The following is a 144,179-nucleotide window of genomic DNA, read 5'->3' on the forward strand; positions in this document are numbered from 1 at the left end:
CTTTCTAAAACAATGTTTGCTCTTCTTTCTTATATTTACTAATGAGAAATGATTTAAAAGGCTTTTTAAACTGGTTTATGTTGGTGCTGTGTTTTATTTCATCCTTTAAACAGTTCCATATTTTAACCCTTGCTATTGTTATACTCATTCGTTTCTGCGTTGTTCTACAATATTGGATCTTAAAAAGTAGTTCTCCTCGTAAATTATAATTCCCTTCTCTCTGTAAAAATCTTCTCTGTAACCCTGTTGGAAGTGAATCTTTACTTGCTTTATAAATTATTTGGGCAATCTTGAGTTGGATGAGATCTGGTAGTTTTAAATCAAATGTTTTTTATAAATAATCCATTAGTGTGTTCTCGGGGTCCTGTGTTATGTATCAGTCTGATGGCCCTTTTTTGCGTTATGAATAGTGGTTGGATGTTCGTCCTGTATGTTCAGTTAAGTGTTCCACGCTCGAATTGCTGCCATCCAGTTGGAACGAACCATTTCCTTTTTTTTTTTCACAATGGGTGTATGTAGACTTGGACATTCTTAATTTGATTCAAGCAAAGTTGATATTGAACTTGCCCGCCTATATATTTTACAACATCCCTTTTTGCACCCCAATTCTATGTCCCTGGTTCTAAATACTGACAAATAAGGTTGCGTAACATAGATTTTAGGAATTATATATTTTTGGGCCAACGAAAGAGCTTTAATATTATGGTTAATCGTGATAGTGCATGTTGATGACATTCTAACTTAGTACCCTATATTTGACAATGACAAGGGACTGAACTCGTCCTCAATGCAATTCATGCATTCTTGTTTTAGCGGCTAATGACCCTCCACACTGCACAGCCACTTGTAAGTCAGTAATTTCCGCCTCCATGGCGGCAATTAAACTACGTGTCTTATAAGTGTCATCCGTGAAGGATAAGGAATAGCTAAACATGCTGTGCTACACACCAAAGAAAAATATGCTAACTGCAATCTAGAGATCCTAAATGTAAACAAAGCTGGGCAGATCGATACAAATACAGTTTAGTATCAGGTCGATGTTATAGTACTGATTAGATCGATATGGTTTCCTAAATTTTTTTACGTTTAGAACGCATGGTGGATGCGCGAGGTGTCACCCCAAGATGCAAATGGACCAGGACAGGCAGGAATTGCAGGTAGTAGCTTGGTTTAATACAAAAAGTAAAAACACTGGTACAAAATCTGACAAAGTAAAGCACGGGAAGCTAATTCTAAACTTAGCATGCAGTCCAAAAAGTCCAAGAAGCGCGTGCCGAACGCACACAAAGCTAAGGCAAAACTTAGCAAAAGGTACAAGAGATTTAGGAAATACTAACGTGACTGTTGCTCACCGCAAACAAACCATCCAGGATGAACTAAGGTAGCAGGCAGGTTTAAATACTCACGTAAACAATTACCAGTAGGTGTGCGTAGAAACAAGAGCAGGTGGGACAAATCAGAAACCACGGAGACAAGGTAAATAAATAAGGAGGCGGATCATAACACTTTTACTCCTTTTGTCGTTTTTGTTATAGTTTACAAACTGAAGAAATTATTCCTTGAATATAGGAGGACTTTTAAGGGCAAAAACCAAATAATTCATTTCAGAATCTATATTAGGAAATCATTAAAACATGTTTGTTTGATATTGTTGTGTTTTTGTGTGATTAAAAGTGTGATCAAATGTACTCATTCAATGGGACTGACAATTTTATGTATCAATATCAGCATTTCTATGGCCAATATTGTCCCTGTAACTACTTGGTATTGGATCTATACCTACATATGTAGTATTGCCCAAAACTAATGTAAAGTATCCAAACAACAGAAAAATAAATGCTTAGTCTATTATAACAGAAGTGTAGCTAGAACCATGTGACAATAGGAATTTACCAACTGTTAACAAACAAATAACAAGTATGTTATTAATAATGATAAAATAACAACCGGAAATTATGTATAATAGGTAATGTTACGGCATATGTCAGCAGCTTAAGTAGGAGCCTTTGCAAAAGGTGGCTAAAAATGCGGGCAATGGGGAGTCATCTGTCTATAACCCAGCAACAAAAAACATGAATTACGCCAACAATCATAAGACAAGAAATTGGTCAAAACTGAAATCCAACCTACACCCAAAGACATTGCGAGAAAGCTGCAGCAAGATGCTTGTTTCCTCCTAAAATAAATTACCTGAGGAGTAAAGATTATGTCGAAATTTTCCTCTGAACAGGGAGCACAAATCTTGTGCTGAAAGATATACACATCCCACCAGTTGGCATTCCGTGAGAGCAGATTATAAGTAACCGTTTTATTTGTATTTTATGATGCCTAGTTATTTACTACAGTTTGATCTGCTTATCACTAAGCTTCTAAAATGTGTGCCTCGTCCTCTATATAATCAGGCTCCAAAAGATTAGGTTCTGGATCCTAATTTGTCCCAATGTAGTCATCGTTGGCTCTTAGAAAAGACTGCTATTATTTGTGGTAATTGTTGTTGTTGACAACATTAGCGTCCAATGCTATCCAAAGTTCCCAGGTAGGAATTTTCGATTGTCTTTAAAAATACCAAACTCATGTAAATTTTACATGTTATTATGAACGTGTCTGTTTTTACATTACATATAAACTTACAGCATGCATATAAAACGTTGTTGGAAGTTGTTTTTGGCATGCTTTATAGAAATAGTTGGTACAAAACCCGAAACCAGCGAAGTTGGCACGTTGTGTAAATCGTAAATAAAAACAGAATACAATGATTTTCAAATCCTTTTCAACCTATATTCAATTGAACGGACTGCAATGACAAGATACTTAACATTCAAACTGGAAAACATGGTTATTTTTTGCAAACAGTAGCTTATTTGGAATTTTGTGCCTCCAATGTGTTTACTAAAATCTGGCACAAGTGGCTATAAAGGCTGCGAAAGTTGAGAAATGCTCATTTATTTGGAACATTCCGCAGGTGTGCAGGCTAATTGGGAACAGGTGGGTGCCATGATTGGGTATAAAAACAGCTTCCATGAAATGCTCAGTCATTCACAAACAAGGATTAGGCGAGGGTCACCACTTTGTGAACAAATGCGTGAGCAAATTTTCGAAAAGTCTATTGCAAATAATCTAGGGATTTCACCATCTACGGTCCGTAATATCATCAAAAGGTTCAGAGAATCTGGAGAAATCACTGCAACATAAGCGATGATATTACGGACCTTTGATCCCTCAGGTGGTCCCGCATCAAAAAGCAACATCAGTGTGTAAATGATATCACCACATGGGCTCAAGAACGCTTCAGAAAACCACTGTCAGTAACAACATTTTTCACTTCATCTGTAAGTGGAAGTTAAAACTCTACTATGCAAAGCGAAAAGCGTTCATCAACAACATCCAGAAACGCAGCCGGCTTCGCTGGGCCCGAGCTCATCTAAGATGGACTGATGCAAAGTGGAAAAGTGTTCTGCGGTCTGACGAGTACACGTTTCAAATTGTTTCTGGACAATGCGGAGCAACATATGTTGCCATCCAGTTAACGTTATCATGGACGCCCCTGCTTATTTCATCAAAAACAATTGCAAGCAACAGTGTGGCTTCATAGTAAAAGAGTGCAGGTTCTAGACTGGCCTGCCTGTAGTCCAGACCTGTCTCACATTGAAAATGGGTGGCGCATTATGAAGCGTAAAATACCACAACTGAGACCAAGGACTGTTGGAACAACTTAAGCTGTACATCAAGCAAGAATGGGAAATGGGATTTGCAAATCATTGTATTCTGTTTTTTTTATTTACAAATTACGCAACATGCCAACTTCATTGGCTTTAGGTTTTGTAAATCCACATTACCTGCTTTCTTGGCCACCTCTTGCTAGCAGTTTTTTTTCTATTTAGAATGCACAGAACAGATAAAGACGTGCATGTCCTTGTCTTCTATAGGTATTGTGAATGATGGTGTATAAAATAAAACACTATCAATGGTTTGGTTTTACAGACGATTATATACTTATTTTCATTCCATTCATGGACGCCCCTGCTTATTTCAGCAATAACAGTTGCAAGCAACAGTGTGGCTTCATAGTAAAAGAGTGCAGGTTCTAGACTGGCCTGCCTGTAGTCCAGACCTGTCTCACATTGAAAATGGGTGGCGCATTATGAAGCCTAAAATACCACAACTGAGACCAAGGACTGTTGAAACAACTTAAGCTGTACATCAAGCAAGAATGGGAAATGGGATTTGCAAACCATTGTATTCTGTTTTTTATTTACGAATTACGCAACATGCCAACTTCATTGGCTTTAAGTTTTGTAAATCCACATTACCTGCTTTCTTGGCCACCTCTTGCTAGCAGTTTTTTTTCTATTTAGAATGCACAAAACAGATAAAGACGTGCATGTCCTTGTCTTCTATCGGTATTGTGAATGATGGTGTATAAAATAAAACGCTATCAATGGTTTGGTTTTACAGAAGATTATATACTTATTTTCACTCTGTGAAAAAGTAATACTTTAGTTGTTCTTGGACAAAAAATAGTCCCAATGTGTATTTTGGTTTGATTGTTTTTTAATCTATAATAATAGCAACCGCGGACATCAGATTATTGTATACCACAGTGCAGTGAAACATATTGTTTCTGTATTGTCTCCTCAGCTGCAGTCCCATATTTGGTGATGCACAGGCCACAATAGGGGTTGCTGTCCTCTAAAGCAATTTCCTCAGCACACCAGGTACTTGTCTATAGGACATGATAATACTTTACCCACATACTGTGACGAAATACTGTAGACATCTAAGTCAAGCTATGTGATTACTGTACTTCGAAATAGAATAGGAGAAAGCTGGTTGGGTGCTGGGTGGAATAATTTGTACAAGACAAAGAGTGTATTGACGTACAGTATGGAAAGCCTGGTGTAAAGAAAGAGTATTGTACACAATACAAACAAACGTCATAAAAACTCTTCCAACATCCACTTAAATTTAGCTTTTTTTTTTTTTTTTTCCCTCCAAATGTGTTCCCTTCCACAGAGGAGCCCATCTGACGAGGCAGTATGTGTGCCTCATGCAAGCACATGTTGGAATGTGTCTGCCAGTACATTTAGGCATGACAAGATGACATCTTGGCAGCAAAATGTACACAAGCAATTATGTATCCCTTTTGCTCTTTCTATCCCGTTAAACCGCCTTCTCCATGCCAAACAGTCTGCTCCAAAAAGGAACAAGTTTGCCCACTTCCCTCAAATTACCTTTAGAATATAAATGACAAGGCAAACATACACCCACTCTACATATGCTTTAAACTTGTCAGCGTAATGCTTGTCTGACGGGGTGAACAATATTCAATGCGTCATGTTTCATGTATTTAATAACACTAAGTGAGAAGGGCAGGTCGGTAGACAGCAATACAATTCCGGACTAATGAAAATCTAATATTTTTTTATCACTGATGACAGCACATAATCATCTACTAAGGCATTTAAAATAGGATGATTATCATACAAAATCGAATGCATCCATAACACAGCATACGATTTGGAACAAAGAAAATAGTTGCTGGTTGCAGAGTTGGGATTCTGTCTCTACACAACTGCCATAGCTGAAAAAGTCTGAATCTGATATCATCCCGAGGCATGATGAATACGACACTTCACACTGCATATTAAAAATCAACTCAAACCTACAGTGGTTCCTCAACTTGAGAGTACCTTAACTCACAAGGTACTCCTTATGTCTGACCCCAGCATTGTCGGTACGTATCACACAAGCACATGCAAGCACACGCGTCCATACGACAAACATTTATCCATGAAAATATTGCGAAGCTGCAGGTGCTGTTTTTGACAAGTTCCAATTGGTTCTGTCTACTCCTGACTCAACGAACCGGATGGTCAAACATTAGGGGCGGCATGGCGTATTGGGAAGAGCGGCCGGCCAGAAACCTGAGGGTTGCAGGTTTGCTTCCCACCTATTGGCATCCCAAAAAATCGCTGCCGTTGTGTCCTTGGGCAGGACACTTCACCCTTTGCCCCCGGTTCCGCTCACACTGGTGAATGAATGGGGTAGACTGACGGAAGCCACGCTTCCATCAGTCTACCCCAGGGTAGCTGTGGCTACTGATGTAGCTTACCACCACCAGGTGTGAATGAATGTTGAGTCCCACGTCTCTGTGAGCGCTATGAGTGTTTAGAAAAGCGTGATATAAATCTGAGTTATTATTATTATTATTATTATTATTATTACCTTTGGTTCGCAGACCTACAGTACAAAGCGCTTGTTGTCAACTCTGACTTCTCCGGTTCGTCACTGAAAGACGCCCATGTGCAACATAAACACTGATTTACTAGTTCCTAATTATACCGATTTATTAGTTCCTAATGTTACTTGACAGCGACAATGTTGCCGGATCTCAAGAGATAATCACGCAACTAGCTCTGACGTGATGGGCGCATGATGACGCGGGTTCGTTCTCTCAGAGATGCAGTCGGTCTTCGGACACAGCGTGAAGGTAAGAACCAGTAATTTATTTAATTAAGAAAAAAACAGACTATGTAAAAGGAAAACTTGCTCAAATTACAAAACGCAAAACAAAAGAGCTAGCATGGGAGCTAGAGGATAACACAAAAGATTGAACAGTGATTGAAGTATATTGTACTCTAACGCCCATTATCACTCAGTAGAGCCCGGTTGCCTCTTACACTGTGCAGAAAAATAGTTAACAAAAAAAAAACATATGATGAATCCAACACGTGTGTGGATTATTCGTGGTACATTTCATAATCTGCATATTTAGATCAGTGGTTCTTAACCTGGGTTCGATCGAACCCTAGGGGTTGGGTGAGTCAGCCTCAGGGGTTCGGCGGAGGTCAAAACACACCCGACTCATCGTGTAAATACAAACTTCTCCCTATCGGCGTATTACGGATACGACAACATCTGACTGATTTGCAAGTGTCTAATTTGTTGTGAGTTTATGCACTGTGTTGGTTTTGTTGTTTGAACAAGGTGATGTTCATGCACGGTTCATTTTGTGCACCAGTAAAAAAAGCATGGTAACACTTTGGTATGGGGAACACATATTCACCATAAATTAGCTGCTTATTAACATGCAAATTAGTAACATGTTGGCTCTTAACTAGTCATTATTAAGTACTTATTAATTACTTTTTTTTTGGCATGGCCTTATTATAACCCTAACCCAGGGGTAGGGAACCTATGGCTCTAGAGCCAGATGTGGCTCTTTTGATGACTGCACCTGGCTCTCAGATAAATCTTAGCTGACATTGCTTAACACGATAAGTAATGAATAATTCCAAGGGTAATCACAGTGTCAAAAATAACGTTCAAAATATAAGACATTCTCATGCATTTTCATCCATCCATCCGGTTTCCACCGCACCTCTTCAAGAAGTCATTATTGGTAATCGTAAGAAGTATTTTAATTATTTTTGGTTAGCCTCAGAAAAACAATGTTATTACTAAGAATAAGAGACTTATTATACTCTAAAAATGTTGGTCTTTCTTAAAAATGTACGCATATAGTTGTATTCAGTGTTAAAAAATAAATAAATAATATGGCTCTCACGGAAATAGTTTTAAAAATATTTGGCTTGTATGGCTCTCTCAGCCAAAAAGGTTCCCGACCCCTGCCCTAACCCCTAACCCTAACCAAATAACTCTAAATTAAGTCTTAGTTATTTACAATATGTTCCCATTGTGTCCAAACAACTCTAAATTAAGTCTTTGTTACTTAGAATTTGTTCCACATACCACTGTTATGCTGATGACACCCAACTCTACATGCCCCTAAAGCTGACCAACACTCCGGATTGTAGTCAGCTGGAGGCGTGTCTTAATGAAATTAAAAAATGGATGTCCGCTAACTTTTTGCAACTCAACGCCAAAAAAACGGAAATGCTGATTATCGGTCCTGCTAGACACCGAACTCTATTTAATAATACAACTCTAACATTTGACAACCAAACAATTAAACAAGGCGACACGGTAAATAATCTGGGTATTATCTTCGACCCAACTCTCTCCTTTGAGGCACACATTAAAAGCGTTACTAAAACGGCCTTCTTTCATCTCCGTAATATCGCTAAAATTCGCTCCATTCTGTCCACTAAAGACGCTGAGATCATTATCCATGCGTTTGTTACGTCTCGCCTCGACTACTGTAACGTATTATTTTCGGGTCTCCCCATGTCTAGCATTAAAAGATTACAGTTGGTACAAAATGCGGCTGCTAGACTTTTGACAAGAACAAGAAAGTTTGATCACATTACGCCTGTACTGGCTCACCTGCACTGGCTTCCTGTGCACTTAAGATGTGACTTTAAGGTTTTACTACTTACGTATAAAATACTACACGGTCTAGCTCCATCCTATCTTGCCGATTGCATTGTACCATATGTCCCAGCAAGAAATCTGCGTTCAAAGGACTCCGGCTTATTAGTGATTCCCAAAGCCCAAAAAAAGTCTGCGGGCTATAGAGCTTTTTAATTTCGGGCTCCAGTACTCTGGAATGCCCTCCCGGTAACAGTTCGAGATGCCACCTCAGTAGAAGCATTTAAGTCTCACCTTAAAACTCATTTGTATACTCTGACCTTTAAATAGACTCCCTTTTTAGACCAGTTGATCTGCCGTTTCTTTTCTTTTTCTCCTATGTCCCACTCTGCCTTGTGGAGGGGGTCCGGTCCGATCCGGTGGCCATGTACCGCTTGCCTGTGTATCGGCTGGGGACATCTCTGCGCTGCTGATCTGCCTCCGCTTGGGATGGTTTCCTGCTGGCTCCGCTGTGAACGGGACTCTCGCTGCTGTGTTGGATCCGCTTTGGACTGGTCTCTCGCGACTGTGTTGGATCCATTATGGCTTGAACTTTCACAGTATCATGTTAGACCCGCTCGACATCCATTGCTTACCTCCTCTCCAAGGTTCTCATAGTCATCATTGTCACCGACGTCCCACTGGGTGTGAGTTTTCCTTGCCCTTATGTGGGCCTACCGAGGATGTCGTAGTGGTTTGTGCAGCCCTTTGAGACACTAGTGATTTAGGGCTATATAAGTAAACATTGATTGATTGATTGAAAGTGTTACCAAAAACATATATTTTGTCTAGAATAAAAAAAAAAAAAAACTTTTTATTTTTCACTAACGAAGGGTTCGGTACCTCCAACAAGGTTAAGAACCACTGATTTAGATAAAGCTACAGCCAAGTGTAGGTCTGTTTCAATCCACAGTTTTAGTGTCACTTGAAATTGCAGTGTTGGAGACAGCTTACCTTCAATTGACATTTAAATTGGCCTACTAATTGGTGTAATTAATTTGCCAAATATTTTTCATATTTTGTCAAGCCTTGATTGACGGATGAATGAACAAATGTTTCTGGATATTCCGGGATCATGATTTCCTTCCATTCTTTCCACATGGCTTGTGTTGTCCCTTCCTCACCTCTCCTCCTCCTCCTCATCCGTCGTCTCTGCCGGAGACTCCTGTGGTCTCAGCGAGAGACAAACGAATGAGGGCCACAGGAAGGCAGCGCCTCCTGCGCCGCACACCGTTCACTCGCTTCCTCTCAATCACGCATACTCGCACAACCGGCCCGTCTTTGTCCCATGCAGGCTCTACCTATGAGTTGTCATGGTAACCTGCAGTCGGATTGGCTGTTGAGAACTGATTGTTGAGCTCAGGCAGGAAGGAGCCCTGGGTGTGGGGAGCCTCATTGGAGCATGCACCGCCGTGTCATGCTGTTCGTGCCACGCCAGGTATGGACTCCTATGTCTGCATAACAAATGACTCATTTTTCTCTTTCGACAGTACGAACCAAAGTAATCATGCCACGCAACCGATATAAGACAGCGTGCTTTAAAATGTATGCTATTGAGGCAGCTTTGGTATTGATATTGGTGTATTATTTCATGTCTTTCCCTCAGTCAGTTCTGCCTGAATGAATATGCCATGGAGATCAGGGGATTTCCAGAAGCCTGTATAGTGTGTGCGGTGACGCTAGATTATGTTTGCCCCTGCCAGTAATGAGATTCGTGTGTAAAACGCAGCATCCAAGTTTATCGTATTGCCGGATCGAATCAAAAAACGTGCTTATAGCACACACACATACTTATGGCTGCATCTGTTTGTTTGTATGAACAATTACTATGAAATTCCGAAGATCTGACTTCGAAAATGTAGAATTCATTTCCAATTTGAAGCACTGCGCATGGACTTCATGGAGCTAAATCAGGGCCAAAAGTTTTGTACTTTACTTTGAAGCTAATTCACGCTTGTAATTATTTTGAATACATTCTTTAGTTTCTTTTTCACTTTTATATAAAAAACAAAACCGGTGTTATTGGCACGTTGTGTAAATCGTAAATAAAAAACAGAATACAATGGTTTGCAAATCCTTTTCAACCTACCGTATTTTTTGGAGTATAAGTCGCACTGGAGTATAAGTCGCATTTTTTGGGGAAATTTATTTGAGAAAACCCAACACCAAGAATAGACATTTGAAAGGCAATTTAAAATAAATAAAGAATAGTGAACAACAGGCTGAATAAGTGTACGTTATATGACGCATAAATAACCAACTGAGAAGGTGCCTGGTATGTTAACGTAACTTATTATGGTAAGAGTCATTCAAATAACTATAACATATAGAACATGCTATACGTTTACCAAACAATATGTCACTCTTAGTTGCTAAATCCGATGAAATCTTATACGTCTAGTCTCTTACGTGAATGAGCTAAATAATAATATTTTATATTTTACGGTATTGTGTTAATAATTTCACACATAAGTCGGCCAAACTATGAAAAAAACTGCGACTTATAGTCCGAAAAATACGGTATATTCAATTGAATAGACTGCGAAGACAAGACAATTAACGTTAAAAACTGGAAAACGTTTTGCCAATAATAGCTCATTTGGAATTTAATGCCTGCAACACGTTTCAAAAAACTGGCACAAGAGGCAAAACAGACTGAGAAAGTTGAGGAATGCTCATCAAACACTTATTTGGAACGTTCCACATGTGAACAGGCGAATTGGGGACAGGTGGGTGCCATGATTGGGTATAAAAACAGATTCCATGAAATGCTCAGTCATTTCATGGAATCTGGAATTTGTTCACAAATGCGTCAGCAAATTGTCCAACAGTTTAACAACAACATTTCTCAGCAAGCTATTGCAAGGAATTTAGGGATTTCCACATCTACCGTACGTAATATCATCAAAAGGTTCAGAGAATCTGGAGAAATCCCTGCATGTAAGCGATGATATTAAGGACATTCGATCTTTTAGGTGGCGCTGCATCAAAAAGCTACATCAGTGTGTAAATGATATCACCACTTGGGCTCAGGAACACTTCAGAAAACCACTGTCAGTAACTACAGTAGCTACAAGTGTAAGCCACATGTTACAACAGTGTGGCTTCATAGTAAACGAGTGTGGGTACTAGACTGGCCTGTCTCCCATTGACAATGTGTGGCACAATATTATGCCTAAAATACCACAACGGAGATCCTGGACTGTAGAATAACTCAAGCTGTACATCAAGCAAGAATGGGAAATAATTCCACCTGAAAAGCTTCAAAATATGGTCTCCTCAGGTTCCTGTCACGCCTGTAAGTTTGTTTTGGTTTTGGTCAGGTTATGTTTAGTTTTTTGGACATTTAAGTTCTGTCTTGGAAATTCCTGGTTTTGTTTTCGTCTCCATGCCAACTCATTAGTTTTCACCTGTCATGTCACGTCCCTGTCCTCAGCCTCACACCTGTATTCACTAATTATCATAGCTACTTAAGTCACTCTTTTTCTTGTCTTCATTCTGGGATCTTCACACATGCACGCACCCTACCCATGCTGCGCTACCTTCATGCCCTTGAACACCTCGCTATCAATGCCCTTGTTTTGATCCATGTACGTTTTGTATTTATGCCACAGTGCACTCTTTTGTTTCATGTCTTTAGTCTTGCCATTGTGCTGTTTAAGTTTATAGTTAAATTGTCTTTCATGCCATTGAGCAAGTGTTTTTGTTTTACCTGTTTTGAATACATTATATAATTAAAAGATGTACTCACAGTCACGTCTCGCCCGAGCAAATCATTCTCTGCATCGAAGAAACAACTTTAATCCAAGCCCAGTTGTGACATTTACAAACGTTTACCGAGTGTTGTTAAAAGGAAAGGCCATGTAACACAGTGGTAAAACTTCCCCTCTGCCAACTTTTTTGCAATGTGTTGCTGCCATTAAGTTCTAAGTTAATGATTATTTGCAAGAAAAAAAATTCTCAGTTAAAACATTAAATATCTTGTCTTTGCAGTGTGTTCAATTAAATATAGCTTGAAAAGGATTTGCAAATCATTGTATTCTGTTTTTATTTACGATTTACATAATGTGCCAACTTCACTGGTTTTGGGTTTTATACTTTGACATCCAATTTTCTTTTTTTTTAAGATTCAAATCTTAAAGTTTAGAGTTACCATTTTTTTTTTGTGTTTCACATGTGTTTTTTTTTTTTTTCGATTTAAGTCCCTTTTTTCAGATTCAGACTTTGAGGCGTGTCCGTCTCCACAGAACTTTGGAACTAATACAGTTCAAGCAAACACTTAATACAGGCTACACCATGAGATTGTCATGGAAAGAAATGATGCCAGTGACACGTTAAGGCGGTTAGCACTAAGGACAAATTGCAGGAAGTGCGCCACAAATCGTGCCATATTATGTATTTTAACAGCCAAGCATCAAATTCCAGATTTCACGTTGCACCGTGAGCGCAAAATTGTTATGGTATTGCAGAGAGGGTGACGACAAATGGACACCAGAGGACTGTATGTTCAATAATATGGTAAATATAAATAATACGAATAATAAACAATACTAACGAATAAACCAAGGAAATTAAGTGTGACAAAAACTCAAGAGTGTATGGTGTAAGACTAAGGGGCTGGGCGAGGGGCGTGGTTGGGGATGGGGGCGTTCTTGAGGGCGTAGTTAAGAAGGGAAGAGTATATTTACAGCTATCCATCCAGCATTTTTCTACCACTTATTTCCTTTGCGGTCACGGGGGGCGCTGGTCCCTATCTCAGCAACAATCGGGCGAAAGGCGGGGTACACCCTGGACAAGTCGTCTCCTCATCGCAGTATGTGTACAAATCTTTATTTATAATTGAATCACGTGTTTATTTTTCAACAATTTTTTTGTTATTTTTATATATTTTTTCCAAATAGTTCAAGAAAGACCACTACAAATTAGCAATATTATGCACTGTTATAAAATGTAATAAATCAGAAACTGATAACATATTGCTATACTTTACTTCTTTAGATTTTTTTTTCAACCAAAAATGCTTTGCTCTGATTAGGGGGTACTTGAATTAAAAACATTTTCACAGGGGGTACATCCCTGAAAAAAGGTTGACAACCACTGCTCTAAAAGCCGTAGATGTTATTGTCACATATGCATGCACAGTATATGGCAGTATGGTCCTGTTTGAGAGTGTCATAACATTGCTGTTTACGGCAGACAAACTGCTTTACGGTCGACGAAAACGTGACTGCTGTTGTTGTGTGTTGTTACCGTGCTGGGAGGACGTTAATGAGACTGCATAACAATAAACCCACATAAGAAACCAAGAACTCGCCCTTGATCATTCTACTGTTATAACGTCATTGGGCAGGCAGTCTGTTTATATTGTGGGAAAGCGGACGTGAAAACAGGCTGTCAACACGTCACTCGGGTCCGCGTGAAGCTGGAGGGGGTGTGGCGTCCAGTTACGCCTGAATTTCGGGAGATTTTCAGGAGAAAATTTCTCCGGAGAGGTTTCGGGACAACTTCGGGAGTCTCCCTGAAAATCCTGGAGGGTTGGCAAGTATGCCAATGGTCCAAGTTAAAGAAAATGGTAGGCTGTCTTCTTCGAATGGATTTATAACAATCTATGCAAGCTGAAATGCAGGCAATATTACATATAGATAATACGTCATTAGAAATGCAGATATGAGCTCAAATATACATACAAGTGAGGCATAATGATGCAATATGTACATAAAGTTATCCTAAATTGCATGTTAGCATTGATTAGCTTGAAGTCATGCACGGACCACATATGCCTGATTAGCACTCCACCCAAGTCACTAACATCAACCAAGCTCACATTTGTGCATTCACACACAGCATAAACAGTTTGGTGGACAAAATGAAACAAAGAAAGAGTGGCGTAAAACAAGAAAGTTGTACATGTAAACAAACTCTGGTGAGTTCAAGGACTGCCAAATTTAGTTGGACAAAACGGAACTCGCCAAATACTGATCAGAAAAACATGTTTAATATAAATAGCGGGATTGTCTTCCTCGTGAAACCCTATTAAAACAAAAATATATTTTTTCCCCATCTTTTTCTATTTTCATACATTTTGTAAAAGCTCCAGGGAGACACTAGGGAGGCGTTAAAGGGGAAAATTATCACAATTTCAGAAGGGTTAAAACCAATAAAAATCAGTTTCCAGTGGCTTATTTTATTTTTCAAAGTTTTTTTCAAAATTTTACCCATCATGGAATATCCCAAAAAAAGGCTTTAAAGTGCCTGATTTGAGCTATCTGTGAAGCCACTGTCCATTTTCCTATGACGTCATCCAGTGACGCCAATACAAACAAACATGGCTGATAGCACAGCAAGATATAGCGACATTAGCTCGGATTCAGACTCGGATTTCAGCGGCTTAAGCGATTCAACAGATTACGCATGTATTGAAACGGATGGTTGGAGTATGGAGGCAGATAGCGAAAACGAAATTGAAGAGAAAACTGAAGCTATTGAGCGAATAGCTATTGACACTATTCGGCCATGTCTGCCTAAGCATCCCCGGTAAAATGTGCAAACCAAACGATCGGGACTTTCGCATCTTGTGACACTGGAGCAACTTAAATCCGTCGATTGGTAAGTGTTTGTTTGGTATTAATTGTGGGTGTAGGGAAACGCTGGATGCAAATATAGCTACAAATGTACATACAGCTAGCCTAAATAGCATGTTAGTGTAACAGAGGTAATTCATGATCTCAATTTCTTACTGTCCTACTACTGTTCTTGTTTTGATGTAATTTTAATGTCATTTTATCTAATTTATCACATTTACACATTATGCAATGTGACTCTTTATTATATTTGTATTATTCTAAGTTCAGTAGGATCATTTCCTACATTTGATTGATTGATTGATTGATACTTTTATTAGTAGATTGCACAGTACAGTACATATTCCGTACAATTGACCACTAAATGGTAACACCCGAATAAGTTTTTCAACTTGTTTAAGTCGGGGTCCACGTGAATCAATTCATGGTACAAATATATACTATCAACATAATACAGTCATCACACAAGTTAATCATCATAGTATGTACATTGAATTATTAACATTATTTACAATCCGGGGGGTTTCTTATGGTCATTGAACGTCACATGTCACAGCAGACTTCCAGGCTCAGACACGTGTGTGTCGTCAGTCTCTTGTCTTCCAAGTGACGGTTTATGAATGTAAAGAAGGCTGATTGGAGACTCACTATGATTGTTTTTACCAGAATAAACCATGTTTGAGTCGGAAGAATGATTGGGTGTCGTCTTTTGGGGGAAAAACACAACGCAAAGGAGTACTACATCGCTACATTAGCATCGATTAGCTGGCAGTCATGCCTCGACCAAATATGTCTGATTAGCACATAAGTCAATAACATCAACAAAACTCACCTTTGTGATTTCGTTGACTTTATCGTTGAAAATGCATCTGCAGGATATCCATACATCTCTGTGCCATGTCTGCCTTAGCATCGCTGGTAAAATGTGCTGACCAAACGATCGGGACTTTCGCATCTTGTGACACTGGAGCAACTTAAATCCGTCGATTGGTAAGTATTTGTTTGGCATTAAATGTGGACGGTGGGTAAGGCTGGGTGCAAATATAGCTACAAATGTACATACAACTAGCCTAAATAGCATGTGAGCATCGATTAGCTGGCAGTCATGCCACGACCAAATATGTCTGATTAGCACATAAGTCAATAACATCAACAAAACTCACATTTGTGATTTCGTTGACTTTATCGTTGGAAATGCATCTGCAAGATATCCATACATCTCTGTGCCATGCCTGCCTTAGCATCGGTGGTAAAATGTGCAGACCAAACGATCGGGACTTTCGCATCTTGTGACACTGGAGCAACTTAAACCCGTCGATTGGTAAGTGTTTGTTTGGCATTAAATGTGGATGTGGGAAAGGCTGGATGCAAATATAGCTACAAATGTACATACAGCTAGCCTAAATAGCATGTTAGCATCGATTAGCTGGCAGTCATGCCGCGACCAAATATGTTTGATTAGCACATAAGTCAATAACATCAACAAAACTCACCTTTGTGATTTCGTTGACTTTATCATTGGAAATGCATCTGCAGGATATCCATACATCTCTGTGCCATGTCTGCCTTAGCATCGATGGTAAAATGTGCAGACCAATTGATCGGGACTTTAGCATCTTGTGACACTGGAGCAACTTAAATCCGTCGATTGGGAAGTGTTTGTTTGGCATTAAATGTGGATGGTGGGAAAGGCCGGATGCAAATATAGCTACAAATGTACATACAGCTAACCTAAATAGCATGTTAGCATCGATTAGCTGGCAGTCATGCCACGACCAAATATGTCTGATTAGCACATAAGTCAATAACATCAACAAAACTCACATTTGTGATTTCGTTGACTTTATCGTTGGAAATGCATCTGCAGGATATCCATACATCTCTGTGCCATGCCTGCCTTAGCATCGGTGGTAAAATGTGCAGACCAAACGATCGGGACTTTCGCATCTTGTGACACTGGAGCAACTTAAACCCGTCGATTGGTAAGTGTTTGTTTGGCATTAAATGTGGATGTGGGAAAGGCTGGATGCAAATATAGCTACAAATGTACATACAGCTAGCCTAAATAGCATGTTAGCATCGATTAGCTGGCAGTCATGCCTCGACCAAATATGTCTGATTAGCACATAAGTCAATAACATCAACAAAACTCACCTTTGTGATTTCGTTGACTTTATCGTTGAAAATGCATCTGCAGGATATCCATACATCTCTGTGCCATGTCTGCCTTAGCATCGCTGGTAAAATGTGCAGACCAATTGATCGGGACTTTCGCATCTTGTGACACTGGAGCAACTTAAATCCGTCGATTGGGAAGTGTTTGTTTGGCATTAAATGTGGATGGTGGGAAAGGCTGGATGCAAATATAGCTACAAATGTACATACAGCTAACCTAAATAGCATGTTAGCATCAATTAGCTGGCAGTCATGCCACGACCAAATATGTCTGATTAGCACATAAGTCAATAACATCAACAAAACTCACATTTGTGATTTCGTTGACTTTATCGTTGGAAATGCATCTGCAGGATATCCGTACATCTCTGTGCCATGCCTGCCTTAGCATCGGTGGTAAAATGTGCAGACCAAACGATCGGGACTTTCGCATCTTGTGACACTGGAGCAACTTAAACCCGTCGATTGGTAAGTGTTTGTTTGGCATTAAATGTGGATGTGGGAAAGGCTGGATGCAAATATAGCTACAAATGTACATACAGCTAGCCTAAATAGCATGTTAGCATCGATTAGCTGGCAGTCATGCCGCGACCAAATATGTTTGATTAGCACATAAGTCAATAACATCAACAAAACTCACCTTTGTGATTTCGTTGACTTTATCATTGGAAATGCATCTGCAGGATATCCATACATCTCTGTGCCATGTCTGCCTTAGCATCGATGGTAAAATGTGCAGACCAATTGATCGGGACTTTAGCATCTTGTGACACTGGAGCAACTTAAATCTGTCGATTGGGAAGTGTTTGTTTGGCATTAAATGTGGATGGTGGGAAAGGCCGGATGCAAATATAGCTACAAATGTACATACAGCTAGCCTAAGTAGCATGTTAGCATCAATTAGCATGCCATGCTAATCAATGCACACTACGTAAATCAACTTGAATCCGTCCCTGATTGTGTTGTTACACCCTCCGACAAGGCATGATGTCTCCAAGGTACGGAAAACAGTCGAAAAAACGGAAAATAACAGAGCTGATTTGACTCGATGTTTATAATGTGTTTGAGAAAATGGCGGATATACATCGCTACCAGAGCAGATAATAGACAGGCGTTTAATTCGCCAAAATTCACCCATTTAGAGTTCTGAAATCGGTTTAAAAAAAATATAAGGTCTTTTTTCTGCAACATCAAAGTATATATTGATGCTTACATAGGTCTGGTGATAATGTTCCCCTTTAAAGAGGTTCAGGTTGCAGACCCCTGAACTAAACCATCGGTTATCGACCAGTCGAATTAGAATGGAAACGTGTTTTTGATAAGTAAATACAGAAAAGTGCAGCCAAAAACACACCGTAGCGCTGTCCAAGGTACCTCTGAGTGTGAAAAAAGTAGAAAGCCACATCCCGCAGTTAGATGAAACACTGTAGGTGGTGCAGCCAATGCAAAACCTTCAGTGAATACAAATGTTTTGAACCCGACTGACCCAGTCTGGATCGTGGTTGTGCAAGTGTGCGTCGGCGCCGCGCTCGTGTGTCAGCATTCAGCAGCGGCAGCCCCACTCTGTCTCTTTGCTCTTGCAACATTTACGCCGATGCTCGGGGTCAAACGCACACACAAATCAGACACGGCGACGTGTCGGAGGCCAGTCTGAGTCATTGCTTTGCCTCGGAGAAAATAAGCATCACTTTAGAGGAGGAGAGGCCCCAACTCCACCTCCACCCCTGTCCCGCCCTTTCCTGCACGGCTCTCACCTTAAGATACAAAAAGAAAGAGCAAAAGTCAACAGGCTACTGCTGCGACTAAAAGACACATTTTTGGTGTGAAAGCTGGACATGCATAAAATTGTGTGAACATGAAATAATAAGGTGTGTGTGTGAGCGTGTGTGTCAGAGACTATTTGAGATTTCTTTGCCCTGCACTTCTGTCTGGCTAATCAGCTCTGTAGCGCTGCTGAAGAAGTGCTCGAGTGGACACTTGTAACTTGTAATTAGCCGTCTTCATTCTCGCGTGGGAGAGATGGAAAGCCTCGAACGAGGGGGGAAAAAGTAAAAAAAAAAAAAAAAAAGGAACATAAGTGAGAAGGCGGAGAGAAGAAGCTAGAAGAGGAGAGGAATTGGGAAAGATGAAGAAAAAGGAGGAGAGAAGGCGAGTTGAAGGGACGGAGCAGGAGGTGTGAAGATGGGGTAAAGTTTGACTTCTAAATTGGCACATTGGTATTCAGGCTACGGCCGTTGGCACACTCAGTTGCCGCCGTCGCCCCCAGCGTGCGCCGCGTCCCTGCCTGCCCAGCGGCCAGATGTCCTCCTGCAGAGTCTCATGTGGCAGATAAGGTGTGTGTTAGTCTCTATGTTTTTGTTTTAATGTTCAAAGAAAGAAGTTATTTGAAGACAGCAATGTTTCTGACAGCTTGTAGGTTTGTATAACAATGCGGATGCATGTGGAGTTAAATAGCTTACAGGCCAGAAAGCAAACCAAAACACTGATTACATCTCTCCCGTCCAAAGGCAAAACCCAGTAACTCAATTTTGTCCAAAACCGAGCTGATAATAATTTTGGAGTTCCTTGGTGATATGCTTTACATTAGTGTATGCGATATTGTAATTTGTTCCGTAAGTAAGCTGTTACGCTGCATAGCAAGACCTAGCAACTACCACATAACCGCATGGATACAACAGAAAAACCTAGTATCTCAAGGGACCAATCAATCAATGTTTGCTTATATAGCCCTAAATCACTAGTGTCTCAAAGGGCTGCACAAACCACAACACGAACCACTACAACATCCTCGGTAGGCCCACATAAGGGCAAGGAAAACTCACACCCAGTGGGACGTCGGTGACACTGATGACTATGAGAACCTTGGAGAGGAGGAAAGCAATGGATGTCGAGCGGGTCTAACATGATACTGTGAACGTTCAATCCATAATGGATCCAACACAGTCGCAAGAGTCCAGTTCAAAGCGGATCCAACACAGCAGCAAGAGTCCCGTTCACAGTGGAGCCAGCAAGAAACCATCCCAAGCGGAGGCGGATCAGCATCGCAGAGATGTCCCCAGCCGATACACAGGCAAGCAGTACATGGCCACCGGATCGGACCGGACCCCCTCCACAAGGGAGAGTGGGACATAGGAGAAAAAGAAAAGAAACGGCAGATCAACCGGTCTAAAAAGGGAGTCTATTTAAAGGCTAGAGTATGCAAATGAGTTTTAAGGTGAGACTTAAATGCTTCTACTGAGGTGGCATCTCGAACTGTTACCGGGAGGGCATTCCAGAGTACTGGAGCCCGAACGGAAAACGCTCTATAGCCCGCAGACTTTTTTTGGGCTTTGGGAATCACTAATAGGCCGTAGTCTTTTGAACGTAGATTTCTTGCCGGGACATATGGTACAATACAATCGGCAAGATAGGATGGAGCTAGACCGTGTAGTATTTTATACGTAAGTAGTAAAACCTTAAAGTCACATCTTAAGTGCACAGCAAGCCAGTGCAGGTGAGCCAGTACAGGCGTAATGTGATCAAACTTTCTTGTTCTTGTCAAAAGTCTAGCAGCCGCCTTTTGTACCAACTGTAATCTTTTAATGCTAGACATGGGGAGACCCGAAAATAATACGTTACAGTAGTCGAGGCGAGACGTAACAAACGCATGGATAATGATCTCGGCGTCTTTAGTGGACAGAATGGAGCGAATTGTTAGCGATATTACAGAGATGAAAGAAGGCCGTTTTAGTAACGCTTTTAATGTGTGACTCAAAGGAGAGAGTTGGGTCGAAGATAACACCCAGATTCTTTACCGAGTCGCCTTGTTTAATTTTTTGGTTGTCAAATGTTAGAGTTGCATCATTAAATAGAGGTCGGTGTCTAGCAGGACCGATAATCAGCATTTCCGTTTTTTTGGCGTTGAGTTGCAAAAAGTTAGCGGACATCCATTGTTTAATTTCATTAAGACACGCCTCCAGCTGACTACAATCCGGCGTGTTGGTCAGCTTTAGGGGCATGTAGAGTTGGGTGTCATCAGCATAACAGTGAAAGCTAACACCGTATTTGCGTATGATGTCAATCGGAGCTTCTTTGTCAGTCGCTTTATTGTCTTTAATGAGACATTTGCACGAATGGGGGCCGACGGTCAACCTGATAATGTGATATTATTGTGAAGTCTCGGTGGCATTGTGGTGACGAGTTGTTCTCTCCTGGGTGCAGCAGAAGATGGAACACAGCGTGAGGGTAGGGATAAGAATTTATTTATATATATATATATATATATATATATATATATATATATATATATATATATATATATATATATTCAGGGACGGCGTGGCGTAGTGGGAGAGTGGCCGTGCGCAACCCGAGGGTCCCTGGTTCAATCCCCACCTAGTACCAGCCTCGTCACGTCCATTGTGTTCTGAGCAAGACACTTCACCCTTGCTCCTGATGGGTGCTGGTTAGCGCCTTGCATGGCAGCTCCCTCCATCAGTGTGTGAATGTGTGTGTGAATGGGTAAATGTGGAAGTAGTGTCAAAGCGCTTTGAGTACCTTAAAAATAGAAAAGCGCTATACAAGTACAACCCATTTATCATTTATATAATAAAACAAATTATGAACTAAAACACTTGCACAAAGGCACTAACCAAAAACCAACAGAACTAGCTTGGAAGCTAGAAAGAACAAAGGGCGCTAGCGTGGAAGCTAGGGACATAAACAAACAAAATAGCATAGAAGCTAACAGGTATACAAAAATAGATTTACCACAATGTTGGAAGAGCGGCGTCAGCTGTTGCGTGTAGCAAGCAAGAGTCCAAGAAAGAAAGTCAAACAAAGCGGGTCTTAAATAGGGAGATAACGAATCAAGGGCAGGTGCGCGTGATCAAAGGAGAGACAGGTGACACTAAATGGGTAACTATGACAACGGAACAAAACCAGGAAGTGCCACAAAGAACTGAGGAAGACAAATACTAGACAGAATGTGATAACAAACAGAACCAAAACCTGAATACGCCATGATCCAAGACGTGGATCATGACAATTATGGCACGAGGGGATAATTGGAAGATTGGCCCAGGACGTTGCAAGCACCTTCATTAAATGTATTGTTCTTGATTTTTCCCCTTGCGTACTCATTTGGGGCAGATAACTGTGGAGGTCAAAATAAAAACTGGACGCTGTACACGGCTCTTGCCCAATGTGCAAACGCAGAATGGGGCCCGCCCGAGATTGTGATAAAATATCTGGAGAAAGGGCACACGTTCATGAGAGCAGATTCAATCCATGGCTCAATCGGCAAGGAAATGAAAGCTCAAGAAAACATCTATACGTTTGATGACTTTGTAGATCTTTGTAAGACAGCATCAAGATAGATTGGTTTTCCTTTGTTTTCTCAAAATCAGCTAGAAGTGAGTTACTAGGTTTTACCTTTGGAGGGGAGATCTAGAGTTGTTCCCGATACTAATATTTTGGCACCGGTACCAAAATCCATCCATCCGTCCATCCATTTTCTACCGCTTATTCCCTTTCGAGGTCGCGGGGGGCGCTTGCGCCTATCTCAGCTACAATCGGGCGGAAGGCGGGGTACACCCTGGACAAGTCGCCACCTCATCGCAGGGCCAACACAGATAGACAGACAACATTCACACTCACATTCACACACTAGGGCCAATTTAGTGTTGCCAATCAACCTATCCCCAGGTGCATGTCTTTGGAAGTGGGAGGAAGCCGGAGTACCCGGAGGGAACCCACGCATTCACGGGGAGAACATGCAAACTCCACACAGAAAGATCCCGAGCCTGGATTTGAACCCAGGACTGCAGGAACTTCGTATTGTGAGGCAGACGCACTAACCAATACATACCGGTACCAAAATGTATTTTAATACTTTTCGGTACTTTTCTAAATAAAGGGGACCACAAAAAATGGCATTATTGGCTTTATTTTAACAAAATAAATTCCTACGGTACATTAAACATATGTTTTCTTATCACAAGAATGCTGTCTTTAAGGTGCTGCATGTCACCGGCATAATATGACACTTTTTTTTTAAACCCCACATTTATAAGATAACCATGAACAGCTAGCATATGGCACGGCGTGGCGCAGAGGGAGAGTGGCTGTGCGCAACCCGAGGGTCCCTGGTTCAAATCCCACCTAGTACCAACCTCGTCACGTCCGTTGTGTTCTGAGCAAGACACTTCACCCTTGCTCCTGATGGGTGCTGGTTGGCGCCTTGCATGAAAGCTCCCTCCATCAGTGTGTGTGAATGGGTGAATGTGGAAGTAATGTCAAAGCGCTTTGAGTACCTTGAAGGTAGAAAAGCGCTATACAAGTACAACCCATTTATTTATTTTAATGGTTCTCAACCTTTTTTCAGTGATGCACCCCCTGTGAACATTTTTTTTAATCCAAGTACCCCCTAATCAGAACAAAGCATTTTTAGTTGAAAAAAAAGAGATAAAGAAGTAAAATACAGCACTATGTCATCAGTTTCTGATTTATCAAATTGTATAGCAGTGTAAAATATTGTTCATTTGCAGTGGTCTTTTTTTAACTATTTGGAAAAAAAATAACTAAAAACTTGTTGAAAAATAAACAAGTGATTCAATTATAAATAAAGATTTCTACACATAGAAGTAATCTTCCCAAAGCCCCAAAAAAGTCTGCGGGCTATAGAGCATTTTCCGTTCGGGCTCCAGTACTCTGGAATACCCTCCCGGTAACAGTTTGCGATGCCACCTCAGTAGAAGCATTTAAGTCTCACCTTAAAACTCATTTGTATACTCTAGCCTTTAAATAGACTCCCTTTTTAGACCAGTTGATCTGCCGTTTCTTTTCTTTTTCTTCTATGTCCCACTCTCCCGTGTGGAGGGGGTCCGGTCCGATCCGGTGGCCATGTACTGCTCGCCTGTGTATCGGCTGGGGACATCTCTGCGCTGCTGGTCCGCCTACGCTTGGGATGGTTTCCTGCTGGCTCCGCTGTGAATGGGACTCTCGCTGCTGTCTTGGATCCTCTTTGGACTGGACTCTCGCGACTGTGTTGTATCCATTATGGATTGAACTTTCACTGTATCATGTTAGACCCGCTCGACATCCATTGCTTTCCTCCTCTCCAAGGTTCTCATAGTCATCATTGTCACCGACGTCCCACTGGGTCATTATTGTCACCAATGTCCCACTGGGTGTGAGTTTTCCTTGCCCTTATGTGGGCCTACCGAGGATGTCGTGGTGGTTTGTGCAGCCCTTTGAGACACTAGTGATTTAGGGCTATATAAGTAAACATTGATTGATTGATTGATCAACTTAAAGTGCCCTCTTTGGGGATTGTAATAGAGATCCATCTGGATTCATGAACTTAAATCTGAAGATTTTTTTTTACAAAAAAAATAAATCTTTAACATCAACATTTATGGAACATGTCCACAAAAAATCGAGCTGTCAACAAGCAATTGTTGTTTTTTTCCCCCACAGTTTATGAACTTACATTCATATTTTCTTGAAGTATTATTCAATAAATATTTATAAAGGATTGTTTAACTGTTGCTATTTTTAGAATATAAAAAATCTCACGTACCCCTTGGCATGCCTTCAAGTACCCCCAAGGGTACGCGTACCCCCATTTGAGAACCACTGGCATATGGTACCAATAGTGGTTTTAGGACACAGATAAAAAAAAAATGTCCATATTTGTCAAAATGACGAGTTCAACATTGGAAAAACATTTCTGCACGGCTCCAATTAAATGTTGCCTTTGATTTCCAGGGCATTCAATTGATTGAAACTTAACTGTACAGTTGCATTCGATTCAGCATTCATGGCTGTCAATCACGGCTGTCTTTTACATGTGCTCCCACAAAAGATGTATTCGCGAACAAATAGAACAAAAAAAGGAATACAATGGGAATCGTGCTGTTGTTCAACACGTGAGCGAGACCATAAATCCCTCCAAACATCGTCCTTGTGACTTGCCGTTGTCCTTTTTCTCGCTGCCTGACTTTGGCATCCACCTAAACGTGACATGCAGCAGCTTTAATTCAACTACTGTGCCGTCACACTGGTATTAATTACATTCCATCATGATAAAGTATAACTGAATATTACAATAAACATAAGCTAGTTGTTTTGATGATTTGCCGTACTAAAGTGCAATTTTGTATTCACAGTCATACACTATATTGCCAAAAGTATTCGGCCACCTGCCTTGACTGTGAACTTGAAGTGCCATCCCATTCCTACCCCATAGGGTTCAATATGACGTCGGTCCACCTTTTGCAGCTGTTACAACTTCAACTCTTCTGTGAAGGCTGTCCACAAGGTTGCGAAGTGTGTTTATAGGAATTTTCGACCATTCTTCCAAAAGCGCACTTGTGAGGTCACACACTGATGTTGGTCGAGAAGGCCTTGCTCTCAGTCCCTGTTCTATTGGGTTCAGGTCAGGACTCTGTGCAGGCCAGTCAAGTTCATAATAATAATAATAATAATGGATTAGATTTATATTGCGCTTTTCTATTGTTAGATACTCAAAGCGCTCACAGAGAGAAGTGGGAACTCATTATTCATTCACACCTGGTGGTGGTAAGCTACATCTGTAGCCACAGCTGCCCTGGGGTAGACTGACGGAAGCGTGGCTGCCAGTTTGCGCCTACGGCCCCTCCGAGCACCACCTATCATTCATTCATCATTCATTCACCAGTGTGAGCGGCACCGGGGGCAAAGGGTGAAGTGTCCTGCCCAAGGACACAACGGCAGCGACTTGGATGTCAATAGGTGGGAAGTGAACCTGCAACCCTCATGTTTCTGCCACGGCCGCTCTACCCACTACGCCGTGCCGCCCCCAGTTCATCCACACCACACTCTGTCATCCATGTCTTTATGGACCTTGCTTTGTGCACAGTCATGTTGGAAGAGGAAGGGGCCCGCTCCAAACAGTTCCCACGAGGTTGGAAGCATTGAATTGTCCAAAATGTTTTGGTATCTTGGAGCATTCAAAGTTCCTTTCACTAGAACTAAGGGATCAAGCCCAACTCCTGAAAAACAACCCCGCAACATAATTCCTCCTCCACCAAATTTACACTCAGCAAAATTCAAACCGGAATGTACCGTTCTCCTGGCAACCTCCAAACCCAGATGGTTGCCAGATGGAAAAGCGTGATTCATCACTCCAGAGAAGGCGTCTTCACTGCTCTAGAGTCCAGTGGCGACGTGCTTTACACCACTCCATCCGACTCTTTGCATTGGACTTGGTGATTTATGGCTTAGATACAGCTGCTCGGCCATGAAAACCCATTACATGAAGCTCTCTTCGTACTGTACGTGGACTAATTGGAAGGTCACATGAAGTTTGGAACTCTGTAGCAACTGACTGTGCAGAAAGTCTTTGCACTATGTGCTTCAGCCTCTGCTGACCCCTCTCTGTCAGTTTTTGTGACCTACAACTTGGTGGCTGAGTTGCTGTTGTTCCCAAACTCTTCAGTTTTTTTATAATAAAGTCGACAGTTGACTTTGGAATATTTAGGAGTGAGGAAATCTCACGACTGGATTTGTTGCAGAGGTGGCATCCTATGACTGTTCCACGCTGGAAATTACTGAGCTTCTGAGAGCGGCCGATTCATTCATAAATGTTTGTAGAAACATGCCTAAGTGCTGGATTGTATCCACCTGTGGCCGGGCCAAGGGATTAGGACACCTGATTCTGATCAATTGAATGGGTGGCTTCTGTAGCCGAGGATCGGACCGCCAAGTGCCCGGCCTTCGGATGCCGCCCAGCTCACATTGCACCCGACCTCTATGGCCCCTAATATGGGTGGTGAGCCCATTGGAGGGGTGACCCACGTTGCCTCTTTGGGTTGTGCCCCAAGTGGAGGAGTTCAAGTACCTAAGATTCTTGTTCACAAGTGAGGGAAGAGTGGATCGTGAGATCGACAGGCGGATCAATGCGGCGTCTTCAGTAATGCGCAAATTGTACCAATCCGTTGTGGTGAAGAAGGAGCTTCGCCTTCCGGCTCAGCTCTCAATTTACCGGTCGATCTACGTTCCCTTCCTCACCTATGGTCATGAGCTTTGGGTCATGACCGAAAGGATAAGATCACGGGTACAAGCGGCCGAAATGAGTTTCCTCCGCCGTGTGGCGGGTCTCTCCCTTAGAGATAGGGTGAGAAGCTCTGCCATCCGGGAGGAACTTAAAGTAAAGCCGCTGCTCCTTCACATCGAGAGGAGCCAGATGAGGTGGTTCGGGCATCTGGTCAGGATGCCATCCGAACGCCTCCCTAGGGAGGTGTTTAGGACACATCCAACCTTTAAGTGGCCACGGGGAAGACCCAGGACACTTTGGGAAGACTATGTCTGGGAACGCCTCGGAATCCCCCGGGAATAGCTAGACGTAGCGGCTGGGGAGAGGGAAATCTGGGCTTCCCTGCTTAGGCTGCTGCCCCCGCGACCCGACCTCGGATAAGCGGAAGAAGATGGATGAATGGGTGGCCAAATACTTTTGGCAATATAGTGTATTAGTAATAATGACATTAAAAAACAAAATGCAATGCTGTAGAATAATACAGCACATTGAAGGATTCCCCACTATTTAATTATTTCTTTTACAATTTGCTGGACTCTTCAAAAGGTAAAATCCTACAATTAAATATTTGGAGAGGCCATATTTGTGGTATAGCGTTTTTTTTTTCAGTCACTGTGATGAATACTAATACTTCAGTTGACTTTCTTCAAACATTTTTTTGTAAACAACTTTAACATTAACCCATTTATCTTCATCAGGAACCGCTCAGCGTTTTAGCTTCACGTACATCAAATAACTGACCCACGTGTCTTCCATAAAGCGACCTCTATACTCTTCTGGCCTATTCCACTGCTTTGCCTCGTTTGTCTCATTACATTCACGTAAAATACTGTTGACAAATTCATTCTGGAATCCATTAGTCCCCTGGCATGGATTAAACAATGTGAGCGTTAACGTCCGACGCATTAATACCCTTGCTTCACATCCTAATTGCCAACTGATAAATCAGGTTATCTGTGACACCTTCTACACGCCGTGAAAAGTGGGAATTAGAGAGTTATTAACTATCCAACTGTTCTGTCTTGTCTGGGAGCGTTAGAATAAGACGCGGGGTGCTGACAGAGCTGGGAAGGAAGAGAAACGAAGCGACCGTGATGCAATACAATGAGGGAGAGGTGAGGAAAAAAGACATTAAAGGCCTACTAGAGTGAGATTTTCTTATTTAAATGGGGATAGCAGGTCCATTCTATGTGTTGTACTGGATAATTTCGCGATATTGCCATATTTTTTGCTGAAAGGATTTAGTGGAGAAAATCGACGATAAAGTTTGCAACTTTTGGTCGCTCTTAAAAAAAGCCCTGCCTTTCCCGGAAGTAGTAAGCGTGATCTCACAGATTGTCGGACTCCTCACATCCACCCATTGATTACAATCATGGACGCCAGCAGCGTGAGCGATTCTGACCGAGAAAGCGACAATTTCCCCATTAATTGGAGCGAGGATGAAAGATTTGTGTTTGAGGATATAGATGGATGGATGGATGGATGGATGGATGGATGGATGGATGGATGGATGGATGGATGGATGGATGGATGGATGGATGGATGGATGGATGGATGGATGGATGGATGGATGGATGGATGGATGGATGGATGGATGGATGGATGGATGGATGGATGGATGGATAGATGGATAGATAGATAGATAGATAGATAGATAGATAGATAGATAGATAGATAGATAGATAGATAGATAGATAGATAGATAGATAGATAGATAGATAGATAGATAGATAGATAGATAGTACTTTATTGATTCCTTCAGGAGAGTTCCTTCAGGAAAATTAAAATTCCAGCAGCAGTGTACAGAGTTGAAATCAATTTAAAGAAAAAAGTAAAAAGTAAATAATGGGGGTTTAAAAGGAAACAAAATAGAGAAATATTACAAAAAGAATAAAAACAATGGGAATAACAATATAACAGTAAAATAAGAATATAACAAGAGAAACTAGGCAGTAGTGACCATGTTATGAAAACGTATTGCACTGTTAACGTTTTGCATCCCCTGTCATCCTAGTACCCCCCGCCCCCCGTCCCAGAGAGGAGTTGTACAGTCTAATGGCGTGTGGGACAAAGTAGTTCTTGAGTCTATTAGTCCTGCACTTGGGATGAAGCAGTCTAGCACTGAACAGGCTCCTCTGGCTACTGATAACGCTATGCAGAGGGTGACTGGCATCATCCAGGATGCTCACTAGTTTGTCAACAGTCCTCTTCTCTGCCACCGTCACCAGTGAGTCCAGTTTCATTCCCATTGTAGAACCGGCCCGCCTGATCAGTTTCTCAAGTCTGGAGCTGTCCTTCTTAGATGTACTGCCCCCCCAGCACACTACCATGTAGAACAGAACACTGGCAACCACAGACTGGTAACACATGCACAGGAGTTTTCTACAAATGTTGAAGGAGTGCAGTCTCCTGAGGAAGTACAGCCTGCTCTGTCCTTTCTTGTACTGGTGGTCCGTGTTAACAGTCCAGTCCAGCTTATTGTCCACCCAAACCCCGAGGTACTTGAATGAGTCCACGGTCTGTACCTCAACTCCCTCGATCATAATAGGTTGTAACCGTGGACTCGACCTCCCAAAGTCAATGACCAGCTCCTTGGTCTTTGACGGATTGAGCTGCAAGACATGATAGCGACGGACTATGAAAAAAAAAAGCAACGGCTCCGGGCGACGGCAGTGTGAGTGCTTCAGATGTAATTAGACACATTTACTAGGATAATTCTGGGAGATTCCTTATCTGCTTATTGTTTTAATAGTGTTTTAGTGAGATTTTAAAGATTGTAAAGTAAAGATTGTAAAGACGTACCTTGAGGTCGGATGGCTGCGTCGAACACACTGTGTCTCAGAGAGAAGCCGAGGAGCCAAGCTCACAGCTGGTGCAGAACGACGAATAATCCTCGGATGTCTTCGGTAAGATATATATCACAATTTCCCCATCCAAAAACATGCTGGTTGACGTAGAGAAAACATGTTCGCTCGACCGCTCTGCTTTCACAACAAACAAAGAAACGGTGCTAAAGACAGCTGGAATCCATATAGTGATAGTGAATTATATTTATATAGCGCTTTTCTCTAGTGACTCAAAGCGCTTTACATAGTGAAACCCAATATCTAAGTTACATTTAAACCAGTGTGGGTGGCACTGGGAGCAGGTGGGTAAAGTGTCTTGCCCAAGGACACAACGGCATTGACTAGGATGGCGGAAGCGGGAATCGAACCTGCAACCCTCAAGTTGCTGGCACGGCCGCTCTACCAACCGAGCTAAACCGCCCCTTTCCACCAACAGCATTGTTCTTTAGAGTCTCCATTATTAAATGAACAAGTTGCAAAACATTCAGCAACGCAGATGTCCAAAATACTGTATAATTATGCGGTTTAAGCAGACGACTTTTAGCTGTGTGTGTGCGCAGCGCTAATATTTCCTCACAGTCCGTGACGTCACGCGTATACGTCATCATTCCACGACGTTTTCAATAAAAAACCCATCCATCCGTTTTCTACCTCTAATTCCCTTTTTGGGGTCGCGGGGGGCGCTGGCGCCTATCTCAGAACTCCCGGGAAATTTAAAATTGCAATTTAGTAAACTAAAAAGGCCGTATTGGCATGTGTTGCAATGTTAAGATTTCATCATTGATATATAAACTATCAGACTGCGTGGTGGGTAGTAGTGGGTTTCAGTAGGCCTTTACTGCATTCCTATTTTAGCAGATGCAAAAATTGACACCAATAACTGAAATGATAAAATGTGGTGGTAGTTGCTGTCTTCCTTCTACAGCGAGAAGTTGGGGTGGACATCCATCCATCCATTTTATACCGCTTATTCCCTTTGGGGTCGCGGAGGGCGCTGGTGACTATCTCAGCTACAATCGGGCAGAAGGCATAGTACACCCTGGACAAGTCGTTGGGGTGAACATGTCGGTCTGAATATTGATACTTAGGTAGTGTGTCTTCTAGTCCAGTGGTTCTCAACCTTTTTTCAGTGATGTACCCCTTGTGAAATTTTTTTAAATTCAAGTACCCCCTAATCAGAGCAAAAGCGTTTTTGGTTGAAAAAAAGAGATAAAGAAGTAAAATACAGCATTATGTCATCAGCTTCGGATTTATTAAATTGTATAACAGTGTAAAATAGTGCTCATTTGTAGTGGTCTTTCTTGAACTATTTGGAAAAAAAGATATCAAAATAACTAAAAACTTGTTGAAAAATAAACAAGTGATTCAATTATAAATATAGATTTCTACACATAGAAGTAATCATCAACTTAAAGTGCCCTCTTTGGGGATTGTAATAGAGATCCATCTGGATTCATGAACTTGATTCTAAACATTTCTTCACAAAAAAAGAAATCTTTAACCTCAATATTTATGGAACATGTCCACCAAAAATCTATCTGTCAACACTGAATATTGCATTGCTGCATTTCTTTTCAAAGTTTATGAACTTATAATCATATTTTGTTGAAACATTATTCAATTAATATATCTATAAAGGATTTTTGAATTGTTGCTATTTTTAGAATATAAAAAAAAAATCACGTACCTTTTGGCATACCTTCAAGTACCCCCAGGGGTACGCGTACCCCCATTTGAGAACCACTGGGTTAGACTATCACTGCTATGTTGGAATTCTTAATATTGATACTGTTGTTGATATTACTCATTTTGTTTGACTACCTTTGGATTGTTTTGTGTCATGTTTGTGTGTCCTCTCAATTTCTCTGTTGATTACTATTCTGAATGTTGCTGGGCAGGGTTTGGTTTTGCAAGTGGAATTGTATTATTATAGTATTATTGTGTATTATTTTGTTGGATTAATTAAAAAAAATAAATAAAATAAAATAAATGTGTTAGACTGCAGACTTGGCAACTTGCCAGAAGACCATCATTGATACCCTACATAGGACATAAGCCACAAAAGTTCATAGCTATGGAGGCTGGCTGTTCACATAGTGCTGTGTTCAAGCATGGACGGTCGAGAAAGTCTAGTGGAAGGGCAGAATGTGGCAGGAGAAGATGCACCAGCAGAAGAGCTGACCGCGGGCTTCTGTGGATTATCAAACAGAGAAACGAGATTCATGAATCTGGCAGAGATCCAGGAAGAGCGGAATGATGCGGGAGTCACAGCTTCAAAAACCACCACATTCAGACCTTATTTTGATTCCTGCAACAACTGAGAAGTAAATTGTGATTTCTTCTCATTTCTTCCATTTTTTGGAAATCCTGTTTGTGGGTTTTTTATGAGCTGAAAGCCCAAATTATGTTCAAATAACTAAATAATTGAAATCGTTGTGGTCCCTGAATATGTAATCTATGGAAGTTTAACATTTTCAATAGAATCATGGAAATAAATGCATGTTTCCATGATATTATTTTTTTTTGGTAAGGGTCCGTATAGAGGTGTTCCAATCCCATATTGCCATCTAAATGTCCCCTAATAAGCACAAGAGGTTTGTCTTTGCCTGTATTTTAGTCAAGTCATTTACAAAAGGTAAACAGGCTACAAGAAGCTAAGAGCTACACAACAGCTAAGCACACAATAACACACAAAAACAACATAGGTAATACGTGTCCTCAATTGAACAATATCAAATCATCCCAGGTACAGTAAAGCGCTATATAAATGCAGATCTGATTACTTACATAGTATGTACTTTATACAAAGTCTCTAAGGCAGACGCATATTAGAAAGTGTCAAGTAACAAACGTGTCCGCATCATCCAATTTACGAGCTTAAAGGCCTACTGAAATGAGATTTTCTTATTCAAACGGGGATAGCAGGTCCATTCTATGTGTCATACTTGATCATTTCGCGATATTGCCATATTTTTGCAGAAAGGATATAGTAGAGAACATCGACGATAAAGTTCGCAACTTTTGGTGCTGATAAAAAAGCCTTGCCTTTACCGGAAGTCGCAGACGATGACGTCACATAGGTGAGAGCTCCTCACGTCCTCACATTGTTTATAATGGGAGCCTCCAGCAGCAAGAGCTATTTGGACCGGGAAAACGACAATTTCCCCATTAATTTGAGCGAGGATGAAAGATTTGTGGTTGATGATATTGATAGCGAAGGACTAGAGAAAAATTAAAATAAAGTAAAAAAAAAAATAGGCGATTGCATTGGGACGGATTCAGATGTTTTTAGACACATTTACTAGGATCATTCAGGGAAATCCCTTACCTTTCTATTGTGTTGCTAGTGTTTTAGTGAGTTTAATAGTACCTGATAGTCGGAGGGGTGTGTCCACGGGTGTCTTGAGGCCAGTCTCTGAGGGAAGTCGACGGCAGCTGCATGGACGGCGCAAGCTTAGCTGATCTCCGGTAAGAGACGACTTTTTACCACAATTTTCACACCGAAACCTGCCGGTTGACAAGTGGTCGGGAACCATGTTCGCTTGACCGCTCTGATCCATAGTAAAGCTTCACCTCCGGGAATTTTAAACAAGGAAACACCGTGTGTTTGTGTGGCTAAAGGCTAAAGCTTCCCAACTCCATCTTTCTACTTTGACTTCTCCATTATTAATTGAACAAATTGCAAAAGATTCAGCAACACAGATGTCCAGAATATGTGTGCGATGAAAAGAGACGACTATTAGCCGCAAATGGTGCTGCGCTAATATGTCCTCTACAGTCTGACGTCAAACGCACGCGTCACCATCACACGATGTTTTCAACAAGAAACTCCGCCGGAAATTTAAAATTGCAATTTAGTAAACTAAACCGGCCGTATTGGCATGTGTTGCAATGTTAATATTTCATCATTGATTTATAAACTATCAGACTGCGTGGTCGGTAGTAGTGGGTTTCTGTAGGCCTTTAAATAAATGAATTACGCCAAAACACAAATTAACACCATTGCTTTTATGTCATAGAGTTAGGTGTTCAATACCTACCATTGTTCTGATTTCATTTGATCCAACCTTTCTGTGACAATTTGTCACTTCTTTTCTGTTTGTACTTCCTATCAGTGCTCTTATTTTGGTTCTATTTCCTGCTTGTCCCACTGAGCGCTGTTTTTCCCCCACATCCGCTGTTGATTGGCAGCCGGTCCGCACCTGGTGCTAATCAGCAGGCTTCCATTTATGCCAGCCTCAGCGTTCGAAGATTGACTATTTTTTTGAGAACCGTACATGCACGAAGGCTTCCCTCTCTGTCTAAATGCATTAAAATCCTCTTACCTGATCCTTGTCCTCTGTGTTCCTGCATCTTGGGGTCACAAATACTGCGGCCATGCGAGCTTGTGACAATTTCCCAACATTCCACACTACAAAAATGATAAATATGTATGAATTCTGCTGATACCGTATCGGATTAATATCAGTATCTGCCAACACTCAAGGATGTGTATTGGGACTCATGTAGTTTTATATTGATGTAGTCCGTGATAAAAACATTATGTTCATCAAATATTTTTCCTGTGTTCATTTACATACCATGAATTGATTAAACAAGTTGAAAAACTTATTCAGGTGTTATTATTCAGGGACGGCGTGGCGCAGTTAGAAGAGTGGCTGTGCCAGCAACCTGAGGGTTCCTGGTTCAATCCCCACCTTCTACCAACCTCGTCACGTCTGTCGTGTCCTTGAACAAGACACTTCACCCTTGCTCCTGATGGTTCGTGCTTAGGGACTTGCATGGCAGCTCACCGCCATCAGTGTGTGAATGTGTGTGTGAATGGGTGAATGTGGAAATAGTGTCAAAGCGCTTTGAGTACCTTGAAGGTAAGAAAACGCTATACAGGTATAACCCATTTACCATTAAGTGACCAATTGTACAGAATATGTACTGAACTGTGCTATCTACTAATAAAAGTATCAATCAATCAATCAATCAAAAACATAATCAACTTAGTAGAGGCAATTTCACAAAATTATTCAATTATCATGACATTTTGAGCATCAGTGTTATGATCTGGTAGGTGCGGAACCCATCCATCCATCCCTTTTGGGGTCGCTGGAGCCTATCTCAGCTGCATTCGGGCGGAAGGCGGGGTACACCCTGGACAAGTCGCCACCTCATCGCAGGGCCAACACAGATAGACAGACAACATTCACACTCACATTCACACACTAGGGCCAATTTAGTGTTGCCAATCAACCTATCCCCAGGTGCATGTCTTTGGAGGTGGGAGGAAGCCAGAGGGAACCCACGCAGTCACGGGGAGAACATGCAAACTCCACACAGAAAGATCCCGAGCCGGGGATTGAACCCTGACTACTCGAGACCTTTGTATTGTGAGGCAGATGCACTAACCCCTGTTCCACCGTGCTGCCCCGGTGTTGAACCCAAGATACAGAAAAAGAGGCCAATTTGCAAATTACAATCTTTACTCCCAGGAGGAATGAACAAAATGCGATGGTGGCAAGGGAGGAAGCCCGCCATGAAAAAAAGGCATACAACAAAAATAACTTAACTGGTGGTCCCAACGGGACACACACGTCGGTGCCACCATGGGACGGAACCTCAGAGGGCGAGACGCAGGAGAATGCCAGTGGCGACGGCGTACTTGTGTCCAAGAAGAGGGGCACGAAGCATGTGGAACTGACGCCTCCCCAGCTGCCACTACTCAGCTTAAATAGCCCTGGTGTAATTAGTGGCCGGTGTGGCCAAATAATTTACACCTGTGGATCGTTCCACTGTGGGCAGAATTGACACAATCAGATCGATACTAAAGTTCGCAGTATCGGCCACCTCCTAGAATAAAAGTAGCTAAAACCATGAATTTTTGTACGTGGCAAGTTGGAAAACTTATTCGGGTGTTACCATTTAGTGGTCAGTTGTACGGAATATGTACTGTATTTTGCAATCTATTAATGAAAGTTTCAATCAATCAATCAATCAATCAAAAAACAAAACAAAAAAGAAATAGGAAAGGAGATGAACATCCATTGCTTTCCTCCTCTCCAAGGTTCTCATAGTCATCATTGTCACCGACGTCCCACTGGGTCATTATTGTCACCGATGTCCCACTGGCTGTGAGTTTTCCTTGCCCTTATGTGGGCCTACCGAGGATGTCGTGGTGGTTTGTGCAGCCCTTTGAGACAATAGTGATTTAGGGCTATATAAGTAAACATTGATTGATTGAACAGACATACATGTATGCAAATAAATGTAGGACCACATTTTTTTTTTTCCTTTGTGAGTTTTCTTAATACAAACATTCTGTCACGACGTGGTTTTCGCAGCAGTGAAGTGAAGTGAATTATATTTATATAGCGCTTTTTCTCTAGTGACTCAAAGCACTTCACATAGTGAGACCCAATATCTAATTTTTGCATTTAAACCAGTGTGGGTATCAGGCTTGTCCCTGACAGTTTTGGTTTATGTCTTAGTTTTTCCTCTGCATTTGTCTTTAGTTCCTGTCAGCACTCTTATTTTGGTTCTGTTTCCTGTTTGTCTCCCTGAGTGCTGTGTAACCCTCAGCTGTGGCTGATTGGCACCTGGCCACACCTGGGATCAATCAGCCAGCCACTATTTAAGACCTGTTTTCTCCTCCAGTCAGGGCTGGATTATTGTCGTGTCAATGTCATTTTCTACTTGTCATTCTTACTGGTCGTGTCAATGCAGCTTAGCGGTAAGCTATATTTAGTAGTTGTTTTGTAGCTTACTGTTTTTTGTTCCCTGCTTCCGATTAGTTTGTTCATATCCGCCCATGTGCGTGCTTTTTGTTTGTACCCTTTTGGTTTTGTTTTTTGTCTCAGTATCTTTATTAAATCATGTTTACTTACCAAATGCCTGCCTCCTTCTCTGCATCTTGGGGTTCGACACCAATTAACTGTGACAGTGGGTGGCACTGGGAGCAGGTGGGTAAAGTGTCTTGCCCAAGGACACAACGGCAGTGACTAAGATGGCTGAAGCGGGTATCGAACCTGCAACCCTCAAGTTGCTGGCACGGCCGCTCTACCAACCGAGCTATACCGCCCCTACCGCACTACTACCACTACTCCGGACAAGGCATGCAGGTAAAAACATGATTTAATTCTCAACTCTCAAAGAGGCACAAACAAAAAGGAACACAAGGCGAAGGCACAGTGCTCTGATCGCACTTGGAGCTAAAGCACAGGAAACAATAGCTAACACGGAGTATGGACAAAGCAAAACTCACTAACTGTGGCATGAACAAACAACACTTACTTGGCAAGGCATGAAGCAAACAATGACGCCAGGACGACTGACTGGCATAGGCAGGCTTAAATAATGCCTCTGATTAGTGCTCGCGAAGCAGGTGAGCAGGCAAACACTAATCAGAGCCAGGTGGAAATAATAAGTGACCATGGTGATAAACAAGGGTGCACAAAAACAGGAACTAAGGGAGTCCAAAACTAACAGAACATAATAAAAACATGATCCGGACCACGGATCGTGACACATATACAAGTATAATAAAATAAATGAAGACATGCACCTGGGGATAGGTTGATTGGCAACACTAAATTGGCCCTAGTGTGTGAATGTGAGTGTGAATGTTGTCTGTCTATCTGTGTTGGCCCTGCGATGAGGTGGCGACTTGTCCAGGGTGTACCCCGCCTTCCGCCCGATTGTAGCTGAGATAGGCGCCAGCGCCCCCCGCGACCCCAAAAGGGAATAAGCGGTAGAAAATGGATGGATGGATAAATAAAAATGTTAAGTAATGAATAAAGACCTTTTTTACACATATTATAACGTGTGAAAACAAAATACATACAAAGAGGTTTAACATATCAGTTGAACGTCCACTTTCATCAGTCACATCAATTATGCCAAGATAGATACTTCCTAGGGGGGTTGACTACAGTTTCAGGTGTTCCAAGACAGGTCTCCACAACGACCACATTTTTGTTGTTGTTTTATAAACAATAAATTATTAAACATGATTCAAAAATATTTGAACAACATTTGCATCCATCGTGAATTACAGGATATCAATTAAAGTCGAATTCAAAAACTTGTGTTTGTCCCCTTGGGCCAACTCAAGACATGTAAAGCAGCTAATATAGCAACAAATGGCAAAGAGCAAATAGACAGTGTAAACTTTTAGCAGTTGTGATAGACTATGAAAACAAAAACAGCACACAAATAGTGACTAATTACACATAAAATTAAGCTAGTCTAAGAAATGCTAAAATACTCAATCAAAGAAATCAGTACTACCAGGATAAGGAGGATGACATAAGAAATTAATTATTTATTGTGTTCTTCTTATTGAGCAGTTTCATTGACATTGATTAAAGCACAAAAATGTAAGTTTATTAAATTTAGTTTCAACCAGGGGTCATTTCATGTTTTTTTTCCCTTCATTTTAAACACTCCTTTGTGGTCTACTTCAGTGGTCCCCAACCTCCGGTCTGTGACGCATTTGCTGCCGGGTCACACAGAAACAATAATTAATTTATAAACTACCTGTCATGCCCATGGGATCCAGTTTTGGTTTTGTCATGTTTGGTTTTATTTTTTGGACACTCGGTTCCTGTTCCTGCACTTCCTTGTTTTGTTTGTTACCATGCCAACTCATTGATTTTCACCTTGCCCTCATGTCACGCCCCTGTCCTCAGTCCTCACACCTGCTTGTAATTATCACTGGTATTATTTAAACCTGTAGTTGCCAAGTGTTCAGCCTGGCAAAATTTTACATATCCCTCAACCCGATTCATGCCAAGCCATGCATTTTACACCCACCTGCTCATGTCAAATACGTTTTTGGTTTAGTTATGTCACAGTTGTTTAGTTTTGTTTTTGTCTATAGTCATGCCATTGTGCTAGTTTTGTTTTCAGTAGCCAAGTGTTTGTACCTCCTTGTGAGTGCCCTTTGTTTGCCTTTTTGTAGTTTATTAGTGTACACAATTAAAATGTACTCACATTCTCTTCTGGCTCGTGCCAATTTCCCTTTGCATCGGTGAAACAATCCAAGTTTTCTCTGACTTAACTTTCACCTGTCCCACTAAACACAGCAATAAGCTTGTTAATAAATATATATAACATTACATTTGTTATATTATATGAGACAATGCACATTAATGGACGGATAAAATGTTAATGTGGCAGATTGTAGCCAAAAGCAATTTTTTTCCATGCTCATTTTTTTGCTGTTTTTATTTGTCACACGTACAGTGGGGCAAAACAGTATTTAGTCAGCCACGGATTGTGCAAGTTCTCCCACTTAGGTCTGTAATTTTCATCATAGGTACACTTCAGGAATTCCCATTGTAGGAATTTTAAAGAATCTATTTGTAAATTATGGTGGAAAATAAGTATTTGGTCAACCATTCAAAGCTCTCACTGATGGAAGAAGGTTTTGGCTCAAAATCTCACGATACATGGCCCCATTCATTCTTTCCTTAACACGGATCAATCGTCCTGTCCCCTTAGCAGAAAAACAGCCCCAAAGCATGATGTTTCCACCCCCATGCTTCACAGTAGGTGTGGTGTTCTTGGGATGCAACTCAGTATTCTTCTTCCTCCAAACACGACGAGTTGAGTTTATACCAAAATGGATACATGGATGATACAGCAGATGATTGGGAAAATATCATTTGGTCAGATGAAACCAAAATAGAACTTTTTGGTATAAACTCAACTCGTCGTGTTTGGAGGAAGAAGAATACTGAGTTGCATCCCAAGAACACCACACCTACTGTAAAGCATGGGGGTGGAAACTTAATGCTTTGGAGCTGTTTTTCTGCTAAGGGGACAGAACGACTGATCCGTGTTAAGGAATCAGTCGATTTTGAGCCAGAACCTCCTTCCATCAGTGAGAGCTTTGAATGGTTGACCAACTACTTATTTTCCACCATAATTTACAAATAAATTCTTTAAAATTCCTACAATGTGAATTCCTAGATTTTTTTTTTGACATTCTGTCTCTCATAGTTGAAGTGTACCTATGATGAAAATTACAGACCTCTGTCATCATTTTAAGTGGGAGAACTTGCAGAATCGGTGGCTGACTAAATATTTTTTTTGCCCCACTCTACATAGAAAGCCGGTTCAGGGAAATAATGCGTATATTAAAAAAGGTTTGGGAACCCTAGGCTGCATGACATGTAGTGGTGGTCAAAATGATGTATAGTTTCTGTTTTACAGACTGTTTTCAAGTAGCTTTCTGACCGTCTCTCCGGGATGTGCAGTTTTGCGTGAAGCAAACAAAGACAGCCAGACTTAGGTGTGGCCGAAAGGCAGCAATAAATAGCTCTCAGATTAGTGCCCGGGAGCAGGTGGGCGTCCCGAACACTAATCAGAGGCAGGTGAAAATAATCAGCTCTCCATGGCAGCTAAGATACACAAACACAGGGGTGCTGAAAACAGAACTAAGGGAGTCAAACTAAAATAAAAACATGATCCGGGCAACGGATCATGACAGTACTCTGCCCTTAAGGACAGATTCCAGATGTCTCCACCAGCCAGACTCAAGAAAAAAGGGAAAAGAGACACTGTTTGGTGTGTGTAAATTACCCTGCCCCTGTTGAGTCGCCCACAGTGGCACAGGTCTCTCAATTAAGAGAAGAGTGTGCATGTGTGTGTGTGCATCTGTGTGTGTGTGTGTGTGTTTTCTGGGGGCGGAGCAGCTGGCAGGAGACCCAGAGGCCAGGGAACATCTGCAGGAGGCAACAACAAGCACGCACACACGGACAGCACTTGGCAGCTCGCACCTCTGAGGACAGAAGCCCCGAAGTACGCAAACCACCGACTGCCGTTGCCTTTGCCACCGTCGCTGTGCCACGGTGACCATCGCCATGGCAACGGAGGATCGGTCACGTCACCCGGGTTTAGTGAGACGGGCGATAGGCAGGCGATTAAAAAGAGCAAAGACAAAGGCGGAGGACCGAGGTCATTAAAAATCCTCCACGATGCTCAACTTCACTTTTTGTTTGGAAACAAAGCAAGAAAGAGAAAGTCTGTTTGGACAGCGGCTCGGCCCACACTTCCACAACAACATTGTTCACACAGATGTGCTTATTCACTTCGCACCATTTCTTTCCGGCACTGTGCTAACGATTGAGGCCGGCGTCTCATTTTCTCCCCTTGTGGGAAAAATGGTAATGTGGGCAACTGTTGTGTTACTCTGGGAGATGAAGTGAGATGTTAGTCATAACGGCGCCGGGATATGACTATGAATGACATGATGATGATATAGTGTTTTGCATGGGTGTTCCATCACTGCATCACATAACAGTGAGATGGTCTTTTAGCAGCAGTGGCTGATGCGTCTGTGCGATACTAAGGTGGCCGGTTGCTCGCCATGTGCAGGATTGTGACTTGCATGCGTAATGGAGGCTCGCTGAGTGATGCACTGAGTAGTAAACATCGCATGCCGGAAATCCTGGCTTTGGGTCCACAACCTCAAGATTATGTGACTGTGAAGAAGTGATTGTCTTACAATCAATCAATCAATCAATGTTTATTTATATAGCCCCAAATCACAAATGTCTCAAAGGACTGCACAAATCATTACGACTACAACATCCTCGGAAGAACCCACAAAAGGGCAAGGAAAACTCACACCCAGTGGGCAGGGAGAATTCACATTCAGTGGGACGCCAGTGACAATGCTGACTATGAGAAACCTTGGAGAGGACCTCAGATGTGGGCAACCCCCCCCCTCTAGGGGACCGAAAGCAATGGATGTCGAGCGGGTCTAACATGATACTGTGAAAGTTCAATCCATAGTGGCTCCAAGACAGCAGTGAGAGTCCCGTCCACAGGAAACCATCTCAAGCGGATCAGCAGCGTACAGATGTCCCCAACCGATACAGGCGAGCGGTCCATCCTGGGTCCCGACGAGCGGTCCATCCTGGGTCTCGACTCTGGACAGTCAGTACTTCATCCATGGTCATCGGACCGGACCCCCTCCACAAGGGAGGGGGGGACATAGGAGAAAGAAAAGAAGCGGCAGATCAACTGGTCTAAAAAGGAGGTCTATTTAAAGGCTAGAGTATACAGATGAGTTTTAAGATGAGACTTAAATGCTTCTACTGAGGTAGCATCTCGAACTGTTACCGGGAGGGCATTCCAGAGTACTGGAGCCCGAACGGAAAACGCTCTATAGCCCGCAGACTTTTTTTGAGCTCTAGGAATCACTAATAAGCCGGAGTCTTTTGAACGCAGATTTCTTGCCGGGACATATGGTACAATACAATCGGCAAGATAGGATGGAGCTAGACCGTGTAGTATTTTATACGTAAGTAGTAAAACCTTAAAGTCACATCTTAAGTGCACAGGAAGCCAGTGCAGGTGAGCCAGTACAGGCGTAATGTGATCAAACTTTCTTGTTCTTGTCAAAAGTCTAGCAGCCGCATTTTGTACCAACTGTAATCTTTTAATGCTAGACATGGGGAGACCCGGAAATAATACGTTACAGTAATCGAGACGAGACGTAACAAACGCATGGATAAACAGAAAAACAAAAAACGCTTAATCCTTATATTTTATTATAAAATATATTATTGTGTTATCATATATTACGAGGGTGGACGCTCCCCTTTCCTCTCCCTTATCTCTCCTGCTTGCTTCTTTGTTTTGTCTTGTCTTAACTTTTGTGTTGCCCCTTTTTGCACTGCTCTCCAAATCTAAACATTGGAACTATTTAACTGGCCTCAACAAAATTGACAGGATCTTGGGTTTGGGGGAACCTGCTGTCGTGACGAAGCGGTTGTTGCTGGACACACGGCGGACTCTTGGGAGAAGAAGGAGGGTCGAGGACGTGAAGATATCCACCGATTCGGAATTATGACAACAGGACATCTGCTGATTGGAGTAAGCGTTGCTCTGTTTTGTCGACAAATTGGAAGTTGCTGGCAGTCTTCAAAGTACCCCAACGCTGCCACAAACGATTGGAGGATGCGGGAAGGACTATGGATTACATCGGACTGTCTACCCCGCAGTTTTTGAGGACCAGTCATGGACAATTTAGAGTGAAAAGCACATTTTATTTTCACTCGCATAAAAATCATTTTAACTTGGATTATTTCCCTGGCTTCAAGACTCTCCCGAAGATCACTGCAAACGAAGACACAACAAACTCCCCTTCTTGTCTGTCATGGACACACACCTGTTGTTGTGGACTTTGGACTGGCTACGGCAGATACATGGAGGCCGCGGAACAGAGACGTCCCCCAATCCAACGCCCTCGATGCAAATCCCGTGGGGTGATGAATGGATGGTCAGCGCCTGAGAGCTGGGACCTACCACCATGACCTTGAACTACCTTCCCTCTGTTGCTAGATATCTCGAGATGTATGTTGTAATATGTATATGTGCTTTGCTATGGAAGTTTTTTTCTCACTCCGAACTGGGCCCCCTTAGGAGCCCAGTCAGGATTTAATTTTTCTACTCATCCTTCCCCAGCGTTTACCTTTTTCCCATCTTTTACGGGGCGCCTTACGGCGACCCATTAGCGTTCTTGTTCTGTAACCCTGTACACTGTTTGTTTGTCTAATCTTGAACAGGTTTGTACTGAAAACAAAGTTTCGTTGTACTTGTTGCAATGACAATAAAGACCTACCTACCTACAAACAGACTTAAGAACAGTTTTTTCTCCAAAGCCATAACCACAGTGAACTCTCATAGGCACTGATTTTATAGTTTACCACTTCCAATTAAGGCCTGCTGAAACCCACTACTACCGACCACGCAGTCTGATAGTTTATATATCAATGATGAAATATTAACATTGCAACACATGCCAATACGACATTTTTAGTTTACTAAATTGCAATTTTAAATTTCCCGGGAGATTCTTGTTGAAAACGTCGCTAGACGATGACGTGTACGCGTGACGTCACGGGCTGTTAGGAAGTAATAGCGCTGCACACACACACAGCTAAAAGTCGTCTGCTTTAACCGCATAATTACACAGTATTTTGGACATCTGTGTTGCTGAATCTTTTGCAATTTTTTCAATTAATAATGGAGGAGTCAAAATAGAAAGATGGAGTTGGGAAGCTTTAGCCTTTAGCCACACAAACACACGGTGATTCCTTGTTTGAAATTCCCGGAGGTGAAGCTTTACTATGGATCAGAGCGGTCAAGCGAACATGGATCCCGACCAAATGTCAACCAGCAGTTTTCGGTGAGAAAGTCGCCCCTTACCTTAGATCAGCTGAGCTTGTGCCGTCCATACTGCTGCCGTCCACTTCCATCAGAGACTGGCCTCAAGACACCCGTGGACACACCCCTCTGACTATCAGTTACTATTAAACTCACTAAAACACTAGCAACACAATAGAAAGATAAGGGATTTCCCAGAATTATCCTAGTAAATGTGTCTAAAAACATCTGAATCCGTCCCAATGCCATCGCATTTTTTTTTAAACTTGATTTTTATTTTTATTTTTTTCTAGTCCTTCGCTATCAATATCATCATCCACGAATCTTTCATCCTCGCTCAAATTAATGAGGAAATTGTCGTTTTCTCGGTCCAAATAGCTCTTGCTGCTGGAAGCTCCCATTATAAACAATGTGAGGAGGTGAGGAGCCCTCACCCTTGTGACGTCATCGTCTGCGACTTCCGGTAGAGGCGAGGCTTTTTTATCAGCACCAAAAGTTGCGAACTTTATCGTGGATGTTCTCTACTAAATCCTTTCAGCAAAAATATGGCAATATCGCGAAATGATCAAGTATGACACATAGAATGGACCTGCTATCCCCGATTGAATAAGAAAATCTAATTTCGGTAGGCCTTTAAGCTTTTCTAGTCCATCGCTATCAATATCCTCAAACATGAATCTCTCATCCTCGCTCAAATTAATGGGGAAATTGTTGTTTTCTCGGTCCGAATAGCTCTTTTTGTTGGAGGCTCCCATTAAAAACAATGTGAGGATGTGAGGAGCCATCAACATGTGACGTCATCGTCTGTGACTTCCGGTAAAGGCAGGGCTTTACGGTTAGCGACCAAAAGTTGCGAACTTTATCGTTGTTGTTCTCTACTAAATCCTTCCAGCAAAAATATGGCAAATCACGAAATGATCAAGTATGACACATAGAATGGAGCTGCTATCCCTATTTAAATAAGAAAATCTCATTTCAGTAGGCATTTTTTTGCACAAATTGGAAATAATTACAAAAGTACACTTCCTTCACTCACGGTGTTACAAACACGATCAGTTAGAATAATACATAATGTTGGGTATAGAGAACATACAAATCCTTTATTTATTGAATCAAAGATACTGAAATTCCACGACATCGTGAAATTGCAAACAGCTAAAATTATACACAAAGCTAACTGTAACCTGCTACCCAAGAATATACAACAATTCTTCTCAACACAAGAGGAGAAATATAATTCTAGAGAAAAATGTAAATTAAAACATTTGAACGCACGTACAACACGTAAGACCTTCAGTATATCAGTATGTGGAATTAAATTATGGAATGGATTAAGCAAAGCAATCAAACAATGTACTAATATGATCCACTTCAAGAAACTCTTCAAACTTAAAGTGTTCACAAAGTACAAAGATGAGGATCCACAATAATCATTCTGAATGTATTTAATCCATCCATTCTTTCATTCTCAAAATAATCTTGCTTCTCTCATCATATGAAATATAACTTACTTCACCAATTATTATGTTTTTATTTATTTTTATTGTGATTACCTATGGAGTATATTGTGAATAAATTGAGAAGAGGAAGTGAACAAAAGTTTTAGCAACTGTTATGTAAAAGAAAAGGGGTCGGATTAAATAAGCTCTGTTCGTTCCTACTCCTTTTTGAACATGTTGAAAAGAGGAACCGGAAATTGTGATAGATAGATAGATAGATAGATAGATAGATAGATAGATAGATAGATAGATAGATAGATAGATAGATAGATGGATAGTACTTTATTTATTCCGTCAGGAGAGTTCCTTCAGGAAAATTACAATTTTCAGCACAATCCCATTCAAGATCAGACAAACATTACAGGGAGACAGAACAGGATCGCTGACGGGATGTTGTATGCTTGCATGTTTCAAATAAACTCAAACTCAACTCAACTCAACTTATCTATGGTAAATGGTAAATGTGTTCTACTTGTATAGCGTTTTTCTACCCCTTTTTAAGGAGCCCAAAGCGTTTTGACAGTATTTCCACATTCGCCCATTCACACACTGACGGTGGGAGCTGCCATGCAAGGCGCTCACCAGGACCCATCAGGAGCAAGGGTGAAGTGTCTTGCCCAAGGACACACGGACGTGACGAGGATGGTAGAAGGTGGGGATTGAACCAGTAACCCTCAGATTGCTGGCCCAGCCACTCTACCAACTTGGCAACGCCGTCCCCTATGAGCAATGTTTTATTTTCCACCCACAGTCTGAATGCCTCCTGATATATGTATGTAGTATACGATTTAATATTTAGACAACACATTCAGAATATTCGTTCTCAGGACTGGACTGTGCATCTTACCTCGTTTTGCACTATTTGTCTTTTCTTTCCTTCCTATGTTTTGCATATTTGTAGACTGTCGCACTGATACTGGAGTTGCTTTTAATCTCATTGTACCTGTGTGTGGTGACAATAAAAGGCATTCTATTTTATTCTATATCTTAGAAAGGCATGATAAGAAACCCCAACCCCACTACTAAGGATTAAAAATCCAAAAGTTACGCTAGTAGTGAATTATATTTATATAGCGCTTTTCTCTAGCGACTCAAAGCACTTTTACATAGTGAAACCCCAATATCTAAGTTAAAAAACCAAATCTCACCAAGTGTAATACAGTAAATCAATCAATCAATCAATCAATCAATCAATCAATCAATGTTTATTTATATAGCCCTAAATCACCAGTGTCTCAAAGGGCTGCACAAACCACAGTAGAGCCCACATAAGGGCAAGGAAAACTCACCCAAGTGGGACGTCGGTGAGGACTGCATATGTGGCCAACCCCCCCCCTCTAGGGGACCGAAAGCAATGGATGTCGAGTGGGTCTAACATGATACTGTGAAAGCTCAATCCATAGTGGATCCAACACAACCGTGAGAGTCCAGTCCAAAGTGGAGCCAACAGGAAACCATCCCAAGCGGAGGCTGATCAGCAGCGCAGAGATGTCCCCGGACGATAGACGAGCGGTCCATCCTGGCTCCCCACTCTGGACAGCCAGTACTTCATGGGACGGAGGAGAAAAAGAAAAGAAACGGCAGATCAACTGGTCTAAAAAGGAGCTTTATTTGAAGGCTAGAGTATACAAATGAGTTTTAAGGTGAGACTTAAATGCTTCTACTGAGGTAGCATCTCAAACTGTTACCGGGGGGGCATTCCAGAGTACTGGAGCCCGAAATTAAACCCTCTATAGCCCGCAGACTTTTTTTGGGCTGTGGGAATCACTAATAAGCCAGAGTCCTTTGAACGCGGATTTCTTGCCGGGACATATGGTACAATACAATCGGCAAGATAGGCTGGAGCTAGACCGTGTAGTATTTTATACGTAAGTAGTAAAACCTTAAAGTCACATCTTAAGTGCACAGGAAGCCAGTGCAGGTGAGCCAGTACAGGCGTAATGTGATCAAACTTTCTTGTTCTTGTCAAAAGTCTAGCAGCCGCATTTTGTACCAACTGTAATCTTTTAATGCTAGACATGGGGAGACCCGAAAATAATACGTTACAGTAATCGAGACGAGACGTAACAAACGCATGGATAATGATCTCAGCGTCACTAGTGGACAAAATGGAGCAAATTTTAGCGATATTACGGAGATGAAAGAAGGCCGTTTTAGTAACGCTTTCAATGTGTGACTCAAACGTGAGAGTTGGGTCGAAGATAATACCCAGATTCTTTACCGAGTCACCTTCTTTAATTGTTTGGTTGTCAAATGTTAAAGTTGTATTATTAAATAGAGGTCGGTGTCTAGCAGGACCGATAATCAGCATTTCCGTTTTTTTGGCGTTGAGATGCAAAAAGTTAGCGGACATCCATTGTTTAAGTTCATTAAGACACGCCTCCAGCTGAGGCTCCAACCCTTGTTTATTGCTGTTAATTTGTTCCAGGCGTGGCCAAGGTATGTGAATTTCTTGTTATTGATTTTAAATATAACATTTGAATAGATAAATCATAAAAAACATGTTTAATACTTACTAAACATGTTTTTTTAATTTCTATAAGAGCCCTCTTGAGATGAAACACAAACTTTGAAGCGCGATGCGGAGAGGGATAGCTGTTTTACAATACTCACAAGGCTGCAGTCAGCCCTCGACTCTCTTGCGTGTTACATGAGTAATATCAAAGACCAAAATGGGGCCACAAACAAAATCATGTATAGGGCCACTTAAAGCCTAGGGCCAACCCTGAGTGCAAGTTACCGTAAAATCCAAAGAAGTTGGTTTTGAAGAAACAAAAGGGTTAATGTAACATGATCTCTGGCTGGTAGAGAGTAAAGGTCAATATAGCATCACTTTATCTCTACAGTCTCTAACTGTCTGTACATGAATTGGCAAATGACCCGTCACACCAAAACCCACAACAACACACATACACACACACAGACTGTGCCATCAGAAGCTATTCCAAGCGAATGTTCATTTCAATCTCAGCATGTCCAGAGGACTGTGCACATACATGCATCATGCTGTGCAAGCATTTAGATACACAGAGTCGGATCTACTAAGATCCCAAATAACATGCGCTAAGTAGCATGGGCAAAATACTGAATAATGTGTACTATTAGTGGGCGTGTTGTATTTATTTTTTAAGTGGTGCGGACAGCGCAATTTAAATGAGGATTTTCCGTGTACAATTGAGACACTCATTTACAGCACACCCGATGCAATGCAGTGTTTTGTTATGTCGTGGAAAATGCGGCACACAACTATAAGAGTGTTGTGATGGTGCGTCTGGATAATCCAGACACAGGACAATGCGTGTCGTTAGAAGTGTTTTCATAGAGATAATCAAAGATATATTATTAATGTATCTCCTTTGAAATAAAATGAGCACTTTTAGCAAGAAGTGTTTCATAGATATAAATAAATAATAAATGGGTTGTACTTGTATAGCACTTTTCTACCTTCAAGGTACTCAAAGCGCTTTGACACTACTTCCACATTTACCCATTCACACACTGATGGAGGGAGCTGCCATGCAAGGCGCCAACCAGCACCCATCAGGAGCAAGGGTGAAGTGTCTTGCTCAGGACACAACGGACGTGACGAGGTTGGTTCTAGGTGGGATTTGAACCAGTGACCCTCGGGTTGCGCACGGCCACTCTCCCACTGCGCCACGCCCTCCCTTATATATATATAAGTCTCATCTTAAAACTCATTTGTATACTCAAGCCTTCAAATAGACTCCCTTTTTAGACCAGTTGATCTGCCGTTTCTTTTCTTTTTCTCCTATGTCCCACTCTCCCTTGTGGAGGGGGTCCGGTCCGATGTCCAGGGATGAAGTTTTGGCTGTCCAGAGTCGGGACCCAGGATGGACCACTCGTCTAGAGTCGGGACCCAGGATGGACCGCTCGCCTGCGTATCGGCTGGGGACCGCTTGGGATGGTTTCCTGCTGGCTCCGCTGTGGACGGGACTCTCGCTGCTGTGTTGGATCCGCTTTGGACTGAACTTTTCACAGTATCATGTTAAACACGCTCGACATCCATTGCTTTCAGTCCTCTAGAAGGGGGTGGAGGGAGGGGGGGCCACATATGTGGTCCTCTCCAAGGTTCTCATATTCATCATTGTCACCGACGTCCCACTGGGTGTGAGTTTTCCTTGCCCTTATGTGGGCTCTACTGAGGATGTCATAGTGGTTTGTGTTGGGGTTTGTGCAGCCCTTTGAGACAGGGCTGTATAAATGAACATTGATTGATTGATTGATTGATACAAAGATATTTTATTTATGTATATCCTATGAAAAAAATGAGCGCCTTGAGAAAAAAAAAAAAACAGAAGACACCAAAACAAATCAATTACATTTGTTTTAATCAGACCCCCTGCTGTGCAAGCATTTAGATACACGGGGTCTGATCAACTAAGATCCCAAATAACATGCGCAAGATATAAAATGATGTGTACTATTAGTGGGCGTGTTGCAATTGATGTACTAAGGCTGCGTGTACAATTGATAAGTGGTCTAGCCAGCTCTATTTAAAAGTGTGTACTAATGGCTGTAAAAATTGAGACACTCATTTACTGAACACCATGTTGTGGAAAATGCAGCGCACAACTATAATCTGTTCTTTGAAGTTTTCTAGGCCAGTGGTTCTCAACCATTTTTCAGTGATGTACCCCCTGTGTACATTTTTTTAATTCAAGTATCCCCTAATCAGAGCAAAGCATTTTTGGTTGAAAAAAAGAGATAAAGAAGTAAAATACAGCACTATGTCATCAGTTTCTGATTCATTAAATTGTGTAACAGTGCAAAATATTGCTCATTTGTAGTGGTCTTTCTTAAAAAATAACAAAAAAACTTGTTGAAAAATAAACGAGTGTTACAATTATAAATAAATATTTCTACACATAGAAGTAATCATCAACTTAAAGTGCCCTCTTTGGGGATTGTAATAGAGATCCATCTGGATTCATGAACATTTCTTCACCAAAAAAAGAAATCTCAATATTTATGTAACATGTCCACAAAAAATCTAGCCGTCAACAACAATTGTTGCTGTTTTTAGAATATTTAAAAAAAATCTCCCTTACCCCTTGGCATACCTTCAAGTACCCCCAGGGGTTCTTGAAGGTATGCCAAGGGGGATGTGAGATTTTTTTTTTACTTCTAAAAATAGCAACAATTCAAAAATCATTTATACATATATTTATTGAATAATACTTCAACAAAATAATTAATTTAATTATAAATAAAGATTTCTACACATAGAAGTAATCATCAACTTAAAGTGTCCTCTTTGGGGATTGTAATAGAGATCCATCTGGATTCATGAACTTGATTCTAAACATTTCTTCACAAAAAAAGAAATCTTTAACATCAAAATTTATGGAACATGTCCACAAAAAAATCGAGCTGTCAACACTGAATATTGCATTGTTGCATTTCTTTTCACAGTTTATGAACTTACATTCATATTTTGTTGAAGTAGTATTCAATAAATATATTTATAAAGGATTTTTGAATTGTTGCTATTTTTAAAATATTTTGAAAATATCTTCAAGTACCCCCAAGGGTACGTGTACCCCCATTTGAGAACCACTGTTCTGGGCTTAATACTATTGAAGTGCAATCGAGACAACATAACCTTTTTTTTTTTGGATCCAGCCAATGGTGTGCTAAAGAGGCACCGGGGTGTTGTGATGATGCACAAGAAAATGCATGTTGCAAGAAGTTTTTTCATCGAGATGTACAAAGATATATTATTAATTGATCTCCTATGAAAAAAAAAGAGGCCTAAAGAAAAAAAAAAACGCCAGAAGACACCAAAAGAAATCAATTACAATTGTTTTAATCAGACCCCCTGCTGTGCAAGCATTTAGATACAAGGGTTCTGATCAACTAAGATCCCAAATAACATGCGCTAAGTAGCATAGGCAAAATATAAAATTATGTGTACTATTAGTGGGCGTGTTGCAATTGATGTACTGAGACTGTGTGTACAATTGATAAGTGGTGCAGACAGCCCTATTTAAATGGCTGTATGAAATGTATAAATATATTATTAATTTATCTCCTATGAAAAAAAATGAGTGCCTTCAAGGGGAACATTATCACAATTTTAAAAGGGTTAAAAACAATAAAAATCAGTTCCCAGTGGCTTGTTGTATTTTTTGAAGTTTTTTTCAAAATTTTACCGGTCCCCGAATATCCCTAAAAAAAGCTTTAAAGTGCTTGATCTTCGCTATTTGCGATGAGACTATCAATTTCCCTGTGACGTCATACAGTGCTGCCAATGTAAACAAACAACGGCAAATACCACAGCAAGATATAGCGACATTAGCTCGGATTCGGACTCGGATTTCAGCGGCTTAAGCGATTCAACAGATTATGCATGTATTGAAACAGATGGTTGGAGTATGAAAGTATTGAAGAAGAAACTAAAGCTATGGAGCGAATAACTATTGACACTATTCATAGCCATAGTATGGCCGAATAGCTGCGTTAGCATCGCCGATAAAATGTGCTGACCAAACGATCAGGACTTTCGCATCTTGTGACACTGGAGCAACTTAAATCCTTCGATTGGTAAGTGTTTTTTTCGCATTAAATGTGGGTGGAAGGAAACGTAATATAGTTGCAAATGCATCTGCAGGTTATCCATGCATCTCTGTGCAACGTTTGCTTTAGTTCCGCCGGTAAATAGCATGTTAGCGTTGATTAGCGTAGCATGTTAGCATCTATTAGCGTAGCATGCTAGCATCGATTAGCTGGCAGTCAACATCAACAAAACTCACCTTTGTGAATCCGTTGACTTTATAGTTGCAAATGCATCTGCAGGTTATCCATACATCTCTGTGCCATGTCTGCTTTAGCACCGCCGGTAAATAGCATGCTAGCGTCGATTAGCGTAGCATGTTAGCATCGATTAGGTGGCAGTCACGCCGCAACCAAATATGTCTGATTAGCACATAAGTCAACATAAACAAAACTCACCTTTGTGATTTCGTTGAATTTATCGTTGCAAATGCATCTGCAGGTTATCCATACATCTCTGTGCCATGTCTGTCATCGCCGGTAAAATGTGGAGACACTTTGGTACATTCAATGGGGGTCTGGCGGCAGACACTTTCACATCTTAGGGCCAGTGGTGCAACTTGAATCCCTTCCTGTCAGTGTTGTTACTCCCTCCGACAACACACCGACGAGGCATGATGTCTCCGAAGTTCCAAAAAACAGCCGAAAAAACGGAAAATAACACAGCTGAGACCTGATGTTTGCAATGTGTTGAAAATGAAAATGGCGGCTGTATTACCTCGGCGACGTCACATTCTGACGTCATCGCCTCCAGCGCGATAAACAGAAAGGCGTTTAATTCGCCAAAATTCACCCATTTAGAGTTCGGAAATCGGTTAAAAAAATATATGGTCTTTTTTCTGCAACATCAAGGTACATATTGACGCTTACATAGGTCTGGTGATAATGTTCCCCTTTAAGAAAAAAAAACGCCTGAAGACACCAAAACAAATCAATTAAATTTGTTTTAATCAGACCCCAAGCTCTCCGGCAGATATAACATCATGAAAAGTTATTGCTGAATAAATGTTACGTCTAATATTTTCATTTCTAACAGTAGAAATATGTTGACAGACACACACAGAGGTCATTACACCAATCATCTTGTCACAATGACAACGGCACCACCATTTTTGCGTAACTGGGCCAGTGTGCATGTACCTTCTAAAATGTAGTCTTGATTATCAATCAATCAATGTTTATTTATATAGCCCCAAATCACAAATGTCTCAAAGGACTACACAAATCATTACGACTACAACATCCTCGGAAGAACCCACAAAAGGGCAAGGAAAACTCACACCCAGTGGGCAGGGAGAATTCACATCCAGTGGGACGCCAGTGACAATGCTGACTATGAGAAACCTTGGAGAGGACCTCAGATGTGGGCAACCCCCCCCCTCTAGGGGACCGAAAGCAATGGATGTCGAGCGGGTCTAACATGATACTGTGAAAGTTCAATTCATAGCGGCTCCAACACAGCCGCGAGAGTTCAGTTAAAGCGGATCCAAGACAGCAGCGAGAGTCCCGTCCACAGGAAACCATCTCAAGCGGAGGCGGATCAGCAGCGTAGAGATGTCCCCAACCAATACAGGCGAGCGGTCCATCCTGGGTCCCGACTCTGGACAGCCAGTACTTCATCCATGGTCATCGGACCGGACCCCCTCCACAAGGGAGGGGGGGACATAGGAGAAAGAAAAGAAGCGGCAGATCAACTGGTCTAAAAAGGAGGTATATTTAAAGGCTAGAGTATACAGATGAGTTTTAAGGTGAGACTTAAATGCTTCTACTGAGGTAGCATCTCGAACTGTTACCGGGAGGGCATTCCAGAGTACTGGAGCCCGAACGGAAAACGCTCTATAGCCCGCAGACTTTTTTTGGGCTCTAGGAATCACTAATAAGCTGGAGTCTTTTGAACGCAGATTTCTTGCCGGGACATATGGTACAATACAATCGGCAAGATAGGCTGGAACTAGACCGTGTAGTATTTTATACGTAATTAGTAAAACCTTAAAGTCACATCTTAAGTGCACAGGAAGCCAGTGCAGGTGAGCCAGTACAGGCGTAATGTGATCAAACTTTCTTGTTCTTGTCAAAAGTCTAGCAGCCGCATTTTGTACCAACTGTAATCTTTTAATGCTAGACATGGGGAGACCCGAAAATAATACGTTACAGTAATCGAGACGAGACGTAACAAACGCATGGATAATGATCTCGGCGTCTTTAGTGGACAAAATGGAGCGAATTTTAGCGATATTACGGAGATGAAAGTGCGAGTGATAAACTATTATGTTTGCATCTCTTTCTCCCTGTATTGTGGGTGTTTCGATAATCAGAATTTATTCTGCAATTTCAGATCTGCTAAATGGGAGGCACACTCTATTTTGCTCATTTCAGAGACACAATCCTCAATCCGCAGTTTAGTTCAGACAAACCTATAGTAGATCAGGCCCGAAGTGTGTAATGATTTGAGTGAGCATGCGTGTGAGTGAGCGAGGCAGAGAGAGTAAGATAAACACGATATTTAAACATATACATTCATCAATATTTCAGCTGCCCGGGCAGCTCTCTTCGGTATCGATCCGAGGCTAGAGCCCAGAGTACACGCGCTTGACCCTTGACTGCAATAAAACCATAATATGACTATAAAAAAATGATGTGTCCCCAGACTCCACTGACCTGGCGAGCAGCAGTTGAATTGTATCCGAAGTTACAACCCTTCAGAAAGCTGACATAACAAAAAGCAAATGAGTTTGTCAGTTAAAGCAAAATCTTTAAAAAAACAAGAGAAGTGCAGTACTGTGCAAACGTCTAAAGACCATGTATGTGCGATATCGGTTTATGTATTGGCAAATAAATGAGATATCGGATTATATGGTTATCTGTTTTTTTTTTTGTGTTGATAATGATATTGATTATTGGATATTGGATTGCTCATATTCACAATCTGCAATCATTTCCAAATGTCGCCTTCGGAATGCAAATATGCAATATGTATTGCATGTAAAGTGCTGTCTTCCAAAAGGGGGAGTAAGATGTCCTTCTCCTATACATCTAATCATAACAATGTGACCTCGGACGATGTTAAAGGGGAACATTATCACAATTTCAGAAGGGTTAAAACCAATAAAAATCAGTTCCCAGTGGCTTATTTTATTTTTTTGAAGTTTTTTTCAAAATTTTACATCTCCCGGAATATCCCTAAAAAAAGCTATAAAGTGCTTGATTTTCGCTATTTGCGATGCCACTGTCTAGTTCCCTGTGATGTCACATAGCGATTCCAATACAAACAATGGCGAATAGCACAGCAAGATATAGCGACATTAGCTCGGATTCAGACTAGGATTTCAGCGGTTTAAGCGATTCAACAGATTAAGAATGTATTGAAACAGATGGTTGGAGTATGGAGGCAGATACCAAAACCGAAATTGAAGAAGAAACTGAAGCTATTGAGCGAATAGCTATTGACGCTATTCGGCCATGCTAACGCTATTCTGCGTTAGCATCGCCGGTAAAATGTGCAGACCAACCGATCAGGAATTTCACATTGAAACTGGATCTATAAGTCGATAACAACAAAACTCACCTTTGTGATTTTGTTGACTTTATCGTTGGGAATGCATCTGCTTTGAGTGTCGCGGGATATCCAGATATTCTTGTCATCTCTGTGCCATCTCTGTCGTAGCATCGCCGGTAAAAACCAAACGAGGGACTTTCGCATCTTTTGACACTGGAGCAACTTAAATCCGTCGATTGCTAAGTGTTTTTTTTGGCATTAAATGTGGGTGGAGGGAAACGCTAGATGTAAATATAGCCACAAATAGGCATAATGCACACAGCTAGCCTAAATAGCATGTTAGCATCGATTAGCATGCCGTGCTAATCGATGCACATTTTACGTAAATCAACTTGAATCCGTCCCTGATCGTGTTGTTACACCCTCCGACAACACACCGATGAGGCATGATGTCTCCAAGGTACGGAAAACAGTCGAAAAAACGGAAAATAACAGAGCTGATTTGACTCGATGTGGTAGGGAAACATGGCGTTGACGACCGATGTGACGTCACATTCTGACGTCGTCGCAAAGAGACCGATAAACAGAAAGGCGTTTAATTTGCCAAAATTCACCCATTTAGAGGTCAGAAATCGGTTAAAAAATATATGGTCTTTTTTCTTCACCATCAAGGTATATATTGACGCTTACATAGGTCTGGTGATAATGTTCCCCTTTAAGGTAACTTGTGGAGTTCCCCAGGGTTCGGTTCTTGGTACTTCACTCTTCAGTATCCACATCAAGCCTGGGCAATTATTTTGACTCGGGGACCACATTTAGAGAAAAAAATGTGTCTGGGGGCTGGTATATCTATTTTTAGGGACACTAATACAAAACTTCACAATAATGTCTGATTGAATACTAAAAACGTTATGACAGACCGCCTTAAAAAATGTAATGGAATTTTACATTTTTCTACGAACGATAAAACACTGAATAGTGACAAAATATGAATGTCACACCCCCTTTCGATCGACATATTTTACAATTAAGTGAAACACAACACAAATGCAACAAACCGTGAAATATGAACACAAAGGGTACAAAATAAACCCCCCTACAATCTAATATATCACTAGGCTTTAGAACTTTGTTGTGAAAATCTCCTTCTACGTCTCTAGAAACGCTTCCCGCCCACACTGCTTGGTGCCTCGTCTGAGCTGCTGTGACGTAGTAACTAATTAGCTGGCCATAGTAACTAATTAGATTACCGTAGTAACTAGTATATCATCCGTAAGCGCAGATTCCAACCATTGAAATACTTTGTATGGTTCAAGACTCACTTAGAAAACATGACTGCACATCATAATGGCAGCTACAATTTCCATCGTAAACATCTAAAAAAATTATTTGTGAATGTCCGGCGGGCCAGATTGAAAAGCTCAACGTGCCGCATGTGTCTTCCGGGCCTTAATTAGCCCAGGTGTGATATATCATGCTGCCGCTAGGCGACAACATACGTAAACACAGTGTTAGGGTGAAGACTTTTCTTCGGCATGGTAATGCCGGTGTTGTTTTCCCAAGGATGCGTCGAAGCAGAACACAGCAAAGGTAGGATATAAGGTATTTATTAAATAATAAAAGGCTAGGAACAAAACCACTAGTGTAAAGAGAAGGCAAACCAAAAACGTTAGTATGAGAACTAGGAAATAAAAGTAAACAACTAAGCTGGCACGAAGGCACACAAAAAACAGAAAAACAATTCCTCAGCATGTGAGCTGGAATAAACAAATGGCTTAGCGTAAAAGCTAGCGAGAATATACATACAAAGATGAAGATCGAGAGTCGTCACTGTTGCGCGTGGGCAAATTAGGATCCGAGGAAGACTGAACAGAAAAGGCTGGCTTATAAAGGAAGGTGATTAGCTGAGAACAGGTGTGCAGGAACCGGGAATAACAGCTGAAACTAATAAGTAACCATGGTGATGGACTAAACGGGAAATAAACGGATCAAACGGAAAATGAGAACAAAGATGAAAAAATAAATAATATTTTAAGATCTGAGTAACGGATCTTAACAGTTAGCTCCCACCGTTATGCTGATGACACCCAACTCTACATGCCCCTAAAGCTGACCAACACGCCGGATTGTAGTGAGCTGGAGGCGTGTCTTAATGAAATTAAACAATGGATGTCCGCTAACTTTTTGCAACTCAATGCAAAGAAAATGAAAATGCTGATTATCGGACCTGCTCGACACCGACACCTATACTGGCTCACCTGCACTGGCTTCCTGTGCACTTAAGATGTGACTTTAAGGTTTTACTACTTACGTATAAAATACTACACGGTCTAGCTCCATCCTATCTTGCCGATTGTATTGTACCATATGTCCCGGCAAGAAATCTGCGTTCAAAGGACTCCGGCTTATTAGTGATTCCCAAAGCCCAAAAAAAGTCTGCGGGCTATAGAGCGTTTTCCGTTCGGGCTCCAGTACTCTGGAATGCCCTCCCGGTAACAGTTCGAGATGCCACCTCAGTAGAAGCATTTAAGTCTCACCTTAAAACTCATTTGTATACTCTAGCCTTTAAATAGACTCCCTTTTAGACCAGTTGATCTGCCGTTTCTTTTCTTTTTCTTCTATGTCCCACTCTCCCTTGTGGAGGGGGTCCGGTCCGATCCGGTGGCCATGTACTACTTGCCTGTGTATCGGCTGGGGACATCTCTGCGCTGCTGATTCGCCTCCGCTTGGGATGGTTTCCTGCTGGCTCCGCTGTGAACGGGACTCTCGCTGCTGTGTTGGATCCGCTTTGGACTGGACTCTCGCGACTGTGTTGGATCCATTGTGGATTGAACTTTCACAGTATCATGTTAGACCCGCTCGACATCCATTGCTTTCCTCCTCTCTAAGGTTCTCATAGTCATCATTGTCACCGACATCCCACTGGGTGTGAGTTTTCCTTGCCCTTATGTGGGCCTACCGAGGATGTCGTAGTGGTTTGTGCAGCCCTTTGAGACACTAGTGATTTAGGGCTATATAAGTAAACATTGATTGATTGATTGATATTAATACCACCATAACATTTGACAACCAAACAATTACACAAGGCGACTCGGTAAAGAATCTGGGTATTATCTTCGACCCAACTCTCTCGTTTGAGTCACACATCAAGAGTGTTACCAAAACGGCTTTCTTTCATCTCCGTAATATTGCTGAAGGGCAGCAAGGTGGAAGAGGGGTTATTGCGTCTGCCTCACAATATGAAGGTCCTGAGTAGTCTTGGATTCAATCCCGGGCTCGAAATCTTTCTGGGTGGAGTTTGCATGTCCTCCCCGTGAATGCGTGGGTTCCTTCCGGGTACTCCGGCTTCCTCCCACTTCCAAAGACATGCACCTGGGGATAGGTTGATTGGCAACACTAAATGGTCCCTAGTGTGTGAATGTGAGTGTGAATGTTGTCTGTCTATCTGTGTTGGCCCTGTGATGAGGTGGCGACTTGTCCAGGGTGTACCCCACCTTCCGCCTGATTGTAGCTGAGATAGGCACCAGCGCGACCCCAAAGGGAATAAGCGGTAGAATTTGATGGATGGAATATCGCTAAAATCCGTTCCACTTAGATCATTATTCATGCGTTCGTTACGTCTGGTCTCGATTACTGTAACGTATTATTTTCGGGTCTCCCCATGTCTAGCATTAAAAGATTACAGTTGGTACAAAATGCGGCTGCTAGACTTTTGACAAGAACAAGAAAGTTTGATCACATTACGCCTGTACTGGCTCACCTGCACTGGCTTCCTGTGCACTTAAGATGTGACTTTAAGGTTTTACTACTTACGTATAAAATACTACACGGTCTAGCTCCATCCTATCTTGCCGATTGTATTGTACCATATGTCCCGGCAGGAAATCGGCGTTCAAAGGACTCCGGCTTATTAGTGATTGCCAGAGCCCAAAAAAAGTCTGCGGGCTATAGAGCGTTGTCTATTCGGGCTCCAGTACTAAGGAATGCCCTCCCGGTAACAGTTCGAGATGCTACCTCAGTAGAACCCTTAAAGTCCCATTTTAAAACTAATTTGTATATTCTAGCCTTTAAATAGACCCCCGTTTTAGACCAGTTGATCTGCCGTTTCTTTTCTGCTCTGACCCCCTCTCATTCGTGGAGGGAGGGGGGAGAGGGCACATGAACGGATGAAGAGCTGGCTGTCCAAAGTCGGGACCCGGGCTGGACCCCTCATCTCTGCATGGATTGGGGACATCGCAGCGCTGCTGGCCCCACTATGGACTGGACCCTCACTATTATGTTAGATCCACTATGGACTGGACTCTCACTATTATGTTAGATCCACTATTGACTGGACTCTCACAATATTATGCTAGGTCCACTCGACGTGCATTGCACAGGTTGGGGGGGGGGGGTGGGAGGGTTTCCACATTTGTGGTCCCCTCCAAGGTTTCTCATTGTCCCGTTGGGTTGAGTTTTTCCTTGCCCTGATGTGGAATCTGAACTGAAGATGTTGTTGTGAATTGTACAGCTCTTTGGGACACTTGTGAATTAGGGCTATATAAATAAACATGAATTGATTGATTGATTGATATATTGATTGATTGATTGGAATATCACACCTCAGGAATAATCAGTCATCACACGCACTGTTTATGCAGTAAAAGGATAAGACACGACCGGCTGTACTGAAAAGAACTACCCAGCTATACCTGGTTTGTGATCTCACTGTTTAAATTAGTCCAGTTTCATGCTTTGAATTTGACTTTGCTCTTAAACCAGGGGTCGGCAACCCGTGGCTCTGGAGCCGTATGCGGCTTTTTAGCGCCGCCCTAGTGGCTCTCTGGAGCTTTTTCAAAAATATATGAAAAATGGAAATGATGAGGGGAAAAAAAAAATGTTGTTTTAATTTGGTTTCTGTAGAAGGACAAACATGACACAAACCTCCCTAATTTCTATAAAGCACACTGTTTATATTAAACATGCTTCACCGAGTCGAGTATTTGGCGAGCGCCGTTTTGTCCTACTAATTTTCGCGGTCCTTGAACTCACCCTAGTTTGTTTACATGCATAACTTTCTCCGATTTTCTAAGACGTGATGTATGCCACTTCTTTTCCTGTCTCATTTGACCACCAACCTTAGAACGTTGTGCATGAATGCACAAAGGTAAGTTTTGTTGATGTTATTGACTTATGTAGAGTGTGCTAATCAGACATATTTGGTCACTGCATGACTAATCGAAGCTAACATGCTATTTAGGCTAGCTGTATGTGCCTCATTTGTAGCTATATTTGAGCTCATTTAATTTCCTTTAAGTCCTCATAATTCAATTTATATCTCATGACACACCATCTGTATGTAATATGGCTTTTAATTTTTTGCGGCTCCAGACAGATTTGTTTTTGTATTTTTGGTCCAATATGGCTCTTTCAACATTTTGGGTTGCCGACCCCTGTCTTAAACGGATATTTGTCCCTCATAGAAATGTGCAGCTCTCCAAATTATTTGTTGCCAGCCTTATTTAATTGGATTATTATTTGTGATTTCATTAAGGACTACAATGGTACCTCAACTGAAGAGTTGTTTTGAGATAAGATGTGATCTCGGTTAATTGTTATGCTTTAAGGTGCAAGCAAATATTTGAGTTCCAAGCATCCTCACCATTAGCTGAAGTACAAAATGTCACAGTGAACTCAGAGCCGCCAAAACATCGTCTTACTCACTGGCATTAGCTTACAAAGCTAAAGATTGCCATGTTTTTTTTTTCTAAACATGGGGAGGACGAAAGTGAGTGTGACGGACAGGAAAAGTGGACAGAATTAATTAAATTGAAGAAGGAAATCATCAGAAACATTACAGAGTGTGCAACAGACTTGGCAAATATGTTGAAGCGTAGCACTGCTAGTCTGCAATATATTGTCTTCAAAATTAGTTTAACGTCAGCCAAGAATTTTAAAATATACATACAGTAAGTGGTGGATATTTGGCCACTAAATCAATCAATCAATCAATCAATGTTTATTTATATAGCCCCAAATCACAAATGTCTCAAAGGACTGCACAAATCATTACGACTACAACATCCTCGGAAGAACCCACAAAAGGGCAAGGAAAACTCACACCCAGTGGGCAGGGAGAATTCACATCGAGTGGGACGCCAGTGACAATGCTGACTATGAGAAACCTTGGAGAGGACCTCAGATGCGGGCAACCCCCCCCCCTCTAGGGGACCGAAAGCAATGGATGTTGAGCGGGTCTAACATGATACTGTGAAAGTTCAATCCATAGTAGCTCCAACACAGCCGCGAGAGTTCAGTTCAAGCGGACCCAAGACACCAGCGAGAGTCCCGTCCACAGGAAACCATCTCAAGCGGAGGCGGATCAGCAGCGTAGAGATGTCCCCAACCGATACAGGCGAGCGGTCCATCCTGGGTCTCGACTCTGGACAGCCAGTACTTCATCCATGGTCATCGGACCGGACCCCCTCCACAAGCGAGGGGGGGACATAGGAGAAAGAAAAGAAGCGGCAGATCAACTGGTCTAAAAAGGAGGTCTATTTAAAGGCTAGAGTATACAGATGAGTTTTAAGGTGAGACTTAAATGCTTCTACTGAGGTAGCATCTCGAACTGTTACCGGGAGGGCATTCCAGAGTACTGGAGCCCGAACGGAAACGCTCTATAGCCCGCAGACTTTTTTTGGGCTCTAGGAATCACTAATAAGCCGGAGTCTTTTGAACGCAGATTTCTTGCCGGGACATACGGTACAATACAATCAGCAAGATAGGATGGAGCTAGACCGTGTAGTATTTTATACGTAAGTAGTAAAACCTTAAAGTCACATCTTAAGTGCACAGGAAGCCAGTGCAGGTGAGCCAGTACAGGCGTAATGTGATCAAACTTTCTTGTTCTTGTCAAAATATAAAGAAGCTGCTGATGGTGTGTTTGACAGAGAAGCAACTGAAAGGAGTTACCGTATAGTCTATTCTCCAAGGTAAACTCTGTACAATGATATTACATTACCTCATAAAACTATAGTTATTAGGAGAGCAATGTATTCTATTGTTTTTGTATATTTTTTTATATAAAAGTTAGTTTTTGTTTTAAAAAAAAAACGTGTTACATGTTCAAATTGTGCTGGGTTTTTTTGTGTGTGTTTTTTTGACAAGCGCTAAATGCATTGATTTTAACTCATTTTAATGGGCAACGTTGATTTGAGATACAAATGTTTTCAGTTAGAAGCTCCGTCACACAACAATCATGATCGGAAGTTGAGGTACTACTGTGTTTTGTTGATATAAATTGTCCAAAATGAATAGAAATATAACTTAAATTGCAATATTTGTTTACTTTGCCGTTTAGTTATATTTAAAAATATATATATATGCATAATGTGTTCATTCATTACACTGGATGTCATCTGAGCCGCTGCATATACCGGTATCATTTAAGTCTCACCTAGCCTTTAAATAGACTCCCTATTTAGACCAGTTGATCTGCCGTTTCTTTTCTTTGGAGGGGGTCTGGTTCGGTGGCAATGGATGAAATGCTAGCTGTCCTGATTCGGGACCCAGGATGGACTGTTCGTCCAGAACCGGGACCCAGGATGGACCGCTGGCCTGTGTATCGGCTGGGACATCTCTGCGCTGCTGATAAGCCTCCACTTGGGTTGGTTTCCTGCTGGCTCCACTGTGGACGGGACTCTCTCTGCTGTGTTGGCTCCACTTTGGACTGGACTCTCACGGTTGTGTTGGATCCACTATGGATTGAACTTTCACAGTATCATGTTAGACCCGCTCGACATCCATTGCTTTCCTCCTCTCCAAGGTTCTCATAGTCATCATTGTCACCGACGTCCCACTGGTGTGAGTTTTCCTTGCCCTTATGTGGCTCTACGAAGATGTCCTTGTGGTTTGTGCAGCCCTTTGAGACACTAGAGATTTAGGGCTATATAAATAATCATTGATTGATTGATTGATTGATTGATATTTGCAAGAATGCCTCAAGACAATTTTAACAACTGCATTTCTTGTTTGAATTATATTTATATAGCGCTTTTCTATAATGACTCAAAGCGCTTTACATAGTAAAACCCAATATCTAAGTTACATTTAAACCAGTGTGGGTGGCACTGGAGCAGGTGGGTAAAGTGTCTTGCCCAAGGACACAACGGCAGTGACTAGGATGGCGGAAGCGGGAATCGAGCCTGCAACCCTCAAGTTGCTGGCAAGGCCGCTCTACCAATCAAGCTATTCACCCCCTGCGATGAGGTGGCGACTTGTCCAGGGTGTACCCTGCCTTCCGCCCGATTGTAGCGCCCCCCGTGACCCCAAAAGGGAATAAGCGGTAGAAAATGGATGGAAAAACTGATCTCTTGTTTGAAAGGCAGATTTGGAAAAACTCATTTGAATCAGGCAAAAAATAGGTTTTGATGCCACTGCAACTCAAGCAGCGCGGTTAGAGTTGTAAAATAAACATGCAAATGTTTGATTAATTTAATATCATAACAAGGACACGTCTAATAAGTCTGCATGTGTACTCCACTGTACACACGTTTGTGCGTGCCATGAAAACACACTCTGGTTCTAGTCCAATTCCGGCGTTAATGACGGACTGAGATCAACTGTAGCTCTATTAAATAATGTAGCAGGCAGGGCCAATCGCTGTCCTGTATGGCCCGCAGAGACAAACGCTGGAAGACTAATATATAGCAGGTACTGTAAGTATGTCAACAACTGTTGTTAAATACTCTGGGGCTATGGGACAGATCACTGCCAACTATACATACAGTATTTATAAGTGTGCCCGTATTGGTATATGAATGTGTGTGTATTTAAAACTGTGTATGCGCACATGCGTGTATGACTATGTGTTTACTGTATGCTTGTGACTGCTTCAGCAATATGTGTCACTCATCAATAATGTAGCCTCAGTTCTACCCTCTTCAAAGCTGGTAACGCTTTAGTGTTCCACATAATTAACTCTTTGAAACATGCACACACACACTCCTACCGACACACACACACACACACACACACACACGTGCGCAGACACGTAAGCTGCAGATACGGTATGGATCATGACAAGTTGAGCTTGAAACGTGTCCTTAGATGTTTATGTCAAGCTTGCACAATAATGAATTTTATTCAGGATTATGAACATTTGTGTTAGAAATTGATAGGGATGGGAAAATGGTAGTAATAAATGTACAAAACCCATTTGGATTAGACTCTCACGATTGTGTCGGATCCATAATGGATTAAACTTTCACAGTATCATGTTAGACCCGCTAGGGGGGGTTGTCCAGGACTCTCTCTCTGCTGTGTTGGATCCACTTTGGATTGGACTCTCACGATTGTGTTGGATCCACTATGGATTAAACTTTCACAGTATCATGTTAGACCCGTGCGGTCCTCTCCAAGGTTTCTCATAGTCATCATTGTCACCAATATCCCACTGGGTGTGAGTTTTCCTTGCCCTTATGTGGGCTCTACCGAGGATGACGTTGTGGTTTGTGCAGCCCTTTGAGACACTAGTGATTTAGGGCTATATAAATAATCATTGCTGAATTTCCTCCAGGGATCAATAAAGTACTTTCTATTCTCTTGATTGATCGATTGAACCAGTGAAGTTTGCATGTTGTGTAATTCGTAAATAAAAACAGAATACAATGATTTGCAAATCCTTTTCAACTTTATATTCAATTGAATATACTGCAAAAACAAGATAATTTTTGTTCGAATTGAACTTTCAACAAACTTTTTTGCAAATAATTATTAACTTAGAATTTAATGGCTGCAACACATTGCTAAAAAGTTGGCACAGGGGCATATTTACCACTGTGTTGCATGGCCTTTCCTTTTAACAACACTCGTTTTGGGAGATGTTGGCCTATAACAATCCGGATGGTTCTTTTCCTCTTTGGTCAAGGTCCACAATTTCCCCAAAAAATTTGAAATGTGGACTCGTCAGACCACAGAACGCTTTTCCACTTTGCATCAGTCCATCTTAGATGAGCTCTGGGCCCAGCGAAGCCGGCAGTGTTTCTGGGTGTTGTTGATAAATGGCTTTGGCTTTGCATAGTAGAGTTTTAACTTGCACTTACATATGTATCAACACACTGTAGTTACTGACAGTGGTTTTCTGAAGTGTTCCTGAGTCCATCTGGGGATATCCTTTACACACTGATGTCGCTTTTTGATGCAGTACCGCCTGAGGGATCGAAGGTCCGAAATATCATCACTTACTTGAAGTGATTTCTCCAGATTCTCTGAACCTTTTGATGATATTACGGACCGTAGTTGGTGAAATCCCTAAATTCCTTGCAATAGCTCTTTGAGAAATTATGTTCTTAAACTGTTGGACAATTTGCTCACACATTTTTTCACAAAGTCGTTACCCTAGCCCCATCCTTGTTTGTGAATGACTTAGCATTTCATTGAAGCTGCTTTTATACCCAATTATGGGACCCACCTCTTCCCAATTAGCCTGTTCATTTCTGAAATGTTCCAAATAAGTGTTTGATGAACATTCCTCACCCTTCTCAGTCTTTATTGACACTTGTACCAGCTTTTTGGAAACACGTTGCAGGCATCAAATTCCAAATGAGCTAATATTTGCAAAAAATAACGTTTTACAGTTCGAACATTAAGTATCTTGTCTTTACAATCTATTCAATTAAATATAGGTTAAAAAGGATTTGTAACTAATTGTATTCTGTTTTTATTTATGATTTTTACAACGTGCCAACTTCACTAGTTTTGGGTATTGTCCTTTTTGGATATGCTGTAAAGAGAAATTAGAATGTGCAAGTAATATTATGTATTTCATTTTAAATGTATGATTGTTCCAAATGAAATGATACCATTACCACACGTAAATACTCTTTTGATGTCGCACAAAATATTGGAGGTGGGTCGTCTTACATAATGATGGCAAAGACAAACAAAATAAAGAAGACCAACTTGTACAATGTTTACGCTTGTACTGGATGACAAAGAATATCAACAATGAACAGTTTTGATGACTATTAAAAAGAATAGTACCTCTTTGACAATAAATTATATACAATTGATTAAATGAATAAGCAACCATATAGAGTAAATTGACCTGTAATAAGTTTCATTCAAATGTAAAATGATATCATTTTATTTTGCCCTCAGGGGACACAGTCTGACACTCGAAAGTGACGTTACGCAAATAGTGAAAGGTAAGTGTTGTTGTTTTTTGGTACCCAGCAAGCACAGTACAGTTAGTTGAACAACTGTGTTTTTATTACTGTGTATTTGATAGGTGCCGTCTGAAATTCAACTATTTATTATATATATATATATATATATATATATATATATATATATACAGCTAGAATTCACTGAAAGTTAAGTATATCATATATATATATATATATATATATATATATATATATATATATATATATATATATATATATATATACATAATATATAAATTAATTACAGCTATTATAAAAATATTGGCTGTAAATATACTCTCCTCTTAACCACACCCCCGTCCCAACCACGCCCCCAAACCATGCCTCCGCCCCACCCCCGACCACGTCCCCCAGCCCTCACCACCCACCTCTTGAAATCGGAGGTCTCAAGGTTGGCATGTATGGTCCAAAAGTTTGGCCTGTACTGTATATATAAATATTAGTTAAAATCTGATCAAACCAAAAGGAGGAGAACGGCAACAATGTCAATATCAGATTGTAGAAACTTTATTACTGTGTCATGGCACTTCATTTGCACTCCTGTGTTTCAAGCATTAATGACAAAAAGTACTAAGTAATGCCTCCAATGACACGTTCATAAGAATTCCGAGTAGAAACCATTTTTGCTTTCATTGTAATTAATCGAAATCAAAAAGACTGCAAAGATCTGCAGTATTTGTGACAATTGCATTTGCATTTGAAATTGCCCAAAGAGATGTGTAACTCACACACATACATGTACACACAAACACACACACACACACACACACAAGAATGGAGTGGTGTTGATGCCAGCTTGGAGTGATGGTAATATCAGACACTGGAGGAGCTGCTAATGAACAGAGCGAATGGGAAGAAAGGCTCGAGCTCAATCCACTAATTGCCTTAAAAGCTTTTTGTACAATTTACCCTGTCAACAGAGATGGAGGCTGTGGTGTGTGCTTCTTCAGGTGTGTATTTCCTTAGGAAGCTGAGTGGGCAGAAGGAAATGGCCCCAAAAAATATTTCAAGAAAACACATTATAAGAAAGTGAGAATGAAATGCTGTATTTTTTTTTAAAATAACAGTAATTTGGAATGCAGTCTCACACATTCACCAAGACATTTTGAATGAGGCAGTGGCATGCAACACAAACGAGCACAAACGGGCTGGGCATTCACGCATGCCTGCGCACATACTGTATATTGCAAAGAAATTCATTCATACTGTAAAGTCATACACTCCTCACTACAATGCACAACCGAGGGCAATGCAGCAGGGTGCAGTAACCCAACATGGTTGTTGTTAAAGGACCCATAGACTCCAGATAAGGGATTCCCAAACTGTGGTATGTGTGCCAGAAGTGGTACGAGGGCTCCATCTAGTGGTATGCCAAATATTTGATTTATAATTTAAGTACAATGTTTTATTTTCCTATATTCAAACACAGTGTTACTGTTCAAACTGTGTGTAATGTTACAGTGTTAAACATATCGAATATACTTTTTAAAATTGTAATTGATATTTGTTATAAATTGTATGTATTATATAAATATATGGCGCAGTGGGAGAGTGGCCGTGCGCAACCTGAGGGTCCCTGGTTCAAATCCCACCTAGTACCAACTTCGTCACGTCCGTTGTGTCCTGAGCAAGACACTTCACCCTTGCTCCTGATGGGTGCTGGTTGGCGCCTTGCATGGCAGCTCCCTCCATCAGTGTGTGAATGTGTGTGTGAATGGGTAAATGTGGAAGTAGTGTCAAAGCGCTTTGAGTACCTTGAAGGTAGAAAAGCGCTATACAAGTACAACCCATTTATCATTTATCATAATACAAGCCCCGTTTCAATATGAGTTGGGAAATTGTGTTGGATGTAAATATAAACAATTACAATGATTTCCAAATCCTTTTCAACCCATATTCAATTGCATGCACTTCAAAGACAACATATTTGATGTCCAAACTCATAATTATCATTTTTTTTTCTTGCAAATGATAATTAACTGAGAATTTCATGGCTACAACACGTGCCAAAGTAGTTGGGAAAGGGCATGTTCACCACTGTGTTATATCACCTTTTCTTTTAAAAACACTCAATAAACATTTGAGAACTGAGGAAACTAATTGCTGAAGCTTTGAAAGTGGAATTATTTCCCATTCTTGTTTTATGTAGAGCTTCAGTCGTTCAACAGTCCGGGGTCTTCGCTGTCGTATTTTATGCTTCATAATGCGCCACACATTTTGGATGGGAGACAGGTCTGGAATGCAGGCGGGCCGGGAAAGTACCCGCACTCTTTTTTTACGAAGCCACGCTGTTGTAACAAGTGCTGAATGTGGTTTGGCATTGTCTTGCTGAAATAAGCAGGGGCGTCCATAAAAAGACGGCGCCTAGATGGCAGCATGTATTTTTCCACAACCTGTATGTACCTTTCAGCATTAATGATGTCTTCACAGATGTTACCCATGCCTTGGGCACTAATGCACCCCCATACCATCACAGATGCTGGCTTTTCAACTTTGCGTCGATAACAGTCTGGATGGTTCGCTTCCCCTTTGGTCGCGATGACACCATGTCAAATATTTCCAAAAACAATTTGAAATGTGGACTCGTCAGACCACAAAACACTTTTCCACTTTGCATCAGTCCATCTTAGAGGATCTCGGGCTCAGAGAAGCCGGCTGCGTTTCTGGGTGTTGTTGATAAATGGCTTTCGCTTTGCATAGTAGAGCTTTAACTTGCACTTACAGAGGGAGTGACGAACTGTATTTAGTGACAGTGGTTTTTTGAAGTGTTCCTGAGCCCATGTGGTGATATCTTTTCGAGATTGATGTCAGTTTTTGATACTGTGTTGTCTGAGGGTTTGAAGGTCACGGTCATTCAATGTTGGTTTCCGGCCATTCAATGTTGGTTTCCGGCCATGCCGTTTACGTGGAGTGATTTCTCCAGATTCTCTGAACCTTTTGATAATATTATGGACTGTAGATGTTGAAATCCCTAAATTTCTTGCAATTGAACTTTGAGAAACATTCTTAAACTGTTTGACTATTTGCTCACGCAGTTGTGGACAAAGGGGTGTACCTCGCCCCATCCTTTCTTGTGAAAGACTGAGTATTTTTTGGGAAGCTGTTTTTATACCCAATCATGGCACCCACCTGTTCCCAATTAGCTTGCACACCTGTGGGACGTTCAAAATAAGTGTTTGATGAGCATTCTTCAACTTTATCAGTATTTATTGCCACCTTTCCCAACTTCTTTGTCACGTCTGTGTCTGTGCTGTCTAGAGATCGGCAGAGTATCCGTGTAATTCTCTTCCATATCAGTAGGTGGCAACAATTGCTTTGTATATGTCGTGATCATGGTTTGTCGTGGTCACAATATGCAGACGGCAGCGGGAGGCAGTGTGCAGGTAAAAATGTATCTAACACTTAAACCAAAAATAAACACAAGGCATTGACGGTTAGGGATGGCTATGCAAAACGAAACTAACACTGAACTGGCTGCAACGTAAACAAAAACAGAATGCTGGATGACAGCAAAGACTTACAGCGTGTGGAGCAGACGGCACCCACAAAGTACATCCATACATGACAATCAACAACAAAATAGGAGCGCAAGACAAGAACTAAAACACGAAACACAGGAAGACAACAAAATAACTCAAAATAAGTTATGTGACAGTTCGTGACAGTACACCTACTTGAGACAAGAGCTATAGTGATGCATGCTTGGTTATGGTTTGAATTTATATCCAACAATTGCGAGAACGACTTTTTGCTGTCAATATCGGCTGCTGAGTTTAATATTTTAATGTTTTCTGCAAGTGGTGTGCCTCTGGATTTTTTCAATGACGAAAAAGGGGCCTCGGCACCGAAACGTTTGAAAAACACTGTTATGTACTGTATGTATAATATGTAAATAGTACATACTGTATATATTATATCTTATATTGCTACTATGGTACATGTTTAGTCTACTTGATACCTGCATTATCATTTCCATCCTTAACCTTTCCATCCTTTGTAACTGAGGTACTGTTTGGAAAAATTTCCCTTGTGGATCATTAAAGTTTGTCAAAGTCCAAGTTGTTTGAGTCTAAAAATGTGGTACTTGGTAAAAAAATAAATTCTGAGAACCCCTGCTCTAGATGATCTAAAGTCCACCAACATACGTATTCTTGTCACATATTTTTGGATCTTGAAAACTAATCCGACAGTCATTTCCCTTTAATATTAATTGGCTTCTGAAGATTCTGTAGATATTTGGAGTGGCCAGCAACTTGTGGGTTCCAGGTTCGATCCCCTCTTTCGTCACTGCTGTTGTGACCACTTTACCCACCTGCTCCCAGTGCCACCCACACTGGTTTAAATGTAACTTAGATAACGGCTTTCACTATGTAAAGCGCTTTGAGTCGCTAGAGAAAAGCACTATATAAATATAATTCACTTCACTTCGACTAACTTTACTTAGAATGCCCCATTCCATCGCCAGACTCGATATGCCGCCCCGTCTTGGTGTGACGTCATCTACAGAACTGGTGTCCATTTTCCCGCATAGAGAGTGTGGATAAATCCAGGTATACTATTATTTTCATTACTTAATTGCAGTTTTTTTTGTCGTTCTGGTCCATGATTACTTCAAAACTGATATGGTTAACATTATGAGCAAAACAGAAATATATATCCATCCATCCATTTTCTACTGCTTATTCCCTTTCGGGGTCGCGGGGGGCGCTGGCGCCTATCTCAGCTACAATCGGGCGGAAGGCAGGGTACACCCTGGACAAGTCGCCACCTCATCGCAGGGCCAACACAAATAGACAGACAACATTCACACTCACATTCACACACTAGGGCCAATTTAGTGTTGCCAATCAACCTATCCCCAGGTGCATGTCTTTGGAAGTGGGAGGAAGCCGGAGTACCCGGAGGGAACCCACGCATTCACGGGGAGAACATGCAAACTCCACACAGAAAGATCCCGAGCCTGGATTTGAACCCAGGACTGCAGGAACTTCGTATTGTGAGGCAGACGCATTAACCCCTCTGCCACCGTGAAGCCCAACAGAAATATATTTAAAAAAAATATATTTTCAGACTTCTCTGCTCTTCCATCTCCTCCTCCATAGACACCATAGCATGTGTGTTCTTCTGCTCTTTCAACATTTTGAAGAAAAAAATCAGTAGAAGAGGACGCAAAATAGAATACTGTCGGCTTACCTTCTCTCGCTCTCGTTTTTGAGCCCCGGGTCTGCTCCACTCTCTACGTTTTTTCCACAGTTCTGACACAGTCTGTCTTTCTCCGCTCAAGGGTGCTACTTATTTTCGTTTTTTCAAATGCAAGTCCTGACCAAAACCCAAAAAGTATCACTGGAAATTACACTTCTCTCTACTTTCCTCATATTCCCATAATTTAGAAATGTATGTAGGCTGACCCCTTCTTTAGTTGTATTACTACAACCTGCAACAACAAGGTATTTCCTTCAAATTCAGCACGGAAATATATTTTAGTATGAAAATGCTACCAAAACTCATACTACGCAATAAGAAATTGCCTCCAGTCTTCTGTATCTGACGTCAACCGGCTTAAATTTAGGAACTAAAAGTGGGCGTTCCAAATGTGTTGAAACTCGTTACAACATAGGGCCAAAAATCACTATTGTGTCTATTTCGGGCAGAATTCTACCAATAGACATAATTCTAGGTCCAGAACTATGAAATAAGTGCCAATGTTTTCCGCAATAGGACCTTTGAAACACAAACACCTCAAAAGCGCTTAGAAAAAAGATACTCTTACTCTCTGCTTAGCTGCGATGAGATGGCGACTTGTCCAGGGTGTACCCCGCCTTCCACCCGATTGTAGCTGAGATAGGCACCAGCGCCCCCCGCGACCCCAAAGGGAATAAGCGGTAGGAAATGGATGAAAGGAACTCTCTTAGTTTATGGATTTTTGAGATAATAAAATCATTCATTTGAAATTTGAAACTGAAACTATAACCAACAATTTGGGTTAACTAATTACACATGGCTGCTGTTTAATGAGGTGACAAACGTGCAGAAGTCGTTTTTCTATACGTCCGTGAGATAAGTCCAGAGGTGGGTAGAGTAGCCAGAAATTGTACTCAAGTTAGAGTACAGTTACTTTAAAGATGTATTACTCAAGTAAAAGTTAGGAGTAGTCACCCAAATATTTACTTGAGTAAAAGTAAAAAGTATGTTGTGAAAAAACTACTCAAGTACTGAGTAACTGATGAGTAACCTGATTACGGCAACAAATAATGCACAAAAATGCAAGAATAGCAATGAGCAAATTCAGAGCCAGGAATATCTCTTAAGCTACTAAAACAATAATATATTTTAAATAATAGTACATTAAAATTAAAATGAAAAATGGCACATTGAGCCAGAATAACTTAACAGCACCATAGGCTCAGTAGGCATTCATTGATTTGATTGATTGAAACTTGTATTAGTAGATTGCACAGTACAGTACATATTCCGTACAATTGACCACTAAATGGTAACACCCCAATAAGTTTTTCAACGTTTATCAATTACTTAATAAATGACCAAGTCGAGGTGATCTACCTCATATATATATATATATATATATATATATATATATATATATATATATATATATATATATACATACATTTATATATACGGTATATAATTTATATTTATTCATTTTGCTGTTTTTGTTGACATGTTAAAGGTGTTTTAATGAATATACATGCATGTTTAACATATATATTCCCATCTTTCATGAAGGCAAGAATATAAGTTGGTGTATTACCTGATTCTGATGACTTGCATTGATTGGAATCAGACAGTATTGATGATAACGTCCAGGTTTTCAAATGGAGGAGGAAAAAAAGTTCCTCTTTTCTGTCTAATACCACATGAAAGTCATTGGTTTTTGGCATCTTATTTGTCCAGCTTCCATATTTGTTTTTATACACTTTACAAGAAATACATTGGCGGCAAACTCCGTAGCTTGCTAGCTTGTTTGCGCTGGCTTTCGGAGACTCTTATTTTGTTAACGCAGGCGCGATGGAGCGGCGCTTTTATTGTGAAGATTGGAACTGTGCGATCAGTCTTTAGGCTTTTGACGGGAAGTACGGTTGAAATAAAAAGTGCCTTTTTTCCTTTACACTTTTGATTGATTGATTGAAACTGTTATTAGTAGATTGCACAGTACAGTACATATTCCGTACAATTGACCACTAAATGGTGACACCCCAATAAGTTTTTTAACTTCTTTAAGTCGGGTCATGTGACCGCCTGGCTCTGTTTGATTGGTCCAACGTCACCAGTGACTGCATGTGATTGGTGAAACGCAGGCATGCGTATCCTACTTTGAAGCTCTGTCATTAACCAAAACAAACATTAACAAATCGATAAAAAAAAGTAGCGAGTAGCGAGCTGAATGTAGATAAATGGAACGGAGTAAAAGTAGCGTTTCTTCTCTATAAATATACTCAAGTTAAAGTAAAAGTATGTTGCATAAAAACTACTCATAGAAGTACAATTTATCCCAAAAGTTACTCAAGTAAATGTAACGGAGTAAATGTAGCGCGTTACTACCCACCTCTGGATAAGTCTTAAATAAATAAATAAATGAATGGGTTGTACTTGTATAGCGCTTTTCTACCTTCAAGGTACTCAAAGCGCTTTGACACTACTTCCACATTTACCCATTCACACACACATTCACACACTGATGGAGGGAGCTGTCATGCAAGGCACCAACCAGCACCCATCAGGAGCAAGGGTGAAGTGTCTTGCTCAGGACACAACGGACGTGACGAGGTTGGTTCTAGGTGGGATTTGAACCAGTGACCCTCGGGTTGCGCACGGCCACTCTCCCACTGCGCCACGCCGTCCCTAGGATATTAACCTGTTACTCCGCCTAAACTCCAGCTTTGAGTGTACTGTATTGCACTGAGGAGCTAGGACTAAGATCCATGTTGTACTTACAATGTATACATTTTTTTGGCTTTATAAAAAAAAATCAAAAATGGGATGGGTGTCATGCAAACATGCCCTTTGATGCACTTGACTTCCAAATTTTTCTGTGACTCCAGGGATTGACTAATTGGACTCCAAATTGTTTTATTTAGAAGCCTTCAACTTTCTCTGTAATTTTATCTTCCATCCTTTGGCTGTTGGACGGCTACAATGGTGCAGGAACGTGATAGATCATAACCATTGAAGCAGGACAGAAGGCAAGGCATTATTCATCACAGATACACTGTATATCAAGGTCAGATAAATAGTGCGTTGATACCCCATAGGGCTCAAGAGGAAACTCTGTTGCTGATGAAGAACTGTGATGTGTGTGTTTTCTATATAAGAACCAGTCTCTGCAGGAGTAGCAAAAAGAAAATAATCACGCACAAAGAAAATGTATGCCATTAAATGCGCATTTTTGTGTGGGAAGGGACATTGTTGCCCTTCTCATGTAACTAGGGAGTGGAGCCCTCCCGACCTCAGATTCCTCCCTGGAGTCTGATCTATGTCAATACAGACAGTGTGGAGAGGCAAAGGTGGTCCTAGGTCAACACCAAAGCCAATACCTGAAGACAGCCAACACAATTGTGCATGCACAAGCACCACAATCACATACACACAAGCTGGCAAGCCAATAACTGGAGCCCTTTATTGAGCTGGCCAGGTCCAAGTTCTGACACGATCTACAATTAACCCTTGAATCCCTAGCGGGCTGCTGGATGTTCATTCGGCGCGGCTAACGAGGCTAAATGTGAGGGCAGTGGCTTCAATAATGTGGCAGGATCAGTGTGCCGTGTCAAAGCCTGAGCTGGTCAGCTCTCTGTCCCTATGGATGATATCCCACTGTCTAAGCTGTGTTACGCCCACTGTCCTTTATATTGGCTTTTTTTCAGGAAAAGCTATAGTTCTTACATGGATTAAAACGGTTCCAATAACTATCTTGTTCAGACACTCCTGAAAGTCAAGGGCAAACCCTGCTTTGACCTAAAGCTTTTTTTAAATGTTTGAAATATCCATCTGTATGGAAAGTCTTTGTTTTCAGTTCAGACAGACCCCAATTATGCAAATCTAGGCATTTTGGCAGCTCAATAAATCAGTGAGATGGGGTGTTTAACATTCTCAAATTCCGTGAGTTCATTCTCATTTTTAGTCTATGATGGTTAAATGTTGCTTTATCAAACCTTGTTCAGTACTGTGATGTCAGCATCCCTGAGTTGGAGTCAAAACCACCTTTTCATTGAAACCCAACACTATAAAATACAGTTCTACCGTCCAAAGGCAAAACCTAGTAACTCAATTCAAGCTGATTTTGAGAAAACAAAGGAAAACCAATCCATCTTGATGCTGTCTTACAAAGATCTACAAAATCCATCCATCCATCCATCATCTCCCGCTTATCCGAGGACGGGTCGCGGGGGCAACAGCCTAAGCAGGGAAACCCAGACTTCCCTCTCCCCAGCCACTTCGTCTAGCTCTTCCCGGGGGATCCCGAGGCGTTCCCAGGCCAGCCGGGAGACATAGTCTTCCCAACGTGTCCTGGGTCTTCCCCGTGGCCTCCTACCGGTTGGACGTGCCCTAAACACCTCCCTAGGGAGGCGTTCGGGTGGCATCCTGACCAGATGCCCGAACCACCTCATCTGGCTCCTCTTGATGTGAAGGAGCAGCGGCTTTACTTTGAGTTCCTCCCGGATGGCAGAGCTTCTCACCCTATCTCTAAGGGAGAGCCCCGCCACACGGCGGAGGAAACTCATTTCGGCCGCTTGTACCCGTGATCTTATCCTTTCGGTCATGACCCAAAGCTCATGACCATAGGTGAGGATGGGAACGTAGATCGACCGGTAAATTGAGAGCTTTGCCTTCCGGCTCAGCTCCTTCTTCACCACAACAGATCGGTACAACGTCCGCATTACTGAAGACGCTGCACCGATCCGCCTGTCGATCTCACGATCCACTCTTCCCTCACTCGTGAACAAGACTCCTAGGTACTTGAACTCCTCCACTTGGGGCAGGGTCTCCTCCCCAACCCGGAGATGGCATTCCACCCTTTTCCGGGCGAGAACCATGGACTCGGACTTGGAGGTGCTGATTCTCATTCCGGTCGCTTCACACTCGGCTGCGAACCGATCCAGCGAGAGCTGAAGATCCCGGTCAGATGAAGCCATCAGGACCACATCATCAAAGTCATCAAACATATAGATGTTTTCTTGAGCTTTCATTTTCTTGCCGATTGAGCCATGGATTGAATCTGCTCTCATGAACGTGTGTGCCCTTTCTCCAGATATTTTATTACAATCTCGGGTGGGCCCCATTCTGCATTTGCACATTGGGCAAGAGCCGTGTAGAGCGTCCAGTTTTTATTTTGATCTCCACAGTTATCTGCCCCAAAAGAGTACGCAAGGGGAAGAATCAAGAACAATACATTTAATGAAGGTGCTTGCAACGTCCTGGGCCAATCTTCCAAATATCCCCTCGTGCCATAATATCACATAATCAGGTTGACTGTCGGCCCCCATTTGTGCAAATGTCTCATTAAAGACAATAAGGCAACTGACAAAGAAGCTCCGATTGGTCCCTTGAGATACTAGGTTTTTCTGTTGTATCTACGCGATTATGTGGTAGTTGCTAGGTCCTGGAATGCACGTAACAGCTTACTTACGGAACAAATTACAATCTCGCATACACTAATGTAAAGCATATCACCTAGGAACTCCAAAATTATTATCAGCTCAGTTTTGACCAAAAGGGAGTTACTGGGTTTTGCCTTTGGACAGGAGAGTTGGTCTACGACAGGGGTAGGGAACCTATGGCTTTAGAGCCAGATGTGGCTCTTTTGATGACTGCACCTGGCTCTCAGATAAATCTTAGCTGATATTGCTTAACACGATAAGTAATGAATAATTCCGCTGGTAATCACAGTGTCAGAAATAACGTTCAAAATATAAAATATTCTCATGCATTTTCATCCATCCATCCGGTTTCTACCGCACCTGTTCAAGTAGTCGCACTAATGGTAAGAAGTGTTTTATTTATTGTTGGTTAGCCTCAGAATAACAATGTTATTAAAAACAACAAGAGACTTAGTATACTCTAAAAATGTTGGTCTTTCTTAAAAATGCACGCATGTATAGTTGTATTCAGTGTTAAAAAAAATAATAATTATATGGCTCTCACGGAAATACTTTTAGAAAATATTTGGGTTTTTATGGCTCTCTCAGCCAAAAAGGTTCCCGACCCCTGGTTTAGGAACAAATCACATTCTCACAACTGCATTGTAAATCGACCCTGTAGTGTAAGTAGGGACCAAAGTCTGAAATATGTTGTTATGTCATGTAGCCTGCGGTGTCTTAATTTGTTTATAGCTCTCCTTGCAATTCAAAAACTCTAGAGGGCAGTGTTTTAGGGATTGAGCAACCACAACCCTTGTTGTTTCTTCATGGGGAAAGAGGTTAATGTATGTTGTAGTCATTTGTTTTGTCACTGTCCCGAGAGTTTATCAAAGGGCTGTTATAAATCATGGATAAAATACTAACTGTCGGAAGTTTTACATCGTTTTTTCATTCACACCGCTTATCATTACATCAATCAATCAATCAATCAATATTTATTTATATAGCCCCAAATCACAAATGTCTCAAAGGACTGCACAAATCATTACGACTACAACATCCTCGGAAGAACCCACAAAAGGGCAAGGAAAACTCACACCCAGTGGGCAGGGAGAATTCACATCCAGTGGGACGCCAGTGACAATGCTGACTATGAGAAACCTTGGAGAGGACCTCAGATGTGGGCAACCCCCCCCCTCTAGGGGACCGAAAGCAATGGATGTCGAGCGGGTCTAACATGATACTGTGAAAGTTCAATCCATAGTGGCTCCAACACAGCCGCGAGAGTTCAGTTCAAGCGGATCCAAGAGGAAACCATCTCAAGCGGATCAGCAGCGTAGAGATGTCCCCAACCGATACAGGCGAGCGGTCCATCCTGGGTCCCGACGAGCGGTCCATCCTGGGTCTCGACTCTGGACAGCCAGTACTTCATCCATGGTCATCGGACCGGACCCCCTCCACAAGGGAGGGGGGGACATAGGAGAAAGAAAAGAAGCGGCAGATCAACTGGTCTAAAAAGGAGGTCTATTTAAAGGCTAGAGTATACAGATGAGTTTTAAGGTGAGACTTAAATGCTTCTACTGAGGTAGCATCTCGAACTCCAAACTCTGTAGTAACATGGAGGACTGACTGTGTCTTTGTCTGTCAGTCGAGACCCATCCACTTTGTTTGAAATCTACAGTATTTGCTCTCTCAAGGAGCTGCTCTCAACTTACTGCGTTTGTTAACAGTTGAGCTGTGCTGTTGTGTTTCTGTGTAATTACTATCCAATATTTTAATTTATTTTAAGTCCTACGACTAATTCCGAATGTTGGGTGGCTTCCATAGCTTCTAACTCAGGTTCAAAACTAAACTCCCGCAACAATCCAGGGAATACTGTATACCTAAATTTGTGAAAAACAAGAGACCACTTAGCTGCTTAGTTATTACTGTCTATTATTACCGTCTATATCACCAGTGCATTTCATTTTGCATGAAAGAATACCATTTTCATTCCTGGTGATAGTCGCAATGTTTGAGCAGGTGGGACCGGGCGTGATGGACAAGCTACTTGGAAAATGAAGCAAGCTAAGCTACAAGTTACTAGCATTAAATGTAGCTAAGCTACAGGGGAAGACATCCTCTGAAAATTGTAGCTAGCTATACCACAAGTTACACAACATGCTCTGTGGGTTCTTCCGAGGATGTCGTAGTCGTAGTGGTTTGTACAGTCCTTTGAGACATTTGTGATTTAGGGTTATATAAATAAACATTGATTGATTGATTGATTGATTGATTGATTGAACAAAAGCAGCTTGCTACATCAAAGCCAACAAGGGTTCATACTATTAACTATCTGTTATTTAGCTGCTGACAACGTACAACTACCTGAGGGGTCCCTACACCCAGTGGTGTGTATTTATTTAGTTTGCCTTTTCTTTGGCCCACTCCTTTAATGATAATCATTTTCTCTACCTGTGGTTAAAAAACAGCATCTATCTATATCTTGACAAAAGAATACTTGTGTTGTTTGGGAACAGTTGGTGTTGGTCATGTGCAGTAAAAAAATTTCATGAACAACTGTATTGTTGATAATAGAGGTAAACTATTGGTTTTGTTCATGATCAATAGCGCTTTTTCTATTGTTATTTGTATTGCTCCAGTTTTAGTGTAAAAATGCTCATTGTCATTACTATGTTATTTATTTCACTAACTGCTTATTTGCTATCACTTTTACGATCATATTTGTACATATTGTATGTGCTGGTGTTGTTCTATTGTTGTTGTTGTTGTTATTGTCTCTCTGTCTAATCATCCCCCTCTTATCCCCACAATTTCCCCCTCCGTCTTCCTTTTTTTTTTCTCTTTCTATCCCCTCCCGGCTGCACCAAATGATAATATAAATACATTTAATAAAGTCAAATCCAAATAAGGCAACAAAAGACGTATCCTACACTTCTCTTTTGTAAAGTAAATCTGAACAGCCGATATGGGCATCTACATCAACTATATGATTTGCCTGAGAAGCTGGACAGGACAAAAAAAAAAAAAAAAGTTTCATGAACTCAAATCACCTTAATGTGTGTTCCTAAATTTGTGTTGGACGTCTTTGATGAAGACAATAGTTATGATTCTGGTTTACGGAGTAAACAACCGAAAATTGTAGCTGAGATAGGCGCCAGCGCCCCCCGCGAACCCGAAAGGGAATAAGCGGTAGGAAATGGATGGATGGATGGACAACTGAAAACAAGGACATGCATTATAGTGGGTTTCCTGCACGTCATCTTCATTACTTAGAGAAAAAATGTAATCCGGAGGAGAGAATGCCTCTGCTATTTTCAAGTATGTTTTTTTTTTGAGTCATCAGCTTGAAGCATCCCTCTGTCTCCGACTCACTTATCATAAGACATGAGTGCGTGACTATAATGAGTTTTCTTGTAAGTTTTGATGACCTGTCTTATCTTGCCTGTGATTGGCTGGTCCGTAATGTTTCACCCTAACCTTAGTCAATCGTGACTCATCATACAAACAGCAACCGAGCATGGATTATTTTCATATGTATGGATGTTCTCATTCATTCAGGTTATTGTATTTTATCCATATTATTTGGGGATTCGTAGTCCACCTGTGCAACAAATCCAGTCGTGAAATTTCCTCACTCCTATATATTCCAAAGTCAACTTTATTATAAGAAAATGGAATAGTTTGGGAACAACAGCAACTCAGCCACCAAGCAGTAGGCCACAAAAACTGACAGAGAGGGGTCAGCGGATGCTGAAGCACATAGTGCAAAGATTTTATGCACAGTCAGTTGCTACAGAACTCCAAACCTCATGTGACCTTCCAATTAGCACGCGTACAGAACGCAAAGAGCTTCATGGAATGGGTTTCCATGGCCGAGCAACTGCATCTAAACCATACATCACCAAATCCAATGTAAAGCGTGGGATGCAGTGGTGTAAAGGAGTGGTCCCTAACCACCGGGCTAGATTGGTACCGGGCCGCAGAAGAATTTTTAATAAATGTTTATTTATTTAATTGTTTATTTTTTTTTATTAAATCAACATGAAAAACACAAGATACACTTACAATTAGTGCACCAACCCCAAAAAACTCCATTTGTCATGACACAAACCTCCCTTTCTCATGACAAAGAAAAAAAAATAAATACAAATTCCCCCCCTCCCCCCCAGTGGAGACGCCTTCTCTGGACTGATGAATCACACTTTTCCATCTGGCAATCTGATGGACCAGTCCGGGTTTGGAGGTTGCCAGGAGAACGCTACATTTCGGACTGCATTGAGCAGAGTGTGAAATTTGGTGGAGAAGGAATTATGGTATGGGGTTGTTTTTAAGAGTTGGGCTTGGTCCCTCAGTTCCAGTGAAAGGAACTTTGAGTGCTCCAGGATTCAAAAACATTTTGAACAATTTCATGGGATGGCACTCGAAGTTCACATGTTAGTAAAGACAGGTGGCCAAATACTTTTATATCCATCCATTTTTTCTACTGCTTATTCCCTTTGAGGTGGCAACTTGTCCAGGGTGTACACCGCCTTCCGCCCGATTGTAGCTGAGATAGGCACCAGCGCCAAATACTTTTGGCAATATATAATTCTGAATTGCGAATAGGTGTGAACATCAGGGCTGCGAATCATTGGGTGTTCCACAATTCGATTCAATATCGATTCTTGGGGTCACGATGCGATTTTATTTTTTTAAATTCAACACGATTCTTGATTCAAAAACAATTTTTTTCCCGATTTAAAAGGACTCTCTATTCATTCAATATATAGGATTTCAGCAGGATCTACCCCAGTCTGCTGACATGCAAGCAGAGTAGCAGATTTTTGTAAAAATGTTTTGTAATTGTAAAGGACAATGTTTTATCAACTGAGTGCAATAATGTAAATTAGTTTTAACTACTAAACGAATCAAAAGTTTGACTTGTTTTATCTTTGTGAAAACATTGGACAGAGTGTGTTGTCAAACTTGTGAGATGAGATGCAAGTGTAAGCCACTGTGACACGATTAATCTTTTTTTTAATTTTTTTATAAATGTGTAATGATAATGTCAAGGAGGGATTTTTAATCCCTGCTATGCTGAAATTATAACTAATATTGATACTGCTGTTGACAATATTCATTTTTGTATCACTACTTTTGGTTTGTTCTGTGTCGTGTTTGTGTCTTCTCTCAATTGCTCTGTTTATTGCAGTTCTGAGTGTTGCTGGGTCAGGTTTGGTTTTGGAATTGGATTACAATGTTATGGTATTGCTGTGTATTGTTTTGTTGGATTGATGAAAAAAAAAAATAATAATAATTGATTTTTTTAAAAAATGACAAGCGATTCTGAATTGCACAACGTGAGAATCGCGATTCAAATTCGAATCGATTTTTTCCCAGACCCCTAGTGAACATGTGTTTAAATGGTATCTTTGAGTGTTTTTTACATCTCATTAACAACTGTTTTACAGTTTGCATGACCGTTCTGTCCAGGCAAGCTGTTTGCTGAGTCTAATCTTCTTCTACGCCCACTGTAAACTGAACAAGAGATCAACTATGTGATCCGTCAGTTTTTTGCCGTGGGTTATTGGTAAACATCTACATATGTGCACAAGGTCGCTGGCTTTATTTTTATTATTGTCAGCGCCTGAACCCGGTGCGGTGAACCTAAGCAATTCAAAAAGGAAAATACTAAACTGTTATAGTAGAGAAGAAAAAGGATGAGATGAGTGACAGGGGGGTGAAATGCATGCAATTAACAGCGGGCAGACAGATGCAAAGCAGCATGCCTCCGCCAGTAACAAATATGTTATGTATACTCTATGGGAGTCACTCCGGCGCATAGTGGGAGTTGAGTCTCAGCAGGGGGGCGTGTCACTTCAGAGGAGGAGAGACTTCACTGTTAGCAAAGTCTCCTGGGATGTGGCACTTTGAAACGGGGATGTATTGCGGGAGCTGGCGTGCACTGTGCGGAGTTGTAGGCCCGGTCATTGTTGTGGCGATGATGCAAAAAACACACACTTATAAACACTTACAAAGGAAGTAGAAATCCCAACGCGCCGTTTTGCAAAGCAATGGGAGAAAGACATACTCTCACTTTCCAAGCATTATCAATCAATCAATCAATCAATGATTATCTATATAGCCCTAAATCACTAGTGTCTCAAAGGGCTGCACAAACCACAACGTCATCCTCGGTAGAGCCCACATAAGGGCAAGGAAAACTCACACCCAGTGGGACGTTGGTGAAAATGATGACTATGAGAAACCTTGGAGAGGACCTCTAGGGGAACCGAAAGCAATGAATGTCAAACGGGTCTAACATGTTACTGTGAAAGTTCAATCTATAGTGGATCCAACACAACCGTGAGAGTCCAGTCCAAAGTGGATCCAACACAGCAGAGAGAGTCCCGTCCAGAGTGGAGCCAGCAGGAAACCACCCCAAGCGGAGGCGGATCAGCAGCGCAGAGATGTCCCTGCCGATACTCAGGCGAGCGCTCCATCCTGGGTCCCGACTCAGGACAGCCAGTACTTCATCCATGGCCACCGGACCAGACCCCCTCCACAAGGGAGAGCGGGACAGAGGAGAAAAAGAAAAGAAACGGCAGATCAACTGGTCTAAAAAGGGAGTCTATTTAAAGGTTAGGGCAAGGGTCCCCAACCTTTTTGAAACCAAGAGTTACTTCTTGGGTACTGATTAATGTGAAGGGCTACCAGTTTGATACACACTTAAATAAATTGCCAGAAATAGCCAATTAGCTCAATTTACCTTTAATAAATAAATCTATATAAACATATACACAAATGCTTAAATAAATTGCCAGAAATAGCCAATTTGCTCAATTTAGCTTTAATAAATAAATAAATAAATAAATAAATAAATAAATATATATATATATATATATATATATATATATATATATATATATATATTAAAGGTAAATTGAGCAAATTGGCTATATATATTTAAATATATATATATATATATATATATATATATATATATATATATATATATTTATTTATTTATTAAAGGTAAATTGAGCAAATTGGCTCTTTCTGGCAATTTATTTAAGTGTGTATCAAACTGGTAGCCCTTCACATTAATCAGTATCCAAGAAGTAGCTCTTGGTTTCAAAAAGGTTGGGGACGCCTGCTCTAACTTTTTAAAAAAAATGTACGACGGAATGACAGACAGAAATATACATTTATTTATATTTATATATATATATATATATATATATATATGTACATTGTTTTCCTTTTACAGAAGGTTTTTTGTACAGAATAAATTATGAAAAAACACTTAATTGAATGGTTTAAAAGAGGAGAAAACAGGAAAATAATAAACATTTAATTTTGAAACATAGTTTATCTTCAATTTTGAGTCTTTAAAATTCAAAATTTAACCGAAAAAAAAAGAGAAAAACTAGCTAATTCGAATATTTTTGAAAAAATTAAAAAAATTATTTATGGAACATCACTAGTCATTTTTCCTGATTAAGATTCATTTTAGAATTTTGAAGACATGTTTTAAATAGATTAAAATCCAATCTGAATTTTGTTAGAATATATAACAAATTGGACTAATCTATATTTCTAACAAAGACAAATCATTATTTCTTCTAGATTTTCCAGAACAAAAATTTTAAAAGAAATTCAAAAGACTTTGTAATAAGACTTAAATTTGATTCTAAATATTTTCTAGATTTGCCAGAATTTTAATCATAAGTTTGAAGAAATATTTCGCAAATATTCTTCATCTAAAAAAGAGAAGCTATAATAAAGAATTTAATTAAAAACGTATTTATTTTTCTTTACAATAAAAAAAAAAAAAATACTTGAACATTGATTTAAATTGTCAGGAAAGAAGAGGAAGGAATTTAAAAGGGAAAAAGGTATATGTGTTTAAAAATCCTAAAATCATTTTTAAGGTTGTATTTTTTTCTCTAAAATTGTCTTTCTGAAAGTAATAAGAAGCAAAGTAAAAAAATTAATGAATTTATTTAAACAAGTGAAGATCAAGTCTTTAAAATATTTTCTTGGATTTTCAAATTCTATGTGAGTTTTGTGTTGCGATCCGCTACTTGGATCACCACATATGGTTTATACTTCCAGTTGTTGTATCACTGTTGTTCTACACTCTTACTTCCTGTTTAGTCAGTCACCATGGTTCACTCATCAGTCCACCTGCTAGTCTCGCCCCGCACACCTGCTAATAATTATCACCCTCCTATTTAAGCTCACTTTTTCTGTTTACTCATTCTGGGACTCTAATTTGCCTTCGAGCAACATTCACGACTGTCTTCTAGCCGTATGTATTTTCTCGCTAGCTCTTACGCTAAGCCACTAGATATTACAGCTTTCATGCTGAATGTTTTTTGTTTACTCTTTTGTGTGCTTCGTGCCAAGTATAGTTTTTGTATTGTCTATTCCTAGCTTTCATGCTAGCGCCCTTGGTTTATTTTTGTCTGTTAGCTCCAGGGTTTTTGTTCATAGTCTGTTTTTGGTAAGGTTAATAAATCATTTAAACTTACCGTTGCTGTGTTCATGCCGACGCATCCACGAAGGGACCAATTTGGCATCACTATGCCAACCAGTCGTAACATTTTGTCTCTCTTAGAATTAAAAATGTCGAGCAAAGCAAGACCAGCTTGCTAGTAAATAAATACAATTAAAAAAAATGGAGGCAGCTCACTGGCAAGTGCTGCTTTTTGAGCTATTTTTAGAACAGGCCAGCGGGCGACTCATCTGGTCCTTACGGGCGACCTTGTGCCCGCGGGAACCGTGTTGGTGACCCCTGGGCTAGAGTATACAAATGAGTTTTAAGGTGAGACTTAAATGCTTCTACTACATTAGGCAGGATTTCCTCAACTTCCTACGCAAACTACCAGGTTCAGGGTTGAGCGTTAGTTAACACACTTTGTGTTAAAACACAACATTGAAAAAAATGGTCGCAATTAATCATCTTATCTAAACCTGAGCACACTCATCTGAACGCACCACGTCCTTTCCTCCTGAGATCAATGCTCTCCTCCAACCTGGACCTGCATCAAAGTCCCTTCAGCCCCCCCTCCCCGCACCCCACCTCCCCAAACACCCCATCCTTCTGCGCTGAAGGTTGGCTGATCCACAGGTAACCTTTTTCCTCTTTCATTCCTCATCCCCCCCCCCTCCACACTCCTCCCCTCTCTCCCTCTGTTGCCTCTTTCTTTTAGAACCGGCGAGCATCAAAGACGGCTGGGCCTCACGCCAGGGGCTCCCCGCTACGCAACCTGCCCCAGACACCCCGCCAGTACCAACCCCCCTCCCACACTAAGCCACTACACCTCCGTGGCTACCCCCCACCAAACCCCCCAAAAAATGATGCACACACCCCCGCAGTGGTATCCGCCTCCCACCAGGCCCCTGATCTGCAGTGTCTACACCACGCTGGCTGCACATATTGTAAACAACAAGCTGTCAACAGGGCTAAAGTGTAAAGCGTGCCAGCCTTCTCGTGTGACCTATAGAACAGCGCTCTGACTGTGCACCGGGTCTCTAACCTCAGCGGGGGGTGACGGGGATTGGGGAGGGGTGTGGTCAGACATTACCGTCTGAGTATATGTTTGTGGATTGCCCTTTTTGTTAAAATCCCATCAACTTCATGACATGAACACCTGTAATGAAATCCAATAAAAGAACGGTCTCCAAATTATGTCTTTGCAAATAGAAAGGCAACACTCATCGAATTCATTTTTGTAAAAAAAATAAAAATAATAAAAGTATGTGATCGCCATTGCCGATTAATGACTTTTAAAGGGGAACATTATCACGATTTCAAAAGGGTTAAAAACAATAAAAATCAGTTCCCAGTGGCTTGTTGTATTTTTTGAAGTTTTTTTTCAAAATGTTACCGGTCTCGGAACATCCCTAAATAAAGCTTTAAAGTGCATTATTTTCGCTCTCTGCGAAGACACTGGCCATTTCCCTGTGACGTCACACAGTGCTGCCAATGTAAACAAACAATGGGAATACTACAGCAAGATTCAAACTCGGATTTCAGCGACTTAAGCGATTCAACAGATTACGCATGTATTGAAACAGATGGTTGGAGTATGAAAATATTGAAGAAGAAACTGAAGCTATTGAGCGAATAGCTATTGACACTATTCATAGCCATAGCATGGCCGAATAGCTGCGTTAGCATCGCCGGTAAAATGTGCAGACCAACCGATCAGGACTTTCGCATCTTTTGACATTGGAGCAACTTAAATCCGTCGATTGGTAAGTGTTTTTTTCGCATTAAATGTGGGTGAAAGGAAACGTAATATAGTTGCAAATGCATCTACAGGTTATCCATACATCTCTGTTTCATGTCTGCTTTAGCACCGCCGGTAAATAGCATGTTAGCATCGATTAGCTGGCAGTCAACATCAACAAAACTCACCTTTGTGATTTCGTTGACTATCGTTGCAAATGCATTTGCAGGTTATCCATACATCTCTGTGCCATGTCGGCTTTAGCACCGCCGGTAAATAGCATGTTAGCCTCGATTAGCGTAGCATGTTAGCATCGATTAGCTAGCAGTCACGCCGCGACCAAATATGTCTGATTAACACATAAGTCAACATCAACAAACTCACCTTTGTGATTTAGTTGACTTTATCGTTGCAAATGCATCTGCAGGTTATCCATACATCTCTGTGCCATGTCTGTCATCGCCGGTAAAATGTGGAGACACTCCCGCACATTCAACGGGGGTCTGGCGGCAGACACTTTCGCATCTTCGGGCCAGTGGTGCAACTTGAATCCCTCCCTGTTAGTGTTGTTACACCCTCCGACAACACACCGTCGAGGCATGATGTCTCCATGGTTCCAAAAAATTGTCAAAAAAACGGAAAATAACAGAGCTGAGACCCGGTGTTTGTAATGTGTTGAAAAGGAAAATGGCGGGTGTGTTACCTCGGTGACGTCACGTTCTGACGTCATCGCCTCCAGCGCGATAAACAGAAAGGCGTTTAATTCGCCAAAATTCACCCATTTAGAGTTCGGAAATCGGTTAAAAAAATATATGGTCTTTTTTCTGCACCATCAAGGTATATATTGACGCTTAAATAGGTCTGGTGATAATGTTCCCCTTTAAAGGGGAACATTATAACAATTTCAGAAGGGTTAAAACCAGTAAAAATCAATACCCAGTGGCTTATTTTATTTTTTGAAGTTTTTTTCAGAATTTTACCCATCATGGAATATCCCGAAAAAAAGGCTTTAAAGTGCCCGATTTTCGCTATCTGTAAATCCACCCGTCCATTTTCCTGTGACGTCACATAGTGACGCCAATACAAACAAACATGGCGGATAGAACATAGCTCGGATTAAGACTCGGATTTCAGCGGTTTAAGCGATTCAACAGATTACGCACGTATTGAAACGGTTGGTTGGAGTGCAGAGGCAGATAGCAAAAACGAAATTGAAGAAGAAACTGAAGCTATTGAGCGAATAGCTAGTGAAGCTATTCGGCGATCGCCTTCTAACCAACGATTGCATCTTTTGACCACTGGAGCAACTTAAATTCGTCGATTGGTAGGGGTTTGTTTGGCATAAAATGTGGGTGGAGGGAAAGGCTGGATGCAAATATAGCTACAAATGTACATACAGCTAGCCTAAAGAGCATGTTAGCATCGATTAGCTGGCCGTCATGCCGTGACTAAATATGTCTGATTAGCACATAAGTCAATAACATCAACAAAACTCAACTTTGTGATTTCGTTGACTTTATTGTTGGAAATGCATCTGCTTTGAGTGTCGCAGGATATCCACACATCTCTGTGCCATCTGTCGTAGCATCGCTATGTCGGTAAAATGTGCAGAACAAGCGAGGGACTTTCGCATCTTTTGACCACTGGTGTACTTAAATCTGTCGATTGGTATGTGTTTGTTTGGCATTAAATGTGGGTGGAGGGAAAGGCAGGATGCAAATGAAGCTACAAATGAGGTTAATTGATGCAATATGTACATACAGCTAGCCTAAATAGCATGTTAGCATCAATTAGCATACCGTGCTAATCGATGCAAACTCCACAAAAGTCAACTTGAATCCGTCTCTGTTCGTGTTGTTACACCCTCCGACAACACACCGACGAGGCATGATGTCTCCAAGGTACGGACAACTGTCAAAAAAACGTAAAATAACAGAGCTGATTGGACTTGTGTGTGTAATGTGTTTGAGAAAATGGCGGATTGCTTCCCATTGTAACGTCACGGGTGAAAGGTCATCGCTCCGACAACGAACAATTGAAAGGCATTTAAATCGCCAAATTCACCCATTTAGAGTTCGAAAATCAGTTAAAAAAACATATGGTCTTTTTTTCTGCAACATCAAGGTATATATTGACGCTTACATAAGTCTGGTGATAATGTTCCCCTTTAATGCCAATCACAACCGTTGATCCCCTCTGGCTGACACTGTATCTATTTGTGCCCCCCCCCCGGCTGACAAGCGGTTATCAGCTAATTATGTGTCTCCATACATATATTTCTTAGTACAAAACCCAAAACCAGTGAAGTTGGCACGTTGTGTAATTCGTAAATAAAAACAGAATACCTTAGAAACGTTTTTTTTTTTGCAAATGATCATTAACTTAGAATTTAATGGCAACAACACCTTGCAAAAAAGTTAGCACAGAGGCTTTTTTACCACTGTGTTACATGGCCTTTCCTTTTAATAACACGCAGTTAACGTTTGGGAACTGAAGAGACACATTTTTTTAGCTTTTCAGGTGAAATTATTTCCCATTCTTGTTTGATGTACAGTTCAAGTTGTTAAACACTATGAGGTCTCCTTTGTCGTATTTTAGGCTTCATATTGTGCCACACATTTTTCAATGGGAGACAGGTCTGGACTACACGCATTCTTTTACTACGAAGACACGCTGTTGTACAGTAACATGTGGCTTGGCATTGTCTTGCTGAAATAAGCAGGGGCGTCCATAATAAAATTGCTTTGATGGCAACAAATAAACATTTGGGAACTGAGGAAACTAATTGTTGAAGCTTTGAAAGTGGAATTCTTTCCCATTCTTGTTTTATGTAGAGCTTCAGTCGTTCAACAGTCCGGGGTCTTCGCTGCCGTATTTTACGCTTCATAATGCGCCACACATTTTGAATGGGAGACAGGTCTAGACTGCAGGCGGGCCGGGAAAGTACCCGCACTCTTTTTTTATGAAGCCACGCTGTTGTAACACATGCTGAATGTGGTTTGGCATTGTCTTGCTGAAATAAGCAGGGGCGTCCATAAAAAGACGGCGCCTAGATGGCAGCATATATTTTTCCACAACCTGTATGTACCTTTCAGCATTAATGGTGCCTTCACAGATGTGTAAGTTACCCATGCCTTGGGCCCTAGTCCACCCCCATACCATCACAGATGCTGGCTTTTGAACTTTGCGCCTATAACAATCCGGATGGTTCTTTTCCTCTTTGTTCCGAAGGACACAACGTCCACAGTTTCCAAAAACAATTTGAAATGTGGCCACAGAACACTTTATCATCAGTCCATCTTAGATGAGCTCAGGCCCAGCAAAGCCGGCGACTTTTCTGGGTGTATGCAAAAAAATAACAATGTTTTCTAGTTCGAACGTTAAGTATCTTGTCTTTGCAGTCTATTCAATTGAATATAGGTTGAAAAGGGTTTGCAAATTATTGTATTCTGTTTTTATTTAGAATTTACACAATGTGCCAACTTCACTGGTTTTGGGTTTTGTATCTGAAGTACTTTTGTATCATTGTCAAGTATCCTTTTCATTGAAGGACGAGGCTAAACATGTAACACTCCGAGAACAAACCAGAGCAGGCAGTCGCCAAGCTAACTTGAAACCAAGAAATATGGGCTTAGTAAAGATTAAAAAGTGTGGATGGAACCAAATTACAGCAGAAAGTAAGCAGCTATTAACAGGAAATTAACAAGTACATTAATAAGAGTTTTAGAGACGTTGGTGTATCAGCATAGTCCCAGTCAGTACACAACACGTAAGAGGAAGGCAGATCGACTCATTAATTGTTCGTGTAACGGTTGAATTAATATACCGTATTTCCCTGAATTGCCGCAGGGCATATAGTATGCGCCTGCCTTGAATTACTGCCGGGTAAAACTCGCTTTCCAAAATAATTAGCGCATGCTTGGTATTACCGCCTGGTCAAACTCGTGACGTCACGAGTGACACTTCCCCTGTCATCATTTTCAAAATGGAGGAGGCTGATTTCAATACCGGTAATTTGAAATCACATAAAGGGAAGAAGATTAAGAGCTATTCAGTAGGATTTAAGGTCCAAGCTTACATCACACTCAAATTTTTACTTAATACCTTTGGTAAGTGCCGGAGTAAGAAGAGCTTTTAAAATAATTAGCGCATGCTTACTTTTACCGCATGCCTGTGATAAGCGCAGGAGTGGGAAGAGGTTTTAAATTAATTAGCGCCCCGGCGGCAATTCAAGCAAATACAGCATATAGATATGGGAGTGACAAGGGCGATATTTTTTGTCATTGTTGTTCATGTTTACAAACTGAGGGCATGCAAGTTGTCTTTTTTGCACAGATGGACTAGTACGACTTCAGCATAGTTGATAATAACTACAGCAACGGCCTTTAAGCAGAAGAGTTGCATGATAACTTACACATAATTATTCCAACAAACAATAAAAGCTTACCCATTAGAACAGATAAAATACTAACACTAAAACACTATCAGGGAAGCATACAAAACATGCAAAATAGTGAGTTTTCTAACAGTGTGTCTATTTATTTTACTTATTTAAAAAAATAACTTCAATGTGGGGCTTCACGGTGGCAGAGGGGTTAGTGCGTCTGCCTCACAATACGAAGGTCCTGCAGTCCTGGGTTCAAATCCAGGCTCGGGATCTTTCTGTGTGGAGTTTGCATGTTCTCCCCGTGAATGCGTGGGTTCCCTCCGGGTACTCCGGCTTCCTCCCACTTCCAAAGACATACACCTGGGGATAGGTTGATTGGCAACACTAAATTGGCCCTAGTGTGTGAATGTGAGTGTGAATGTTGTCTGTCTATCTGTGTTGGCCCTGCGATGAGGTGGCGACTTGTCCAGGGTGTACCCCGCCTTCCGCCCGATTGTAGCTGAGATAGGCGCCAGCGCCCCCCGCGACCCCAAAGGGAATAAGCGGTAGAAAATGGATGGATGGATGGATGGCATAATTCCCTGGGCAGTGGATGACTTTGAGGGCAAAAACCAAAGTGGTGGATTTACAACTTGGTAGCAGCATGGTGGTGCAGCATCGCGGTAGGTTGATTGGCAACACTAAATTGGCCATAGTGTGTTAATGTGAGTGTGAATGTTGTCTGTCTATCTGTGTTGGCATTGTAATGAGGTGGTGACTTGTCCAGGGTGTACATCGCCTTCCACCGGAGTGCAGCTGCCATAGGCTCCAGCACCCACCGCGACCCCGAAAGGTACAAGCAGTAGAAAATGGATCAATGGATAGGTTATTCAATTATTTATTTGTTATTGTGTACCATATTACTATGTTCATCCATCCATTTCCTACCGATTGTCCATGCTGGGGTCGCGGTGGGTGCTGGAGCCTATCTCAGATGCATTCAGGCAGAATGCGGAGTACACCCTGGGCAAGTCGCCACCTCAACTATACTACTGTAGTACTATGTAATTTTAAAAAATAAAATAAGGAACTAGTTTAAATATTGTGTCGATATTGTTAATCAATAGCACTCATCATAAATAAATTGAAAATTTTATAGTTAAAGGCCTACTGAAATGAAATTTTCTTATTTAAACGGGGATAGCCGGTCCGGGCGGCATAGCTCGGTTGGTAGAGTGGCTGTGCCAGCAACTTGAGGGTTGCAGGTTCGATTCCTGCTTGTGCCATCCTAGTCACTGCCGTTGTGTCCTTTGGCAAGACACTTTACCCACCTGCTCCCAGTGCCACCCACACTGGTTTAAATGTAACTTAGACATTGGGTGTCACTATGTAAAGCGCTTTGAGTCATTTGAGAAAAGCGCTATATAAATATACTTCACTTCACTATATAAATATACTTAACATTCTATGTGTCATACTTGATCATTTCGTGATATTGCCATATTTTTGCTGAAAGGATTTAGTAGAGAACATTGACGATAAAGTTCACAATTTTTGGTCGCTAATAAAAAAGCCTTGCCTGTACCGGAAGTAGCAGACGATGTGTTACGGGTTGTAGAGCTCCTCACATCCTCACTTTGTTTATTATCATAGCCACCAGCAAAAAGAGCGATTCGGAACGAGAAAGCGACAATTGCCCCATTAATTTGAGAGAGGATGAAAGATTTGTGGATGAGGAAAGTTAGAGTGAAGCACTAGAAAAAGAAAAAAAAAAGGCGTCGGCAGTGGGAGCGATTCAGATGTTATTAGACACATTTATTAGGATAATTCCGGAAAATCCCTTATCTGCTTATTGTGTTACTAGTGTTTTAGTGAGATTAGAAAGTCATACCTGAATGTCGGAGGGGTGTGGTGACCGCCAGTGTCTCTGATGGAAGCCATGGAGGAGCCAAGAAAGTCGCAGCTGCCTCTTTGACAGCTGCTGCAGGAGGATGCAAGCTCCGCTCATGTCTCCGGTAAAAGCCAACTTAATATCACAATTTTCTCACCGAAACCTGCCAGTTGACCTGGGGTAGAGAAACATGTTTGCTTGACCGCTCTGTTCCGTATTAAAGCTTCACAACAGATAAAGAAACAGACGCATACTATATACCTGGCGGCAATTCGAGGAAATACTGTATTCTTATTATATTGTTATAACTTCAACCGTGAATTAGTTGTTTTCGAATGTGCTTTTGTACATGCATTCTCCCATTCTTCTTTCAAAATATCATCGTCCAGGACCTTTTTCTCCATTCTTCAAGCCTTTCCATATACGTTTCTGTACTTCCATCCACCAAACATTTGTACAATTTGGAAATGTAATTAACTTTTCCATGGTAGACATAGTGGGGATGCATATTGTTTGATTGTGTTATACTCTAAGGAAGTTTAGTAGCTGTATACGCTGAAAAAAGTGTTTTTTGGGGTATATTGTACTCATTATTTATACTTATTAGTGATTCCCAAAGCCCAAAAAAAGTCTGCGGGCTGTAGAGCTTTTTCATTTCGGGCTCCAGTACTCTGGAATGCCCTCCCGGTAACAGTTCGAGATGCCACCTCAGTAGAAGCATTTAAGTCTCACCTTAAAACTCATTTGTATACTCTAGCCTTTAAATAGACTCCCTTTTTAGACCAGTTGATCTGCCGTTTCTTTTCCTTTTCTATGTCCCACTCTCCTTTGTGGAGGGAGTCCGGTCCGATCCGGTGGCCATGTACTGCTCGCCTGTGTATCGGCTGGGGACATCTCTGCGCTGCTGATCCGCCTCCGCTTGGGATGGTTTCCTGCTGGCTCCGCTGTGAACGGGACCCTCGCTGCTGTGTTGGATCCGCTTTGGACTGGACTCTCGCGACTGTGTTGGATCCATTATGGATTGAACTTTCACAGTATCATGTTAGACCCGCTCGACATCCATTGCTTTCCTCCTCTCCAAGGTTCTCATAGTCATCATTGTCACCGATGTCCCATTGGGTCATTATTGTCACCGATGTCCCACTGGGTGTGAGTTTTTCTTGCCCTTATGTGGGCCTACCGAGGATGTCGTAGTGGTTTGTGCAGTCCTTTGAGACACTAGTGATTTAGGGCTATATAAGTAAACATTGATTGATTGATTGATTATTTCTTCAAATGCAGTGACGGTTCTTGCATTTCATTCCTTGGCCTTCAGTGATGTCCTACTTAGTGCGACTTTAATAAATACCTCTCATAATACCATGGTTAATGTCACCACATGACCACGACTGGAGAAATAACTATACAGAAACACATGTGTGCACTACTATGCATTGTACCACCTCAATAGTGTACAAAACAGGGTATTTTCAAGCGCATTTAAAAATCAATAAACCCGCATCAGCAAATAAAACATATCTCTACATGGCACTGTCAAAATTTAAATAACTTTAAAAAAATATTCAGCGTGAAAAGATGAAGAAATAAAATATTTGAACACTCAATTTGCAGCATTCATCAGAATCCTTAAGTCAGGTGTAGTGCTCATAGTTGGCTGATTCGATCGGAAGTGGCGGGCAAACCATTTCACCGGCTGGAACAGGTCAGCTGACCTCGTTTCACAAGTTTTAGCTCCTCTTGAAATGTCCTTCTTGAAAATGGCCTTGCAAGTAAAAATCTCTAACCTAATCAACGTTTTGATTTGTGGGTTATAACAGCAAGTAGATATCAGATTTCTCCTTTCGGTGTTCTCTGAGTACAAATAAATCGGAAGAAGTAGGTTAAGAGGAAGTTCCTCTCTCTCTTTCCATACAAGGGGATCTTTTTCTGTGAAATAAAATTGCAAGGTTCACAGTTGTGGTGCCCAGAAGTATCATCTTGGGTTGGAACATTTTAACCCCCCCATGTCTTGGGGCAAAAACAGTAATGGCATCCACTTTCATGTGTCCGAGAAACACTCTTTTTAGTCGAGGAGGAAATGGAAGGTTTTGAAACAGGTATACCAGTTTTGGCATCATATTTATCTTAAAAACAGTAATTATTCATATCAGTGACACTGGAATGAGAGTCCACCTGTCCAAAGTTTTAGCGATTTCTTGCATGATTGGTACATACTTATTAGTTACGATATATTTAAGTTGCGGAACGATTTGAATTCCTAAGTACGTTAAACTATCCACAATTTTGAATGGAGTGGCGGATATGGAAATTTGTTTACTTTCAGTCTAATTACATTATTGATGATTTTGATTTAGTTTATAGCCTGAGATATTTCCCAATTTAGGAGTTCTAACAATTTAGGGTTGGATTGAACCAATATTATCAGTGTCCAGAGGTGGGTAGTAACGCGCTACATTTACTCCGTTACATTTACTTGAGTAACTTTTGGGATAAATTGTACTTCTACGAGTAGTTTTTAGGCAACATACTTTTACTTTTACTTGAGTATATTTATTGAGAAGAAACGCTACTTTTACTCCGTTCCATTTATCTACATTAAACTCGCTACTCGCTACTTTTTTTATCGATCTATTAATGTTTGTTTTGGTTAATGACAGAGCTTCAAAGTAGAATCCACGCATGCCTACGTTTCACCAGTCACATGCAGTCACTGGTGAGGTTGGACCAATCAAACAGAGCCAGGCGGTCACATGACCGTGATACGTAAAACCCGATTTAAACATGTTGACAAACTTATTTAGTGGTCAATTGTACGGAATATGTACTGTATTGTGCAATATAATAATAAAAGTTTCAATCAATCAATCAAAAGTGTAAAGGAAAAAAGACACTTTTTATTTCAACCATACTTCCCGTCAAAAGCCTAAAGACTGATCGCACAGTTCCTGTCTTCACAATAAAAGCGCCGCTCCATCGCGCCTGCGCTAACAAAATAAGAGTCTCCGAAAGCCAGCGCAAACAAGCTAGCAAGCTACAGAGTTTGCCGCCAATGTATTTCTTGTAAAGTGTATAAAAACGAATATGGAAGCTGGACAAATAAGATGCCAAAAACCAACGACTTTCATGTGGTATTAGACAGAAAAGAGGAACTTTTTTTCTCCTCCATTTGAAAACCTGGACGTCTTGATTCCAATCAATGCAAGTCATCAGAATCAGGTAATACACCAACTTATATTCTTGTCTTCATGAAAGATAGGAATCTATATGTTAAACATGCATGTATATTCATTAAAACACCTTCAACATTTGAACAAAAACGGCAAAATAAATAAATATAAATTATATACTGTATATATAAATGTATATATATGTGTGTGTATACATGATTTGTGTGTGTGTGTGTGTATGATATGTGTGTGTATAAATGATATGTGTGTGTATGTATATACTAGGTAGATCACCTCGACTTGGTCATTTACTAAGTAATTGATAAACGTTGAAAAACTTATTTGGGTGTTACCATTTAGTGGTCAATTGTACGGAATATGTACTGTACTGTGCAATCTACTAATACAAGTTTTAATCAATCAATCAAATCAATGAATGCCTACTGAGGCTATGGTGCTGTTAAGTTATTGTGGCTCAATGTGCCATTTTTTTATTTTATTTTAATGTACTATCATTTAATATATAATATTGTTTTAGTTGCTTAAGAGATATTCCTGGCTCTGAATTTGCCCATTGCTATTTTTATGTTGTTGTGCATTATTTGTTGCCGTAATCAGGTTACTCATCAGTTACTCAGTACTTGAGTAGATTTTTCACAACACACTTTTTACTTTTACTCAAGTAAATATTTGGGTGACAGCTCATTACTTTTACTTGAGTAATAAATCTCTAAAGTAACAGCACTCTTACTTGAGTACAATTTCTGGCTACTCTACCCACCTCTGTCAGTGTCTCTTGTGTCCAATTGTTACACTTGTTATGTTTCAATGGGCGCCAGTGGTTCTATTGCCGGAGTAAACAGGAGAGTGTCAAGACTAGGACTATGGTGTGGATTGTTTTCCCGAGGTTTCAAAGCGACTGGATCGGACATGGCGTGAAGGTAATGACTTCTTTTAATTTTAACATTCAAAAGTACTACGTAAACAAAAACTCGCACAAAGGCAGAACTATGGACACAAAAAAAAAATAGCCAACTATGGCATGAATAAAGAAAACTTACTTGGAACGAGAAAAGAGCATGAAAAACAGCAGCATGGATCATCAGCATGAATAACAAAGGTGTATAGAGGGTGATGTCGCCAGGCTGACTGACTGGCAACTGCAGGCTTAAATAGTGATGTGGTGATTGACAACAGATGCAAGAGTTCAAATGAATCAGGTGCGTGACATGAGGACAGGTGAAAACTAATGGGTTGTCATGGAAACAAAGCAGGGAGTGAAAAAACCAGGAACTGACAAAATTCAAAAACTAAACAGAATATAGACAAACTAAACATGATCACCAGAACATGACAGAGAGGGGATGCTTGGTTTCCCTGTCTACATCCTCTTTTAATCGTAAAAGATTTGGAGGTGTTGAAATGTGTCCTAAGTCAGACGTACGGTTCTGTACGAAGTAAACTTACTCATTTAATAAAGTTTTCCCCAAAGTCATAGTATTTGAGAATCTCAAATAAATAGGGCCAATCTATTCTATTCAAAGTCTACAAGGGATACAGTCCGTGAAGCACACAGGATTGTGTGTGCTGCTGGTTCACAAATAGTACTAACCTTTAACAGTTAATTTTACTCATTGTTATTAATTACAAGTGTCTATATAACTGTTTTAATTTTCTTTTATTTTATTTTTGTTTGAGAAAAAAAAATCATGTATTCATTTTTGTTTGTTTTTTTAAATAAAGGACATTATCTTCATCAGACTAGGTTATCTATGAAATTAGATTGTTTAGAGGGTTTTTAAAACCAGGTCTTGTCCAGATTATGTCCAGGTTGTGCCCAGCACCACACACCTTCATTTATGTACACCAAAATTAGGGAATACAACAACAGATTGCATATAATCTATAAACACAATTACATTTTCAAAATAAGCATTTGAGAACTCCCTATTTTTTATGGTTTTGGGCATCATTATCGGTTTCAACGAGATAACTTTCTAAAGTAAAAAAAAAAATGCTGAATAAAGTATTCACTTAGTATAGAATAGAATAAAATAGAATTGAATAGAAAGTACTTTATTGCAGTGTTTTTCAACCAATGTGCCGCGGCACACTAGTGTGCCGTGAGATACAGTCTGGTGTGCCGTGGGAGATTATCTAATTTCACCTATTTGGGTAATGGAAGTTTGCAAATGATGTGTTGTTGTTGAGTGTCGGTGCTGTATAAAGATCCGCAGAGTAACCGTGTAATACTCTTCCATATCAGTAGGTGGCAGCAGGTAGCTAATTGTTTTGTAGATGTCGGAAACAGCGGTAGGCAGTGTAAAGGTAAAAAGGTGTCTTATGCTTGAACCAAAAAAAAAACTAAAAGGTGAGTCCCCCTAATAAAAGGCATTCAAGCTATGCAGAACAGAACTAAGACTGAACTGGCTACAAAGTGAACAAAAACAGAATGCTGGACGACAGCAAAGACTTACTGTGGAGCAGAGACGGTGTCCACAAAGTACATCCGAACATGACAATCAACAATGTCCCCACAAAGAAGGATTAAAAACTATTGAAATATTCTTGATGGCTAAAACAAAGTATATGTGGGAAATATCGCTCAAAGGAAGACATGAAACTGCTACAGGAAAATACCCAAAAAAGAGAAAAAGCCACCAAAACAGGAGCGCAAGACAAGAACTACAACACTACACACAGGAAAACAACAAAAAAGTCCAAATAAATCACGGTGTGGTATGACAGGTGATGGCAGTGCACCTACTTTGAGACAAGAGCTGTTGTCATTCATGCTTGGTTATGATTAAAAGTCATGTCCAAAAATTGTGACTTTTTACTGTCAACTCAGTTTCATTTTTTAGTGATTTCTGCTGGTGGTGTGCCTATGCATTTGTTCAACACCAAAAATGTGCGTTGGCTCGAAAAAAGTTGAAAAACACTGCTTTATTGATCCCTGGGGGAAATTCAGCACCACAGTTCGCTCACAATAGACAATAATAATAATAAATAATATATAACATATATTACATGTATAATATATGAATAGTATAAATATATTCTACATTTAAGTGCAGTCACGGAACATATGCTGTCGGTATGAAAGTATTACTAAGTGAATATCTATGTTTGGCCTTAAAAATGAACCTTTTATCTGAGTATTATAATCAAATTGACTAAATAATGACTGCCAATGAACTTTCCTAAAGCAACACAAACCACATCAAGCTTCATAAACAAACCAATCCTTATACACATTTTTTCAACTTCCACCCAAAACAAAGACACAATATGACAATACCAAAACAAATGCAGAGTGGATTCAGACTCCTGACAGCAAAATCATTATTTTTTTGTATTTTTGGTCCGATATGGCAGTGGTTCTCAAATGGGGGTACGTGTACCCCTGGAGGTACTTGAAGGTATGCCAAGGGGTACGTGAGATTTTTTTTTAAATATTCTAAAAATAGCAACAATTCAAAAATCCTTTATGAATATATTTATTGAATAAATTAAATGGTAAATGGTTGTACTTGTATAGCGCTTTTCTACCCCTTTTTAAAGGACCCCAAAGCGCTTTGACAGTATTTCCACATTCACACACTAATGGCGGGAGCTGCCATGCAAGGAGCTACCCAGCACCCATCAGGAGCAAGGGTGAAGTGTCTTGCCCAAGGACACAACGGCCGTGACGAGGATGGTAGAAGGTGGGGATTGAACCAGTAACCCTCAGATTGCTGGCACAGCCACTTTCCCAGCTTCACCACGCCGTCCCCCAGTAATACTTCAACAAAATATGAATGTAAGTTCATAAACTGTGAAAAGAAACACAACAATGCAATATTCAGTGTTGACAGCTAGATTTTTTGTGGACATGTTCCATAAATATTGATGTTAAAAATGTATTTTTTTCTGAAGAAATGTTTAGAATGAAGTTCATGAATCCAGATGGATCTCTATTACAATCCCCAAAGAGGTCACTTTAAGTTGAGGATTACTTCCATGTGTAGAAATCTTTATTTATAATTGTAACACTTGTTTATTTTTCAACAAGTTTTTTAGTTATTTTTATATCTTTTTTCCAAATAGTTGAAGAAAGACCACTACAAATGAGCAATATTTTGCACTGTTATACAATTTAATAAATCAGAAACTGATGACATAGTGCTGTATTTTACTTCTTTATCTCTTTTTTTTCAACCAAAAATGCTTTGCTCTGATTAGGGGGTACTTGAATTAAAAAGATGATCACAGGGGGTACATCACTGAAAAAAGTTTGAGAACCACATGGCTCTATCAACGTTTTGGGTTGCAGACCCCTCTCGTAAGTCCAGGTTTTTATGACTGTAGAAGATTTTAAGTCTCACCTTAAAACTCATTTATATACTCTAGCCTTTAAATAGACTCCCTTTTTAGACCAGTTGATCTGCCGTTTCTTTTCTTTTTCTCCTATGTCCCACTCTCCCTTGTGGAGGGGGTCCGGTCCGATGGACCCAGGATGGACCGCTCGTCCAGAGTCGGGACCCAGTTATGGACCGCTTGCCTGTGACATCTCTGCGCTGCTGATCCGCCTCCGCTTGGGATGGTTTCCTGCTGGGTCCGCTGTGGACGGGACTCTCGCTGCTGTGTTGGATCGGCTTTGGACTGGACTCTCGCGGCTGTGTTGGATCCACTATGGATTGAACTTTCACAGTATCATGTTAGACCCGCTCGACATCCATTGCTTCCGTCCTCTCCAAGGTTCTCATAGTCATCGTCACCGACGTCCCACTGGGTGTGAGTTTTCCTTGCCCTTATGTGGGCCTACCGAGGATGTCGTAGTGGTTTGTGTTGTGGTTTGTGCAGCCCTTTGAGACACTAGTGATTTAGGGCTATATAAGTAAACATTGAAGGGCTTCACGGTGGCAGAGGGGTTAGTGCGTCTGCCTCACAATACGAAGGTCCTGCAGTCCTGGGTTCAAATCCAGGCTCGGGATCTTTCTGTGTGGAGTTTGCATGTTCTCCCCGTGAATGCGTGGGTTCCCTCCGGGTACTCCGGCTTCCTCCCACCTCCAAAGACATGCACCTGGGGATAGGTTGATTGGCAACACTAAATTGGCCCTAGTGTGTGAATGTGAATGTTGTCCGTCTATCTGTGTTGGCCCTGCGATGAGGTGGCGACTTGTCCAGGGTGTACCCCGCCTTCCGCCCGATTGTAGCTGAGATAGGCGCCAGCGCCCCCCGCGACCCCGAAAGGGAATAAGCGGTAGAAAATGGATGGATGGATGACTGCACTCAGATCTGATTAATTATAATGTATACATTAACACATGTAAAATAATGCATAGGAATCTGCATACTGTATAAATTGAACACGCAGTAAAAATATTGAGTGATTCGTCTCCGACACAGACAACACACACTGCACCACTGGATTCAAATACTCAAACCAAGATTTATCTTTGATATCCCTTCGGCCTACACATCTTTTGTCACACCGTGACAGAGATAAGACACTGCAACGCCACTATATTCCACTCTTTCCTCCTCAAACCGAGATTTATGTCAGATATCCGTTTTGTCCGCACATCTTGTCTGGCATCACAACTTGAACACAATCGCTGCTGTCTGCTTCCCTGACAATTCTCTATGCACTGTTATTACTGTCAATACTCCCCGACCCCCCCTCTCTCTCCTTGCCTCCCCATCCTCTACCCCTACCCCACATCTCCTCTCAACTCACACTCAGATTTATGGCTCTTAATATTGTATCTGTCGAGCGGAAGGACAGCGGCGTTGGAAATGCCGTGTTTCTGCCGGGGGGGTGAAAAGACACGCGCCCACACTCAGACTACATCAAGCTCGCAGTGTAATTACGTGGAAACAGGGCAGTCAGTTACACACCTGAGTGCCGCACAGATCGGAGCGGGGATGTTACCGTGACACTGATGGGCCAAGCCGGGAGTTAGTCTGTTAAAACACGATGACAGATACATCTTCAGACATGGCCGGGCTGACAAAAGCAAATATTTGAAAGAAAGAAATGAAGAAAATGGACGGGCAAACACGTAGAATATGACGCTGACATCGCCGTGTCATGAATGTCAAAGAGCATTTATGAATATTGAATGGAAGTGGAGCAGGGTTTCTAGTCTATCAGCAAATATTCAAGAAGCAGAGGGACAAAGTGCTAAAGGAATAGTATTTTTTTCCCCCTTACAACATTGTAGACATAATAAGTCGACACATCCCTTACAGATATTAGGCATAGTACAACATAAACAAGTAGAGGTGCTAAAGACTTTATGGTATCGTTAAGGTTTTACTGTAGATTGGTTTGGAAAGGCAATAAAAGCACAGCTATGAAGCATGCTTGTTTATTTTATTTTTGTTATCGTTTGGCTCTGAAATCAAACACTGGTACTCTCCAGGGCCTGAACCTTTTTAATGTTTTATGGGTAAACAAGATACTGTTGCTATGCCTGTACAAGTTACTGTGGCTCAAGTTTCAATAGCCTATGTCTGAGATCTGTTGGTTTGAGTCAGATTTTTGCTACTTTGTGTGTTTAAATGTAAAATAACACTGAGTTTTGATGCCACATTCCAGGTAAGGGGCATGCTGTTAAAGGGGAACATTATCACAATTTCAAAAGGGTTAAAAACAGTAAAAATCAGTTCCCAGTGGCTTGTTGTATTTTTTGAAATTTATTTCAAAATTTTACCGGTCCCGGAATATCCCTAAATAAAGTTTTAAAGTGCCTTATTTTCGCTATCTTCGAAACCACTATCCATTTTCCTGTGACATCATACAGTGCTGCCAATGTAAACAAACAATGGGAATACCACAGCAAGATATAGCAACATTAGCTCGGATTCAGACTCGGATTTCAGCGGCTTAAGCGATTCAACAGATTACGCATGTATTGAAACAGATGTTTGGAGTATGAAAGTATTGAAGAAGAAACTGAAGCTATTGAGCGAATAGCTATTGACGCTATTCGTAGCCATAGCATGGCCAAATAGCAGCGTTAGCATCGCCGGTAAAAGTGCGGACCAAACGATCAGGACTTACGCATTTTGTGATAATGGAGCAACTTAAATCCGTCGATTGGTAAGTGTTTTTTTCGCATTAAATGTGGGTGGAAGGAAACGTAATATAGTTGCAAATCCATCTGCAGGTTATCCATACATCTCTGTGCCATGTCTGCTTTAGCACCGCCAGTAAATAGCATGTTAGCATCAATTAGCTGGCAGTCACGCCGCGACCAAATATGTCTGATTAGCACATAAGTCAACATCAACAAAACTCACCTTTGTGATTTCGATGACTTTATCGTTGCAAATGCATCTGCAGGTTATCCATACATCTCTGTGCCATGTCTGTCATCCCCGGTAAATAGTGTGTTAGTATTGATTAGCGTAGCATGTTAGCTTCGATTAGCGTAGCTCGTTAGCATCGATTAGCTGGCAGTCACGGCGCAACCAAATATGTCTGATTAGCACATAAGTCAACAACAAAACTCACCTTTGTGATTTCGTCGACTTTATCGTTGCAAATGCATCTGCAGGTTATCCATACATCTCTGTGCCATGTCTGTCATCCCCGGTAAATAGCACGTTAGTATTGATTAGCGTAGCATGTTAGCATCGATTAGCGTAGCTCGTTAGCATCGATTAGCTGGCAGTCACGCCGCAACCAAATATGTCTGATTAGCACATAAGTCAACAACAAAACTCACCTTTGTGATTTCGTCGACTTTATCGTTGCAAATGTATCTGCAGGTTATCCATACATCTCTGTGCCATGTCTGTCATCCCCGGTAAATAGCACGTTAGTATTGATTAGCGTAGCATGTTAGCATCGATTAGCGTAACTCGTTAGCATCGATTAGCTGGCAGTCACGCCGCAACCAAATATGTCGGATTAGCACATAAGTCAACAACAAAACTCTCCTTTGTGATTTCGTCGACTTTATCGTTGCAAATGCATCTGCAGGTTATCCATACATCTCTGTGCCATGTCTGTCATCGCCGGTCAAATGTGAAAACACTACAGCACATTCAATGGGGGTCTGGCGGCAGATACTTTCGCATCTTTGGTGCAACTTGAATCCCTCCCTGTTAGTGTTGTTACACCCTCCGACAACACACCGACGAGGCATGATGTCTCCAAGGTTCCAAAAAATAGTTCAAAAAACGGAAAATAACAGAGCTGAGACCCGTGTGTGTAATGTGTAAAAAACGAAAATGGCGGCAGTATTACCTCGGTGACGTCAAGTTCTGACGTCATCGCCACCAGAGAAATAAACAGAAAGGCGTTTAAGTCGCCAAAATTCACCCATATAGAGTTCGGAAATCGGTTAAAAAAATATATGGTCTTTTTTCTGCACCATCAAGGTATATATTGACGCTTACATAGGTCTGGTGATAATGTTCCCCTTTAAATCAAAATCATCAGAATCAGAAATACTTTAAAAATCCCCGAGGTGAAATTAAGATTTTTAGCACAATCCCATTCAAGATCGAACAAACATTACAGGGAGACAGAACAGGATCGCTGACGGAGAAAAAAAAATACACAATTTGGTCATTTCCCAACCACTGTTCTACAACGCAGTTCTAACATTGAAACAACATGGTTTTTTTTGGCAACGTTTATTCAATGTCAGGTTTTGACGTTGATTTGACCATTGAAATGTGTTTATTTCCCAACCAATGTTGGATATCAATGTTAACTCAGTTTACAAATACAATTTTTTTGCAACGTTGTTTTAAAGTCAGTATGTATGTATAATAGAGATGCGCAGTTTGCGGTCACAAGCGCGGAGTCCGCGGATAAACCGCGGGTCGGGCGGGTGACATGACGAACAAATAGATTTTAAATAGATTCGGGCAGGTGGCGGTTGAACCAATTCGGAAATATATATTGTAATAATCCCAGGAATGTAGGCTCATACAACTTCTTCGTTCATCTTGTCTTTTTTGCACAAGATATAATACAACCACATAACAGCTCTCATGTTTCCAACACTTTTCCCGGGACAACTCGAACTCTCACTTCCTGTCGAAAACATCACTTCCCTATCTCTCCCGGAAGTCCCGCCCCCCAGCCAAAGCCATTGGCTATTGGCTAACACCTCGTAGCCAGCGGCTACATTATACATAGTTAAATGTTATTTTGAAGAGGTTCATTTAGCCTACTGATGTGTATTTATAAATGGTTGATTTATACAGGCTAGTAGGTAAAGTGTTGTACCTGACAACTCTTGATGGTACAATCCATATATCACGTCACAGACAAGGTCACGCTAACATCACGTGACACCTCTGATGAAGGCTGCAGAAGCAAGGTAGCCCAAACTTGTCAGCTACAACACTTTACCTTACTAGCCTATAGAAATCAACCATTTATAAATCGTTAAATGTTGTTACTCACATACGAAAAACAAGCAGCACTCTTTGAAACAGTATGTGGGCATACTTTTATTTTGAAGTGTCTCATTTGGTCTGTCGACGGATGTGAGGAAGCTACTTCCTGGTATGGCCAATGATGTATTTGTCATTTGTTTGTATTTTACTTGGTAAAATGTTTGATCCACATGCTGTGCATGTTATTTTTACGTTTGTAACGTGCTTTATTTATTACAGTTTTCACGGTGAATTTGAAGGGAAAGTAAGCCTTCAAATAAATCAGTTCAAGAAAGCCATCGTGTCTGTGCTATTTGGAGGGAGTTACACTTTCTAACCTCATTAATGCCTTGCATCGTCTATATTAGATATATAACAACGGGCGGGTGGCGGGCGGGTGTGGCTTTGATGAAATGTTGGTTCGGGTGGGTGGCGGGTGGATGACGACTTTAGTGATGCGGTTGCGGGTGATATACTTGCCTATCCGCGCATCTCTAATGTATAATCAACGTTGAATTATGTCTTGTGCCTGCTGGGCACACAAGAATACTGTACTCCACTGTATTTTTTTGTTTATCATCAGTGATAAAATAGTGCACAACCACTTCACCGACCTCTAAATTATCGTAACACACCTCCTATATTAAGGTAGTTATCAATGGAATAAAAATCGATATTGCATGTGCTCATTTACACCAGGACTGAATAAGATGTACCTTTCCACACTCACAATGACCGTGCACATATAAAAACGCATATGAGCTTTTTCTTTGATCTTGTAACAGTGGGTGGCAAGTTATAATGATTTGTTTCTACAAAGCTCATGTATCATCAAAGCACTGCAATTATATTATACTGTACTTTGAATTCAACGTCATTCATACTTGCTGGCTTATTCAGTCAGCTATTTTTGACCTGTGTGCAACAATTAGACCAGTGTTATTCAAATTCATGGTCGGGAAACGCCTGGGAAATCACCTTCTTCTTTATCTGTCTATACACTCTAGAAATATAACTACATTTTATTTAAATATTAATACATATGGGGAAAAAAACTACAAAAGTACACTTCACTTGCTAACTGTGTTAGGAAGAAGAAGTCAGTTATATTAAAGGCCTACTGAAAGCCACTACTACCGACCACACAGTCTGATAGTTTATATATCAATAATGAAATATTAACATTGCAACACATGCCAATACGGACGGTTTAATTTTCTATATTACAATTTAAAAATTCCCGAGGAGTTTCTTGTTAAAAACGTCACGTGCGTGTGACGTCCCGGGTTGCAGGGGACATATTAGCGCAGCACCATTTGCAGCTAAAAGTTGTCTCTTTTCATCGTGCAATTAAACAATATATCGGACATCTGTGTTGCTGAATCTTTTGCAATTTGTTCAATTAATAATGGAGAAGTCAAAGTAGAAAGATGGAGGTGGGAAGCTTTAGCCTTCAGCCACACAAACACACGGTGATTCCTTGTTTAAAATTCCCGGAGGTGAAGCTTTACTATGGATCAGAGCGGTCAAGCGAACATGGTTCCCGACCACTAGTCAACCGGCAGGTTTCGGTGAGAAAATTGTGGTAAAAAGTCGCCTCTTACCGGAAATCAACTGAGCTTGTGCCGTCAAGACACCCGTGGACACACCCCTCCGACTATCAGGTACTATCAAACTCACTAAAACACTAGCAACACAATAGAAAGATAAGGGATTTCCCAGAATTATCCTAGTAAATGTGCCTAAAAACATCTGAATCCGTCCCAATGCAATCGCCTTTTTTTTTTCCTAGTCCTTCGCTGTCAATATCATCATCCACGAATCTTTTATCCTCGCTCAAATTAATGGGGAAATTGTCGTTTTCTCGGTCTAAATAGCTTTTGCTGCTGGAAGCTCCCATTATAAACAATGTGAGGACGTGAGGAGCCCTCACCCTTGTGATGTCATCGTCTGCGACTTCCGGTAAAGGCAATGCTTTTTTATTAGCCAACAAAAGTTGCAAACTTTATCGTCGATGTTCTCTACTAAATCCTTTCAGCAAAAATATGGAAATATCGCGAAACGATCAAGTATGACACATAGAATGGACCTGCTATCCCTGTTTAAATAAGAAAATCTAATTTCAGTAGGCCTTTAATGCACAATGTTAGATATAGAGAACACTCAATGTTTAAAAAAAGAAATCTAAAGTATTGAAATTTAATGATTTGGTGCATGTGCAACAGCTAAAATGTTATCTTTCAAATGTTCTTGTTATCAGACCATATTTTCAGTATATTAGATGGAAACTTTACGTGACATGTTTCAATTGTCATCTGCAGTCTTCTTCAGAAGGGTCACCTGACCACTGCGACGTGTTGCCTATCAGCTGTTCTTATAGGCGATTGAAGAAGAGAAACCCATCAGAAAAGCACTCAAAAACTGCCAATATCCAACCCGGGCCATCAAAATAGGGGAACAACAAGTAAAAAACAAGGAAAAAAGACCAAAGAAGAAACCCAAAGAAAAACCTGAAATAAAGAATAAAGAGGTCCTAACCTTACCTTACATTAGGACAGACCTGGGCAACTTAAGGCCCGGAGGCCACATGCGGCCTGTTAAGCTTTTCACTGCCCGCCGGACATTCCCAAATCATTTGTTTTGATGTTTAAGATGTAAAGCATCAAACTCTGGCCCGCGGACCAAATTTGGCCCACCATGTAATTTAATTTGGCCCTTGAGGCAATATGAAATTAACATTAGAGCTGGCCTGCCGGTATTATTACACCGCATTCACCGCTAATACTCATACTTACCAACACTCCCGATTTTCCCGCGAGACTCCCGAATTTCAGTGCCCTTGCCGAAAATCACTCGGGGCAACCATTCTCTCGAATTTCTCTCGATTTCCACCCGAACAACATCATTGGGGACGTGCCTTAAAGGCACTGCATTCAACGTCCTCTACAACCTGACATCCCGTCCGCTTTTTCTCCATACAAACATTGTGTCGGCCCAGTCACATACTATATGCGGACTTTACACACAAACAAGTGAATGCAACGCATACTTGGTCAACCGCCATACAGGTCACACTGAGGGTGGCCATATAAACAACTTTAACACTGTTACAAATATGCGCCACACTGTGAACCCACACCAAACAAGAATGACAACCACATTTAGGGAGAACATCCCCACCGTAACCCAACATAAACACAACAGAACAAATACCTAGAACCCCTTGCAGCACCAACTCTTCCGGCATGCTACAATATTTGAAAATCGATTTTGTAGATAGATAGATAGTACTTTATTGATACCTTCAGAAAAATTAAAATGTATGTCATTATAAAGTTATACAAGCCTTGCTCGTTCAATATTCAATGCAAAACTTGTTTGGGTCCCTATTAAAAGGTTAATTTGTTCAACCTTGGCCCGCGGCTTTGTTCAGTGAAAAATTTTGGCCCACTCTGTATTGGAGTTTGACACCCCTGATGTAAAGTGTAGCTGCCATTATGATGTGCGGTGATGTTTTCTAATGACCGGAAGTCTTCAACTATACTAAGAATTTCAATGCTTGGAATCTGCAGGATATACTACTTACTATGGTAATATAATTAGTTACTGTGGTCATCTAATTAGTTACTATGGTCATCTAATTAGTTAAAATGCGGATGCCAGGGACAAATGTGGAAGGATATTTTTACAACAAAGTTCTAAAGCTTAGTGATATATCACATATTTCAGATTGTAGGTGAGTTTTTTTGTTTTACCCTCTGCGTTTGTATATTTGTTGCATTTCGCTTGATTGTAAAATATGTGAATGGAGAGGGGGTGTGACATTCATGTGTTGTCAATATTCAGTGTTTTATCTTTCATAGTTATTATTTGTAAATCCCACATTCTTTATTTACATTATGTTCATTCTGGATGTCTTATTCAGTAAAAAAAAAAAAGTTCAATTCCATTCCGTTTTTTAAGGCACTCTGTCATAACGTTTTTTGGCGTCCAATCAGACATTATTGTGAGGTTTTGTATTCCTAAAATCCTCATATACCGGCCCGCAGACACATTTTTTCTCTAAATTTAGCCCCCGTGTCAAAACAATTGCCCATACCTGTGTCATGTCTTGTTCTGTTTTGCTTAAGACTCCATTGTTTCCTGTTTTTGCACTTCCTTGTTTGCTTTGTTACCATGCCAACCAATTAGTTTCACTTGTCATGTCACGCATCTGATTTGTTTTGACTCACGCACCTGTTCAATCACCTGTATTAATTAAACCGAAAGTTGCCAGGAAGTCAGTCTGGCGACTACATCTGATACTGCCCATGGTTATGCTTCTTGCCATGCCACGTAAGTTTTCGTTTTTTCATGTCACAGTTATCGAGTTTTGTTTCATGTTCATAGTATCTGCCCTTTGTGCAGGTTTTTGTTTTATTAGCCAAGTTTTTGTAGTTCTGCCTTTTGTTCCTTTGTTTTGAGATTTAATATTAAAACATGTCTTTACCTTCACCCCTTGCCCGCACCAACTTTCCTTTGCCTTCCTGAAAAACAAACCCCAAATTCCACGTTTTGACAGCCTTCTTTAGAGGAATAACTAAACCAATACAGCGGGTCATGAAAAAACACAAAACAAACACAACAGTTAAACCTCACACAAAAACAAGACATTTACTTGTACATCCAAAAGACAAAATAGAACAAGACAAGAAATGCAATGTAATTTACGAAATCCCGTATAAATCATGCGAAAAATCATACATCGGAGAAACAGGGAGGACATTAAACACAAGGAAGAAAGACCATCAGAAAGAATGCGGAGAAGAGACAACTGCAAGAAGCCTAAAACAGAAATCCAAACAGGAAATCTTCAAATCAGCCATATCAGATCATTGCAAAATAAATAACCACATCGCGGACTGTGACAACCAAAGAAAGAAAGAAACCAAAATCAAACGATGGATTAAGGAGTCGATCGAACTAAGGAAGCGGTCCAAGGAAAGCATCAATCGGGAAGAGGGAGCATACCTGGGACTGGGGGAGGGGAGGCCAACCAGGTAGACTTGACAGGTCTACCTGGTTGTCCACGCCCATAAGAACAGCAGATAAGCAACACATCACAGTGGTCAGGTGACCCTTCTGAAGTAGACTGCAGATTACAGTCGAAACATGTCAGGTAAAGATTCCATCTAATAAACCGAATGCAGCTGAGATAGGCTCCAGCAACCCCCCGCGACCCCAAAAAGTTACAAGCGGTAAAAAATGGATAGATGGATTGTCTGATAACAAGAAAACGTGAAAGAGTATATGAATAAGAAGACATAATGAAGCTTTTGGTGCAAGCTAAAATGTATAAAACAAACTTGCAACTCAAGAATGTGCAACAATTCTTGACAACAAAGGAGAAACATAAACTTTGAGAAAAATCAAATTTAAACCTACAACTTTTCGTTTATCAGAATGTGGAATTAAATTGGGGAATGGATTAAGCAAATAAGTCAAACAATATACAATAAACAGGCTGTTCAAACTACAAGTGTTTACAGCAGGGGTCGGGAACCTTTTTGGCTGAGAGAGCCAAGAAACAAAATATTTTGATATGTACTCCCGTACGAGCCGTATATATCTATTTTTTAACACTGGACACAACTAAACGCGTGCATTTTTAATTAAGACCAACATTTCTAGAGTATAATAGGTCTTTTTAATAACATTGTTATTCTGAAGCTAACTGTGGAGGGGGCGTGGCCTGCGGGTCTGCAACGAAGCGGGTGTTGCCAGGATCAAGCTCGAAATAAGCGTACAGGTGCGTAGATGGCCCACCTTGGCCTTGTTAACTAATCACCTGTCGCTCTGTTATAAACAGCAGCCAGGAGGAGTGATGGAGTTGGAGCGGGAGCCAGAGCGCGAGCTAGAACGAGAACGAAAGAGAAAAAGACTATTGCTGGAAAGCAACTGAGAGACTTATTGAAAAATAAAACAATATTGCAACCCTGAAACAGGCTCACATGTCGATGCTTGGTGGTCTGAAGAACCCGCAGGAGGGCAAGCCCCACACTAACCAATAATAAATAAATAACTTCTTACCATTTACGTAACTTCTTGAACAGGTGCGGTAGAAAACGGATGGATGGATTAAAAATACATGAGAATGTTTTATATTTTGAACATTATTTTTAACACTGTGATTACAAGTGGAATTATTAATTACTTATCGTGTTAAGCAATGTCAGCTCAGATTTTTACCTGAGAGCCGGATGCAGTCATCAAAAGAGCCACATCTGGCTCGCGAGCCATAGGTTCCCTACCCTTGGTTTACAGAGTACATGATGAACATCTTAAAGTTACTGAAAATAAGATACAGTATTAATAATCTCATTAGGTGAATCATAACTGACGTAACTATTTATTAGGACAACTGGTCTATTTACAATTAATTGATGTAAATGTGTTACAAATTGAGAACGAGAAGTGAACATATGTGTTAGTAATTTCTATGAAATAGAAAAAGGTGTAGGATTAAATAAACTACGCTTCTTCCTACTCTTTTCGGACATGTTGTAAAGAGAAATGAAAATATGTATTATATTGAAAATGTTGGAAAGAAAAAAAAAACTTCAACCAACCAACCAACAATGTAGTATTAATGTTAGAATGATGCACAAGCCTGTCCCCTTAGCAGAAAAACAGCCCCAAAGCATGGTGTTTCCACCCCCATGCTTCACAGTAGGTGTGGTGTTCTTGGGATGCAACTCAGTATTCTTCTTCCTCCAAACACGACCAGTTGAGTTTATACCAAAAAGTTCTATTTTGGTTTCATCTGACCACATGACATTCTCCCAATCCTCTGCTGTATCATCCATGTATCCATTTTGGTATAAACTCAACTCGTCGTGTTTGGAGGAAGAAGAATACAGAGTTGCATCCCAAGAACACCATACCTACTGTGAAGCATAGGGGTGGAAACATCATGCTTTGGGGCTGTTTTTCTGCTAAGGGGACAGGACGATTGATCCGTGTTAAGGAAAGAATGAATGGGGCCATGTTTTGTGTGATTTTGAGCCAAAACCTCCTTCCATCAGTGAGAGCTTTGAATGGTTGACCAAATATTTTAATTTACAAATAAATTCTTAAAAATTCCTACAATGTGAATTCCTGGATTTCTTTTTTTCATATTATGTCTCACAGTTGAAGTGTACCTATGATGAAAATTACAGACCTCTGTCATCATTTTAAGTGGGAGAACTTGCACAATCGGTGGCTGACTAAATACTTTTTTGCTCCTCTGTAGATCTGCGGTTTTCTTTCATTTCAATTAGACCAACTTGTACTTGTTGTACTTGTATAGCGCTTTTCTACCTTCAAGGTACTCAAAGAGCTTTGACATTACTTCCACATTTACACATTCACACACACATTCACACACTGATGGAGGGAGCTGCCATGCAAGGCGCCAACCAGCACCCATCAGGAGCAAGGGTGAAGTGTCTTGCTCAGGACACAACGGACGTGACGAGGTTGGTTCTAGGTGGGATTTGAACCAGGGACCCTCGGGTTACGCACGGCCACTCTTCCACTGCGCCACGCCGTCCCAAAATATCAAAGTAACTTATAAACTGATTACAATATGATTAAATACCAAACATATTGTTTTTAACAGCAAAAAAAAGGCTTTTCATTTTAAGCTGTATTTAGTAATGGCCCGAATATTTTTGGGGATTTTGCAAAAGTCAAGAATCACTTGAGGAGGTGAAAAATTATTTTTCCCTGGTTCTATTACATATAACCACGTTTTAATGGCGGCGCGTGTTGCGTGCCTCTGAGCCAACACAGTCAGTCAGCTTCCATATTGTGCCAACACGTCTCAGTAAGTAAGAAAGTGCAGCACACATAATGACCCGGTGAGGAAAAAGCAGCAGTGCAGGCAGGGCTTCAGCACCAAGCAGAGGGTACAGAACCCCGCATGAATATCAAAAGGCTTCGTCCCTTTGACCTTGATATTAATATTTAAAATACAGCTCCAGTCTACACACCCAAACACATCAAGTACACACTGATCATGGTGTGCCCTGAGGCCATGGGTGCACTGAAGTCTTCCTCATTAACTGTTCTGATCCATGCGTAGATAAGTGCTGTTTGCAAGGTATATACTGTATTATTATGGACATATTGCTAATAAACTATATAGGAGCAATATTAAAGAATAATCACAAAATTCATCTGATTTTGGTATTAAGCTTGTTTCGAATGAAGGAAATAAGACACTTATACATGTATTATATACATATATAGTATAAGCCAGGGGTGTCAAACATACGGCCAGGAACAGGTTTTATCCGGCCCGCGGGTTGAGTTTTCGAAGTATAAAAATGAGCCGAAATTTTTGAATGAAAAGCTGCTGTTCTAGATGTATCCACTAGATGTCGCAATAGCAATTATTTGTATCTTTCTAATCTAGATCATGCTACATATGTAAGAAAAAAAGAAAAAAAAAACACATAAATGAGCAAACTACATAAATAACATCCTGTAATTTGATTGTTATTGTTTTTTTATCCTGATAGATTGAAAATTAGTTGACTGATGAACATTATCACATAATTTATTCAGAAAGTATAAATAACGATGTGGAGGGGGGGGGGGGCGTGGCCCGCAGTCCTGCAACAAAGCAGGGTGTGCCAGGAACGAATTCGAGATCAGCGACAGGTGCGTAGATGGCCCACCTCAGCGTGCTTATCTAATCACCTGTTGCTCTGTTAAAGGCAGCAGCCGGGAAGTAGAGAGGGTTGGTTGATGCTAATTGCTAAAAAGCAAAAAGACAATTTATTGCAAAATAGAACAGTCTCATAAAACTGGAAGAGCCTGGCATATCGGTGATCCGAAAAACCCGGAAGTGCAAGTTTTCCACACACGACAAATAAAGATAGAATACTATTAGCCGCAACATGCAAGTGTGAAATAAACCCGACAACATTATGATTTGTACATTTTCAGAATGTGCTTGTTCTATTTTTAAACAAAGAAAATCTGTATTTGTCTTTATTTTTAGGTTATCTTGCCGTGATTTTACCAGTCCGGCCCACTTGGAAAAAGATTTTTCTCCATGTGGCCTCCCGTCTAAAATGTGTTTGACACCCCTGGTATAAGCATTTTATTTTTCTAAACCACTGTTACTGTGTTTTCCAGTAATGCCATTGTTGATGATACAATTCTGATACTGACGATAACCTGCAAATTGTTGTTTTGTCACAATACATACAAATCCGGATTTTGGAGGCGTCTGTGTGTTTGATATTTTACAACAAATGATTGACTGTTTTCATAACTGGCACAAAAATAAACTCAACATCACTTCCTGCGGTAGCCCCAGGTGGTTGTGTGTAGGACCAGCATCACAGGATGACAGTCAGTCACAGACACTCAAGCGTTTGTCCAAATGTCCACTGCTGAGAGGGACAAACAAACAAATACAACGAGGAGGAGATTCTTAAAAGGGGTCATATTTCTACCATAACCTGTTTGATTGATTGATTGAAATGTTTATTAATTGATTGCACAGTACAGTATATATTCCGTACAATTGACCACTAAATGTAACACCCAAATAAGTTTTTCAACCTGTGTAAGTCAATTCATGGTAAATGAATGTAATTCTGGTTCTTTGGTCAACAAGTATACATTTGCATGAATTTCCTTTCTGGCTATCTTTAGAAAACGGTTATTTTTTAGCAGATCTGGGCAAATTAAAGTCCGTTAAGCTTTTCAATCCAGCCCACCGGACATTCTCAATTGTTTTTTTAGATCTTTAAGTTGGAAACTGTAGCTGCCATTGTGATGTGCAGTGATGTTTTTAGGAGGAACAGTGTGGTTTTCGTACTGGTCGTGGAACTGTGGACCAGCTCTATACTCTCCGCAGGGTTCTTGAGGGTGCATGGGAGTTTGCCCAACCAGTCTACATGTGTTTCGTGGACTTGGAGAAGGCATTCGACCTTGTCCCTCGGGAAGTCCTGTGGGGAGTGCTCAGAGAGTATGGGGTATCGGACTGTCTTATTGTGGCGGTCCGCTCCCTGTACGATCAGTACCAGAGCTTGGTCCGCATTGCCGGCAGTAAGTCGAACACGTTTCCAGTGAGGGTTGGACTCCGCCAAGGCTGTCCTTTGTCACCGATTCTGTTCATAACTTTTATGGACAGAATTTCTAGGCGCAGTCAAGGCATTGAGGGGTTCCGGTTTGGTGACCGCAGGATTAGGTCTCTGCTTTTTGCAGATGATGTGGTCCTGATGGCTTCATCTGACCGGGATCTTCAGCTCTCACTGGATCGGTTCGCAGCCGAGTGTGAAGCGACCGGAATGAGAATCAGCACCTCCAAGTCCGAGTCCATGGTTCTCGCCCGGAAAAGGGTGGAATGCCATTTCCGGGTTGGGGAGGAGACCCTGCCCCAAGTGGAGGAGTTCAAGTACCTAGGAGTCTTGTTCACGAGTGGGGGAAGAGTGGATCGTGAGATCGACAGGCGGATTGGTGCGGCGTCTTCAGTAATGCGGACGTTGTACCGATCCGTTGTGGTGAAGAAGGAGCTGAGCCGGAAGGCAAAACTCTCAATTTACCGGTCGATCTATGTTCCCATCCTCACCTATGGTCATGAGCTTTGGGTCATGACCGAAAGGATAAGATCACGGGTACAAGCGGCCCAAATGAGTTTCCTCCGCCGTGTGGCGGGGCTCTCCCTTAGAGATAGGGTGAGAAGCTCTGCCATCCGGGAGGAACTCAAAGTAAAGCCGCTGCTCCTTCACATCGAGAGGAGCCAGATGAGGTGGTTCGGGCATCTGGTCAGGATGCCACCCGAACGCTTCCCTAGGGAGGTGTTTAGGGCACGTCCAACCGGTAGGAGGCCACGGGGAAGACCCAGGACACGTTGGGAAGACTATGTCTCCCGGCTGGCCTGGGAACGCCTCTGGATCCCCCGGGAAGAGCTAGACGAAGTGGCTGGGGAGAGGGAAGTCTGGGTTTCCCTGCTTAGGCTGTTGCCCCCGCGACCCGACCTCGGATAAGCGGAAGAAGATGGATGGATGGATGTTTTCAAATGACTGTAAGTCTTGAACTGTACAAAGTATTTCAATGGTTGGAATCTGCGTTTTTGCATGATATACTAGTTACAGTACTGTGGCAATCTATGTCACAGCAGCTCAGACAAGGCACCAGGCAGTGTGGGTGGGTAGCGTTTCCACAGACTCTTTTCAGCCTGAAATGCTGGTGTCAGTGACAGACGCGGAATAAGATTTTTACAACACAGTTCTAAAGCTTAGTGATATATCAGATTGTAGGTGGGGGTTTTTTTTGTACCCTTCGCGTTCATATTTCAATATGTTTGCAGTGCATTACTCTTGCATTTGATTGTAAATTATGTCAATCGAGAGGGAGTGTGACGTTCATATATTGTAAATATTCAGTGTTTTATCGTTCATAGTTGGTATTGTAAATCCCACATTTTTTATTTACATTGGCGAGCACATTACTGCACTTGCTGATGTAGCGACGAACTGTAGTCACGGACTGTGGTTTTCTGGAGTGTTCCTGAGCCCATGTGGTGATATCCTTTGAACACTGATGTCGATTTTTGATGCAATACCACCTGAGGGATTGAAGGTCACCGGCATTCAGTGTTGGTTTTAGGCCTCACGTGCAGTGAGTTCTCCAGATTCTCTGAACCTTTTGACGATATTACGGACCGAAGTTGGAGAAATCTCTAAATTCCTTGTAATAGCTCGTTGAGAAATGTTGTTCTTATAATGTTCGACAATTTGCTCACAAAGTGGTGACCCTCACCCCATCCTTGTGTGTGAATGACTGAGCATTTCATGGTAGCTACTTTTATACCCAATCATGGCGCCCACCTGGTCACAATTTGGCTTGTTCACCTGTGAAATGTTCCAAATATAAATGGGTTGTACTTGTATAGCGCTTTTCTACCTTCAAGGTACTCAAAGCGCTTTGACACTACTTCCACATTTACCCATTCACACACACATTCACACACTGATGGAGGGAGCTGCCATGCAAGGCGCTAACCAGCACCCATCAGGAGCAAGGGTGAAGTGTCTTGCTCAAGACACAACGGACGTGACGGGGTTGGTACTAGTGTTTGATGAGCATTCCTCAACTTTCTCAGTCTTTTTTGCCACTTGTGTCAGCTTTTTAAAACATGTTGCAGACATCAAATTCCAAATGAGGTACTATTTGCTAAACATAATGTTTTTCAGTTTGAACGTTAAGTATCTTGTCTTTGCTGTCTATTCGATTGAATAGAGGTTGGAAAGGATTTGCAAATCATTGGATTTTGTTTTTATTTACGATTTACACAACATGCCAATTTCACGGGTTTCAGGTTTTGTATAAGAGCGGAGTATTTGTCAGAGGTATTTGTTGTTGAACCCCAAGATGCCAAGACAGAGGCAGGCATAGCGTATGAAAACATGATTTAATTAAAACTAAACAAGAACAAACAAAAAGCATGCACATGGGTGGAATAACAAACTAAGGGAGCTAGCACTGGAAGCTAGAAAACAAAAAGGAACTTTAGCATGGAAGCTAGTGGATAGCAAACAGAAAAACTGGAAATAACTAATGGCTAACAAGAACAGCTTACCGTTACGACGACCAGGACAAAATGTAGCACGACAGGTAATAGCTGAAAAGAATCACATCGGCACGACAAGAGCAACTTAGGCAACGACAAGTCCAAATGACAATACAATGATCCAGCCACTGACAAGACAAAGCAGGTACAAATAGGAGCAGGCTGATTGGCAACAGGTGTGGCCAGGTGCCAATCAGCCGCAGCTGAGGAGGAACACAACACTCAGGGAAGAGGACAGGAAGCTGACAAAATAAGAGCACTAGACAGGAACTAAGGACAGGAAATACTAAACACACAGGAGACAGGCAAATGCAGAGGAAAAAAACTAAAACATAGACAAACTGACAATATTGGTCTTATTTGGTCCTGTTGTTCTGTGGCGGTTAATATAGATAGTGGGACTTTTGTTGTAGTTAAAGCTGAACACCGCTTAACAACAAAACTACCGGCTAATATTGGCAGTAATGTATCTTCACCGCCAAAATCTCAAGTTGACCAACCTTTTGGCAGAACAATTTTTTGATGGACTTCATCATCAACCCTTGCCCCATCAATAACACACCTCCACATTAGTGAGACTAGGACGTGAGTGACATCAAAAGACAACGGCGGGGAAAATCATCATTCATTTGGTGCGACACATCAGGCTAACTAAGACTGCTATCAGTTCTAAACAGCTGCCCGGGCAAATGAATTCAGGATGCACTTTGTTTCACACCAACAACACAGCTTTGAGCAGGACAAGCAATGCAAGCCAGCCAGAAGGCTAAAAACAAGGCTAATGATTGTAGCTGCGACTGCTGACCAGGTTTTTGCAGAACAATTACACATGTGGCACAAGCACATTAAAGCCCAGTTCTAATTCAGATGAATTAACCAGAATGTGACTGAGTATTTCCACCTCGTGGCCGTGTAGTATGGGTTATCAAATCAAAACCAAATGAACTTTATTTATAAAGCACATTTAAAATTTACCACAGGGCTAGCCAAAGTGCTGTACAATAGGCAGGTTAAAAGATAATACGACAACCGAGCAAACAACACAAACAGAACATGATAAATAATAAATGAATAAAACATAATCTGCCGTTTCTTTTCTTTTTCTTCTATGTCCCACTCTCCCTTGTGGAGGGGGTCCGGTCCGATCCGGTGTCCATGTACTGCTTGCCTGTGTATCGGCTAGGGACATCTCTGCGCTGCTGATCCGCCTCCGCTTGGGATGGTTTCCTGCTGGCTCCGCTGTGAACGGGACTCTCGCTGCTGTGTTGGATCCGCTTTGGACTGGACTCTCGCGACTGTGTTGGATCCATTATAGATTGAACTTTCACAGTATCATGTTAGACCCGCTCGACATCCATTGCTTTCCTCCTCTCCAAGGTTCTCATAGTCATCATTGTCACCGACGTCCCACTGGGTGTGAGTTTTCCTTGCCCTTATGTGGGCCTACCGAGGATGTCGTAGTGGTTTGTGCAGCCCTTTGAGACACTAGTGATTTAGGGCTATATAAGTAAACATTGATTGATTGATTGATTGATAAAAACAGGTTCACAGCAGGTGTATAATGGGGCGCCATTGCAGGATGGACATCACTCAGTGTTAAAAGCCAAGGAATAAAAGTATGTTTTTAAGAGAGATTTAAAAACAGGAAGAGAGGAGGCTTGTCTAACACTCAGAGGTAGGTCATTCCAGAGCTTGGGAGCAGCAGCGGCGAAAACTCTGTCACCTCTAAGCTTCAGCCTTGTGTCAGGGACCGTCAGTAGCAGCTGATCGGCCGATCTTAGGGATCGGGTGGGGCAGTAAGGCTGAAGGAGGTCGGAGAGATAGGTTGGCGCGAGGTTGTTTAGACATTTAAAAACAACTACGAGTTTGAAATTGATTCGATAACGCACAGGGAGCCAGTAAAGGGACGCTAATATAGGGGTGATGTGCTCACGTCCGCGGGTCTATGGGTAATACCTGTATAGCGCTTTTCTACCTTCAAGGAACTCAAAGCGCTTTGACACTATTTCCACATTCACCCATTCACACACATTCACACACTGCGTGAATGCAAGGCCCTAACCACAACCCTTTAGGAGCAAGGATGAAACTTGCTCAAGGACACAATGGACGTGACTAGATTGGTAGAAGCTGGGGATCCAACCAGGAACGCTCAGGTTGCTGGCACGGACACTCTCCCAACCGCACCACGCCGTCCCTCAATGATAATCAGTGATGTTTTAAAAAAAAGTGAACGTGGTGATGCATTTTTTAAATTATTGAGCAGTGAATGCTTGAAATGATCAAAATAGGTAAATATTAACAGTTATTATAAATGTGCCCAGTAATACATTACACATTTACTTGTGTATAAAACCCTAATAGAGGTGATAGGATGTTTTTTTTTAAGGGCTTTATAGGCAGAATAGAGCGTCTCCCGTAGGCTCCATTATTGGCAAACATTTGATCACACTTATTTACTATTAGAATGCATAAAAAACAAAAAACATACCTGTTCTTGTCCCACAGAATGATTGTGAATGATAGGCAAAATTCACATTGATGGCTGGGACGACCCACGACTAATCAGGAGCAAGGATGAAGTGTCTTGCTCAAGGACACAATGGACGTGACTAGATTGGTAGAAGCTGGGGATCGAACCAGGAACCCTCAGGGTGCTGGGATGGACACTCTCCCAACCGTGCCACGCCGTCTCAGTAGTGGCCAGGCGATGGCCATAGCAATGACGCTTGGACGATCCACCAAGGCTACCGGTGAGTACTGTAATCTGCAATAGAACACAATAGAACTAAAATTGGGTGAAACAAGTAATAAAATATTATTTAATGTTTACAGGGCTCTAATTCTGTTAAAAAAAAAAAAACAGACATCTAATAACATTTGGATACTCCTTTCAAAGGTCGTAGTTAGTTTTTTTATGCTCTAACTATGAAAATATATGTATTAACAATATTCCTACTTGCGGAAGTATGTTTATTGCGGTCATATCTGGTACCAATTAATCGCAATAAATGGTACGAGTGTAGTATAGAAAAGACAATTTTATGTCATGGGTGCAGAAACTCAGTGTGAGACTGATATTTATGATCAATTGCTTTTGTGTCACAATCAAGCTGAAATCTGAACAACTAGTTTAAAGATAAACTGTACTTTCTTATTTTATTTTTTATTTTTGGATAGATCGTTTCCTCATTGTTTACTTTGTTAGCTGACTCTTGTTAGAAGTTTTTTTTTAATGATTTTCACTGCACATAAAAGAGAAATACACAAGTGTTCTTGTCTCACATAGGGATTGTGGCCAAAATTCCCCCCTAAAAGTGTTTCTCTTTAAGAATTTTTTTGGACATTAGTAGCTTCCATTATAAATATACCGTATGTTCCGGACTTAAAAGGCACACTTAATTATTTTATTTTTTTTCCTTCAAAACTCGACAGTGCGCATTTTAACCCGGTGCTCCTAATGTACAGAATAATTCTGGTTTCGCTTACCAACCGCAAAGCTATTTTGTTTGGTACATGGTGTAATGACTAGTGTGACCAGTAGATGGCAGTCAAACATAAGCGATGCATGTAGGCTGCACTATGATGACAATATGACTCAAGTAAACAATACCAACATTGTATATATTGTCAGAGTTATTTAATGTTGTCGAACCCCGAGATGCAGAGATGGAGGCAGGCATAGTATATGAAAACCTGATTTAATTAAAACTACACAAGAACAAACAAAAAGCACGCACGTGGGCGGAATAACAAACTAAGAGAGCTAGCACTGGGAGATAGAAAAACAAAAAGGAACTTAAGCATGGAAGCTAGAGGATAACAAACAGAAAAACTGGAAATAGCTTATGGCTAACAAAAACAGCTTACCGCTACGACGACCAGGACAAGATGTAGCACGACAAGTAATAGCTGAAATGATGCCAGACACCACAGGTAGCAAAGATACAAGAGTGACATGAGGCAACGACAATACAATGATCCACCACTGACTGGAGGAACAAAGCAGGTAAAATAGGAGCTGGCCGATTGACATCAGGTGTGACCAGATGCCAATCAGCCGAAGCTGAGTGAAAACAGGATACATGGAGACAAACAGGAAGCTGAACCAAAATAAGAGCACTAGACAGGAACTAAGGACAGGAAATACTAAACACAGAGGAAATAGAAAAATGCAGAGGAAAAAACTAAAACATAGACAAACTGTCAGGGCAAAGCCTGACATATATGTTCCATTGAAAATATAGAACATTACACACATTGCTCAAAAATCTATCAAAATGTTTTAGTACGACTTTGGTAAGCTATGAGGCCGCGCCACTTGATGGATTGCCGGCGCATTAAACATACAAGTATTATGGTGTGTGTATAATGTAAGACATATTATCCGGCGTTTTTGTTTCGCCATATTATGCAAAATAAACTTTTGTTACCATCTGGTACCTGCTGATGTTTATTTTGGATCTGCATAAATCCTGACAAATTGCGCGAGTACGCTTTTGTAGTCGATAAGTTTATTTTTTTTGGTCTATCTTCTTGACATAAACATTTATCTTGCGCTGTTGCAATTTCTAATATAAAGTAGTGTAAAGTTTTTAGTTATATATGTTAGTGAACTCACCATGAAAGCGCTAAAACATACCGGTATAGTAAATTTTGATTATTCACCCAAGGAACTTTAGTTATTAGAGAGTTCCGGTCGGACGGTTTTTCACGGGACACATTTCGGGCCTTGATGTTGTTTCCGGATGAGGAGATGCTGCTCTGTTATTGATGTAAGTAGAGTCTAAATGTCATTAGAACAGTTAGCTCCATCTTTTGACACTTCTTCCACTCTCGTCCTTGCACGCTACACCGCTACAACAAAGATGGCAGGGAGAAAACGCTGCCGAAGGTGAGCCACGTAAATAAGACCGGCCACAAAACGGCGCATCGGAAAGCAACTGTCAGAAAGCGGCTTGATGATAATCTATGAAACAATCTATGCAACATTTTGACCAAAGAACCACCATTACATGTCATGTAGACAAGTGTTTTTCAACCTTTTTTGAGCCAAGTCACATTTTCTGTGTTGAAAAAAATCCGGAGGCACACCACCAGCAGAAATCATTAAAAAGCGAAACTCAGTTGACAGTAAAAAGTCGTTGTTGCAATTGTTGGATATGACTTTAAACCATTGCCAAGCATGCATGACTATAGCTCTTGTCTCAAAGTAGGTGTACTGTCAGCACATGTCACATCACACCCTCACTTATTTGGAGGTTTTACTGTTTTCCTTTTAGTTCTTGTCTCGTGCTCCTATTTTGGGGGCTTTTTCTCTTTTTTTGCTCTTTTCCTGTAGCAGTTTCATGTCTTCCTTTTGAGCGATATGTCCTGCATCTACTTTGTTTTAGCAATCAAGAATTTTTCAGTCGTTTTTCTTTTTCTTTGTGGGGACATTGTTGATTGTCATGTCATGTTCGGATGTACTTTAGACGCCATCTTTGCTCCACAGTAAGTCTTTGCTGTCGTCCAGCATTGTGTTTTTGTTTACTTTGGAGCGGGTTCAGTTTTAGTTTGGTTCTGCATAGCCTTCCCTAAGCCTCAATGCTGTTTCTTAGGGGCACTCACCTTTTGTTCATTTTTGGTTTAAAGGGGAACATTATCACCATTTCAGAAGGGTTGAAACCAATAAAAATCCTTTCCCAGTGGCGTATTTTATTTTTCAAAGTTTTTTTCAAAATTTTACATCTCCCGGAATATCCCTATAAAAAGCTTTAAAGTGCTTTATTTTCGCTATTTGCGATGCCACTGTCCATTTCCCTGTGACGTCACATAGCGATGCCAATACAAACAATGGCGAACAGCACAGCAAGATATAGCGACATTAGCTCGGATTCAGACTCGGATTTCAGCGGCTTAAGCGATTCAACAGATTAAGCATGTATTGAAACGGATGGTTGGAGTATGGAGGCAGATAGAAAAAACGAAATTGAAGAAGAAACTGAAGCTATTGAGCGAATAGCTATTGACGCTATTCGGCCATGCATGTCTGCGTTAGCATCGCCGGTAAAATGTGCAGACCAACCGATCAGGACTTTCGCATTGACACCGGATCGATAAGTCAATAGCAACAAAACTCACCTTTGTGATTTCGTTGACTTTATCGTTGGGAATGCATCTGCTTCGAGTGTCGCAGGATATCCAGACACTCTTGCCATCTCTGTGCCATCTCTGTCGTAGCACCGCCGGTAAAAACCAAACGAGGGACTTTCGCACATCTTGACACTGGAGCAACTTAAATCCGTCGATTGGTATGTGTTTGTTTGGCATTAAATGTGGATGGAGGGAAAGGCTGGATGTAAATATGAGGCATAATGCACACAGCTAGCCTAAATAGCATGTTAGCATCGATTAGCATGCCGTGCTAATCGATGCACATTCTACGTAAATCAACTTGAATCCGTCCCTGATCGTGTTGTTACACCCTCCGACAACACACCGACGAGGCATGATGTCTCCAAGGTACGGAAACCAGTCGAAAAAACGGAAAATAACAGAGCTGATTTGACTCGATGTGGTAGGGAAACATGGCGTTGACGACCGATGTGACGTCACGTTCTGACGTCGCCGCAAAAGAGAGCGATAAACAGAAAGGCGCCAAAATTCACCCATTTAGAGTTCGGAAATCGGTTAAAAAATATATGGTCTTTTTTCTGCACCATCAAGGTATATATTGACCCTTACATAGGTCTGGTGATAATATTCCCCTTTAAGCATAAGACACCTTTTTACCTGCACACTGCCTCCTGCAGTTTCCGACATCTACAAAACATCTTGCTACCGGCTGCCACCTACTGATATGGAAGACCAGGAAGGGTTTTACACTAGACAGAATTGACACTCAACAACAACACATCATTTGCCGACTATAATTACTGGTTTGCAGAAAATATTTTTAACCCTAACAGGGGAAATTACATAATGTCCCACGGCACAGTGGTTGAAAAACACTGATGTAGACCACAAGGAAGTGTTTTCAATTTAGAAAAAAATATATAATAATATGACTTCTTTAATGCGCCCTATAATCCGGTGCGCAAAAGTCGTTTTTGCAATTGTTGGATATGACTTTAAACCATTACCAAGCATGCATGACTATAGCTCTTGTCTCAAAGTAGGTGTACTGTCACCACCTGTCACATCACACCCTCACTTGTTTGGAGGTTTCACTGTTTCCTTTTTAGTTCTTGTCTCGTGCTCCTATTTTGGGGGCTTTTTCTCTTTTTTTGCTATTTTCCTGTAGCAGTTTCATGTCTTCCTTTTGAGCGATATGTCCTGCATCTACTTTGTTTTAGCAATCAAGAATTTTTCAGTCGTTTTTCTTTTTCTTTGTGGGGACATTGTTGATTGTCATGTCATGTTCGGATGTACTTTAGACGCCATCTTTGCTCCACAGTAAGTCTTTGCTGTCGTCCAGCATTGTGTTTTTGTCTACTTTGGAGCGGGTTCAGTTTTAGTTTGGTTCTGCATAGCCTTCCCTAAGCCTCAATGCTGTTTCTTAGGGGCACTCACCTTTTGTTCATTTTTGGTTTAAAGGGGAACATTATCACCATTTCAGAAGGGTTGAAACCAATAAAAATCATTTCCCAGTGGCGTATTTTATTTTTCAAAGTTTTTTTCAAAATTTTACATCTCCCGGAATATCCCTATAAAAAGCTTTAAAGTGCTTTATTTTCGCTATTTGCGATGCCACTGTCCATTTCCCTGTGACGTCACATAGCGATGCCAATACAAACAATGGCGAACAGCACAGCAAGATATAGCGACATTAGCTCGGATTCAGACTCGGATTTCAGCGGCTTAAGCGATTCAACAGATTAAGCATGTATTGAAACGGATGGTTGGAGTATGGAGGCAGATAGAAAAAACGAAATTGAAGAAGAAACTGAAGCTATTGAGCGAATAGCTATTGACGCTATTCGGCCATGCATGTTTGCGTTAGCATCGCCGGTAAAATGTGCAGACCAACCGATCAGGACTTTCGCATTGACACCGGATCGATAAGTCAATAGCAACAAAACTCACCTTTGTGATTTCGTTGACTTTATCGTTGGGAATGCATCTGCTTTGAGTGTCGCAGGATATCCAGACATTCTTGCCATCTCTGTGCCATCTCTGTCGTAGCATCGCCGGTAAAACCAAACGAGGGACTTTCGCATCTCTTGACACTGTAGCAACTTAAATCTGTCGATTGGTATGTGTTTGTTTGGCATTAAATGTGGATGGAGGGAAAGGCTGGATGTAAATATGAGGCATAATGCACACAGCTAGCCTAAATAGCATGTTAGCATCGATGCACATTCTACGTAAATCAACTTGAATCCGTCCATGATCGTGTTTTTACAGTCGAAAAAACGGAAAATAACAGAGCTGATTTGACTAGATGTGGTAGGGAAACATGGCGTTGACGACCGATGTGACGTCACGTTCTGACGTTGCCGCAAAGAGAGCGATAAACAGAAGGCGTTTAATTCGCCAAAATTCACCCATTTAGAGTTCGGAAATCGGTTAAAAAAATATATGGTCTTTTTTCTGCAACATTAAGGTATATATTGACGCTTACATAGGTCTGGTGATAATGTTCTCCCTTTAAGCATTAGACACCTTTTTACCTGCACGCTGCCTCCTGCTGTTTCCGACATCTACAAAGCATCTTGCTACCGGCTGCCACCTACTGATATGGAAGACCAGGAAGGGTTTTACACTAGACAGAATTGACACTCAACAACAACACATCATTTGCCGACTATAATTACTGGTTTGCAGAAAATATTTTTAACCCTTAGAGGGGAAATTACATAATGTCCCACGGAACAGTGGTTGAAAAACACTGATATAGACCACAAGGAAGTGTTTTCAATTTAGAAAAAAATATATAATAATATGACTTCTTTAATGCGCCCTATAATCCGGTGCGCAAAAGTCGTTTTTGCAATTGTTGGATATGACTTTAAACCATTACCAAGCATGCATGACTATAGCTCTTGTCTCAAAGTAGGTGTACTGTCACCACCTGTCACATCACACCCTCACTTGTTTGGAGGTTTCACTGTTTCCTTTTTAGTTCTTGTCTCGTGCTCCTATTTTGGGGGCTTTTTCTTTTTTTTGCTATTTTCCTGTAGCAGTTTCATGTCTTCCTTTTGAGCGATATTTCCTGCATCTACTTTGTTTTAGCAATCAAGAATTTTTTTGTTGTTTTCCTTTTTCTTTGTGGGGACATTGTTGATTGTCATGTCATGTTCGGATGTACTTTGGACGCCATCTTTGCTCCACAGTAAGTCTTTGCTGTCGTCCAGCATTCAGTTTTTGTTTACTTTGGAGCGGGTTCAGTTTTAGTTTGGTTCTGCATAGCCTTCCCTAAACTTCAATGCCTTTTCTTAGGGGCACTGACCTTTTGTTTATTTTTGGTTTAAGCATTAGACACCTTTTTACCTGCACGCTGCCTCCTGCTGTTTCCGACATCTACAAAGCATCTTGCTACCGGCTGCCACCTACTGATATGGAAGACCAGGAGAGTTTTTACATTAGACAGAATTGACACTCAACAACAACACATCATTTGCCGACTATAATTACTGGTTTGCAAAAAATATTTTTAACCCTAACAGGGGAAATGACATTATGTCTCATCGCACACTAGTGTGCCGCGGCACAGTGGTTGAAAAACACTGATGTAGACCACAGGGAAGTGTTTTTAATTTAGAAAAATGTGTCTTACATATGAAAAAAGATCGAAAATAGACAATTCATCGGCAGTGTTCCTTATTATCTAGTGCGCCCTACGGTCTGGAAAATACAGTATGTATGTGTAACCTGCAATCACGTGTCAACATTAATAACATTAAGCTGCCCAGGCTAAACATATTTTTTAAAAATATGTCCTTTCACAGTATATGTTTACCAATAATATGTTTTCAAATCTTTAGAAAAGTGGAAGACACGATTTAGCATATTTAATAGCTCCTCTGGAGGTACCATTAATACAACAAGCAGTCATAGAGCAGCTATTTTAGATGTTTGACAAAAAAACAACTATTGAAGCTCCAGTTTGATGCAAAAAAAAACTCATTGGTTTTGAAGAGCGATCATTGTCAATGTTGATTTCAGCAAAAGTCAGCAAGTCACACCGCGTCACACTGGTAAAACCGCCCGGTGTTTCATCAGGTGAGGAGGCAACAGCAGGGGATGCTACATTGGGAGCAATTTATCTCAGCTCCTTGAGTGTAGAGAAGGAAAAAGGGAAACAAGAGCGAAACTAAATATATAACAAATGACAAATTGTATTCCTAAATTACTTAGACTAACAAATGTGAATAAGTACTATACATATTATCACTATGATTGTGTTAAAAGACAAACATCATGATAAATCCAATGCATTTTTTAAAACCCTAAGAGTGGAAATGTGATTTAATTGAAAGTACAACAATAAGTAAATATATAGTATAATTGTGCTAAATTGGTAAGGGATGTTTATATTTTCCACTCATCCCTCCATACATAGAGTCCACATTCCATACACTACACTTACAAGTAAACGTTAGCCACAGGGTAGAAGATTAAGTTAGTTTTGTTTGTTTGCATACAACAATTGCAACAAAACTGATTTCAACATATACTGTAGCTTCAGTCTCCATGTATACATTTGAAACAGTGTAAATTAAGCAAATCCGCCGAATTGATTTATTTATTTTAAATAATTGATGATGAACAGTGGTGAAGATGATGATGAAGAGTGGATCGTGAGATCGACAGGCGGATCGGTGCGGCGTCTTCAGTAATGCGGACGTTGTACCGATCCGTTGTGGTGAAGAAGGAGCTGAGCCGGAAGGCAAAGCTCTCAATTTACCGGTCCATCTACGTTCCCATCCTCACCTATGGTCATGAGCTTTGGGTCATGACCGAAAGGATAAGATCACGGGTACAAGCGGCCGAAATGAGTTTCCTCCGCCGGGTGGCGGGGCTCTCCCTTAGAGATAGGGTGAGAAGCTCTGCCATCCGGGGGGAACTCAAAGTAAAGCCGCTGCTCCTCCACGATCGAGAGGAGCCAGATGAGGTGGTTCGGGCATCTGGTCAGGATGCCACCCGAACGCCTCCCTAGGGAGGTGTTTAGGGCACGTCCAACCGGTAGGAGGCCACGGGGAAGACCCAGGACACGTTGGGAAGACTATGTCTCCCGGCTGGCCTGGGAACGCCTCGGGATCCCCCGGGAAGAGCTAGACGAAGTGGCTGGGGAGAGGGAAGTCTGGGCTTCCCTGCTTAGGCTGTTGCCCCCCGCGACCCGACCTCGAATAAGCGGAAGATGATGGATGGATGATGAACATTGTGTCATTCTACCACCCTGGAAAAAGAACAGTTCAAAATAAAGGGGCCAGAATTGATATGCTATACATACCCATGAGTGTATGAAACTCAGATGTACAGGTGCCGGTCATATCATTAGAATATCATGAAAAATATGTTTTTCTTCATTAATTCCATTTAGAAAGTCAAACTTGTAGAATGTATACATTCATTCCAAACAGACTGATACATTTCAAGTGGTTTTTTTTTGCCAAAAAGGAGATGATTATAGCTGACAACCAATGAAAACCCAAAATTCAACATCTCAGAAAATGAGAATATGGTGAAAAGGTCAGATATTGAAGACACCTGGTGCCACACTCTAATTAGCTAGCTAACTCAAAACACCTGGAAAAGCCTTTAAATGGTCTCTCGTTGTGATTCTGTATGACACACAATCATGGGGAAGACCGCTAACTTGACAACTGTCCAAAAGATGACCATTGATACTTTAAAGAAGAAGGGCAAGACACAAAAGGTCATTGCCAAAGAGGTTGGATGTTCCCAGAGCTCTGTGTCCAAGCACATTAATAGAAAGGTGAAGGGAAGACAAAGATGTGGTAGAAAAAAGTGTACAAGCAAGAGGGATAACCGCGCCCTGGAGAGGATTGTCAAACAAAACCGATTCAAAAATGTGGGGGAGATCCACAAAGAGTGGACTGCAGCTGGAGTCAGTGCTTCAAGAACCACCACGCACCGACGTATGCAAGATATGGGCTTCAGCTGTTGCATTCCTTGTGTAAAGCCACTCTTGAATAAGAGACAACGTCAAAAGCGTCTCGCCTGGGTTCAAGACAAAAAGGACTGGACTGCTGCTGGGTGGTCCAAAGTTATGTTTTCAGATGAAAGTCAATTTTGTATCTCCTTTGGAAATCAAGGTCCCAGAGTCTGGAGGAAGACAGCAGGGGCACAGAATCCACATTGCCTGAAGTCCAGTGTCAAATTTCCACAATCGGTAATGGTCTGGGGTGCCATGTCATCTGCTGGTGTTGGTCCACTGTGTTTCCTGAGGTCTAGGGTCAATGCAGCAGTCTACCAGGAAGTTTTAGAACACTTTATGCTGCCTGCCGCGGACCAATTTTATGGAGGTGAAGATTTCATTTTCCAACATGACTTGGCACCTGAACACAGTGCCAAATCTACCAGTACCTGGTTTAAGGACCATGGTATCCCTGTTCTTGATTGGCCTGCAAACTCCCCTGACCTTAACCTCATAGAAAAGCTATGGGGTATTGTGAAGCGGAAGATGCCAGACCCAACTATGCTGAAGAGCTGAAGGCCACTATTAAAGCAACCTGGGCTCTCATAACACCTGAGGAGTGCAACAGACTGGTCGACTTTATACCACGCCGTATTGCTGCAGCAATTCAGGAAAAAGGAGCTGCAACTAAGTATTGATTGCCGTACATGCTGAAACTTTCCATGTTCATACTTTTCAGTTGGCCCACATTTCTAAAAAATGTTTTTTGGTACTAGTCGTAACTAATATTCTAATTTTATGAGATACTGAATTTGGGATTTTCAGTAATTGTCAGTACTAATCATCAACATTTAAAGAAATAAACATTTCAAATATATCACTATGTGTGTAATGAATTGATATGATATGTAAGTTTCATGTTCTGAATATAATTACTGAAATAAATCCACTTTTTCATGATATTCTAATAATATGAACAGCACCTGTATATTTGAATGTGTATTGTTAAACTCTCTAATATAAATTGCAATATAAGTGCCACCTGTACTAGTTCGTATTAATCAAGATGGCCACATCAACGAAAGCTATTTTTGTGCTTGCTTTGTGTGAATATAAACATCCTATGGGAAAATATGCGCTCTTTCTGCAGCCTTCAAAAACAGTGAATGAAGAGGAAACAAAGACGCTATTTCTAGAAGTGTAGATCGTATAAAACACAACAATAACGTTACCATATATTAACATTCAACAATACATCGTATATGGCTGATTGGGACAAAAATTAATCATAAGTGCTAATTGGGTTGTCCCAAAACCAATATTTTGGTAACGGTGCCAAAATTATTTTGATACTTTTTCAGTACTTTGATACTTTACTACAGGGGTGTCAAACTCAAATACAGAGTGGGCCAAAATTTTAAACTGAACAAAGCCGCGGGCCAAGGTTGAACAAATGAACCTTTTAATAGGGACCCAAACAAGTTTTGCATAGAATATTGAACAAGCAAGGCTTATATAACTTTATAGTGACATGCAAAATCAAGTTTAAAATAATAATAATTTCAAAATATCAATGGCATATCAAATACAATTTAAATACAAATTTAATGCCTCTTTTCTATTTGCAGCGTTTTGAAGTAAATATCAAAATATATTGTAGCGTCCCGAAAGAGTTAGTACTGCAAGGGTTTCTGGGTAATTGTTCTGTTGTGTTTATGTTATGTTACAGTGCAGATGTTCTCCCGAAATGTGTTTGTCATTTTTGTTTGGTGTGAGTTCAATGTGTGGCGCATATTTGTAAAAGTGTTAAAGTTGTTTATACGGCCACCCTCAGTGTGACCTGTATGGCTGTTGACCAAGTATGCATTGCATTCACTTATGTGTGTAATGGCCGCATATATTATGCGAGTGGGCCTGCACGCTATTTGTATGGAGGAAATGCGGACGTGACGACAGGTTGTAGAGAATGCTAAAGGCCCTCAATATTGTTGTCTGGGTAAAAATCGGGAGAATTCTTGCCCCGGGAGATTTTCGGGAGGGGCACTGAACTTCGGGAGGATTGGCAATTGTGAGAAATTGAGGTGTTACAGCGGCACCGCTGCTGTGCAATAACAGCGGGCCAGCTGTAATGTTAATTTGATATTGCCTCAAGGGCCAAATTAAATTACACGGCGGGCCAATTTTGGCCCGCGGGCCAGAGTTTGACACCCATGCTTTACTACATAAAGAGGACCACAAAAAATGCCATTATTGGCTTTATTTAAACAAAATATATAAGGGTTACATTAAACATATGTTTGTTATTGCAAGTTTGTCCTTAAATAAAATAGTGAACATACAAGACAACTTGTCTTTTAGTAGTAAGTAAACAAAAAAAGGCTCCTAATTTAGTCTGCTGACATATGAGGTGACATATTGTGTCATTACTGTCATGCAGTAACATATTTTCCATTCTATTATTTTGTCAAAATTATTTGTTTAGTCTTTATTTAAAGGGACAATGCACAGAAACATTAAGTTCAAAGACAGATATGTTCTGTACCAGATTATAGCAAAATAGCTCATTTCCACCTGCAGTCCCTGGCTACCTAAATTAAAGAGATACAAAAATCATGCAATAAAATCATTACAATAAAATCATGCCGATTGTATTGTACCATATGTCCCGAACGAGTCCGGCTTATTAGTGATTCCCAAAGCCCAAAAAAAGTCTGCGGGCTATAGAGCGTTTTCCGTTCGGGCTCCAGTACTCTGGAATGCCCTCCCGGTAACAGTTCGAGATGCCACCTCAGTAGAAGCATTTAAGTCTCACCTTAAAACTCATTTGTATACTCTAGCCTTTAAATAGACTCTTTTTTTAGACCAGTTGATCTGCCGTTTCTTTTCTTTTTCTTCTATGTCCCACTCTCCCTTGTGGAGGGGGTCCGGTCCGATCCGGTGGCCATGTACTGCTTGCCTGTGTATCGGCTGGGGACATCTCTGCGCTGCTGATCCGCCTCCGCTTGGGATGGTTTCCTGCTGGCTCCGCTGTGAACGGGACTCTCGCTGCTGTGTTGGATCCGCTTTGGACTGGACTCTCGCGACTGTGTTGGATCCATTATGGATTGAACTTTCACAGTATCATGTTGGACCCGCTCGACATCCATTGCTTTCGTCCTCTCCAAGGTTCTCATAGTCATCATTGTCACCGACGTCCCACTGGGTGTGAGTTTTCCTTGCCCTTATGTGGGCCTACCGAGGATGTCGTAGTGGTTTGTGCAGCCCTTTGAGACACTAGTGATTTAGGGCTATATAAGTAAACATTGATTGATTGATTGATACCATATCACATAATCAAATTTAAAAAAGTCATAAAATGCCTTTTCATGGACCCATACTTAATATACAATACAACCACATCTCATTCACATCATTACACAAAGACAATGCATGCTCTTGTTTACATCTGTCATCAATTGTAAAACAACAAAAACAACCATGATTTTAACACACACACCACACAATTTACAACAAAAATGCTGTCATGGATAAATATAATACACGTTAATTTGATCTGTCAAACACAGTGTCAGCCTCAGTGACCGTGTGTGCAGCTTTGATTGCTCCAAAGCCACTTTTTAACTTCAATTGTAAATGTAAAGTAATTTGTTAAACTTTTCAAGTTTGTTGTAAGGTTGTTCCATGAATTGATTAACGTGTTACCATGAATTGATTAACGTGGACCCCGACTTAAACAAGTTGAAAAACTTATTCGGGTGTTACCATTTAGTGGTCAATTGTACGGAATATGTACTGAACTGTGCAATCTACTAATAAAAGTATCAATTAATCAATCAATCAATCCATTCTTTTATGGCTTTATATGAAAAGGCTGATTATGCAAAATATGTTTAAAGGGGAACATTATCACCAAACCTATGTAAGTGTCAATATATACCTTGATGTTGCAGAAAAAAGACCATGTATTTTTTTAACACATTTCCGAACTCTAAATGGGTGAAACTTTGGCAAATTAAACGCCTCTCTGTTTATCGTGTGTTAGCGATGACGTCAGAACGTGACGTCACCGAGGTAACACACCCGCCATTTTCATTTTCACATTACAAACACCGGGTCTCAGCTCTGTTATTTTCCGTCTTTTCGACTATTTTTTGGAACCTTGGAGACATCATGCCTCGTCGGTGTGTTGTCGGAGGGTGTAACAACACTAACAGGGAGGGATTCAAGTTGCACCACTGGCAAGAAATCTGCCGCCAGACCCCCATTGAATGTACCAAAGTGTCCTCTCATTTGACCGGCGGTGCTAAGACAGACATAGCACAGAGATGTATGGATAACCTGCAGATGCATTTGCAACGATTAAGTCAACGAAATCACAAAGGTGAGTTTTGTTGATGTTGACTTATGTGCTAATCAGACATATTTGGTCACGGCATGACTGCCAGCTAATCGATGCTAACATGCTACGCTAATCGATGCTAACATGCTATTTACTTTAGCTGTATGTACATTTGAAGCTAGATACCCACATTTAATGCGAAACAAACACTTACCAATCGACATATTTAAGTTGCTCCAGTGTCATAAGATGCGAAAGTCCTGATCGTTTGGTCTGCACATTTTACCGGCGATGCTAATAAGGCAGCCATGCTATGGGCCATTTCATTAGGTACACCGACGCTATGGCCGAATAGCGTCAATAGCTATTCGCTCAATAGCTTCAATTTCTTCTTCAATTTCGTTTTCGCTATCTGCCTCCATACTCCGACCATCTGTTTCAATACATGCGTAATCTGTTGAATCGCTTAAACCACTGAAATCCGAGTCTGAATCCGAGCTAATGTCGCTATATCTTGCTGTGGTAACCGCCATGTTGTTTGTATTGGCAGCCCTGTATGACGTCACAGGGAAATGGATAGTGGTTTCGAAGATAGCGAAAATAAGGCACTTTAAGGCTTTATTTAGGGATATTCCGGGACTGGTAAAATTTTGGAAAAAACTTCAAAAAATACAACAAGCCACTGGGAACTGATTTTTATTGTTTTTAACCCTTTTGAAATTGTGATAATGTTCCCCTTTAACATCTGGGTATGCTACACTGCCCCCTGGTGGAGGCTCGCATATTTTTGGTAGACACACCAGATGTAAACTGGACAAAGTGCTCAAGTGGCGCTGGTGCGGTGTTATTTAGGATTCAATGGGCCATTCGTATTGATGCTAATATTTGAATATTAGCTAAGTTTAACAATTTATATTTTTGGAGAACTAAACAGTGATGGTGTTGTTGTGGTTTTCGGTGAAGAATTTTGAGAGATTGTTTGTGCAAAGTTTCAAATGGCCTCAGAGTATTAAGGACAAGTGGTAAAAAAATGAATTATTAATCTACTTGTTCATTTACTGTTAATATCTGCTTACTTTCTTTTAACATGTTCTATCTACACTTGTGTTAAAATTTAATAATCATTTATTATTCTGTTGTTTTGATACTTTACATTAGTTTTAGATGAAACCACAAATTTGGGTATCAATCCGATACCAAGTCGTTACAGGGTCATACATTGGTCATATTCGAAGTCCTCATGTGTCCAGGCACATATTTCCTGAGTTTATAAAAATAATACATATTAAAAAAAAACTGAAGATGTTGTGATGCCAAAAAATATCGAAGTAATCATAGTAGTATCGACTAGATGCGTTACATTATCATTACAGTGGATGTTAGGTGTAGATCCACCCATGGCGTTTGTTTGCATTTTTAAATGCCGGTGAGCCACGGTGTGTAGCTATTCCTCGTCCTGCAGGGATGATACTTGTAAGAAACTTACTTTATTTGTCGCCATGGAGGCGAGGATTAGTTATTTGGAAGTAGCTAAAACACTGCTGACTACGAATGGACGTCAGCTGCTAGCTAGCTAGCCATGTCTTAAAGCACCTCTTCCGGTGGCCGTTTCAGTGTTACAACTTCACTTTTATCTTTGGTTTATAAGCCAAAATGCTTCCGTTCTCCCTTTTCTATCTGCACACTGTGTCTGCTTGTAAGTACTCCCTGATTGTGCGCTGCCGAACATGCTCCTCTGCTCGTAAGATCAGCAATGACACGACGTGAGGACAAGGTGGGTGCGGGGGTTAATGGTATTTTTCAGAGGCGGTATAGTACCGAATATGATTCATTAGTATCGCGTACAACCCTATTAGAAATTCCGATTTCCCAGTACAAATGGAACGCACCATGAGAGCCAGAGCTTTGTGGCAGACAAGCGAGGCACACAGGAAGTGAGAACTATAAATATGAGCGCTGGAACGGAAATAACACCAAAACAGGAAAATAATAAAAACAACCCCAAAACTGTCATGAAACGTCATGACACCCTTTATTAATCTATTTCACGGGAACTGTCCCTTGTTTTGAAATGCAGGTGTGTGCATGACTGACATGATGCGTACCAAACTTTCACCTTCCACTTCTCCTTGTTTATGTCTGGTATGCCTCAGACTCTCATACTCCATTGTGTTCTTTGCACCCGCACAACATCTGCACTCTCTCTCTCTCTCTACATTTTGATATTCTTCATCTCCTAGGAGCATCTCTGAACACCCTCTCTCCCTATATTTATATCCCTTCTTATCTACATCTCAGGCTCCCTCTCTTCTTGCACGCTCAACTCTCTTGCACTCCTTCTTCCGGAGTCTCAGTGGGCTAAAATCCCACAAACGGGGGGAGTAAGGAGAGAGAAATGAGCTTAAAATGGCAAATTGTTTATTTCTGACTCGTCAGAGGCGGCATTAAACACCGCCCCCATTCCCAGAGAAAGTGAAGGAAAATAATGGAAAAGCAAACAAACAACCAAAACAAGTCATATTAATCACTGTAATTGTGTGGGTGCTTTGAGTACGCAAGCGGCCGGGTGCCGATGAGGGATGGCGCTGCTCACAGGCCTCCCTCTTGTCCATGAATCACAGCCAGAGTTGCTAGCTGGCCGCCATGGACCACGAGATGGAGATGAAATGCAGCAATTAAGTGATTTGATTTCTACTAGCCTTCTGTATTTCTCTCTAGCAGCCATTTTTCTGGCCACACACACACACAAAATACAGACACAGAAATCATCAGCGTGGGATTCCTTTGCACAACCTACTCTACGCAAAAAAAACAATCATAAAACAAAAGCATAAACAGAATGTAACACATAGTGGCATGCATACGCACTTTATCAGTTGCATGCAGTCACGCACAAAGAAAGAAGTGAAAGCTTAATTGTATTTACTCAAGGCCTGTCAAAATGTCGTGTTTATAAATGTCTGTTTATTTTTTTTTTGTGACATACTTGTTTCAAAAATACGTGGAATGCGTTATACATTCCTGTCTGTCTTTAGACTTAGACTTAGACAGACCATTGATCCACAAGGGAAATTGTTCCACGCAGTAGCTCAGTTACAAAGGATGGAAAGGACAAGAATGGAAAGGATAATGCACACAACGGCACAAAAAGAGGGCAAAAACAAAAAGGTATAAAGTAGACTAAAAATGTACCATAGTAGCAATATAAAATCGAACATATATGCGATATATGTTATATCATATAATAAATATATATATTCCTGAGTGTATTTTCCCATGCAAAATATAACTCTATTAACATAGATTAAAAAATAAATGCTTATTTTTATTCTTCCTGTCACGTCAGTGCACAATTATGTGTGCGCTGCACTGGGCACACCTCCAGGAGTGCGCCAGGTGCGTGCCATTCCGGCTGCGGCAAGCAGCTGCATTCAATCGACAGCAATCAACACACCTGTCACTGATGAGAGGATCTGCCTTCATAAGTCAGCACAACCTGCTATCCTGTGCCAGAACGTAGTTTCCTGTTCAGTACGCGCACTCTTTTGCTCTCTTTTTCTCTCGCCCGTCGTGTTCATTGTTTCGTGTCCTCCTTTCTCCCCACGTCACAAGCTGTGAGTCTCGTCTCCCCGCGTTCCCTTTGGTTCCCTGGCTGCATCTTGGATCTCGACTTCCCACCTGGACACGGACTTTGACGCCGTCTCTCCTCCCCTCGACATCACATCTGCTCACGGACTTCCAAGCAAGCCCTGCCCCTCAGACTTCCTCCTCTCGCTCAACACTACGGGTAACACACTACAGTTAATGCCCAGATTTGATTAATTACACATCCAATTTCCCTTGTAAATGTTATATATTAATAAATAAAGTTAAATTAGATTAGATAGATAGTACTTTATTCATTCCGTCAGGAGAGTTCCTTCAGGAAAATTACAATTTTCAGCACAATCCCATTCAAGATCAGACAAACATTACAGGGAGACAGAACAGGATCGCTGACGGGCCAAATGACGTCCCTTCTGTCTGTCCCCTCTTCTTCACTTTCATTATTTAAATTTTTTAATTTAAAAAAAGAATGCTGATTCGTTTTAATCTAAATTAACAGCAACCTCTTGATTAATCTGATTATTAAAAAAAAGTAATCGTTTGACAACACTAATTTATTCTGCAACAAGCTTAAGCATCATTTCGATCTTCTTGCTTTGATAACAAAATCAAATCCCATTAAATTCCTATAATTCCATTCAATAATCCGAGCTAGCCAAATTAATACATTTATTCATAAATTGTCAATAAAACAATTATTACTGGTAGTCATTGATGAAAGGATCAATGTGCCGCCGTAAAGCTTAATATGACCAAAACATCCATCCATCCATTCTTTACCGCTTATTCCCTTTTGGGGTCGCGGGGGGCGCTGGCGCCTATCTCAGCTACAATCGGGCGGAAGGCAGGGTACACCCTGGACAAGTCGCCACCTCATCGCAGGGCCAACACAGATAGACAGACAACATTCACACTCACATTCACACACTAGGGACCATTTAGTGTTGCCAATCAACCTATCCCCAGGTGCATGTCTTTGGAAGTGGGAGGAAGCCGGAGTACCCGGAGGGAACCCACGCATTCACGGGGAGAACATGCAAACTCCACACAGAAAGTTCCCGAGCCTGGATTTGAACCCAGGACTGCAGGAACTTCGTATTGTGAGGCAGACGCACTAACCCCTCTGCCACCGTGAAGCCCTGACCAAAACATGTTATAATGAATGTGTCTGTTACTACATTACATATACTGTATACTGCATGGAGATAAAAATATGTTTTTTGCATGATTTTCACAGGGTTTTATAAGCAATATATAACAAATACTATTACCTGTTTTGTTGGCCACCTGTTACCCTTTTGCTAGCGTGTACTTATGATTCAAAAATGCATAAAAGAAAGAAAGACATACAGTATATGCGCTTGTCTCACATAGGGATTGTGAATCATAGGCAAAACAAAAAAAAAGTGCAGTTCCCTTTTAAGGTGTTAAAAAGCAGTGTGTGTGTGTGTGTGTGTGTGTGTGTGTGTGTGTGTGGAGGGTCTGCGTCAGCATCAGGGATGGAGTCGTTCGTAGAGCCAAACACCCGTTCAACATGCTGCGTGCTCATTAATCCTGCCAAACTCCACATGTTCCATGCACGCACAGGAAATCATGAGACTCGGTAAACAGGCGACTGCTGCGATTCATCACTGCATGCCAGCTAAGACACACACACACACACACACACACACACACACACACACGGATACAGGGGTCTCCAAAAGGTAGCTCATGAGCCAGTAGCTCACCATTTGAGTTTGAGTAACTCACCAAAGCTTACTTGCCAACACTCCCGATTTTCCCGGGAGACTCCCGGATTTCAGTGCCCCTCCCGAAAATCTCCCAGGGTAACCTTTCTCCCAAATTTCTCCCGGTTTCCACCCAGACAACAATATCGGGTGTGTGCCTTAAAGGAACTTCCTTTAACGTCTCTTACAACCTGTCGTCACGTCTGCTTATCCTCCACACAAACAGCGGGCCGTCCCAGCCACATAATATATCCGGCTTCTACAAACACACGCACACAAGTGAATGCAACGCATTCTTGATCAACAGCCATACGGGTCACACTGAGGGTGGCGGTATAAACAACTTTAACACTGTTACAAATATGCGCCACATTGTGAACCCACACCAAGCAACAATGACAAACATATTCCGGGAGAACATCTGCACCGTAACACAACACATACACAACCAAAACAAATACCCAGAATTCCTTGCAGCACTAACTCTTCCAGGACGCTACAATATGCACCCCCGCTACCATCAAACTCCAACCCCTCAACCCCCCACCAAAGGGCCAAAATATATTTGCTTCAAGTGTCAATATTTCTATTGCATACAGACATTAAGCCTCTAATGAATCATATTCTGTACTATACCGCCTCTGAAAAATACCGGTCCTCCACTACATTTTAAGAGAAGTGTAGATAGAACATGTTAAAAGAGAAAGAAAGCAGATGTTAACAGTAAATGAACAAGTAGATTAATAATTCATTTTCTACCACTTGTCCTTAATAATTTTGACAAAACAGTAGAATGAGAAATGACAATATGTTACTGCATAAGTCAGCAGCTAAATTAGTAGCCTTTTTTTGCTTACTTACAACTGAAAGACAAGTTGTCTTGTATGTTCAATAATTTATTTAAGGGCAAACTTGCAATAAGAAACATATGTTTAATGTACCCTAAGATGTTTTGGTTAAAATAAAGCCAATAGTGCAATTTGTTGTGGCCCCCTTTATTTAGAAGAGTACAAAGAAATATCAAAATCATTTTGGTACTGGTACAAATGTATTGGTATCCGGACAACACTAGACCACACTGTTAGAGTGGAGATCATCTTTATAATAAAGTTGACAGTCATATAAATACAAAACAAATAGCTAACTATAATAATTCCTCATGATTGTACTTTGCCGGTTATTTTCCTGGGTTGTGTATTATTTCATTTCCTTGTGCTCTTATTTTGGTTCTACTTCCTGTTTCCTGTCGGCACACCTGTTTTTTATTTCTAATGAAGAGTATTTAGATTCACCTGTTGCTACTTTCCAGTGCTGAATTATTGACTTTGTGTCAGTGTGCATTAGTTGCTCGGCTGTCACTATATGCATTGTGTTTCTGCTGTTTTTTGGCTGTCAATGTAAATAATTTAATTATTTTGACCTGAACAACTTGTTACGTCTGGGTGGCATGGTGATGCCGGTGCCGCTCTTCCAAGATGCAGATCGGGCTCGGACACAGGTAAGAAATTAAGATTTATTCAATTAATAAAACACACTATGAACAGAAAACTGGTGCTTGGCAGAAAAGGCAAAACCAACAGAACTAGCATGGGAGCTAGAAACAAACCAAAAGTGCTAGCATGGGAGCTAGGGAAATAACAGAAAACTTGCACAAGGCACAAAAGGTAAAACAAAATTACTAGCGTGGGAGCGAGAAGAACCAAGGCATGTGATTACCGAGTCGAGGATCAAGGACGTCACAGTTGTGCGAACACAAATTGCGTGTAACACAAACTATGAGGAGAGAATGAGTAAACGGAAAAGGCAGGCTTAAATACTGGGCAGTAATCAAAAACACAGGTGCGCGTCAACCGAGAGTAGCAGGTGGAACAAATGAGAAACCATGGAGACAAGCTAAATAAGGAAGTGCACAAACAAACTCAGAACCGGAAGAGTCCAAAACAATCAGAAAACACAAAAGGACTCAAAAACCAAAATAAGAATGTGATCCGTGAAGCGGATCACAACACAATGCCCTCCCGGTAACAGTTTGAGATGCTACGTCAGTAGAAGCATTTAAGTCTCACCTTAAAACTCATCTGTATACTCTAGCCTTTAAATAGACCTCCTTTTTAGACCAGTTGATCTGCCGCTTCTTTTCTTTCTCCTATGTCCCCCCTCCCTTGTGGAGGGGGTTTGGTCCGATGACCATGGATGAAGTACTGGCTGTCCAGAGTCGAGACCCAGGATGGACCGCTCGTCGGGACCCAGGATGGACCGCTCGCCTGTATCGGTTGGGGACATCTCTACGATGCTGATCCGCCTCCGCTTGAGATGGTCTCCTGTGGACGGGACTCTCGCTGCTGTCTTGGATCCGCTTGAACTGAACTCTCGCGGCTCTGTTGGAGCCACTATGGATTGAACTTTCACAGTATCATGTTAGACCCGCTCGACATCCATTGCTTTCGGTCCCCTAGAGGGGGAGGGGGGGTTGCCCACATCTGAGGTCCTCTCCAAGGTTTCTCATAGTCAGCATTGTCACTGGCGTCCCACTGGATGTGAATTCTCCCTGCCCACTGGGTGTGAGTTTTCCTTGCCCTTTTGTGGGTTCTTCCGAGGATGTTGTAGTCGTAATGATGTGTGCAGTCCTTTGAGACATTTGTGATTTGGGGCTATATAAATAAACATTGATTGATTGATTGAACTAGCTCTGCATCCTGGGGTCATGTCAACAATGCATCAGCGTGACACTCACCTCTTTATTCTTTTTGTCAAAGTAACTCTCAGATGTACACATATTTTTGTGGAGTGTGTAAAAAAATAGGATGCACGCAATGGTTTGCATGTAGGCCGCACAGTCAGGAAATCTGCGTTCAAATCTCCGTTTGGACATCTATGTGTGGAAAAGGGTTGTACGGTATACCGATACTATCAATCAATCAATCAATGTTTACTTATATAGCCCTAAATCACTAGTGTCTCAAAGGGCTGCACAAACCACAACACAAACCACTACCACATCCTTGGTAGGCCCACATAAGGGCAAGAAAAACTCACACCTAGTGGGACGTCGGTGACAATGATGACCCAGTGATACTAGTATAGTATCACGGTACTAATGAATAAAAAACGGTACTATACTCTGTTTGAAAAGTACCCGTTCGCCATATTATTATTTTTTACATCATCACGTCGTGACATTGCTGATTTTACGAGCAGACAAGCATGTTCGTCAGCGCACAATCACAGAGTACCTAAAAGCAGACACAGTGTGTAGACAGA

Source organism: Nerophis ophidion, linkage group LG11 (assembly GCF_033978795.1).
Source record: "Nerophis ophidion isolate RoL-2023_Sa linkage group LG11, RoL_Noph_v1.0, whole genome shotgun sequence".
In the NCBI taxonomy this organism is placed as follows: Eukaryota; Metazoa; Chordata; class Actinopteri; order Syngnathiformes; family Syngnathidae; genus Nerophis; species Nerophis ophidion.